General features: G+C 36.5%; 2 protein-coding genes across 5 annotated transcripts; one reads left to right on the forward strand and one right to left on the reverse strand.

Moving 5' to 3' along the window:
- Nucleotides 1–35,784: 35,784 nt before the first annotated feature.
- Nucleotides 35,785–107,678, reverse strand: NUDCD1 (NudC domain containing 1). Of its 2 annotated transcripts, none has more exons than XM_035011762.1 (10): nt 107,451–107,678; nt 95,591–95,745; nt 84,822–85,007; nt 81,568–81,745; nt 77,549–77,731; nt 73,519–73,723; nt 68,523–68,667; nt 64,252–64,377; nt 38,916–39,075; nt 35,785–36,312 (listed from the first exon to the last, which is right to left on the reverse strand). In XM_035011762.1, the coding sequence occupies exons 1-10, from the start codon at nt 107,566–107,568 to the stop codon at nt 36,020–36,022; spliced, it is 1,749 nt and encodes a 582-aa protein (XP_034867653.1). In that variant the 5' UTR covers nt 107,569–107,678; the 3' UTR covers nt 35,785–36,019. The 2 variants fall into 2 exon arrangements, with proteins under 2 accessions (XP_034867653.1, XP_034867654.1); XM_035011763.1 differs by lacking the exon at nt 107,451–107,678 and adding an exon at nt 106,807–107,156.
- A 185-nt stretch (nt 107,679–107,863) lies between these two features.
- Nucleotides 107,864–118,329, forward strand: ENY2 (ENY2 transcription and export complex 2 subunit). Of its 3 annotated transcripts, none has more exons than XM_035011767.1 (5): nt 107,864–107,952; nt 109,436–109,512; nt 113,209–113,279; nt 114,624–114,698; nt 117,280–118,329. In XM_035011767.1, exons 2-5 carry the CDS (start codon nt 109,445–109,447, stop codon nt 117,354–117,356), a joined length of 291 nt encoding a protein of 96 aa, XP_034867658.1. In that variant the 5' UTR covers nt 107,864–107,952; nt 109,436–109,444; the 3' UTR covers nt 117,357–118,329. The 3 variants fall into 3 exon arrangements, with proteins under 3 accessions (XP_034867658.1, XP_034867656.1, XP_034867657.1); XM_035011765.1 differs by having other exon boundaries at nt 107,874–108,024; XM_035011766.1 differs by lacking the exons at nt 107,864–107,952; nt 109,436–109,512 and adding an exon at nt 109,719–110,836.
- Nucleotides 118,330–121,896: the final 3,567 nt, after the last annotated feature.

The following is a 121,896-nucleotide window of genomic DNA, read 5'->3' on the forward strand; positions in this document are numbered from 1 at the left end:
ACAGAACTCCCTCCTCCCTGAGTTGTCCCCCACTTCAGTGGATAACACCACAACATTCACTATCACTGAGGTCAAAGCCTACAAAGCAGCCTTCATTCCTTTTTTTATTCAACACCTCACTCCTAATGCATCAGCAAGTCACATTAGTTCTCCCTTCAAATATTTCCTGAGTCTGACCATTTCTCACCACTTCCATTCCTCCCCCACTTAGTACAACCTACCATCCCTGCTAACTTCAAATATTTCAATCATCTCCTAATTGATCACTCTGCTTCCCTTCTTGCCTCTCCAATCTCCACATATGGCCAAACTGATCTTTTAAAGTGTAAATCAGATCACATTATTTCCCTGATTAAATCCCTGTGATATCTTCCCATCTCACTCGTGATAAAGTCCGAATCCTTAACATGGCACACACCAAAGCCATATCCTGTCCCCTGCCCACTCTCTTACATCATCAGCTACCATTCCTCATCATCTACCTTTTGGGCATCACTCTCTTGCCACAAAAATACTGGATCATTTGTATATCAATACCCTTATGCTCATTCATACCATTTGTGTCTCTATTCAAATGTCACTGCCTGAGATTAATTCCCTGATTATACTATCAAAAATAGCTCTCCACGTGCTCCCCTCCATCTCTCTTTAGCTCCTTAGTTTGCATTTTATTTTTCATGGTATTTATTATCACCTGAAAATATTTTATTTGTGTATATGTTTATCTGTCTTCTCATTCCCCACGCCCATCTGTGGAAGATTATAAACTATCTGCCTTGTTCATCATTATATTTCTAGTAACTATAAAACACCTTGCACATAATAAATTCACAATAAATACCATTGAATGAGGGAAGGAATGAGTTTCCTTATCCAATAGAGCCAATTGATGACAAATTATAGCTGATTTTATCTTAGAACTTTCTGCCTTTACTTTTATCATAATTGACACATAGAATTTTTTTATTGTTAAAAAATTCTTCAAATTAATTAATGCTGAATATAGGAAAGTTCCAATGAGATTGTTAGTGCCAAAAATCAAATAAAATGAGAATCTATCTGAAAATTCTACATTTTTCAGGGACTGGTGCTATAATGTATCATAAGATTTCAAACCATCACATGCACAAACATAGAAGTTAAGGTGATATCTCTGAAGTCATATTTAAGATGAAATTTATTCTTCCTAGCTCTTTTGACAATGAATCCATTTTTGTATATAGCTGTTATGGTAATTGAAGTAGTGGGGAGTTGAATGTTCTAATGGGAGAAAAGATATTTTAAGATGAAAGCCGTGGGCATGTCAATGCCTTCTGGCCAAAGACCACCAGTAACACACCTGTAGTTAAACAAAGTTGAGTTCATTGATTTGTTCGAAGAGGGAGATTACATACCATGGGGAATTGTGGGGCCTCTCACTAGGGTGGTCTTACAAAGGTCCTATAGAATTTGATGTTATATTAGGTTTGTTCAAGCAAGTAGTGGGAGCATGTGTTGAGAATGTCCAAACAATCAGGGTTTTGCTCTGGATTGGATGTTGTCTGACTGCAAAAATAATTCTATGACTGGGTTTCTTAATAAATCTTATCTATAAGTTGGAAGGAATGAAGCAAGGCTAAATATGTATTAATGAGCTAGTATTCACTCATATTAGGCTAGGGGAATGTTTGATCATTTAGCTTAGACAATTGGTTTGTCTATTTTCAGATGTGATTACAGAGTTGTGTTTTTTTCTTGATCCAAACTGGTCACAAAATGGCCTTGTAACACCTGCTATTCCTTCTCAGTAATGCATATACCAGAGTCCCGGTTTTTACTCCTTCTCATCCTATGAAGGCTTCAGCTCACTTGTGACTTCAGCTCACTTGTGGCAAACTGGAAGTCTGTGGGCCAAATCAGATCTGAAAATATGTTTTGTCTGGGCTGCCCAGAATTTTCATTTTTTTATTTTATTTTTTATTTTTATTTTTATTTATTTTTTAGAGAGAGAGAGAGACAGTGTGTGTGTGTGTGTGTGCGTGCATAGGGGTGGGGAGAAGGGGGCAGAAGGAGAGGAAGAGAGAGAATCCCAAGCAGGCTCCACACTGGGTGGGTCTCAGGATCTCAAGACCCTGAAATACTGACCTGAGCTGAAACCAAGAGTTGGATGTTTTAACCAACTGAGCTACCCAGGCACCACTGGGCTGCCCTGAATTTTTAATTAAATGAATTGCCAACAATTAAAATTGGGAAAATTTACATGAATTAAATCTAAATGTCTGGCTTGTCTGGAAAAAATCATAATCTCTGGCAATATTGAGTCCATATTCCTGCCTGGCAACATTCAGCTGGAGCTGAGGAACAAACAGGTCTTCATGTGGCCTGCTTCCTCATTTATGTGGCTGTGATAGTTACTTAAGTCTGAGGTTCTGGTTCCCTTCCTCCTCTTCTACTTCTGCCCCTATCATCCTTGCCAGTGGTTTCAGTAGCCTCTGGGTGACCCATCTAACACCTTGGGGCCAAGTTTCCTGACTTTCTCACAAAATGATCTCTGCTCCCCTTTATCTCAGTTTCACACTTCTATATTGCCCCCTAGCACCTTATCACCAGTAAATGCACCACCTTCAAAATCTTCAAGTAGCCCTTTGTGACTACGATCTCCATTCCTCCAACTGCCTCACTCTATAACTCCTCCTGAAACTCTTCACTTACCTCATCTAAACTGAACTTTTGGATCTCATCATTTTTCCCTGTCCAATACCCTCTCTTATTTTCACTGCTGCCTATCGAGCTTGGATTCCATGACTCATCATATCATTCATGTGCACGTCATCTGCTCAAAATCCAACCAAACCCTGTTTGAACTCAGCCATCGCCTTCTCTCTCTCTGCACCAGGCAGCTGAATGCTGCTAGAGAAATCATACAACTGGACTAAATTAGTTACACTTTAAATTCATTTAACACTCATATAGTCAACATAACATCAGAAATTTATTATATTTCCCTAGAGTGTTCTGGGTAATTTTTTCCATTTTTTACTCTCTCATCAAGGCTTTCCCATCTCCTCCCTCACCCATCTACCTCATTAAGAGCTTAACTTCGAACTCTCTAGCAGAGACACCAAGAGAGTAGAGATTTTGTACGGTTGGGTGCTGTTGTTTAGGCCAGGAGTGGTAATTTAATGCCTGGCACACAGTAAGAACGTAATAAATATTTGCTGAAAGGTTATTTCAAGGTGAATACTTTCCCACCATCAAATCTACTTACCTTTCTGTATATGTACCCATTCTTCTCTGCATTCCCTACTGTTCAATGGAAGAAGTACCCCTACTCACATTTGTGTGTTCTACAATTTAGCACTTCCTCATTATTTTGAAATGCTTAATAAGTTTGATTTAATTTAAAAATTCATCCATGTTATCACTAGATACTTCAACGTTACAGTTGTCAAAGAGTGGTTATGGACAAGCCTTACATAGAACATTTTATTATGCTAATTATAATCAGCGCTAACAATTATGGAGCACCCAAATTTGCTAAGTACTGTTCCAACAGCCCTTTATATACCAACACATTTAACCTTCACACTAACAGGAGATAGAGATAGACACTATTTTTTTCATCCTCATTTAACTGAAGTACAGAGAGACCAAGTAGCATGCCCGCATTCTTGCCACCTAAAAACAGCAGAACATCACTCTAATCTGCCATGCTCTACTGCCCCGTTTTAAAAAATAAAATTAAAAAGGTGAAAAATTGGTACAAACTTACATAGAGAATGGAAAGTAGGGGGAGAAGGAAGGGGGGGAACTTGATGCTTCTACCTCTAAAGTCACCCCAAATCTATCCTCTTCTTTTCCTCTCCATAGCCACTAACCTACCCCAAGCCACCACCATTTTTCACCTGGGCAACTAGCAGTAGCCACCAACTGTTCTCTGAGAGGCTTTCCTCTCCTCAGAGCAGCCACAATCACCTATTTAAAACATGAACCAAATCATCAAAGGAGTTCCATTGCATTTAGCATAAAACCCAGACTTGTCACCATGGCCCATCAAACGCTACACATTCCAGCCCCTGCCCAACTTTCCATCTACATCTTATCTAAATATCTCAAATGCCACACTGAGGAAGAAACCTGCTTTCAGTTCCTGGAACACATCACATTCTTTCCTGAGTCAGGACCTTGGCCTGGAATATTCTTCCTCTTGGCTGGTTTTTTTGGCTCTCAGCCGAAAATGTCACATATGCCAAGAGACATTCCCCAAGGATCCTATACATATACTCCCTCAAGTTACTGCTTGTCATGTGACTCTTTATTACCTCCATAATATTTAGAGTTATTTGTTTTTCTGTCTCTGTATTCTAGGCGTCCAGAACAGTGTCTGGAGTGTGATTTGTACTCAGTAAATATATATTGAATAATAAATGAAATGAGATATTTTATGTATAACTCAGCACTCTAAGGTTCTTACATGTATGACACTGGCCAGCAATTGACCAATTATTGATGTCCTAAAATAAGCCAAACTAATTTCTCAGTATATCTTTTATTTGTAAATAGCTCTCATTAAACCCAAATCTTCAAGTCTTATTGCTTTTAATTTTTTGGTGGTTTATGAAAGGAAGTTGCCCAGTTCCCTTAATCATGAGCCTTGTCTTCTCCAGCTACCCATTGCTTTTATTATTGTTCTTGCTGTTTATAATTTACAGCAATCTACTCTCAGGAGATGGAGTTTTCCTGTGACCATCTCTGCAAATACCTAGAAATGATGGTGAGGAATAGATCTCTTTAATTGGTCATTTCCAAAACATTTGCTTCAATTCAGGAGCAGTTCACATGGCAATACCCTTTCTTTCAAAATGCTTTTATTTTTGAGAAATAAAACCAGAAATAATCATTTCCATTCTGAATAATTTTGGTTTTCCATAAATGGGTACTTGGGCACTGAGAGAGTATCTGTAGAGAATGAGTAATGTTTTACTTGAAGTCCCTTCATTAACTAGTACATTTTTTTTAAGGTTTTATTTATTTGACAGAGAGAGACACAGAGAGAAAGGGAACACAAGAAGGGGGAGTGGGAGAGGGAGAAGCAGGCTTCCCGGGAGCAGGGAGCCCAATGCGGGGCTCAATCCCCAGGACTCCAGGCTCATGACCTGAGCCGAAGGCAGACGCTTAACGACTGAGCCACCCAGGTGCCCCATTAACTAGTACATTTAAAAAAATCAAATTATAATCTCCTTCAGTTTAGGGTTAAAGTAAACAACAGAATTCCCCTAATTGTCCAAGATTGTATACCCTGAGTCTTTATTCATTCCCCCAATTCTTATTTACCCAAATGTTTTATGAGTTGAGGGAAACACCATCAGTTTTTCAAGTGTTATATTTATGAACTCAAAGTTTACATAAAATCTACACTATAAAGTAGATAGGATGTTTTAGTGGTCTAGTTCATCAAGTATATTGGTTTTTATGTGCAGGATAATTAAGTATGTAGGAATTTGTCCCACATGTTAAATTCATGAAAGTTAAGTGATTACACCAACTTTCTTTGGGGTCATCACCATTCAGCTTGTAGCTAATAGGAACTTTGGGAAAAGCTCATCATCTCACACAAAGTCACTTTTTTATATGTCTGTTATACAGATTAAATAACCTAAATCCTGGCGCACCTGGGTGGCTCAGATGGTTAAGCGTCTGCCTTCGGCTTAGGTCATGATCCCAGGGTCCTGGGATCGAGCCCCGCATCGGGCTCCCTGCTCGGCGGGAGGCCTGCTTCTCCCTCCTCCACTCCCCCTGCTTGTGTTCCCTCTCTTGCTGTGTCTCTCTCTGTCATATAAATAAAAAAAATAAAATAAAATAACCTAAATCCTTTTCTCATTCACTCAGTTTTTTAATCACCCAATTATTACCCTGGCTCCCTTTCAGGCTTTTGAGTAATGCAGAGTTACACAATACCAAAATTATCCTGCCCGTACTTTCTATTCAAGGGTGATGTCTCTGATGGTGTTAGCTAAATCCAGATTCAGTTCTTTCCCTTCTTGGTTCCTTTATAGACACTTGTTGGCTTTGGAGCAATAATCAGTATTGGAAATACTCTGTCACCCACTACCATGCTAAGTCAAGAAGGAAATAAACTTTTATTGTTAAAACAAAAGAATGAGACAGAGAGACTATAGAAAAAAAATTTGTTTTGGCTTTCAGAGGTTGGATGTATCGCTCTGGAAAAAAAAATGTCCAATGATGCTTGTAGCTTCTCTAAAACTAGAAAAATTATGGCATGAAAGAATTCTCTGCATTGGAAAACAGTTTCTTGCAGAATTGGAGTTGTGTTGCTGCATTTCCATTTTTGATAATCAGAGTATCCTTAGCAAATCAGTTTCCTCCTAGAAGGGTCGAGGAAACTAATTGAACCCACACTATAAACAACACTGAGAATAGCAGAAGAAAGAAACAAGAAGAACATGCACAATGTGCAGTTGCTATTATTAACAGGTGATGGGAGAAAGAAAGTCTCTGCCTGGTAGTAGGTCTAAAGAGTGTGATGACCACCAGGGACATGGCAGGGGGTGAGAGTAGCCGCCCACTTTTGAATCATGAGCTCAGACAGGGAAGTGGTTTGTACCCATGTCCTGCAATGTATACAGGGGGACATTCAAGGGGTTACCTTTAATTTTCAAAGCCTTAGCTACCTCTTGTTCTATTTGAGTGGTAACAGCAGATCAAAATTAATGGAGAATTTTTGTTTTCAAGCAACAGCTCTGGAGATTTGGGTTTCTCAAAGATCTATTTGTGGCTTTATATGACTAGGACATTGGTTGTCTAGATATTTGCAGTCTGTTCTGATTTTCCAAGATGAAACTCTAGTCATGAGAGGAAACAAATACAAATGGTTATTTGGAAACATATTTTTGACAAAGTCTAGAAATCACATGTTTTTCTAATCATGTGCTTCTTCACCAGATGCTTCATTCATTTCTTCCCTTCTAATAAGCCAAGATTCAAGAAACTGTGGACCTCACTTATTAACTTCATTGCCTTTCTTTTTTGCTTCCTTCATTCCATAATCCATTAATTTTTTTTCTGCTTTCACCAAGACACTGAAACTGGCAAATGTCACCAGTGACCTTTCAGTCATTAACTCGCTAGGCTGCTATTTTGCTGCTTTTGCTCATGTGCCTTTTTCCCCTTCTTGAAACTCTCTACTCCCTAGACTTCTCTCACCCATTCTGGATTTCCTCCTACCTCTTTAAGTAGTCCTTTCTAATCTCTGTTAGTTTCCCATTTCTGTCTAGCCTCTGAAATACTTCTGTTCTTCCTAACTTCTTTAGTCAATCACTCTAGATCACTTTTACTGCTTTAAACACCTCTTCTGCAAAAAAATTCACAGGTTGTGTTTCGAGGTCTGTCCCTTTCTCTGAGCTCAGACCTTAATACCTAATTGCTTTATGGTTTGAAGATACCCCTACAAGGTTGTGCTTGTCCCATAGGCCTCTCATCCTCTGTAGATGAAAAAACAAGTCCATCACTTTCTGTCCTCGTTTACATCCAATTTCAATAAATGATACCAAAATGACCCAGTTATCCAAGCCAGAGACCTTGGAATTTTGTTGAGGCTACGTGTTACCTCTTTCCTCACCCTCTCCATCCTTGCTTCATGCATACCTCTGATGAAGTACAAACAAAACCGTCAAAACTTGCTGATTTTACCTGCAAAATAGTTCTACCCCCCCCACCTCCAATGAGGAAAAGACAATCAATAGATAGATGCCAATGACAGGTAACACAGATGTTGGAATTATTTCAAAGCAACTGTTATAAAAATAGTTCAATGAGCAATTACTAAATTTTTTTGTGATCTATCAATTACTGAAAGATACATGTCAAAATCTGCTATGAATGGAGATTTGTCAACACTTTGAATAGATGCCGGTATAAAAAACTGTAAAGCTATAAAATCTGTGACAGTTCCTCAGTCTTCTCTTGTTTGTTACGACCTTGACACTTCTGAAGAGCACTGGTCAGTTATTCTATACTTTATTCCTTAAGTTTTTCTGATGTTTTCTCATTCGTTTCTCAATCGTTTGAAGTTGTACATTTTTGGCAAGAATATCACCAGAATGGTGTACCTTTATTTTTCCTCTCTCTCAAAGTACCTATTTATTTACTTTTTAATTTTTTATTTGAGTATAGTTGATACACAATATTACATTAGTTTTAGGTGTACAATATAGTGATTTGACAAGTTTATACATTATGCTATGCTCATCACAGGTGTAGCTACCACCTGTCACCATACAACACTATTATAATATCATTGGCTATCTTCCTTATACTATGCCTTTTATTCCCATGACTTATTTATTCCTATAACTGAAAGCCTGTATCTCCCACACCCCTTCATATTTTGCCCATGTCCGCATCCCCATCCCCTCTGGCAACCATCAGTTTGTTCTCTGTAGATCTGATTCAGTTTCTTGTTTGTTTATTCATTCATTTTTAGATTCCACATATAAGTGAGATCATACTTCTTGTGATGAGAGCTTAGGACCTACTATCTTAATGATTTTTAAATATACTATACAATGGTGTTAACTGTAGTCATCCTGTTGTAAATTACATTCCTAGTACTTATTTATTTTATTTATCTTATTTACATCCCTAGTACTTATTTATCTTCTTTGGAAGTTTGTAGCATTCTCCCATCCCACCCCCACCTCTGGTCTCTTTTTGTATGAGTTTGGGGGTTTTTTGTTTTTGCTTGATTATTTGTTTGTTTAGATTCCACATGTAAGTGAAATAGTACAGTATTTGTCTTTGACTATTTAGCATAATGTCCTCAAAGTCCATCTATGTTGTCACAAAGATAGGATTTCCTTCTTTTTTATAGTGAATAATATTCCATTATGTGTATATATATATATATACACACACAATGTTACATTAGTTTTATATATATATATATACCACAACTTCTTTATTCATTGATCTCTCAGTGGACATTTAAGTTGTTTTCAGGTCTTGGCTATTAAAAATAATACTGCTATAAACATGGGGGTGCAGATATCTCTTCAACATAGTATTTTCATTTTCTTCAGATATACTCCTAGAAGTAGACTTGCTAGGTCTTACGGTATTTCCATTTTTAATTTTTTTGAGGAATGTTCATACTGTTTTCCAGAGTGGCTGTAACAATTTACGTTTCCTCCAACAGTGGAAAGGGTTCCCTTTTCTCCACATCCTCACCAGGATTTGTTATCTATTATCTTATTGATGATGACCATTCTAAGAGGTGTGAGGTGATATCTCATTGTGGTTTAATTTGCATTTCTCTGGAAATTAATGATGTTGAGCACCTTTTCATGTACCTGTTGGTAATTCATAAATCTTCTTTTGACAAATGCCTATTCAGGTCATTAGCCCATTTTAATTGGATTATTATTATTATTATTTGCTATTGAGTAGTGTAATTTCTTTATATATTTTGGATATTAGGCCCTTATCAAACATACAATTTATAAATATTTTTTCCCGTTCCATTAATTGTAATTTCATTTTGTTGTTTTGCTGTACAGATGCTTTTAAGTGTAACGTAGTCCCACTTATTGATTTTCAATGTTGCTGCTTGTGCTTTAGGTGTCATACCTAAAAAATCATTGCCATCACCCATGTCAAGGAGGTTTATCCTATGTTTTATGATTTCCAGTCTTACATTGAAGTCTTAATCCATTTTGAGTTAATTTTTGTGAGTGGTATAGAGATTTAGTTTCCTTATTTTACATATCAATATACAATTTTTCCAGGACCATTTAGACTGCCCTTCTCCACTGAGTATTCTTGGCTTCCTTGTGAAATATTAGCAAACCATATCTTCATGGGCTTATTTCTGGGCTCTCAATTCTGTTCCATTGGTCTATGTGTCAATTTTTATGCCAATATCACAGTATTAGATTAGCATAGCTTTATGATATCACTTGAAATCAGGAAGTGATACCTCCCACTTTGTTCTTCTTTCTCAGGATTGCCTTAGCTATTTGTGTCTTTTGTGATTTCCACAAAAGTTTTAGGGTTTTTTTTTCTTCTATTAAAAATACCATTGGACCTTTGATAGGAACTGCATTGAATCTATAGATGGCTTTTGGTAATATGGATATTTGAACAATATTAATTCTTCCCATCCATGAAAATAGGATGCCTTTCCATTTATTTGTGTCTTCTTTGATTTCTTTTACCAATTTCTTATAGTTTTCAATGTAGAGATTTTCACCTCTTTGGTTAAGTTTATTCCTAAGGATTTTACTATTTTTGGTGCTATTGTAAATGAGATCATTTTCTTTATTTCTTTTTCAGATGATTCATTGTTAGTGTATAGAAACACTACTGATTTTTGTCTGTTAGTTTTGTATCCTGCAACTTAACTGAATTTATTGATTAGATCTAACAGGTTTTTGGTGGAGTCCAGGATTTCCTATATGTAGTATCATGTCATCTGCAAATAGTGACAGTTTTAGTTCTTCCTTTCCAATTCTGATGCCTTTTATTTCTTTTTCTTGCCTGATTACTCTAGCTAGGACTTCAGGTACCATGTTAAGTAGGAGTGGTGAGAGGGGACATGCTTGTCTTGTTCCTAATCTTAGAGGAAAAGCTTTCAACCTTTTACTACTGACTATAATGTTAGCTGTGGACTCATCATATATCGCCTTTATTATGTCAGTGTACGTTCCTTCTGTACCTAATTTGTTAAGAGTTTTTATCATGAACAGATGTTGAATTTTGTCAAATGCTTTTTCTGTGTTAAGTGAGCTGATCATGATTTTTTCTTTCATTCTATTAATGTGATATATCATATTTATTGATTTATTTAAGTTGACCATCCTTGCATCCCAGGGATAAATCCACTTGACGATGGTGAATGATTCTTTTAAATCCACTGCTGAATTCAGTTTGTCAGTATTTTATTGAGAATTTTTGCATCTATACTAATCAGGAATACTGGCCTATAGTTTTCTTTTCTTGTAGTATCCTTTTCTGGCTTTAGTATCAAAGTAATGCTGGCCTGGTAATGTGAGCTTGGGAGTATTCCTTCCCCTTTGATTTTTTTGAGACTTTTGAGAAGAATTGGTGTTAATTCTTCTTTAAATGTTTGGTGAATTTCACCACTGGAATCATCTGGTCCTGAGTTTTTCTTCTTTGAGAGATTTTTGATTGCTGATTCAATCAGTAATTGGTCTGGTCATATTTTCTATTTCTTCCCAATTCAGTCTTGGTATGTTTTTAAGAATTTTTCCATGTCTTCTAGCTTGTCCAATATGATGGCATATAGTGATTCGTAGTAGCTCTTATGATCCTTTGTTTTTATGTGATATCAGTTGTAATGTCTTCTTTTTCATTTATAATTTTGCTGATTTGGGTCCTCTTTTTTTTTCCTTTGTTAGTCTAGCTAAAAGTTTGTCAATTTTAAAAAATCTTTTCAAAAAGCCAACTCTTTAGTTTTGTTAATGTTTTCTATTATTTTCCTATTCTTTCAGTTATTTCTGCTCTAATCTTTATTACTTCTTTCCTTCTGCTAATTTTGGGCCCAGTTTGTTCTTTTGGTAGTTCCTTTAGTCATAGAGTTAGGTTGTTTATTCGAGGTTTTTTGATTCTTTTTTTTTTTAAAGATTTTATTTATTTATTTGACACAGAGAGGGAGATAGTGAGAGCGAGAGCACAAGCAGGGGGAGTGGCAGGCAGAGGGAGAGGGAGAAGCAGGCTCCCCACTGAGCAGGGATCCTGCTGACGTAGGGCTCAATCCCAGGACCCTGGGATCATGACCTGAGCTGAAGGCAGATGATTAACTGAGCCACCCAGGTGCCCCAAGATTTTTTTGATTCTTAATGTAGATGTTTATTGCTAAGAACTTCCCTCTTAAAACTGCTTTTGCTGCATTCCATAAGTTTTGGTATGTTGTGTTTTCTTTTTTGTTTGTTTCAAAATACTTTTTTATTTCCCCATCCAGGTGTCCAGGCCAGACTTTCTGGTCAGGAGCTATACTGGGGGGTGGGTGTGGCTATTAATGAACTCTTCTGCCTGAGCAGAATGGAAGGGCCAGCCCCAGCAGCCTCTCAGAGGTTCTCAATCAAGTTTTCTGGTTAAAGGAGTCCAGGATCTGCATTCTGCAGCGTGGGACTATGAATTAGCTCTCTTAATTGAGTGAAACATGAGGGTCAGCTTCAAACAGCCTCCCAGGTGCTCCCAATCAGGCTTTCTGGTTTGGAGGGGCTAGGAGCTGCACTCAGCAGTGCGTGGGGCTAAGAATTAACTTTTCTGCCTAGGTAGAACATGAGGGCCAATTTCAAGCAGCTTCCCAAATGCTTCTAATCAGGCATTCTGGTTGGTAATGGCCAGGAGCTGCACTCAGTAGTGGATAGGGCTATAAATTAGTCCTTCTGCCTGGGCAGAGCAGGGTTGCTGATTCAAAGTTCCAAAAGGTTGTTTGTGGTCTTACCTCAAGCCAACCTGCTCCTTAAGTTCCTTAAGTGTGACTGGCTCTGCTCTGGGGACCATCAGCTCTACTTGTCGGACTCTCTGCCCACGTGTTGCTGGGCCATGCAACTTCTAGGTGTTCCTACCAGGCTTTCTGGTCAGATAGGCCTGGGGGTTATACTCAGCAGCAGGCCCGACTATGAATATGCAGCTGGCTATATAGCTACCCTCAGCTGTGCACCTAGGACTCTTACTCAGCTCCCTTGCTTGGGCAGCAACAGTCCAAGCTCCAGGGCTATCAAGACTCTTTAATCCAGGATCCAAATCAGGCAGACCTGCACCCACCAAGTTTCCTGGTTGGACTACACCACCATCTTGTCTCTGCTGAAAAACAAAACTACTGATTGGGACAACTACTTGAACATTGCAAGTAGGAACTCGGTCTGCCATGATCCAAGTGCTGGTTATTGCAAACCCCTCTCCCAGTCTCCATCACAATGAAATTCCCAGTGGTCAAGCCCTACAGATTCCCCCACAACCCCTGTCTGGCAGGACCAGAGTTGGGGCTCCTAAGAAGTGACCCATAATGCTGAGGAAGCTGGATGTCCACACTGGACTTTTTTTTCCCACTGGAGGAACATAAGCTCAGGGGAGACTTATTCTACTGAGGGAGGGGCAATGTCTCTTATCCTTATAATTCAATTTGTCTTTGCCTCTGTGGTGCTGGGAGTGTGTGTGTGTGTGTGTGTGTGTGTACGTGTGCATGGGGGGATTCCTCAGCCTCACCCCTGTGTTCTAGCATTTTCTGTGGTGTCTTGTCCATTTTTTTTTTAATGAGGTGGAGCAAAGTCAGGAATGATCTATGTCACCATCTTGGGGACGTTACTCTCATGGGCTGGGTAATTCTTTGTTGTGGGGGACTTCCACTGTCTGGCCAGAGCAAGCGAATTGTAGGATGCTTACCAGGATCCCTGGACTCTACCGCTAGATGCCAATAACATTTTTCTACCCCAGTGTGACAGCCAAAAAATGTCTCCAGACATGGCAAATGTCTCCTAGGAAACAAAATTACCCCTAATTGAGAAACACAATGCTCCACAGAAACTTGGAAGGAGAGCAAATGGGGAACTCCTGTTAGCATTGCTTTAGTGGTAGCAGTTGCCCTCATTTCTAGCTTCTTTAGCACTGAGTCAGAGACATTAGTGGCTGCTGCATGGGGTAGTACCCCTCTTCAGTCTCTTCTGGTCATCAGCTCCTCAGGGACTCTGCTCTGAGCTACAAAGTAACCCCAACTGTGCCCACTATTTCCTCAGCTCCAGGGGGCAATGGTGAAGTGGTTACTTCCTGGAAGTGGTTTCTTCCTCCAGCTTACCTCGGTAACCCCTTGCTGTGCTTTCACCTTCCATCACTCATGTAACTATTCCTCTGTATTAAAATCTGTTTGAAATGCCTACTGTAGTTTCTGTTTTCTGAACTGGCCTCTGACTAATAGAATGATAATGACTAACTTTGACCAAAAGTATAGGTTCAGGAGCCTAGAATGTTTTTCTTCAACAGACATTTATTAAACATCTATGAATAGACAGGCACTGTACTAGCCATTGAGAATTAAAGGTAAACAACATGCAGTCTCTGCTATCTGCACAATAAAGAAAAGGCCTATCAAGAGCCAACTATAGATGAACTAAGTACCTGCAAAATTGTTTTTTAATCCAGTACCTCATTTGGCAACCCACAGATCAGTGTCAAGAGGTGCATTGTATTTTTTTTTTCTTTACTAGTTTTAATTATTTTGAGTACATGTCCTATTTCTTTCGTGTGGCTTTTCAATTGAAAATAAACTCCTCCTGAAACATGCATGTTTATCTTTACTAAAAATGAAAGTAATTCAAATATTTTATAGTTACCAAACCATCCACAAAAGTGGAAGGAGGTTAAAAAATATGTATTCTTTGTTCAAACATCTTTGTTGCAACTTGGCGAAATTGGCCAGATTTATTTAGAAAAATGAAGAGTAAAAGATACAAGCTGGAAACCAGTAATGTTAAATGTTTAAAATTTTACAAAATCCTCCAAGATTGATTTGAGACTTCATATGTTGAATAGTGAAGAATTTGAAAAAACAAATTTAAGACTCCTAATTTTATAAGGATGAGTATCTGAAGGAAAATTTCAAGTCTCTCCTTTGCCTGAATATGCCCGGTGAGACAAGAAAAGGACCTTATTTAGACACTGTCTTAAATTCTGATCTTGATGATTGTTTTGAGACCAGTAACGAATGGTCTTTTTTTCCTTCTGTGATGGAGTAGGCCCGCCAGTGTCTTAAATAGGATACTTGCTAGCAAGTGATAGAAGCTGAACTCAAGCTAACAAAACCCTAAAGGAGAACGTAAGGATGTTGGGGGATCTCACCACCATGTTGGTTTTCAGGAATATTGGAACCAGGGTCCTGAATTTCATTAGGACTTGATATTTTCTCTCTTTCCTTTCTTCTTTACCATTTTTTTTTTCTCTCCTTGTAGATCAGTTTTCTAACAAAAATTTCCAAGTTGTGTAGGGTCCAGCCTTAGCCACCAGAGAGAAACTTAGTATGATGTGTTCCATTCCCAAGTCCAAAACTATGAGGGAAGAATCTCAGGTTTTAACCCAGCTTGTGACCCATCAAATATCACCTGAATGGAGGGTTTTTTAAGAATAATTATTTTTAAAAAGAACAGTTACAGAATTCAGTTAATAGAGACAGTAATTGTACCTAAGGACATCAGGAAATGGTAACAGAGCATTTCACCCAAGCATTTAAGGATGAGCAGGAGTTTTCGAAAAGAAAGATACACCATGTATACCTGACTGGAGGAACTACCTCTGCAAAAATGTTGAGGCCTAGAAGAATCTGGACTATTGATAGAGCAGTTTTTAGTGTGATTGGAGCATAAGATGCCTGGTATATAGGAGCAGGAGATTAAGCTGCAGAGAGCTAGGAGCTAGTTCACAACAGGTTTTATATGCTGTCAAATTCCTCATATGCTATTGCAGAAATTAAACTAGATCATACAAACAAAAAGGAGATAAGAGAGGTCTCAGATAAAAGGCTACCATAATAGTCTTCAGGCTCTAGTCTAAGACAGTGACTCTTAACTGAGGGCAATATTGCCCTCCCCCCACCCCACCCCGACATTTTGTAACCTAACTAACATGAGTTTGTACCTTGGTGAGTTACAGGTAGAGACTACACCAGGTGGAGTTGTCACACAAAGGAAACTTTATTTTCAGCAAGTAAGAAGATCATAGGGAATAACTTCCAAAGCTGCAAGTACCCCAGTGGGGGTGAGTGGGTTCCTTTTATTTAGGGTTACGATGAATATTCAGAAAGGGAGATTTTGTCATCATATGTGGAAGTGGTTATAAGATCATGCATGTGTGCTTAGGAAACATGCCTATACATGCATCATATGTTATGTTAATGAGGCTTGTTCTCCTTCTTGGGCAGAGATTTTAACATTATAATGAGGTAGAGGTAACTGTTAGACACTCCATGGTCCATCTATGCAGGTATGAGTTGGTGGTGGAGCTCAAACTGGCCGGGTGGAGCTTTTCCTGTTATTTGCCTCTAAAAGATAAGGTTAACATACCTGTGAAGAAGAAGATGGGTCAGAGGTGGGAGTCATGCTAGTGACAAAATGGCAATATCCAGAAACATTGATTTCACAATGTGGGGAGTGATACTGATATCCAGTGGGTAGAGACCAGGGTTGCTTTAATGCACGGGACAGCCCGCACAACAAAGAACCATCCAGTCCAGAATGTCAATAGTGTAGAGGTTGAGATCATGGCTGGTCTGAGATCATGGCTGTGGAGACTCAATGGCTTTTGTAGAGATGCTTCAAAAATGGGTTGAATGTGGGAGTAAGATAATGAGAAAGTCCACAGTGACTCTGCGGCAGCTGTCTGAGGAGCTTGTGTGGTCATTGATGCCATTAATCAAGAACAAGTGAAGTGGGTTTTTGTGGGATGATAATGAAGCATTCTGACCGGTTTCTGTCCCATTGTTATGACACTGCTCCCAGGAAGGTGGAGATGGATAATTAGCCCAAGGGGAACTTGGGTGTTATTTGATTATATATCCTCTCTGCTACAGTAATCCAGGGCATAGTTCTTCAACCTTTACACCAGCATACTAGCAGTGAATGAAGCCCATAGTATATTGGTCATTTTATGGCCAAATGAAATACTCTTATTGTTGCATTCAGGGAGATGATATTTAATGGCACTAATGTATATTAAAAGAAATAGTGTTTATGCTGTTTTTGCTCATCTGATTATTATTCCTTGGTTTCCAGACATTTTGAATAAAGGTATAATAAGCAGGAATTTTAAATTATTTTATTAACAAGCTACCATGTCCTTTATAATATCAATACATATTACTTCTTTCTATTGATTAGCAAAATATATTTAGATATTGACCAAGACTCTCTTCCTGACTAACTTTAGGCTCCTCTAAGCCCTGTAGGCCTTGATCTTGATGTCCATCTTTGTCATACCTGCATCACCCAGTTGTAGCAAGCATCTTGCTAAGGCAGTTTAGAGAGCCCCTCCCCCATTCTTGATATCTGATCAAATTCCTCACCCCTGACCCTTGATGTCTGATTACCCTGAAATCCTATTATGGCTCCCTCTCTCACCGCTCTTAATAACTTTCCATCCACTCATGCCCACCCTGCTCCTTGGCTATAAATCCTCACTTGTCCAGGCTGTATTTGGGACTGACCCCAGTTTTATGCTGAGGTCTCTTTTCCCCTGAATGGAATCTGTTTTTACTGTTTGACCTACTGTCCACCTCTGGGTTTCTTTAACAATCTCATCCTAAAGTAGGAATTTAAGAAATTTCAACAAAGCCAAACAAATACCTACTAGGTACCATTACTATGCTAGGGGGTCATATCAGTTAGGGACTAAGCAGGAAACAGAGCCACTTGAACTTGTAAAACATTTAACACAGGGCATCGGTTACATGGGTGATGAAAGAGCTGAGAAGCTAAACAAGGCACGCTAAGTCAGGGCAGAGATTCCTAAAGCAGGAACCTAGGATTAATACTCCTGGGGGGGAGGGGGGATGGCAGGGAGGTGGAATTACCCAATCCCAGGGAAGAGGGTTACATGGCAGAAGTTAACACCGTGGTGCACCTAACCAACAGGAACGGGGGCCATGAAGAAGACAGGCTGTGCCAGAAACCTCACCCAAGGCAGAAAAGACAGGGGAGGGGAAAGACTTTTGCTTCTCTCTCCTACACGTCTAATGAGCAATCAGTGTTCCCCCATTGGCCAACTCCCACTGGAACCCCAGAAATACAGTCTGCAGAGGTCCCCTCACTTAGAGCAAAGCAGGGGAAAGGCAAGAAATGGATCTGAGGCTGGAGACACTACAGCTGGCAGAGTGGTTCATTTAGTATTTATTTAATTTGTGCAACACTCAGTAAGGTACCGTTACCTACTTTACAGCTGAGGAAACCTTAGTTCATCAAGTGACCCAAAGTCACAAGGCCCATAAGGGGTAGATCTGGAAGTTTTACAAGGTCTCTCCTGATCCAAAGCCCCTACAGCTTGCTCAGCAAAGACTTGAACATCACTGCTGGGCTTTCCATGCTGCTAATCCTGAAAGAACGGTTCCCAGGAGGACTGATACGCTTCTGGAAAACAAAATAGGGAGATCTTTTTTTTTTTTTAAAGATTTTTTATTTATTTATTTGACAGAGAGAGACACAGCGAGAGAGGGAACACAAGCAGGGTGAGTGGGAGAGGGAGAAGCAGGCTCCCCGCAGAGCAGGGAGCCCGATGCAGGACTCGATCCCAGGACCCCGGGATCATGACCTGAGCCGAAGGCAGTCGCTTAACCGACTGAGCCACCCAGGCGCCCAATAGGGAGATCTTCTAAGTCATAGAGAGACACTCCTGTAATGTAAGGCTACAGGACCTAAGAACCCAGCTACAGACCTTGAACCTTTTTATTAAACAAAACAAAGATCCTGGCTTAACTGCTTACATAAATCATTATTGTTCTGCTTAATGGGGCTGCCATAAACCTAATAACCTGAAGGATTTGAAAGCATTTTAATGAAAAATACGCTGGCATTTTAGAGGAAAGTAATTTGGCCCTGGGGGACAGTTTGGATACAAGGACAATAAGCTCCGTTTCCTGGGCAATGTAACACATTAGCACAGATGAGTTTATCTGATAAGGTGCTGCCAGCAAAGAGCAAAACCTGAAGACAAGTAGAAGGGCACAGAAGAAGTGGTTTTTATAGAGTCTGACAAGAGGTAAGGGGGGGAGGAAGGAAGATGAGCTATCTTACAGAGAAATAAGGCTCCATCAAGAATAATGGAATTGCTAGGGAAGTTTATTTGGTTTGTTATTTGTTTTTTGTTTAGCAGATTTTCTATGTTCTTATTAAGTGTGTTACATGATCCTATGGTTGTCAGGCCATATTAGAAAGTGATCTTATATAGATTTAAAGATTAAGTAATGTGGAAAACCTTCTTGGATGCTTGTACAACAGGTGTCCACATTTTCTGATCTCTATAGCCTGATGGGTTCATAGGCCTCAGATAATCCATGGTTATAGCTATTTCCCCTGGAGCCATGTGGCAGTGTTTAAAATTCCTGATTTACAATTTTTTGTACTCTTTGTACTTAGATGTTTTATGGCTTGCTTGATGTGTTGTAGAGACAAGCTAGGCTCAGAATCTTCCTGTGGGCTCTGTGTGGCCTCCTGTAATCTAGTATCAAGCCTAATCCCCACTCTGCAATTGAGCCATTGGAGAAACTTTCTCATTTGGCCCCAGTGATGAAAAAGAGATGAGCACACAAAGTCAAACCCATTTGAGGCCATTGCTGGTTTTTTCCAACTGAAGCTAACCATAAAGCAGTTAGGATATAATACTCTAAGATGTTGCCAGTCACATTATAGCAGATAGAAAAATCCTTTGAGCATCAGGAGATAATGAAGCTGATAAACTAAGGAGAGAGAACCAAGAGGATGTGTGTCAGTAGTGTTTAAGTTCTAGTTCCAACCCCCTGGTTCATGCAGCTCAAACCCTTCCAAGTGCTTCTGTCACTTGCAAAGTCCTTGCTTAAAATAGTTTTTAGTGTAGATATAATGCTGGTGATTCAAATATAAGTGAAACTTCCTGAAGCCCCGCTTCTGAACCCATCACTTGTGGAAATCAAAACTATACACAACCCCTCCAAAGACATTAGCTAATTCCTGGGAAATTTACATTATTCCCACCACTCCTGCGATGGGGACCCAGCATCCTTGCAAGTTACCTGTACCATACCATGAACAAAGCACACAACAGGACAGGCTCTTCTATGAACAGCCTCCATAAAAATCACATTTGTGAGTTTAGAGGACTGCACTAAAGATTTAATGGAGGCTAGGTCCTGACGCACAGCCATGTTGCATACTTCATGGCCTTTTACCATTGTTTCATTCTCTCCCATCTCCTACCCCTTTTGTTCTCTCTTTTCTTCTCAGTAGCAGTACCAAAAAAAATTAAATGCATTTTCCCCATACATGGAGATTCATTCATCATAATCTGTTGCCTTTACATCTCAATTATTCAACTTCACTCCAAATGTCTTACTACGATAATTTCCTAATAAAATTCTTTCACAGTCTGATGCCAGCTAGAATTTTACCACAATACATAACATTTTCTGTGAATTTCTTTTGTCTTTTTTAAAAAGTAAAGTTTTAGATATTTGAAGTAGTAAATTGTATCTAATTTTATATTCTGCCTTCTTCATCTCACTTGAGACCATAAGCATTTTCCCGTGTGAATAAAAGCTCTTCAAAAATCATGATAGTTAATGTCTTTGTAGTATTTTTATTATATAAATGTATGCTAATGTACCTGTAATTCTCCTAATCTTGAGTATTTGTTTTTAGTTTTCACTACTGTAAATAACAATGCAATGAACATCTTTATGGGTAAATGTTTGCATTTTTTATTCCTCTTCTGGAATTGTTTCCCAAAAAATGAAATTATAGAAGGTATGAGAAATATTAAGGCTCTTAACCAAATCTCTAAATTGGTTTTTCAGGATGCTTATGTAAGTTTAAAATCTCTCTGGCAGTGTATGAAAATGTGCTTATTTCACTTCATCTTTGTTATCTTGTGAGTGTTTCACTTCACCTTCTATAAAAAAGTGCTTATTTCACTTCACTCTTGTTACCTATGTAAACCTGGTTGTCAAGTTTTTAAATTTCCTAACTGGTAAGTGAAAAAGGATTCATCATTATATCTCTTTAATTACTAGGGAGGCTGAGAAAGTTTTATACAAGTTTAGCCTTTTATAAATAGTCTGTTCATGTCCTTTGCCACTTACATATTAAAAGCAAAGTCTGACATCCCACCTAACCCTCCATCAGAAACAAATTCTTTTAATATTTCTGTTTGAATTTGTTTTGGTGGTTTTCACCGTAATCCAATAGCATGTTCAAACTGTCATTTCTCATTTTACCAAATTTAGACAATATGTATTAGTTCCTGGGTGTGGGGTGATAAAAAAAGATTTGACTCACATTTTATAGCCTAGATTCCCACCAAAAACAGACCCTGAGACAAGGATTTATGTACAAGTAGTTTATTTGGGAAGGCAATTCTGGGAAGCACAGTGAGGGAGTGAGGAAGTATAACACAGAAGAGAGAAAAGCCAATGAATAGCAGGTTAATGAGTGAGTTATCTCTGTGGGCAACTGGGCTAAATGTTTCTGGGGACCCCGTAAAAAGACAACTCAAAGTTGTCTGCCTGATTGCAAACACTCATCCTCATTGTTTGAAGGTTATTTCTGAGCCATCTTCTTAGCACTTACGGCCTGTCCACCTTACAGGTCAAGCCCATTCTAGCAGAGAGAAAAAGACACAGGAGGCCATCACGCCAATCTGTGCAGGAATTGTCTCTGGTGGTCTCTGGGGTAGGCTGTAGGGATATGGGTAGTACCCCAACAGCCTCTTGGTGTACAACAGTACACCAACTCTTCCTCCCTAAGTGTGATATTCTTGTTTTTATTATTTTTTTATTGTTCTCTTGGTTGCCTTGATAATGTAAATAGCATACTCTAGATATTTTTTTTTTTTAAAGATTTTATTTATTTATTTGACAGAGAGACACAGCGAGAGAGGGAACACAAGCAGGGGGAGTGGGAGAGGGAGAAGCAGGCTTCCCGCGGAGCAGGGAGCCCGATGTGGGGCTCAATCCCAGGACCCTGGGATCATGACCTGAGCCGAAGGCAGATGCTTAACGACTGAGCCATCCAGGTGCCCTTAGATACTTTTAACATTATCTCTTTTTGAATCCTGTGAGACAAGAAGATTGACACTCATGCTCTTTCTCAGCTCTTCCTCTTCCCTTCTGTATGTCACCCTCTGCACCTACAAAGTTAATATTTACATTATTTCTGGCTATCATTGCAGGGCTTCTTTGTTGTGTCTTTAGGTTGACTCTAAAAACTGAGACCCAATACAAAACATTTCCATATTTATGATTATATAAGCAGTGCTTATTAAAGGCCCAAGAAATCTGTTTGGATTGCATTTCCTCCTCTGTGTGTACAATAGCTTGACCCAATGCCACCTGAAGAGAAAATTAAGGTTAACATGCTTAACTTCATGCCATGTGTCACTTAGCATCATATTCGAACTGTGACTTCTCCAACTTTTTATTTTGCTCAGGGATTCTATTTGCAATTTTTCTCTTGGTTTATTTGTATTTAGCATACTCTGAGTTTTTTCTAAGCTCAAAAACTCGTTTTATTCTATAGAGCTCTCCCTTTCAGAGCCCTCTGTCCTTTTCTTCCTAACTGGATGAGGTACTAACTGCTCAAGAACTAATTGTTTTTTAAGTGCTCATGAGTCCCTTCTCATCACTTTATTTGTTTGATCCCACTGTTTTTAGTATTCATATTCTTGGTTTATTCTCTCATTTTATTGGACTATATCCTTAATAAGAACACTTTTAACTTTCCTAGAACTTACATGCAAGAAAAATATACATATTCTGCCCTCACACTAAATTGATAATTTGTTGGATACAAATTTCTGGATTGAAAATAACTTTGTGACAGAATTTTCAATTTATAGTGCCACTATTTTCTACTCTCCAGGACAGTTGGAAAAAAAAAAAAAAAGAATCTGATGTCAGCATGATTCCTTGTGATTTGGTTTTTTGTCTTTGAAGATTTTAAGATCATCAAATAATCTCAGTATTATGAAAGTTCATGATACTGTCTAGGTGTGTCCTTCTACAATTGTTTTCCTGGACAGTAGGTGGGTCCTTTTAGCCTGAAAACTTTTTTCTTTAGTTCTGGAAAATCCTATAAATGGTGAAACCTCACCGTAGGTTATCAGTTGTTGTTTAAAACAAATGGGCAGATTGCCACTGTGGATATTCTGTGATACTGAGTATCTTGGCCTCTTTTCTGAATAGATCCCTCTCCAGTATAAAAAAATTTGAGAACTCTAGTGAGGAAATTCAGGGTATGTCAATAAATATAATCTACTTCACTGTGAGCTAACAGAACTATTTGTGAGGCCACAAATCTGCCCAAATTCTAAAATGAGAAAAACTTTTTTGGAAGCTCCAAAATCTTCACCAGAAGTCTTAGTTATTTCTAAATAATCAGATTTGTGTTTTGTTTTTCCTTTAAAAAAAGTTGGGGGGGCAATTGCAGGGAGGACAACAAATATTTTGCCTTGGAAAATGCCATCTGCTTCTCCATGAGCAGGGCAGAAGAGACTAAGGAAACCTATAGGTACAGTTGGCCCATATAGAGTCATTTAATTAATTCCTCTGATTTCAGCCTCATTCACTTTCCCACCTGATCAAATCTGAGCTCAGAACCTCCATGGGGTTCTATTTTGGTAAGCTGCTATATTCTCACTATCCCTTCCTCATAGTGTTATAGGTATCATTTTCTCTACCTGCTTCATCAATCCACTAATTTCTTTTTTCCAGAAATTGTTTTAAAATGTGCTTAATCTATCTTCCTATTTAAGCATAACCTTAGGTTTTTATTACTCATTTATATGAGCATTTCACATATGAATTTATGTGTCTATACATTTTCTTATTTCAAACAGGACTTAAGATAGAGATTGCTTTCAGGATATATATACCAGGATAGATATATAGACACACACACACCAAATTGTAATAAACCCTTTTAGGCCTAATAGATGTATATGCATATGTATCTTGATAACAACAGTAAATAATAAAATAAAAATTAAGGCTTCAACCTATATTGCTATAAAAATCTTTATGTTCTAGATAACTAGCTATGAGATAGCTGTAGTAAGTAGAAAAATGACCCCCCCCAAGATGTCCTACCTCCTAATCCCCAGAATCTGAATATGTTACATTACAAGGCAAAGAAATGTTATGGTTGCAGATAGAAATAAGGTTATTAATCAGCTGACTTTAAGATAGGGAGATTATTCTGTATTATCTGGGTGGACCCAATATAATCAAAAATGTCCCTAAAATAGAAGGAGGCACAAATATAATAGTGTCAGAATAATGCAACTTGAGAAATTAGACCACCATTGCTGGCTTTGAAGATTGGAAAGGACCATATGCCAAGGGAAGCAGGCAGCTTCTAGAAGCTGGAAGCCAAGGAAACAAATCTTCCCATACACATTGGTTTTAGCCCAGTGAGACAAGTTTGGGACTTGTGACTTCCAGAACTGCTAAGATAAATTTGGATTGTTTTAAGCCACCAAATTTGTGATAGCTTAGTAATTTGCTGTATTAGGATACTAATCTACCTCTCTAGGATTTAATCTCTCTAGGATTCCTATTGTAATAAAGATTCTGGACTCCAGAATGGGCAAAAGCAGCTTAGCAGCACTATCTAGAAAATGCTATCATTTAGCACATTATTTCCATCTGGGTGTAGGTGAAAGCAGAATAATAATATATCGTTTAATGATATTAATATATATCATTTTTTAATGTGGTTTTAAATATAATTCTTGGAGAAAATTAAGGAGTACAATTGCAAAAGCTTCTCTTTGAACTGCTTAAAATGCATATGGCAATGTTGAATTTCCTTATTTATTAAAAGCAACATTTCCAACTCAACCCATTATATTTAGTTTTTGATGACTGTGAATTGACTGCAGTTTCTAATTTCACATCAGTTTGAAAAGTTGGTACTACTTGCCTTCAGATCTAGGATCAATACTGGTTAACACCAAAGTGTGAACATTTGCTAAGGGACAGATGGCTTGTATCACTCCTTTAACTCTACAATGAGTCAATTCTTATGAGTCATCATTCCAGAGTCCTACCAAGAATGCAGTAGAAACCACTAGTTAATTCCCTACAAAGAAGTTCACTCCTTTCAAAAATCTGTCATTGCATCTGACTCCACAGTGGACAGACTTGGCAAATAGGTCAACAGGCTTTCCTGCTTTGTTATAATGATTCATGGACACTGGGTAAATCAGGAAGCTTAGCCAGCTGCTTTCTTTGTAAAACATGGTCTCTGGGCAAGTAAACAAGTACATTTAGCCCAGGATTCAGCACAGGTTGAAATGATCCCTTGAGAACTAAACACTCAATGAAGTTTAAAAAAGGGAGAGGGGGAGAGCCAAAACTTGGAAAAAAGAGTAAAAAAAAACTGTGCAAGAAGCATTGCTTAAGAAAGGTTGTTCAGAAACAGTTGAATAGTAGTTTTTCTTCTCATCATACTAAACTGTAATAAAACCTTTTATGCCTAATTAGGAACTATTATACAGCTGGGGTCAGCCATTTGATAGATCACCAGGGAAACCATTAAAAAGCATGCACTTGGAAGAAATTCAAAAGCAGTGCTATAGAAACCACAACTGAAATTATCTAGACCCACCCCCAAAAGCATGGGGTGAAATCATGAGTTTCTAAAATCATAAACCAAATTTTCCCATTGATTTAAATATATTTAATTACTTTCCCAAAGCCTCTGTCTCTGAAGATAATGAATACTGACAACCACAGGAAAAGTAAGTCAAGCAGTAAAAGAAAAGCAATGATTGAGAAATATAATTGTGCCCAAAACTCCATCTGCTTAAAATCTTAGAGACTTGGGACCTATATGACCAGAAATCGCTACCACAATCATCAAGGAGTATGTGGACAAGTCACTACCTATGTATGTAAAGCAGATTTTAAAAGTGGTTAAGAACTCCCTAGAGTCCATACTGTCTTGGTTCAAATCCAGGCTCTGACACTGTCGTAGAATGAAGGCATACTTAAATTCTGTGTCCTGGTTTCCTCTTCAGTAGAAAAAAAAAATAGAATTGTTAAGAGAAAAGAGTTAGTATGTAAAGTACTAGAACAGTGGCCAGTACATAGAAGTGCTATTTACATATCAGCTGTAATATTGTTGTTACCTTTAAGAAATCGGATTTTTGAAATGCCTGTGGCTTCTATGTACTTATTTAAGGCAAAGATTCCAACTTGTCATTTAGATAAATGTATAAATTTAAGACAGTGTTGTTAGTTACATAGTCTATTTTACTTCCATATAGTGGCACCCACTTTGCAGCTGCCCTCAGACATAATGCTTCATTGTCACAGACTGTGTCTGTCCTTGGAGAATCTCTGGCTTCCAATCTCGTTGATTCCCTTCACTCCTAACACTGGTACCTGCAGCCATGAAAAGAACCCATCCCTGTACGTCTCAGGCATCAGGAACTCCGTTCAGGGTCCTTGTACCTTTCCCTCGCTGGTATCCCTCTACCAAACCACCTGTCCACACTGTTCTTTGCCCTACTCCAATAGCAAAGTGCAGGTGGAAAAGCCTGATAGCTAAGCAGAAATCTTTGATTTGTCCTTCTTTGACACCTACATGCTTTAAAAGAAATTTTCAGCCTCTCTTTGGGGAGGAAAACTAGTCAGGCACTCCATCTCTCTCCATCCCAGACCTCTAAAATTACCCGAAGGTAGTAGAACTGTGAATGCTGGCAGTACACGTTCTGCGAACACTGGCCTCTCAGCATGCCCTGGTGCCCTCCGCAACAGCTAGTTCCCAAGCCTAGAAGTAGCATGCTTAGCAAACTTTGTTCTCTTTCTGCAAGCTTTAGAAGCCAATTGGTGGGGGGGACTCATTTAACACCCAATATCATGCTGTTACAATTATTTCTTATTTATCAGTTTTGTATTCTTTAAGACACTATAAAGCCTTTTGAGGAAATTAGCATGTATGGATAATTAGGCACTTTATATAACCTATAACCCTCACAACTCTGTGGGGAATGTATTATTTTCCCCATTTAGAGAGTAGGTATTGAGGAAAATCTGACTCCCTAAATCATGTTCATTTTACTAAATGAAACTTGAAGATCTGTGTTTACATTTTGATTAATCTTGGCACTTAGCAAAGTTACACAGAAACCTAGCATATTTTCAAAGTTCATACATGCTGTAGTAGGTATTAGTACTTTCTTTTTATTGCCAAATAATATCCCATTGTATGGCTATAGCACATATTTATATACCCATCCATTTCTTTATACTTTTGGCTATTGTGAGTAACGCTACTATGAAAATTCATGTACTAGTGTTTCTTTCTCTTGGGTATATACCCAAGCTTGGGATTAGTGGGTCTTATGGTAATTCTATGTTTAACCTTTTGAGGAACCGCCAGGCTGTTTTCCAAAGCAGCTTTCCATTTTGTTTGACGTTCTTGATTTCTCAGTTGTTTTTCCTCCTCTCTGATTCCTCCTCTCCGATTTCAGCTGGGTTCCTGAAGTACCAGTAACAAACCTCCAACAGAATTGATTATACCAACATTAGAGAATACACTTCATACTTTTATTACCCTGTACTTCCATTAAGATAGCCTCATCCTTCTCTTTTTTCCCTCTAGTAAAGTATGTATTTACAGACAAAGAAAAACCCTGAATACACATGTGCTATTGAGGTAAAGGACCACAGAAGAACAGTATTTCTTTGAGAGTTCTTCATTTCATAATTTCAGTGACTGGATTAATGTTGCATGCCAAACCATCGTTTTCCTGGGGTAAATACACATGGCAGGCAAGGGAGCAATATTTGTTTTAATGTCAAGAATATACTCAATCTTCTTCAACATTCCCCTGGTACCATTTTTCCAGAAATAAGAGAAGTAAATATCTGTGTTGGATATTTTAGCAAGCATTAAAATGAATCTCAAACTTAAATAAATTAATTATAGAAGTAGAAAAAATGTAAGTGGCTTAAAAATACAATATGCTACAGGTTTCCCCCCCATTTTTAGTAGAATATCTATAGCATGGGCACATGGAAAAATGGCAAAATCAGAAAATAGAGTTTCAGAATTGAAACATCTCCTAAATCTCTTCCCTCTGTGGCACCAAAGAAGTTGTTTTCTGAATTTATTTTCATAAATACACATTTTTGAGGAGGATAGCAAAACTATTTTGAAATGGAAAAAATTACCCCTTCTAAAAGGCACTGTAATTTATAAACCCCTATTTACTGCTGCTCTTGATAAAAACATAATTTAACTATCATCTATAAACTCAGGTGTAAATGTCTAGCATAAAGTCTCAATGTGAAGAGCATAGTTATGCATTAAAAGAATTTTTCATCATGGAATCAGGCTTCTCTTGACCAAAAGGCTCAGGCAAAAGATAACTTAATGACTTACGTTACCCAAACATCCAAGAATAGATCTAACTTTAAGCACTGAGAGGTAGACTAGATGATATAATGAAGATCTGTTTTCTCTCTTACAGCCTCTTAGCTCCATCCCTCTATTGGGTCCATATTTTGAGAGGTTCTCACCTTACTATAGTGACAAATTTGGTTTTGTTTATATTCCTTCATTCTCACATCCAGTAGCATGTCTTTGTCCCAGAAATCACAGCAAATACTCATTGTGAATCATTAGTTCTAAATGGGTCAGGTTCCCATTTATGAACCAATCACCATAACCAGAGCAATGCAAAGTGCTGACTGGCTTAGCTTTAAGTGATGATGCCAAGGATGGAGTCAGTAGCACACAAATATATGGTTTCAGAAAGAATTTATGGTATAGCTACCAAAATAAAGGGGAATGGAGGCTGATGCCCAAAATATATAGGAAATGTGTACTAAAATGCTTAATACAAGTTATTAATAAAAGCAATACAGTAAAAAATGATTACACAATAGGAGAAAAAATTGATAAAATTCAATACTTAATCCTTAGATAAAAATTGTAGTAGCATTATGGAGTAATCATTGACATAAACTGCACATTTAAAGCATACTGTTGAATAAAGTTTAACTTATGTATACACTCATAAAATGATCACAGTTAAGACAATGAATACAACCATTACCTCAAAATGTTCCCTTATCCCCCTTTATAATCTCCCTTCAACCCCTCCCACTCAGCAACCACTGATCTGTTTCCTATCAATATAAATTTGTTGACACTCTAGAATTTTATCTGAATTAAATAATTTAGTTCACACTTTGGCTTGTTTCGCTCAGCATAATTATTTTGTGATTCATCCATGTTGATTATGTCAATAGCTTATTTTTTATTGTCCTGTCCATTGCATGGATATCTCCCAGTGGATTTTTTCATCTGTGACGGACATTTGGCTTGTTCTCAGGTTAACTATTACAAATAATGTGGCTATGTACAAGTCTTTGCATGGGCATATACTTTCATTTCTCTTGGGTAAGTGAAATGTTTTGGTCATAAGGTAGATCTAGATCTAACATTCTAGAAATTTGCCTATTTTCCAAAGAAGTTTCCAAATTCTACCATTTCACAATTCTAATCAGCAGTGCATGAGAGTTCCAGTTTTCGGATCCTTGCCAACACGAAGTATGGTCAGTCTTAAATTTGAAGCATTTCAATACCTTATTGTCATATCTTATGCTTTCATTTTTTGATATCCTAATGACTAATAATGTTGAGCATCTTTTCCATGTGCTTACTTACCACTCATAATATCTCCTTTGATGTGATGTCTGTTTAATACTTTGGCTCATTTAAAGACATTTTATTCATTTGATTATTTTCTTGCTGAGTTTTGATGAGTTTGAGTTCTTTATATATATTTTGGATACTAATCCTTTATCAGATGGGTGATTTGCAAAAGTTTCTTCCAGTCTGTGGCTTGTCTTTCATTCTAAGACTGTCTTACCAAGAACATTAATTTCTTGAAGTTCAGTTCATCAATTTTCTCTTCAATGGATCTTGCTTTTGCTTTTTGGTGTCCTAAACAAGAAATCTTTGCCTAGCCCCAGGTTACAAAGATTTTCTTTTAGGTTATCTTCTAGAAGTTTCAAGGTTTCTTTTCATTTCCATTTGCATGATACTTTTCCATCCCTTCACTTTCAATCTGCATGTGTCTTTAGGCCTGAAATGAGTCTCTTATAGGCAGCATATAGATAGATGGGTCTTGCTTTTTTATCCATTCCATCACCTTATGTCTTTTGATTGGAGCATTTCATCCATTTACATACAAAGTGATTATTAATAGGTATGTACTTACTGCCATTTTGTTATTTTACTATTGTTTTTGTTCTTCTTCTGTTTCATCTCTTGCTCCCCTCTCTCACAGGCTGGCTTTCTTTAGTGATCTACTTGGATTCCTTTCTATTTTTTGTATATCTATTACTGGTTTTTTATTTGTGGTTACCATTATGTTTATATATAACATCTTATGCACGTAACAGTCTATATTAAGTTAATGGTCACTTAAATTTGAGCCATTCTAAAAGCACTAAATTTTTACTCTTCTCACCACCCCCCCACCCTCAGTATATGGTGTCATACTCTACGTCCTTTTATTTTGTGAATCCCTTGACACATTTTTATAGATATAATTAATTTCACTGCTTTCGTGCTTCCTAATTTTCTTACTCCTGCTTATGGTCTTTCCACTCAGAGTCCCATTTAACATTTCTTGTAAGACTGCTTTAGTGGTGATGAATTACTTCAACTTCTGTCTGAGAAACCTCTCCTATTTTGAATGATAGCCTTGCTGGATAGAGTATTCTTGGTTGCAGTTTTTTCTTTCAGCAGTTGGAATATATCATGCCACTCTCTTCTGGCCTGCAAAGTTTCTGCTGAAAAATCAGCTGGTAGCCTTAGGGGGTTTCCCTTGTATATAACTGTTCTTGCTGCTTTTATTTTTATTTTATTTTTTTTAAAGATTTATTTATTTATTTGAGAGAGCGAGAATGAGAGAGAGTACATGAGAGGGGGGAGGGTCAGAGGGAGAAGCAGGCTCCCCGCTGAGCAGGGAGCCCGATGCGGGACTCGATCCCGGGACTCCAGGATCATGACCTGAGCCGAAGGCAGTTGCTTAACCAACTGAGCCACCCAGGCACCCCCTTGCTGCTTTTAAAATTCTCTCTTTATCACTACTTTTTGCCATTTTTAATTACTATGTGTCTTGGTATGGACCTCCTTCAGTTGATTTTGTTGGGGGCTTTCTGTGCCTCCAGGATCTGGATTTCTGTTTCCTTCCCCCAATTCGGGAAATTTTCAGCTATTACTTCTTCAAATAAATTTTCTACCCCTCTTTTCTCTTTCTTCTTCTGGAATCTCTATATGGCTAAAGTTATTAAACTTAATGGTGTCACTGAATTCCCTTAATATATTTGCATTTTTTTATTCTTGTTTTCTCTCTCCTATTCAGCTTGATAGCTTTCTATTACTCTGTTCTCCAGGTTGATCTTCCTGCTTCCTCTAGTATTCATTGAGTTCTTCATCTCTGATTGGTTCTTTATTTTCTATCTCCTTGTTGAGGGTCTCACTGAGGTCCTCCACTCTTTACCCCAGTCCAGTGAATATCTGTGACCATTACTTTAAATTCTCTATCAGTTATATTACTTATATCCATTTCATTTAGCTCTCTTGCTATGATTTTTTTTTTCCTATTCCTTCATTTGGGACATATTCCTCTAATTTTGCCTTACTTTCTGTTTCTATGTGTTAGGAAAGTCATCTATGTCTCCTGCTCTTGAAAGTAGTGGCCTTATAAAGAAGAGGTCCTGGAGTGCCCTACAGTGCAATTGCTCCTGTTTACCAGAACCTGGCAGCTCAGGGGTGTCGCCTGTGTGTTAAATGCACCCTACTATTGTGGCTGAGCTTCATTTGCCTTCAGTCCAGTCATCTACAATGGTCTCTGCTTTTGTAGCAGGGTTTGGTCCCTGTGTTAGGGGTCTAGTCTGGTACTGCCTTGGGCTTGAGTTGGGTCAGACCAGGTGTTTGCCAGAGCTGCAGTAGCACAACTGTAGAGCATGTCCCTGTGTTGTCCCGAGAAGTTTTCATTGTTGGGTGAGGCCTGCAGTCAGACCAGATGTCTGCCCCTACCCCACTGCTGGAACTGCTGTGTGTGGTGGTTATCTCCCCCTCTCCCTGGGCAGGAGTCACTTAGGGGTGGTGCTGACTCATCACGGCTGCTTGCACACTGCCATGTTTGTGGCACCTCTTTGGATGGACTCCTACCAAGGGTGTGTTGGAGATAAGTCCACAGAATACAGGGATTGGGACATGCAGTGTTAGCAAGGTCAGTGCTGGTTTGCTGTGAGAGGAATCTGAGATGGGGGCAGATCTGTACAAGTACGCAGGGCCGGGGCACACTGTTAGCAAGCTAGGTGGAGAGGGTTCAAGCTGTGCTGGTTCCTGCAGGTGTCTATATATCTAGGCTGGGCACAGGTGAGAGAAATGGCACCTGCCAATTCCTCTGTTCTTGGAGAAATCTCCCTCCAGCATACACCCCAAGATTAGCAAAAAAATCTCCCTCACGTATACTCCAGGTGTCTTTCAACCTGCTGCTTCTGTATCTCAACGGGGCTGTTTGTGATGTGTCTCTTGAAGGGTGGGGACTCTTTCCTATCACCCTCTGGCCTGCCCAGCTGAGCCCGTGTTTTCTAAAGTTCCAGGTATTAAGCCCCACTGATTGTTAAGAATTGAGAAGTTAAGCCCTTCTGGTTTTCAAAGTCAAATATTATGGGTAATCATCTTCCCTGTGTGGGTCCCCCATGCCTGAGGTGCCTGGTGTAGGGCATGCTCCTTTCACCTTTTGTGCCTGCAGCATCCCTCCCCCCTGTGGATAGTTCTGAGTCAGATTGGCTCTGGATGATGTCTCTACCCTTCCTAACCCCTTCGATGTGGCCTCTTCTTTACATTTAGCTGTGGAGTCTGTCCTGCCAGTCTTTGGGTCATTTTCTGGGTTATTTACGCTGATGTGGATTTTATCCAGGTGTATCCATGGACAAAATAAGCCTAGGATCCTCCTAGTCCACCATCTCCCTGGAAGTCAATTTATTGACTTTAAAAGTTCACTTTAAAAGTTAATGCAATGATATGTATGTATATCTGAAATGGTAATAATTATACATTTTGGTTCTAAATGGCACAGTATATTTTTCTAAAATAAAATTTCTCAATAATTTTTTGAAGAAAATTGAGTATAGCACTTAACTATGACAGTCTTTCAGTGCATATACATACCTCTTAGAATTTACATCAGTGTGTTGCAAATAGGTTACAGGTTTCCTGGATACTTAATCCCTTGGTCCTTGGATGGCCAAGGTCACTTCTGGCCAAGAGCAGCCCTGGTGTGCCATAAGTATAATTTTCTGTGTGTCATGAAGCGGGGGGTGGGGTGGGGGGGTGGTTAGAAGTCTATACTGGGGGGCGCCTGGGTGGCTCAGTCGTTAAGCATCTGCCTTCGGCTCAGGTCATGATCCAAGGGTCCTGGGATCGAGCCCCGCATCGGGCTCCCTGCTCTGCGGGAAGCCTGCTTCTCCCTCTCCCACTCCCACTGCTTGTGTTCCCTCTCTCGCTGTGTCTCTCTCTGTCAAATAAATAAATAAAATCTTTAAAAAAAAAAAAAAAGAAGTCTATATTGGTTGGACATAGTATGGGTACATGTGATAGATTTCAAAAATGGTTCCAATTCTTCACCCTCCCCATAGGCATGTCCTCTGCCATGGAACTTTGCAGGGCACTCTATTCTAACTCTGTGAAAAGCTATGTGATTTGCTTTGGCCAATATGATATGAGAAAATGTGACACAAATGGGAGTCTTGAAAAATGGTTGTGTAATTGATCTTGCCCTGTCACATTCTGACACATAGCCATAATACATGCCTGGGTTAGTCTGCTGCTGGAAAAGACAGGTGGAACAGAATCTCACGATGGATGTGGCTGGCAATGGATGAATACAAGTTACCTCTCTTGAACATGACTTACCTGCTTTTAAACCCAAAATACTTCTTCAAAGCAAAGACTTGGGGTTGGCTCTTTTTATTTCCTTCCCATGGCAGAAACTTAGGAACCAGGGAAACACACAATCTTAATTTTCTTATTTCCTTTGAGGCACTAAGAGGGTATTTCCCTCCTTAATATATACATTAAACATTAGAAAAATACATTTTTTATTAACAAGAGTTTTCACAGGTCTATCTATTCTCTTGGAAAAGACACAAATCCTGTTGTCAACTGCCCATGTGTTATAATTTAGCTGCATCTTTCTCTTATGAGAAAGAGGGAAGATATTACTTACATAATGAGTGTCAGGAGGTGCCTCGTTAGCGCAGTAGGTAGCACGTCAGTCTCATAATGAGTGTCAGGGAGTTTTCGGGCCCACAAAGAGGGATTTAACTTAAAGCTTTTTATAAACACTAATAATACATATACTATTCTAATATAAAAACACTACAATTTAGTTATTCCCCTAATGACAGACATTCAGATTCCTCCAAATTTTTATTATAAACATCACTATAATGTATATTCTTATATATATTGCTCTGTGCACATGCTGTTTTCTAGTATTTCTGGAATTCTAGAAAATGCACTGTTTATATGTATTCAAATAATATTTAATCCTTTGGTACCTACTGACACTCCCACCAACAGTATAGGCGAGTTTCCATTTTCCCTACCTCGGCCGATATTCAATGTTATAAAACTTTACATTTTTTACCAATTTCCCTGATTACCTGGGAGACAGCATCTTTTATAAAAGTATTGGCCATCTTTATTTATTTTTCTATGACTTGGCTGTTAATATCTTTTGTTTCCTTCTCTTCTGTATAATTTTTTTGCTTTTTATTATGAAATAATCTTTTGACTTTCTACATTTTAACCCTCATCTATTATGCACTGACAAATATCTTCTCTCATCCTGTTGTTTTTACAACTATTAATAGAATCAGGTCATAAAGAAATTTTACATTTTGTAATCTATTAATCTTTTATATTCTTGCTTTCTGGGTCTTCAGAAGCCCTCTCAATCTTGAGATTATACACATTTTCGTCTAATAAGTAAATAAAAAATGTCTCTATTTACTGATCCAATTATACCATCTCATTTAATTACCACTTCATAAATATCTTGATATCTGATTGGTTACCTTTTATCTTGGCTGGTTTTGCTCATTAAAATGGTATATGAAGTAAACAATTTTCCAGGTAAATGCAAGCCTAAAAAATCCAAGGAAATAGTAAGAAACTAAAATTCATGACACAAAATATTTAATGTACTAAGCAGGGTTTTTTTTTTTTTTTTAAACGTAGAAGTTCAAGAAGAAGTACAAGGATAAATCATAATTTGTGTGTGATAGATTTACATTAATGGATACTAAGAATTATACCTCCTGTTATCTGTATTCCTGTGCAGTTTCCTCTCACACTGACTTTAGACCTGGCCATGTGACTTGCTTTGTTCAATGCAAGAAGAGCAAAATGATGCAAACACAGGCCTGACAAGCTCTTGTATACCAAGGCTTGCCCTCTTGCAAGGTTTTCTCTATCACAGGAATAAGACGAGTCTAGCCTGCTGGAGAATGAGATGCCATGCAGAAAGAACAGAGATGGCCCAATCAGTGATTCATAGATTTTCAAATGTCCTTGTTTTAAATCACTGAGTTTTGAGGTGGTCTGTCGTATAGCAATACAGAAGAGCTACACTTTGTGGAATCTTATCATCTCTTTATGTCTGTGGAAGAACAAATGGATAAAAATTAAGTGGAAAAAATTAAATAATTTGAAAAAAAAATCTTAGTCTTTCAGCAAACTGTAAGAATACTGGACCTGTTGTACTTCTGTTGTATTCCCCCTCTTCCATATCTATTTAGTCCACTTAAGTATTTACAAGAATCAACAGTTTATCTGTTATCCAAAAATTCTATAGGTACAGAATGAGGAAACTGTATCAATGAACAAAGAGTACATGATAAATATTTTTATTTTTAAACACTGAATTGTACATCTTTCATATAAAAGATGAAATTCCAGCCTGTTTTTTAAAAATAATTATACTTACTAATACTTTTACATTTTTTTAATAGAAGCCAATTTCCTCTAAATTTTCAGCTTCGTTCCATAACTTTTACAGAATCATAATCTCTTGAATATATTTCCAATATCCTTTAAAAAATAAAAAATTCATACAAGATAATTTTATTTAACATAGTAAAACTTAACAGGTTACAGTATAACTACCAACCTTCTGGCTATAACTGAATACTTTTCCACTACAGAAAAGCCAAAAGTTGGAGTAATCAATTCTCTGTATTTACTTTTATTAAAAAGAGGTTTTTGGTAGTGAGAACAAATAATCTCTCATTTGTTGCCTGAAAGCCTAAAATAGGATCATTGGTTTCTAGGCTTGCTACTTGCTGCTTAGCAACCTGTCCTACTTGCCGGCCTTCCTTTCTGTTGTAAAGTACAGTGGACATGGGAGTAGGCTGACGGTAGATGAATACTCGACGCAGGCATTCGCACAGGGCTGCATAGGAGTAATTGGGAGCACAGGCAAAAAATTTTTTGTCTCTCTTTGATGCTTGGACGTAGCCTGACAAGAAATAAGAAACAAATAAAAACCCCATATATTAAAAAGAAGAAAAATGTGATTAAACATTTAATATTTCATAGTTTTTATTACAAATTAAAATGCTTCAATAAAATATACACCATAAATATTCAACAGTGGTTGAATTCTGAACCATTAATGATTAGCCGTAATCAGTTTCTCCCAACTGGTGCAAAAATAGCTTTAATTCCTAAGGAACAAAATAGGGTTTTATCTCTTTAAGAAAAACATAGTTCCTTATTATTTCCATGAACAATTAAAACACTAAAAATCTAAAATCAATAAAACTGAAAACATGTCAAACTATCTGTAAATGCCAGTTTAATAATCAGTTAGGTATTAGACTCCTGATTTCAGCTGAGGTCATGATCTCAGCATTGTAGGATCAAGCTGAGTGACTGGCTCTGAGCTGGGTGTAGAGCCTGCTTGGGATTCTCTCCCTTTCCCTCTGCCGCTCCCCCTGCTTGTGCTTGCTTGCATGCATGCTCTCTCTCTCAAATAAATCTTCAAAAAAAATAATTAGGCTGGGGCGCCTGGGTGGCTCAGATGGTTAAGCGTCTGCCTTCGGCTCAGGTCATGATCCCAGGGTCCTGGGATCGAGTCCCACATCCGGCTCCTGACTCAGCGGGGAGTCTGCTTCTTCCTCTCCCTCTGCCTCTCCCACTGCTCATGCTCTCTCTCTCTCTATCTCTGTGTCTCAAATGAATAAATAAAATCTTTGGAAAAAAAAAAATTAGGCTCATCAATCACAGATGTAGCATTACAGAATCTTTTTTATCAAATAAATGGGAAAAAATTATAGAATGCCACTGTAAAGTTATTTCAGGAGTGTGTCTATAATATAGGCCCCAAGCCTGAAAATGCTAATATGACAATGCATTCTCTTATTATTTCTGTAATGTTAGTGGTTATTTTTATACACCAATACCAACAATGTAGTAGGATTCTGTCATACTTCAGCTTCCAGAAGTAGAACCTTGAGATCACTACAAGCTGGAATGAAAATTCAAGTATCTGATTTTAAAAACTCAATTAGGACATCCCTTGAAAATTAAACTTTGGAAAAAATCTTGTCTTTTAAAAAATCTTTACAGGTTAAAAGGGCATTTATGTTCTGAATTACAAATTAGGATTTTCAGATTGGGACATGGTTACAAATGTCATAACATGTGAGAGAAAAAACAGGACACTAATTTAAATTGAGATCTCACCAAATAATGAGCAAAGGAACGACTGAGCACAGGAAGGCCACCACTTTTTTTTTCTAAGATTTTATTTATTTGAGAGAGAGAGCACGTGTGATGCAAGTGAGGGAAGGGGCAGACTGAAAGGGAGAGAATCTCAAGCAGACTCTGTGCTGAGCCCCACATAGGGCTCGATCCCATGACTCTGAGATCATGACTTGAGCTGAAATCAAGAGTTGGACACTTAACCAACTGAGCCACCCAGGTGCATTTCAATACTGGTTTTAATATTAAGCAGAGTTTGAGGAGGAAAAAGTGAAGGGGATGTAGATACCTATTTGAGTATTTTAGAATTAGCTCTCCAGGCTAACCTTGAGAAAATTAATAATGTATATAACATCTCAAGACTACATATCTAATGCAATGTTGATTTAACTTAAATTCAAGTGTAGTAGAATTTGTCTATGATAACGGATTTAGGGATACAAATGAAGAATCTGAGCATATAAAAATTATGATAGCGCTTTCTTTACTGAAAAAAGATTCAGAATTGTGAATTGTAGTACAGAGGCTAGAAATTGTGTGTTTAAATTTTTCAACAAAACTGTATTGCACATCAGAAAAATCCCATTTGGTGTCTGAATTAACCAATTTACGCAGCCTATATTATTAACTATAAAGGGTAACTGACAAATCTCTATAATTAAGGTTGTATTCAGAATGTATAATTTTACTTCCTGTTGCCAGTTTAAAATCACCTAATAAAGCAATAACTGTGCCTAATCGACATAGAAAACTGCTCCCACACAATATTTAGACATAAAATCGATTATTGCATAAGTTTACAATTATGTAGATCAAAGTTTTTTGAGATATAGTTTTAAAACCATTTTCCCTTTTACCCTACAGAATAAATTTGATTTCTGCTTTCCCTGTTTTCATTACAATGGCTCTTTTGCACATAAGTTCCATGACAGATGTCTCCTCGTGTGCATTATCTTAGAGCAATTTTATCATGTTTTTGAAGATTACTCTAAAGAAACCTGAATACAAGTTCCATGTAGGGTATTATGAAACCCACTGTTCATGTTCTAATTCAGTATATTTTACTTAGAATAAACAAATGACTGATTAGAATGATTCAAGTGGTTAGATAACCACTTTGATTTCTAGTCTGTGTTGACCTTCTGTACAAGCATAAAAACAGATTAATTCTACTGTTCTGTTCCAAAAGTACTAACGTTCATCAGCTATAGTAAAAGCAACCAAATTATAGTACAAATCAATCCAAATATAATTAGGACAGCTCAAATTAAAAAAAAAAAAAAAAAAGAAATTAAAAAAAAAAAGACCATAATTTTTGACATAATGGAAAACGCTTGCAAAGAGTTTGTTTTATACCTAAAGCATTGAAAGTTGCAATATGTTCCCACATATCATCTTGTTTGCTGGAGTGTGGTTGCCAGAGTAGGGCATCAACATCATGGCGCAAACAGAAGCAGGGCATTTCTTTAGGATCCACTATGACAGAGAAAAGGTACTGGTTGCTTCCAAGATTCACCTAAAATAAAAAGTGACAGAATAATTAACAAATAACCATGATGCCAATAATTGACACAGAGTGCTATGTCAGCAGCTTTTCTAAACTTTCTAAATGCATAATCTGATTACCTCTTCAGAAATGCGCCTGGGAGAAATGTGCTAGTGCCATGTCTATTTTATAGTTGGGGAAAATGGTACACAGGGCCTTTAAGTTACTTGCCCAGGGGCAGCCTGGTAATAGTGGAGCTGAGATTTGAACCCAGAATCTATGTTCGTTTCTTTTTTAAAGATTTTATCCATTTATTTGACAGAGAGACAGAGCACAGCCACAGGAGCGGCAGAGGGAGCAGGAGAAGCAGGCTCCCTGTGGGAGCCTGACGCAGGGCTCAATCCCAGGACCCTGGGATCATGACCTGAGCCAAAGGCAGACACTTAACAGACTGAGCCACCCAGGCGCCCCTGGAATTTATGTTCTTAACCACTATACTATACTGCCTCTCAACTGTTAGTAACCTAGTTTAAAACATGATATAAAGCATTAATTTACAGACAGAATATTTTTTAAAACACAGAATACAAATATGAAGTTTACAAAAGGTTAACTTGTAATAATTACCAAGAACAATTATAGCTACTAGGATTTATGAGCATGTGCTTATATACCAGGCATGTTACAAATATTAATCTCAACCTATAAGGCTATTGTTACCTTCATTTAATAGATAAAAGAACATACTTGGAAAGTTTGAGAACTTGTTTTAGGCTACAAAGAAAAACCACAATGCTGGGATTCAAGTTCAAATCTGTCTTTACAAATTATTGACTTTGACGTACTATTTATAGTATCAATGTCAAGAATGTTTATTATGTTAATTTTTATTGCAATACTGATGACTAAAGGAATTCATTTTAATACAAAACCATCAGGCTGAGACTCATACTTACAAGAATACTTCTTTTAATGAAAATAAGTTGAAATGATATTCTTTATAGAAATGTTATTATTAGAGTTAAAAATGTCTAAATACCATACCAACAAAACCACATCAAATGGAGAAAACATAAAATATGCATAGCACTTGATAAATACTGAACTGCTCTCTTGAGTTTCAGGGTTAAAATGAGAGGTAGAGACCTGACCTGTATTCAATAGGGAAAACTGTGAAGTGGCTCTCCAGCTAGAGGGTTTGTGGGTACAGCTGTGCCAGCAGAGGCTCCTGGTCACCGGAGAATCCTGTGACAGAGCAACCCAATTTCTGTTGCCCCAGCAATGCCTGGAGATAGGGCTTCTATTTGTTCTCTACAGAGGGGGGAGAGGCTGGCAGACAGTGTTCATAGATGATACCTGTGTATACGTATATATACTTACAAGGATGTTTACTGCAGCTTTGTTAATAGAACAGTGAAACACTTAAAACTGGTACATTTATTCTTGGGGGAAAAAAAAAAGGGCCCCTTATTCTGACTTAGATGTTCCTTCTCTTCCACTCTCACTTTATATGTATCTCCATTACAGTGGAATCAAAGTACTATTAATTACAAAAACAGCAATTTCACATGGTTTCATTTTGCTCCTGCTAACCACTGGCTAAGTGAGGTTCATTTTCAAAACCACCAACTGCCTGGCCTTTTATAGTAAGTTTGATGGATCCAACACTGCTTCAAGCTCTCTTCTCTGCATGTCCCTCTAATATTCTCATTTATAATTTACCAAGGGCTTTCACAGAAGGAAAAAATAGTTGAAATACAAATAGGGGTTGATATTTTCATAAAAATGCATTTACTTTTATGAGCCAAGTGCCTTAAGAAAGTATTGGGTATTAACAATGAAAATGATGTACCTCTGATCCTCGCATATATGAATGGACAACACTAAGAGAACAGAGGGCCCTGAATCATCAAGTAAAAGGCTAACCACTGAGGGAGATCAGTCATGAAAAAGGGGGATGGGGGTGTAGGTCTCTTGCTATGTGCCCCTTATTCCAACTTAGATGTTCTTTTTTCCACTCCCACTTTATACATAGCTCCATTACAGTGAAGTCCAAGTACTCCTAATTACAGAAACCGCAATCTCATATGGTTTGCTTTTGCCATACCTTTCACACCGCATTCTGCCTGGACTCTTCCTGCCCTTTCTTGCCTGATGGATTCCTTCTCACCCTCCAAGATTCCATCAATATCAGTTGCTCTGGGAACTTCCTCTATTCCCATGGTTATATGAGCTGCTTGAACTCTTGAGAACCCTCAGCATCAAGTATATCATTCCAAACGAATTTTCATATTTGTGTGAGATTCTTAATATGCATGTATACCATCCATGGTATGCTGACTAATGTACCACCCCCACCCAATGTCCACATCTTAATCCCATGGAACCTACGAATATGTTACCTTTCAAGGCAAAAGGGGCTTTGCAGATATGACTAAGTTAAGGATCTTGAACTGGAAAGCTAATCCTGGACTACCTGGATGGGCCCAATGTATTAACAAGGTTTTTGTTTTGGGTTTTTTTAAGATTGATTTTATTTATTTATTTAATTTTTATTTATTTATTTATTTATTTATTCATTCATTCATTTATTTATTTATTTATTTTGACAGAGAGAGAGAGATAGCAAGAGCAGGAACACAAGCAGGGGGAGTGGGAGAGGGAGAAGCAAGCTTCCCGCCGAGCAGGGAGCCCGATGTGGGGCTCCATCCCAGGACCCTGGGATCATGACCTGAGCTGAAGGCAGATGCTTAACGACTGAGCCACCCAGGCACCCCTAGCATAATTTTGAAGGGCTCTAGGATTTTCAGAATGGTAAATGAGCACTGGCTTCAACTTAAAAACACCAGCTGAACTCACCCCCAACAAACAGTCAAGCCTGTCCTTTGCAGCTTTGAAACCAGGCACTGACTTCTCCTTTCCAGCTATGAAAAGTCCTAGATGGCATCTTCTTCCAATATAAAGCTGTTTTGACTACACTGAAAATCTGTTGTTTAGTGTAGTCACCATCATTAATGATCTTAGCTAGACTTTCTGGATAACTTGCTGTGCCTCACCTTGTAATTTCATGTTATGGAGAAGGCTTCTTTCCTTAAACCTCATGAACCAAGCTCTGCTACCTTCAAACTTTTCTTCTACAGCTCTTTACCTCTTGCAGGCCTTCATAGAATTGAAGAGAGTTGGGGTCTTGCTCTGGGTTCGTCTTTGGCTTCAGGGAATGTTGTGCCTGGTTTTATCTTCTATCCAGACCACTAAAACTTTCTCTGTATCAGTTAAGGCTGTTTTGCTTTCTTATCACTGGTGTGTTCACTGGAGTAGCACTTTTAATTTCCTTTAAGAACTTCTCCGGAGTGCCTGGGTGGCTCAGGCATGAAGCGCATGCCTTCAGCTCAGGTAATGATCCCAGGGTCCAGGGATGAAGCCCCGCATTGGGCTCCCTGCTCCGCGGGAAGCCTGCTTCTCCCCTCTCCCTCTGCCCCTGCTTGTGTTCCCTCTCTTGCTGTGTCTCTCTCTGTCAAATAAATAAATAAATATAGTCTTAAAAAAAAAAAAGAACTTTCCCTTTGCATTCACAACGTGGCTAGCCATTTGGGGAAAGCAGCCTAGCTTTTGATTTTAAAATGACAGACATGTGATCTTTCCTTTCACTTTAATGCTTAGAAGCCATTGTAGGGTTATTAATTGGACTAATTTCAATATTGATGTGTCTTAGGGAATAGGGAAGGTTAGAGAGGGAGAGAAGGGAATGGCAAGGTTGGTCAAGCAGTCAGAATACATACAACATTTATAGATTAAGTTTGCCATCTTATATGAGCAAGGTTTGTGGCACCCCAAAACAATTACAATAGTTAACAATAAAGATCAATGATCATAGATGACTGTAACAAATACAATTTTTCAAATTTTTTTATTATTATAAGAATTACCAAAATGTGACAAGGAGACACAGTGAGCAAATGCTGTTGGAAAAATGGCTCAATAGACTTGCTCAGCACAGGGTTGCCAGAAACCTTCAATTGTGAAAAAACCAAACCAAACCAAACCAAAACAAAAACAAGAAAAACAACAACAAACGAAAACACTGCATCTATGAAGCACAATAAAAGGAGGTATGCCTGAACTTTATGCCATACTCAAATAATACCTTCTCTTCTCAGTTTTCTCCGTTAATAAAAAGAAATAAGGCAACAATAGTTTATACCTCTCCTATAAAACTTATCTCATTTCCTTTATATGCTCTTTGAGGGTGAGGCCTATGACTCTAGGTGGGCTACTTAGCCCCTACTTCATTCTCCTGTAAATATGACAATAATAGTACTTATTTCACAATTGTTATAATCAGTAAAATATATTTCAAGCACCTGCATAGTGCTTGGAACTTAGAAAGACCTTAGTAAACCAAATATTCTTTATCGCCATTCTAGGCATCTTCTATAGATTCTTCCTTAAATATTATTGGCATTCCAAATTAAACAAAGGAGATGAACATTAATGGGGAAAGCATAGCAACTTAGCAATGATCTTCATGAAATCATATAGCACTTAATTTTATGCCTAAGAAATGTGTGAATAGCTATTAAAAAGAAAACCCTTACTCTGTGTTAATCAGCATATTTCATTTAGACAAATTTCTAAACTCTTGCACCATTTCAAAACTAAGAAACGCAAAATTCATCATTCTGCTTGTCATTTTATTGTCAAATAAATTCTATCTATAGTTCCACCTGTATGCCCATCAGTTTTAATTTTATACCTTCCTATAATGCATATGTTTCAGTAGTTTGCAGATCTGCCTAGAAAAAAGTGAACAAATTATTCTTGAAATAAGATTTGGATGCTTTAAATATACTCTCAAAACCAAGTTTCTGGAAGTTTTAAATAAAGCAAATTAAAATTAACTAGTCTGATGATACTAACTGTAAATAATGTGAGAAAAAACATGCTTTAATGAGGTAAACAATTTAGAATTCTTCTATGTGTAGTAAGAGACTGTGTAATATTCATTTTACCTAATAAATTCCAGCCTTTCTTGTCTTCATTTTATTTTTTTAAAGATTTTATTTATTTATATGACAGAGACAGACAGCGAGAGCAGGAACACAAGCAGGGGGAGCAGGAGAGGGAGAAGCAGGCCTCCTGCTGAGCAGGAAGCCCGATGTGGGACTTGATCCCAGGACTCTGGGATCATGACCTGAGCTGAAGGCAGCCGCTCAATGACTGAGCCACCCAGGCGCCCCCCTAGTCTTCATTTTAAATCAAGTATTCTACACAGCTAAATAAACAAGATTATGTCACTAAAAAAAAAAAAAAAAAAAAAGCCACTGAAAGATGTTTGATCCTTCTTGGATTGGTCAGTGCCATGACAGGAAAATAGGCTTATAATTCCATTCAAAGTTGCAAAGTAAGAGTGGATAAAGGAACTGCATATAAACACTGATTTTAAGGTAACACCTAAAAAATGTTTGGTTTCATTCTTCTCATAACAGTACTGGAATCTTGTGATAATTATTCACGCTTTTTACTACTTTTTCTTGCCTCGCTTCACTAGCATGGATTTCCAGCATGATGCTGACTAGGAGTAATGAGGGCAAACACCTTGCCTGCTACCAATCTTAGCGGGAGGCATTCAGTCTTTTACCATAAAGTACAATGTTAACTCTAGGTTTCTCAGGGAGGCAGTTAGCTTCAATTCCTAGTTTGCCAAGCATTTTTATCATAAATGGCGTAAACGTGGCTAAAATATTTTTAGTCTGTTGATAATGCTGAATTTCACTGATATTTGAATGCTGAATCAGCCTGGAATTCCCAATATAAACTATAATTGGTCATGATGTATTATCATTTTATTTACTGTTGGATTTCATTTACTAATATTTTACTGAGAATTTTTACATTTTATTCATGACAATATTGGCTTCTCTTTTTTCATACTTTTCTTTTTTTGTCATAACTTTGGCTATCAGAGTACTGTGGGCTCCTAAAATAAGTTTAGAGGTATTCCTTTTATTTCCTGGGACAGTTTGTAGATGAATGATACTGTTTCTTTGTTTGGTAAAACACTGGTGAAGCAACCTAGGTCTGGAGATTTGTTAGAAGGTTTTTAATGATAAATTCAATCTTGTTAACAGATATAGGACTACTAAGGTTATCTATTTCTTCTTGAGTGAACTGTGCTTGTCTTTTAGGGAATTTGCTGCACTTAAATTGTCAAATATATGAAAACAGAGTTGCTCATAATATTCCATTATTACACCTTACTGTCTTTGGACCTTTATGCACCTTTTTATTCCTAATATTGGTAATTTGTGTCTTCTTTTTCCTTGGTTATTCTGGCTAGAGACTTACCAAGTTTGATCTTTTCAAAGGATGAGCTTTTGGTTTCGTTGCTTTTACTATTTTCCACTGATTTCTGCTCTTACCTTTATTAAGTTTCCTTTCTCCTGTTTGCTTTAGATTTGATTTGCTCTTTTCCTAAGTTTAAGGTGCAAGCTTAAACTATTAAGTTGATACATTTTTTCTTATATAACCTGTAATGCTATAAAAATTCCCTCTAAGCATTGCTTTAGGGGCATCCTACATGTACTATGCTTCATTTTCATTCAACACAAAATTTCTTAACTTCCTTTGTGAGGTCCACTATGGCTCATGGGTTATTTAGAAATGTGTTATTTAATTTCCAAATTACTTGTGGGTTTTCCAGATTTTTCTGTTTTACTAAGTACCTAATTTAATTGTTATGATCAGAGAACACTCCATTTGTGATTCTTATTTTTAAAAAATTGTTGAGGATTATTTTTTGGGCCAGAATATGGTCTATTTTGGTGAATGTTCCATGTCTCTTCTGGGATTCCAATCAGATGTAAATACTCCTAAATGCTTTTTTTGTTTTTAATCCCTACCCCACCCCCCACTTTGGTTTAGGTTCTACTAATTTTTAATAACCTATTTTCAAGGTCACTAATTCTTTTTTCACAGATGTACTGAATATACTGAATATACTGATGAGTTTGTTAAGGCATTCTTGTTGCTGTGCTTTTTTTTCTAGAATATTCATTTTATTCTCTTACAGTTTCTCTCTGCTATAATTCTGCATTTATTTATGTACGTATGTATGTAATTCATATTTTCTACTAAACTCTTTAACATCACACAGTTATTTTAAGTTCCTTGTCTGGTAGTTCCAAAATACGTATCATTTGAGTCTGGTTATCTGGTCTGCCTTGACAGTGGAATGTTTTTACTTTCTTCTTTTTGTGTGCCTTGTATTATTATTTTTTTGCCTTGTAATTTTTTATTAAATACGGGATGTGAAAAACAGTAGAGACTGAGGTAAGTAGTATTTATGCCCGAGAATGGACACACTTCTGCTAGTCACTAGTGTGGGTGGTTATGACAGAGTAAGGTTGTAAAAAGGCTGATTTAAGCTTGAGTTCTGTTGTTACAGTTACTCTCAGTGTATCCCTGGCTTCAACTTCCCCTAGTGTTAAGTTATTTCAGGGTTTGGGCCTTTTCAGTGACACAGTCCTTCCTCCAGTGGTAGAAAACTTCTAATAGTCTGGGCCTCGGATGATCTGACTTCTCTCCCAGGCCCAGAGATGGTGTTTTTTAAAGTTTTTATTTTTATTCCCCTTACCAGCAATAAGTCTTCTTCTGAGCCCTTGGGATGCTAAGATTTGATGCTCTTCTCCCAGCAGCTTAAGACTTCTGTTACTTATGGAAAATAATCTAAGAAGGATATCATACACTGCACTGGAGTACAGAGCAAGGGACATTTGGTTCTCAAGAGATAAGGAGATTACCTGTTCATCAAAACTATGTGCTGTTTTCTAAACAATATTCCACTTCTCTGTTAGACCTGACTTGCCAATGCATTTTTTATAGGATGACCTTCTAGTTCTTCATGAGCTCTGAAAGAGATTGTTTCTACTGCTCCCTATAATCTCCACGTATGTTCACACTAAACATCCATCTCAAGATAATTCCAAAGGTTTTCTCTCATCCCTGCAAACTCTAAAAATCCACACAACATAATCTTGTCCAAAAGAAAAATCAGAATTAAGATTACAAATGAAGTAACTAGATTGCTAAGTGAATTAAGTAAATGAAAATGAAGTGTGACAATTAAAAAATAGAATTAAAATTAAAATTAATTAATTAAAATTAAAAGACGCTCCTCCTGGTCTTACCATTTAGGAAATTACGAGGGTTTCAGGAAGTCGGTGTCAGGAACTGGAGGCAGAGTATATATACATATTTTCTATTATTTTACAACTACCTTATTTAATCTTCACTACTTGAGAATTAAGAATATGATGCTATTTTGTAAAAGAGGAAACTCAAAAACAAGATGTTAAGAGACTTAAGCTAATAAATGGCAACTGGATTTCAGTTCGGATATGCTTCCAAACCCATGTTCTTAATTACCACCACTGCATGCTCTCCAAAGCCCATTTTATAGTAATTATTATTTGTTATTTTTAATTGAAGCATAGCTGACATGTAATACAGCATTAGTTTTAGGCGTATGACCTAGTGATCCAACAATCATATATGTTACAAAATGCTCACCATGACAAGTATAGTTACCATAAGTCACCATACAAAGTTGTTAAATTACTGACTATATTCTCTATGCTATACTTTTTGATCCCTGTGACTTTTTATAACTCCAAATATGTACTTTTTAATTCCCTTCACCTATTTTGTCTGTCTTCTTATCCCCCTCCCCTCTGGCAACCACCAGTTCTCTGTATTTATGGGTGTTTTTGTTTGTTCATTTGCTTTGTTTTTAGAGATTCCACATGTAAGTGAGATCATATATTTGTCTCTTGACTTATTTCACTTGGCATAATGCCATCAAAGTGCATCCATGTTGTCACAAATGGCAAAATTACATTCTTTTTTAGAGCTAAAAAATATATTGTGCGTATACACACATTTTCTTTACCCATTAGTCCATCAATGGACACATATTGTTTCCCTGTGTTGGTTCTTGGCTATCATAAATAATGCTACCATGAACAATGGGGATTAGTGCTTTTTTGAGTTAGTGTTTTTATTTCCTTTCAATAAATACCCAGGAATGGAATTACTGGATCATGTGGTTATTTCTATTTCTAATTTTTTGAGGAAACTCCATGTTTTCCATAATGGTTGCACCAATGTACATTCCCACCAAAAGTGCACAAGGGTTCCCTTTCCTCTCATCCTCACCAACACTTGTTACTTCTTGTCTTTTTTGATACTAGCCATTCTCACTGGTGATTCACTGTGGTTTTGATTTGCATTTCCCTGATGATTAGTAATGTGGAGCTTATTTTCACAGGTATCTTGGTCATCTGTTGTGTCTTTTTTGGAAAAATGTCTATTCAGGTCCTTTGCCTTTTGGTGTTGGTGTTGAGTTGTAGGAGTTTTTTATATATTTTGGATATTAATCCCTTATTGGATATATCATTTGCAAACCTCTTCTCCAAATTGGTAAGTGACCTTTCATTTTGTTAATGGTTTCCTTTGCCCTTCAAAAAGATTTTTAGCTTGATGTAATCCCAATTGTTTATTTTTGTTATTGTTTCCCTTGCCTGAGGAAAGAGATTTAGAAAAATACTGCTAAGGCTGAGGTATAAGCCTTTACTGCCTATGTGTTCTTTTGGGAGTTAGATGGCTTCAGGTCTTACATTCAGGTTTTTCAGCCATTTTGAAATTATTTTTGGGTATGGTGCAAAGAAATGGTCCAGTTTCATTCTTTTCCCAGCATTATTTATTGAAGAAACTATCTCTTCCCCATTGTATATTCTTTAAAGAAAAAAAAAAAAAAAGATGTATTTGAGAGAGAGCAGGGTGGGAGGGGCAGACAGGGGCAGAAGGAGAGGGAGAGAATCCCAAGCAGACTCCCTGCTGAGTGTGGAGTCCTACTTGAGGCTCGATCCCATACCCCTGAGATCATGACATGAGCCAAAACCAAGAGTTGGACCCTCAACTGATTGATCTACCCAGGTGCCCCATCCCCCTCATATATTCTTGCCTCTTTTGTCATATATTAATTAACTATATCAGCATCGGTTTATTTCTGGGCTCTCTCTTCTGTTTCACTAATTTATGGGTCTGTTTTTGTGTATCATTCTGTTTTGATTACTATACTATGTAGTATAGTTTCAAATCTGGGATTGTGACACTTCCAGCTTTGTTCATTCTCAAGAATACCTTGGATATTAGTGGTCTTTTGTGGTTCATACAAATTTCAGGATGTTTTGTTCTAGTTCTGTGAAAAATGCTATTGGTATTTTGATAGGCATTTCACTGAATATCTAGATTACTTTGAGTGTTATGGACATTTTAACAATATAAATTCTTCCAATCCATAAGCACGGTATATATTTCCATTTCTTGTGTTTTGTTTGATTTCTTTCATCAACTATAGTTTTCAGAGTACAGGTCTTTCACCTCCTTGGTTAAATTTATTGCTAGGTATTTTAATTGCTTTTGATGCAACTGTCAGTGAGGTGTCCTTAATTCCTCTTTATGACAGTAATTAGTGTACAGAAACACAAAAGATTTCCGTATGTTGATTTTGTATCCTGCAACAATTGTAAATACATTTATGAGTTCCAACAAATTTGGGGTCTTTAGGGTTTTCTATATACAACATTACATTATCTGCAAACAATTTTACCTTTTTTTTTTTTTAAAGATTTTATTTATTTATTTGAGACAGAGAGAACGAGAGAGAGAGAGCACATGAGAGGGGGGAGGGTCAGAGGGAGAAGCAGGCTCCCCGCCGAGCAGGGAGCCCGATGCGGGACTCGATCCAGGGACTCCAGGATCATGACCTGAGCCAAAGGCAGTTGCTTAACCAACTGAGCAACCCAGGCGCCCGAATTTTACTTTTTTTTTTTAAATTAATTGAAATACAGTTTAACACCTAATGTTCTGTTAGTTTCAGATGAACAACACAGTGATTTGGTAAGTCTCTATGTCATGCTATGCTAATCAGAAGTGTGGCTACCAAGAGTCACTATACAGTGTTATTACAACACCACGGACTATATTCCTAATACTTGTATCCTCCATCCCCATGACTTGTAACTATAGGCCTGTTTCTTCCACTCCCCCTCACCTGTTTTGGCCATTCCCTCCCCTTTGGCAACAGTTGTTCTCTGTACTTATGGGTCTGTTTTGTTTATTAGATTCTACATATAAATGAAATCATATGGTATTTGTCTTTCTCTGACTTATTTCACTTAGTGTAATACTTTCTTCCTATGTCCAACCATACTGTCACAAATGGCAAGATTACATCCTTTTTCATAGCTGAGTAATATTCCTGTGTGTGTGTGTGTGCGCGTGTGTATAAACACATACCACATCTTCTTTATCCATTCTTCTATTGATGGACACTTGGGGTTGCTTCCATATCTTGGCTATTGTAAATAATACTGCAATGAACATAGGGGTGCATACACCTTTTGGGTTTTTTTTTCCCCCGTTTTTAGAGAGGAGGGGGGGTAGAGGGGGAGAGAGAATCTTGAGCAGGCTTCACACCCAGCTGAAGCCCGACAAGGGGCTCAGTCTCACGACCCAGAGATCGTGACCTGAGCCTAAATCAAGAGTGGGATGCTTAACTGACTGTGCAACCTGGTGCCCCTACACAGATCTTGAATTGTTTTTGTTTTCTTTGGGTAAATACCCAGTGGTGGAACTACTTAGTTTTACTTCTTCCCTACTAATTTGGATGCCTTTTTCTTTTTCTTGTCTGACTGCTGCAGCTAGGACTCCCAGTACTATGTTGAATAAGTGGCAAGAGTAGGCATCCTTGTCTCATTCCTGATCTTAAGAGGAAAATTTTCAGTTTGAGTATAATGTTAGCTGTGGCTCTGTCATATATGGTATTTACTATGTTGAGGTATGTTCCCTCTATACCTGACTTTATTCAAAGTTTTTATCATAAATCAATGTTAAATTTTGTCAAATGCTTTTTCTGCATGTATTAAGATGATCTTATGATTTTTATTCTTTATTTTGTTGATGTGGTTTATCACGTTGGTAGATTTGTGGATAATAAACCATTATCCATTTTTACAATTCTGGAATAAATCCCACTTGGTCATGGTGAATGATCCTTTTAATGTATTGTTGAATTTGGTTTGCTTATATTTTGTTGAGGATTTTTACATCTATATTCATCAGAAATACTGGTCTGTAGTTTTTTTTTTTTTTAAAGTGTCTTTGCCTGATTTTGGTATCAAGGTAATGCTAGCTTTGTAGAATAAATCTGTAAGCATTCTATTATTTGGAACAGTTTGAGAAGAATAGGTATTACTTTTTCTTTAAATTTTAGAATTCACCTTTGAAGCCATCTGTTCCTGGACTTTGTTTTTTGGGAGTTTTTTGATTAATGATTCAGTTTCACTACTAGTTATCAGCCTGTTCAGATTTTTTCTTTCTTTCTGATTCAATCTTGGACGTGTGTATATTTCTAGAAATTTACCCATTTTCTAGGTTATTGAACTTGTTCACATATAATTTTTTGCCATAGTCTCTTATAATCCTTTGTATTTCTGTGATATCAGTTTTAACTTCTCTTTCATTTCTGATTCTATTTATTTGAGTCTTTTTCTTGATGAAAGGTTTATCAATTTTGTTTATCTTTGCAAAGAACCAACTTTCAGTTTCACTGGTCTTTTCTATTGTTTGTTTAGTCTCTATTTCCCTTACTACTGTTTTATGCTTTATTACCTTCCTTCTACTAACTTTGGGCTTTGTTCTTTTTCTCATTCCTTTAGTTAAAAGGTAAGATTGATATTTTTCTTATTTCTTGAGATAGGCCCATTTGGCTATAAATGTCCTTCTTAGAACTGCTTTTGCTGCATCCCAAAGATTTTGAACCATTGTGTTTCTATTTTCATTTGTCTCCAGGTAATTTCTGATTTCCTCTTTGATTTCTGCATTGACCCATTGGTTGTTTAGCAGAATATTGTTTAGCCTCTATGTGTCTGTGTTGTATCCAGTTTTGTTCTTGTAATTGATTTCTAGTTTCATACATTATGATTGGAAAATATGCTTGATAAGATTCCAAACTTCCTGAATTTGTTGAGACTTGTTTTGTGGCCTAATGTGATCTATCCTGGAGAATGTTCCATGTGCACTTGAATGTGTATTCTTCTATTTGGGGATGGAATGTTCTATATCTATATATATCTATTTATTATGTGTGTGTGTATATATATATATATTAAGTTCATCTAGTCTAATGTATTATTCAAAGCTACTGTTTCCTTACTAATCTGATTTTCTGTCTTGATGGTCTATCCATTGATGTAAGTGGGTTGATAGTCTCTTACTGTATTATTGTCAATTTCTCCCTTTGTCTTTTAATATTTGCTTTTACATATGTAGGTGCTCCTGTGTTGGTTGCATAAATATTTACAATTGGTATAAACTCTTGTTGTATTGATCCCTTTATCATTATTTTAATAATGTATCATTATACATTCTTTGTCTCTAGTTATAGTCTTTGTTTTAAAGTCTATTTTATCTGATTTTTTTTTTTCCACTTCCATTTGCATGGGATCATTTTCCATTTCTGTACTTTCAGTCTCTATGTGTCTTCAGGTCTGAAATGAGTCTCACATAGGCTGAATACATATGGGTTTTGTTTTTTTTTTTAATCCATTCAGTCACCCTATATCTTTTGTTTGGAGCATTTAGTACTTTTACATTTTAAGTAATCAATAGGTATGTACTTATTGCCATTTGTTGTTTTCTGGTTATTTTGGTAGTTCTCTGTTCCATTCTTCTCTTGCTCTCTTACTCTGTGACTTAACTTTCTTTAATGTTATATTCCTTTCTCTTTGTGTATCTATTAAAAGGCTCTTAGTTTGTGGTTACCATCAGGTTCATATATAATATCCCATGTGTACAGCAGTCTACATTGTTGATGGTCACTTAAGTTAGAACACAATCTAAAAGGACCACGTATATACATATATACTTCCTCTTCCACGTTTATGTATGTCTTTACATCTTTTGTGTATCTCTTGATTAATTTTTAAAGATATATTTGATTTTACTGCTTTTGTCTTTCAACATACATACTAGCTTTATAAGCGACTGATCTTCTACCTTCACCTGTATATTTCCTTTTACCAGTGATAGTTTTTCCTTCATAATTTTCTCAATTTTAGTCATGGCCTTTTCTCTTCCACTTAAGGAAGTCTCTTTAACATTTGTTGTGTAAGGCCAGTTTAGTGGTGATGAACTCCTTTAACGTTTGTCTGGTAAACTCTTTATCTCTCCTTCAACTGTGAATGATAATCTTGCCAGGTAGAGTATTCTTGGTTATAGGTTTCTTTCTTTTAGCACTTTGAACATATTATGCCACTCCCTTCTGGCCTGCAAAGTTTCTGCTGAAAAATCAGTCATTAGCCTCATGGAGTTTCCCTTGTATGTAACTGTTTCCTTTTCTCTTACGGCTTTTAAGAGTCCCTCTGTATCTTTAATTTTTGCCAGTTTAATTATTGTGTCTTGGTATGGACCTCTTTGAGTTCTTCTTGTTTGAGGCTCTTAGATATGTATGTGTGTTTCCTTCCCCAGGACAGGAAAATTTTCAGCTGTTATTTCTTCAAATAGGTTTTCTGTTGTTTTCTCTTTCTTCTCCTAAAAACACTGTAATGCAAATGTCATTACACTTGATGTTTCAGAGGTCCCTTAATGTATCCTCATTTAAAAAATTCTTCTTTTTCCTGTTCAGCTTGGTTGCTTTCCACTACCCTGTCTTCCAGATTCCTAATCCATTCTTCTACATCCTCTAATCTGTCAATTCCCTGTATTTTTCAATTAATTGTATTCTTCAGCCTGATGGGTTCCTTTTATATTTTCTTTCCCTTTGTTGAAGTTCTCACTGTTTATCCACTCTTCTCTCAAGCCCAAACATTACTTTGAACTCTATCAGGTAGATTGCTTATCTCCATTTGGTTTAGCTCTTATTAAGTTTTGTCGTGTTCTTTTGTTTGGAACATATTCCTCTGTATCCTCATTTTGTCTGTTTGTTTCTATGTATTAGGTAGGTCAGCTGTGTCTTCTGGTCTTGAAAGTAGTGGCCTGATGTAGAAGGCATCCTGTGATGCCTAGAAGTGCAACTGCCCTCAGACCACTAGAACCAGGTGCTCCAGGGATGTCCTTTGTGTGGGTTGCATGCACCCTCCTGTTGTGTCTGGGGTTGCCTGTGGTCAGGATTGGCCCTCCAGCCAGCTGTCAACAATGAACTGCCATGACTACTGTGGGCACATTGGTAGGCAGAAATTGCCACCAGCATGATCAGCTAGAGGCCCAGCTGGAGCAGCTTTGAGTATGCTGGTGGGCAGATCTGGCCCTTACCCTGGCTGTCTGTATGAATGGCTATGACTGCTCCAGGTACACTGGTGGGCAGGGCTTGCCCCTGGTGCAACTGGCTGAAAGGCCTGGCTGTAGCTACAGTGGGCATACTGGTAGATGGGGTTGGCTCCCCCTTTCTTGGGCAGGAGTTGCTTTAGAGGGGCACTAGTCCTGGCCAGGGCTGCCCACCAGATGGTCCAGGCTAGAGCCACTTTGGAGGAGCATGTGCTGGGGTGGACAGATTGGGAGTGATAGGTCCACAGGGAATGCTGGAGTGTGAAAAATAGTGCTAGCAGGGTAGCAGGAGAATGTCAAAAATCAGCTCCCACATGCTTCCATCCAGCTAGGTTGATGAAGGGCAAGAAAAATGGTACTTGCCAGCACCTCTGTTCCCAATGAAAGTTCCTACAGATCCCTGCCCCCCTGGCACACGTCCTGAAATTATGCAATGCATTTCCATGTATGACCTATGTGCTTTTCAAACCGCTGCTTCTGTGCTGGGTCTCAGACCAAGTAATATAGCACATTAGCCTTTAAGACCAGACACTTGCTTTCCTCTTGTCTTCTGGCTCCCCCAGTTAAGCCCCACTGATTTTCAAAGCCAGACGTTATGGGGACTCACCTTCCCTGTACAGTTCCCCAGGGCCGGAGTATCCAGTGTGGGTACTGATCCCCTAACTCATCTGAGCCCATGATATCCCTCTTGCTTATGGGTCACCACGCTGGGGGTTTGGTTCAGTTCATGACCATGTGTCTCTGCCCATCCTACTCTTCTCAGTGTGGCCTTCTCTTTATGCTTTTAGCTGTGGAAGATCTGTTGTGACAGTCTTTAGGTCGTTTTCAGACTGAGTTTCCTGAGGCTCAGTGTATCCATGGGAAAAGGTGAGCTCAGTGTCCTCTCGCTCCACTATCTTCCCCCACTCTCCTTTTTTTATAGTAATTATTAAGCAACAATCAAGGATGTCCCTGGCTGAGCACTATTCCAGATACGGTAACCCACATACTATAAAATATGTGTGTATTCTGCTTGGACAGTTAAATTTTGTTAAGTTGTGCATGTGTGGCATATCCAAAACTGATGTTTGAAAACAACAGAAAAGAAGTCGTACAAAATCCCGAGTTGCATTTTTGTTTGAACATCCATTTGTAAGTTAATTATGTAATGATGTTTTAACATTGACTAGAGATTGGAATATAGGAAGATGCCGGATCTTAGCTTAAGTGGCATAAAATACAATCGGGGGAAATGCACTTAAATTTTTACTTTACTAAAACCTGTAGACAACAGCCATTTTTTAAGAAGTATAAGAAAAAACTTTTTTCACTTTTGAATATTATCAGATTGGATCTTCAGCTGTATCATAATGTATCAGACAACATAAATATGTAAATATATCAAGAAACAGAAAAGTGCCATGAGAAAAAAAAAGAAAGCAGGTGAATAGAAACGCAGTTTTGTTTAATATAGGTTATTAAGAGATGGAAGGTAACATGTGAAGAGAGGTCTCAATAAAGGGAGAAATGAAACAAGGCAGAACACTTCAGGTATAAAAAGTATTAACAGAAGCATGTTTTTAGTATGGGAAATGGTATGAAGGCCACCATGGCTAAAGAAAAGTGAGCTAGGAAAAAATGGTAGAGTATGAGACAATCAGCACTGGAGGGCAGTGTTTTTTAACTATGGGTCTCAACATTTTTGGTAAAATTAACTAAGTAGATCAAAAAAGAGAACTTATTGTATAAGACATTCTTCATTTCATACTATTTTTAATGAGCTAAAACAGTAAGGATAGTACTGTTTTGTGAAATTTTTGCTTCACATGTGCATGCTGAGTCTCTATTTAAAATACATACAGTGAGTTACAGAAGAGGGCTCATAGATCATGGTAAAAATCCTAGACATTATTCTAAATGTGACAGATAGGAAGCCACTAGAGGGAGGGAAGCAGAGGGAAATGACAAAACCTACTAAACCCTTTATAGAGATTACTTTGACTTTCACACGAAGTACTTATTAATTCAAAGGGGAAGATTATAACTTAGGAGCAGAGAAACCTGGTGAATACCACCCAATTAAATTTCACACCACAATGGTAAGGAAAACTGCCACGAAGCTCTTCTTCATGTGATACACTAAAAAAGAAGTATTCCTGGCAAAAATGTATCAACTGAATCTGATCTTGAGGAAATACTGGATACAGTTCATAAAAGGTACAAAATAAAGTCAATGTCATAAAAGCTGGGTAACTGGTTGTTCCAAATTAAAGGAGACTAAAGAGACATCATAACTAATTGCAATGTTTCCAAATCAGGAAAAAAAAATTGCCAGTTAGTACATTATTTGAGCAACTGGTAAAATTTGATATGAACTATATTAGATAAAAGTACTGTATCAATGTTAAACTTCCTGACTTGTATTGTGGTTATCTAAGAAAATGCCTTCATTTTTAGTGTGTATGTGAGGTACTGGGGGTTGTAAAGGGACATGTTTGTGCAACTCATTCCTAAATGTTTTAGCAAATAGGAGTAAGAAAAAAAGAAATGTGGCAAAATGTTAATAACTGCTAGAATCTAAGGGAAGGATACTGTTATGGGCTAAGCTGTAGCCCTCCCAAAGTCACATGTTTAAGTCTTAACCTCACAGTACCTTAGAATGTGACCTTATTTGGACAGAGAACCTTTAAAAGGGTGGTTAAGTTAAATTGAGGTCATTAGGGTGGGTCCTAATCCAATACAACTGGTGTCCTTATAAAAGATTAGGAAACAAACACAAGTAGAAGAAAGACCATGTGATTACTAAAAAGAGAAGACAGCCATCTATCTACATGCCAAGGGGAGAGGCTTCAGAAGAATCTAACCATGCTAACACCTAGATCTTTGATTTCTAGCCTCTAGAACTGTGAGAAAACAAATTCCTATTGTTTAAGTCACCTAGTCTGTGGTACTTTCTTATGGAGGCCATATTAGGGAAATTATTATATAGCTTAATTTATTTTTTAAAAAAGGTTTATTTATTTTAGGGTGCGTGTACATGGGGGTGCGTGGAGAGGGAGACTCTCAAGCAGACTCCCTGCTGAGCCCAGAGCCTGATGTGGGGCTTGATCCCATGACCCTGAGATCATGACCTGAGCCAAAATTGAGTTGGACGCTTACCCAACTGAGTCACCCAGACGCCCCAATATAAGCTCAATTTCTAATACTTTGTCAAATTTGATATAATGCAAATAAAAAAATCTGATACTCCAAGGAATATAAGAATGTAAAGGGTCCTTAGACCAAAAAGCTTGAGGACCACTGGTTTAGATCCTTTCTAAACATATTTCCTTTCTCTGTAACTTCTGATCTTATCCTTAATATCTTCTTAAAAGAATTAGTATGTTGGATACATGCCTTTTCTACTAGCTTTCATAATGACATTAACCTAAAAGAATTATTTCTTCTTTGTAACTCCTCTGCTTCTTGTCTTGATGGCTTTATTTATAAGTTGCAAATACTTTTTCCAGGTATTTCAGTCTCATGTTTTAAGCAGTATATGATGAATATCATTTGCTCTTGGGGCACCTTGGTGGCTCAGTCAGTTAAGTGTCTGCCTTCAGATCAGGTCATGATCTCAGGGTCCTGGGAGCGAACCCCACGTTGGGCTCCCTCCTCAGTGGGGAGGTTGCCTCTCCCTCTCCCTGCTGCTTCCTCTGCTTGTGCTCTCTCTCCTTGTCAAATGAATACATAAAATCTTAAAAAAAAAATTCTGATCTTAAACTCATTGTAATTTAATTTTTAAAAATATCCTATCACCTTTTGATTGCTCAAGTCTATATTTAATTTAATCACTACAGATTGGTGTTATTCAACAGAAACTGCAAACCACATACATAATTTTGAATTTTCTAGTAGTCACATTAAAAGGTAATAAAAACAGGAAAAAAGTAATATATTTAACCAAACATATCTAAACTATTATCATCTCAACATAAAAATTCAAATAAAAGTTATTAATGTATTTTATATTCTTTTTTATTCTAAGACTTCAAAATCTGGTTATTTCACACTTACGTGAAAGCTACATTTCAAATAGTCATTAACTACTATGTGGCCAGTGGCTACTATTTTGTAAAGTGCAGCTCTAGACAGAAGCAAAAATAATTCCTCTTTATTTGTATTTGAATTCTGCTTTGTGCTTTACATCCCATTGACCACATCTTATTACCTTTCTTTCCCAGATCTACTATTTAATATTTCTTTTATTGTGCTGCTGCATATATTCATTTAACATTTTATTTTCCAAATGTCAAATTCTAACCCTGATTTCCATTTCTTTCAGGGAATTTTATATTTTGAAAAATTTGTCATTTATAATATAGAATTCTAACCTTTTTGTTATAGTATTGTTTCCTAAAACTGTAAGGACATATACTGACTTTTCCATGTACAGGTTAATTTCAAATTGTCCAAAGTCATGACAAATGAAATCAAGAAGAAAGAACTTAAAGAGAACACTGAAGAAGTACAGACTGTCGATGAAGTACTATTTCATTCCTAAAGTGGATGTAGCAGTGAACATCTGAAATACTATAGCTTCCTTTGTTCTCTTCCTCCAATGACAAGCCAACTGGTACCCTCTTGGGTATACCAAGCAACTACACATTTGACTAGGTAGACCTTGACTTTCATACAGTACACTGACAAGCCAATTCTGCCTCTGGAAAGAAGATGTACTTACTACTTATTTATTGGAGCTGTTCCATTTATACCAATTCTACGTACACCCAAACAGCAATGTTTATGCATTTTTACTTCACAGAATCTTTGCTTATTTATATAAAATGTCTAATAATAGAAAAATCAAAGTGCTCATAATTATAAAAAAAGAAACTCAAATTTAATGCAACTGAAACAAAGATAAGATATTTAGGAGATTAAGTTCAAGATGGGAGCATAGAAAGATCCTGAACTTACCTCCTCACATGGTCACACTGAACCTACAGCTACATATGGGGGAAAAAAAAAATATCCAAGCAGGTAGAGGGGCTGAGATATAATCTCACCATGAACCACACATAAACTCTGGCACAGTCACCTATAATCAAGAGGAACTTGAAACACTGAGCTACTCCCTGAGGAATGATGGGCTTAACACCATTATCAGGCACCCCACCTTTTATGACCTGCACTTGAGAGATGAGTCTCCAAAACATCTATGTCTGAAAGCCAAGGGAGCTTGAACTGAGAAACTGTTATTAAAGAGCCATGGGGCACAGCCTTAACAGTCGTAGAGGCAGCTGACTGCAAAGTACCCAGACTTTCCGTGAAAGATGTTCATCTGCTTATCTTATTAAAGCATCTAATTTACCACTCTCCTAAGAGACAGAGACAGCAGGTGTCAACTTTGCATTCTCCCTCTGCCTCACTCCAGAGCACTGGTACCTCTCAGAAAGGAGTCTGTAACCTCAAACGGTGCCCCAATTTTTGTGCCTGCCACCCAAGAGAGGCCTCTAGATCACCTGGCTCTGGTAGCCAGAGGGGTTTAGGCTTGCAGGTCCCACAAGCTTATATAAGACAGAGAAAGCATTCTTAACCAGCTACCACCCCTAGGGCAAAGCACAGAGGCAAAAATCTGAAGTACCCAGTCTTTCTTTCCATAAAAGGGGACTATTAGCTTATCTTCATAGCTGCAGCCTGAAGGAGAGACCCACTCCAAAGACCTCAGATGGTTGGCACTACCTTTGCACTCCCCCTCTGCTATGCTGCAGGCCACAGCATCTCCAGAGGGAAGCTTGTTGTATACACATCAAGAACCCCAGGTTTTAATCTGGTGGTCTCAGTTTTTATGGCTGCTACCCAGCGGATGCCCCCTAATTGCCTATCTCTGGGGGCCAGTGGGGTTTTTATTCCTGGGTCCCATGGGACAATAACAACTAGAGATGCAGTTCTTGGCCAGCTACCACCACCAGGGCACAGCACTAGCATAATGAAACATATCCCAAGATTTCTGTGAAAAAGGCCTATTTACTTGGCCTGGAACTTCAGCCCAAGGGACAGGCTTCTTTTGGTTTGACACACATATAGAGACTTCTGAGATTCTTTCTGGGGATGGAGACCATCAGGTACTATTATTGTGCTATCCCTCTGCCTTGTTCCAGAATGCCAGTAACTCCTGGAAAGGAGCTTGTACACTTCTCTGGCATCCTGACTTTTGTGGCTGCCATCCGGGGACACCTCTAGTCTACCTGGTTCTGGTGAACAGTGGGACTTCTGTTTATGGTCCCACATGACTATATATTTTGCATACTTTAAAAGCCATTGCCTGAGGGACAGGATTCCAATCAGCCTGAATGTAGCTGCTAACTGGGATCATCCACTTAGGGACACTAACAGGTGTTGGTACACCCTCAAATACTGGGAGCTACTTAGAGTAAAAATAGGCTGCTTGGGCAATCAAAAAAGTTTGAGAGACAACCAAGAGCTAGGGTAGAGCTGAACAATAAGGTTCATCTCCTACAAGAGACCATTCCTGCAAGACTGGGAGAGTTCATGGTTTTATCTAATGCATAGAAACCAACACAGAAAGTCAGGAAAATTAAGAAACAGGAATATGTTCCAAAGAAAGGACAAGACAAGACCTCAGAAAGATATCTTAATGAAATGGAGGTAAGTGGTTTGTTTACCCAATGAAGAATTCAAAATAACAGTCATAAAGATACTCACCAAGCATGGAAGAATGGATAAACAAAGTGAAAACTTCAAAAAAGAGATAGAAAATATAAGAAAGTATCAAATAGAAGTCACAGAGCTGAAGAATACAATCACTGAAAAATATACTAGAAGGGTTCAACAGCAGACTAGATGAAGCAGAAAAAAGGATCAGTGAACTCAAATACAAGGCAGCAGAACTTATCAAATCAGAGCAGCAAAAAAAAAAAAAAAAAAAAAACCAAGAAAAAAAAGCTAAAGAAACTAAAGAAAAAAAAAAAAAAAAAAAAAAAAAAACCAGCAAAGATAGCTTAAGGACCTTATGCAACAACATTAAGCAGAACACTTGCATTATAGGGGTCCCAGAATGAAGAGAAAGGGGCTGAAAATTTCACTAACCTAGGGCAGGAAAGACACTGAGATTCAGGAAGCCCAGAAAGTTTCAAGTAAGATGAACTCAGAGACCCACACCAAGACATATCACATATCACATTTAAACTGTCAAAAGTTAAAAATGAATTTTTTTTTTGAGAGAGAGTACACGGAAGAGGGAGAGAATCCCAAGCAGATTCCCCACTCAGCATGAGATTATATCCCTCTATACCCATTTTTTGAGAGTTTTTATAAATGTTGAATTTTGTCAGATGCTTTTTCTGCATGTATTGAAATGATATTATTTTTATTGCATTGAAAAGAGTAAATTATGAATAAATTTAACCAAGGAGGTCAACAACCTGTACACTGAAAACTATAAGACACCGGGGCACCTGGGTGGCTCAGTTGGTTGGGCGACTGCCTTCGGCTCAGGTCATGATCCTGGAGTCCCTGGATCGAGTCCCGCATTGGGCTCCCTGCTCGGCGGGGAGCCTGCTTCTCCCTCTGACCCTCCCCCCTCTCATGTGCTTGCTCTCTCTCATTCTCTCTCTCTCAAATAAATAAAAAAAAAAAAAAATCTTTAAAAAAAAAAAAACTATAAGACACCAATGAAAGAAACTGAAGAAAACAAAAATAAATGGAAAGCTATTCCATGCTCACGGATTGGAAAAATTGTTAAAATGTCTATATTAAGCAATCTACAGATTCAATAAAATTCCTATCAAAATTCCCAATGGCATTTTTCCCAGAAATAGGACAAAATCCTAAAATTCATATGGAACCACAAAAGATCCCAAATAACCAAAGTAATCGTAAAAAATGCTTCCTGATTTCAAACTATATTACAAAGCTGTAGTCATTAAAACAGTACAGTATTGGCATAAAAATAGACAGAGTCCAATGGAAGAGTCCAGAAGTAAAACCACCCATATATGGTCAATTTATGATAAGGGAGCCAAGAATGCACAATGGAGAAAGGAGAGTCTCTTCAACAAACAGTGTTGGGAAACTGGATAGCCACATGCAAAAGAACAAAACTGGACCACTATCTTCACATCATATACAAAAACTAACTCAAATGGATTAAAAAGGTTAACATAAGACCTGAAATCATAAAACTCCTAAAAGAAAACAGAAGCAGTAAGCTTGACATTGGTCTTGGCAATGATTTTTTGGAGCAAAGGCAACAAAAGCAAAAATAACAAGTGGGACTATTTCGAACCAAAAAGCTTCTGAACAGCAAAGGAAATGATCAACAAAATGAAAAGGCAACCTCCTGAATAGGAAAAAGAATTTGTAAATCATATCTGATAAGGGGTTAACATCCAAAATTTATAAAGAACTTCTATAATTACATAGCAAAAATAATGCAATTAAAATATGATTGAAAGAACTAAATAGACATTTTTTCCAAAGAAGAGCTACAGGTGGCCAACTTGTACATAAAAAGGTGCTCAACAACATTAATCATCAAGAAATGTAAATCAAAATCACCATGAGATATGCCCTCACACCTGATAGTGGCTGGGGGATGGATTAAGGGTGTCAATGGGTATAAACTTCCAGTTATAAATAAGTATTGCGTATTGTGAGGTATAGCACAGTGACTATAGTTAATAATACTGTACTTCATATTTGAAATTATTAACAGAGCAGATCTTAAAAGTTCTCATTATAAGAGAAAAATTTCTAACTATGTACAGTGACAAATGTTTAACTAGACTTATTGTGGTGATCATTTTGCAATATACACAAATAGCAAATCATTGGCGTTAAACCAGCAATTAACACTAAACTGTGATTAAACAGTTTTAGAGTACGTGCAAAATGCTGAAAATGTTTTATCAAATATCATCTCTAAAAACTACAGTACAATGAGGGATCGTATGTATATTTCTTAACTTTCTGAAGAAGAACCTACTTATAATGGAAGTCTATCATACATGCTCTTTAAGAACACATTTTATAAAGAAGGTCACACAAGTCAGTCAGAAACACCAAAACAAGTAAGTGAAAAAATTTTTCACAAGAGTCAAAAGTAATGTTATGAAACAGTCAACAGTAAAAAAACCAGACTAAAAATCCTATATCTTGCACACCAAATAGTAAAGATCAAACAAAAACTGAAGAGGGAGGTAAAGATGCAATGAAATAGGTAATAACTGCTAATATTATTAATGAGAATATCAAGTGGAAATCAATTTGTCAGAGCCTTAGTCTATGACTTATTAATTTGACTTCTGTAACTGTTTAAGATAAAATAACTGAATACAGAAAAAGGCTTCATGTAAAGAAGGGATTTTAAAAAAATAGCATCATCATGAATAATGCAACTGAAAAAAATGTATTAAAGATGTATACTATAATCTGTCGGACAATCACTACATACACACATGAACTCCAATAATAACATTATATAGTGTCACCCAGCCATTAAGCCAGATTGAAATGAGAACATGAAGAAATACTTATGTCATAATTTCAAATAAAAAAAATATGAGGTTATTATAGATTAGTTGTAACTATATGTAAAAACCTGAACAGAAAAAACCCAATCACAAGATTTCAAATATGCAATAGTACCAAAACAACAAAACATTGTTTTATTAGGGATGGTGGTATAAAACTGCCACTTCACGGAGTGATGAGTTTTAAATCATAACCAGTAACTGCCAATCAAGCCAGCTTTGCAAATTATACATTTGGTCAATTAATTATCATCTCATGGTAACTTGTATTCATAAATTTTTAGAAATACAATGATCAAGAACTTACCACATGAGTAGTTTTTAATGTACTGCCATCAAATCTGCATAAACTGGAGCTCTCTTCAAAGAAAATGTCACATTCTTCTAACTCTTGAGCATTACAAGGAGGTTTTTCTTTATCTGGATTTGGATTCTTAGACCAGAAAATAAAATAAATAAACTTTCAACAATAGGAGAATGGATTTCTTCATTCTTAAAAAGATCAAAATTGTAGCAGTAACGAAAAACTGAATTTCAGACCCATGACCAATAAATCCTAATCAACAAAAACAGAAATAACAGAATTATGAAATCACCAGAAAAAGATATTAAAACAGGTATTACGAACATGTTCTATATACTCAAAGATGTAAAAAAAAGATATGTATGTTGACAGAGGTATGGAAGACATAAAAAAATAACCAAATTGAACTTCTAAACATGAAAATATAGTATCTGAAATGGAAAGTAAAAAAGATAGGACTGGCAACTAATCAGACATGGCAGACCTGTGAGCTTAAAACAAAGCAACAGTCTATCTAAAATGAAAGAGAGGGGAAAAAAAAAACAACACAGAACTGCAGTGACCTGTGGAATAATATCAAATGGTCTAACACACGAGTAACTAGAAGAGGGCAGAAAGAATGAAAAAAAAAAAGAGAAGAAATGGTAAACAAATGATGAAAACTATAATCCTATAGATTCAAAAAGGTCCAAGAAACATTAAAAAAAACTCACTGCAAATCACATTATAATGAACTTGTTGAAAAGCAGTAATAAAGAAAGTAGTCAGAAGGGAAAAAATAAACACATTATGAACAGAGGAACAAAGATACAAATGACAGCTAACTTCTCATCCGAAACTATGCAAGCCAGAAGACAATGGAGTATAACCAAAGTGAAGGGGGAAAAAACCCCCATCAACATTGACTAATGTACTTAACAAAGATACTAAAAAAGGAAGACAACCTAAGTATTTTTGCAGCAAACAGAAACTGAGAGAATTTACCCAGCAAACCTACACTATAAAAAATGCTAAAGGAAGTTCTTCAGCCAGGAGAAAAATGACAACAGATGGAAATGTGAATCAACATAAAGAAATGTAGAACAGAGGAAATGACAGGTATGTGGGTCAATGTAAGATTTCCCCTCTAATCTCTTTAAAAGAGAACTGATTAAAGTTAAAACAATAATATATTATTGATATGATAATATAAAGGATGAAGAAATGGAAATATATTGTGAAGTTCTTAAGTTATGAGTGAATTATATTTTGATGATAGATGGTGATGAGTTAAAGATGCTGTGTAAACTCCAGAACAACCACTAAGCACACATGCATGCACACACACACATTAACACACACAAATATCCACCCAAACAAAAACACAGAGGTATAGCTAATAATAAGCCAAAAGAGAAGATAAATGGAATCATTAATTTTAATATGTTCCATTGCTTAAATGCAAGAATCACTGTCTGGTCTTATATCCCTCATAGAGTAAAAGAATCACAATGTTCAAGTGATAAATATTATACACACACACACAAACAGAAATGTAATTCTACAACTGACCAAATGTCCACACACTCAGTTTGCCAAAATGCTGTCATGTTATTGAGAACTTAATGAAATGGCTTGAGAAAGCCTCTGAAACTAAATGGTTGGGAGTTATAGATCTATATTATCAAACCTGTCCATGTCCCACCTGGGATATGGAGCCACCTAGTTGTGGTTGTCTGCTCCAGCCTATATATCAGTGCAAACAATTCTGGTTGCTATACTTGGCTGGGAAGGCAATATCAACAATTAGCTGGGGCCATTTTTTCAGTGATTCAACAACATATATATGCCCAGCAGCATACAGAATACCCTCTGCACTTCTCCCTCCTTTCCCTTTTCCATTACCTGTATGTTGAAGAGGGCAAAATTATAAGGTCAGAACTATCAAGGCAGCCAGATTTTAATAGGACAAGACTATAGAGAAAGGGGAATAAACAGAGAAGAGAACCCAAGACTCTGCTGCTTCACTATAGCCATTTACTGATTTTCAAGCTGAGCTGAAAAAGACAAGTGGAAAGAAGCAGCATGCAAGGAGCTCAAAAGCTGAGTGCTGATACTATTAAAGTGTTTGGGAGACAAAAATTAGAGGACAGGGCCTACACAGGAGAAGCCCTGGTAAACATCCTAGACTTTCACTTGAGATTCATGAAAAGTTCTGCCTTAGGAGTAAGAACAAACAAGGAATAAATATCAGCCATGTAAAAAAACATGGAAATACAGCACCAAATCAAATCAATCCTTAATGGGGTTAAGAAGATAGGATGAAATTTTGCAGGATGCAGGTCAAGTATTGTTTAGAATGAAGTATATAGCTTTTCAAGAGAAAAGTAGGTTAAAAAAATCATCTGAACTTTCACTTTGAAAAATAGAGCAAAATAAATCCAAAGTAAGCAAAAAGGAGAAAATAATGTAAAAACAGAAATGAAATTGGAGACTGAAACAACAACAAAAAACAATGGAAATAGATGCCCCAAATAATCCTTATATAACAAAGAAATTAAATTCATGGCTAAAAACTTCCAAAACACAAAACTCCAATCTAGATGGTCTCACTGGTAAATTCTATATTTAAAGAAATAATGCCAATTCTACACAACCTCTTCCAGAAATAGAACAAGCAGGAAACACTTCCCTACTCATTTTATGACATCAGCATTACCTACATATCAAAACTGGATAGCGACAGTAAAAAGACAAAACAAAAACTACAGAACAACATTCCTCCTAAATATAGATGCAAAACTCCTCAGTAACATTTAGCAAACCCAAACCAGTAATATGCAAATAGGATAATACATCATTACCAAGTGGGTTTTATCCCACAAATGAAGAAAATGTATTTGACAGAATTCTATAGCCTTTCATGATTCAAAACACTCAGTTTAACAGAAATAGAAGAAAATTTCCAGAACATGACAAAAATAATCCATAATACTTAACAACAAAATATTCAACTATTTCTCCAAGACTACAAATGAGGCAAGAATGTCTGCTTTCACTATTCACCATTTCTCTTTTACAGGGGATTAAAGGTTCTAACCAATACAGAAAAGCAAGAAAAAGTATAAAGATTTGAAACACATAAGACAGCCTTCAGTTGCAGATAACAAGATTCTACGTTTTTTTTTTCCAAAATGTTACAAACACATTGGTGTTCAGCCATAAATAACTTACTCATACAGACCAATATTCATTTGAAATAATCAAGTTTAAAAGGCAGTTAACAGCAATAAAATACAGTATCAAAACAAACCTCCACTACTATAACTACTATTCCACCCCAGAGCACACCACAATAAATAGTCGCTGAATGAAGGAACATTAATAGGGCAATGCAGTCTACATGTCTTGTGGTAACACTAGGACTATGAAATCAAAGTAATGGTCTTACATATGAATTCTAGTGATTCCTGAAATTTTTAATTATTGCTGGCAGACATGAAATTTGGTTTCTCCATTTTGGCCATGCTTTCTTTTGACGGAGACACTTATTTTCAATATTCTAATTTCCTTCCTACTTTAAGATGCAATTAACCCTATAGTATAACTACATCTTTATACAGTTTTTTCCTCATTGTTCTAACTCCAGGCGGCAATAAGTCAGACATTTTACATGTGCTGATATAATTTTTGGTGAATAAACATATAAATAAAATTCTGGTATGCTTTATTCAAATTTTAAACATTATCTTGAAAGTTATCAGATTAGAACATTTCAACAAAATCTCATAGTTGAATGAGTACTGTACTATTGTAATCACTACAATGAATTACTTTGTCAATCAAAATTAATTATAGTATATATTTATACCCCTAGTGATATTCTAAGATAATCTAGAAAATTTCAATGATGACAAGTAGATTATTAGCATAGGTAGACAGTAAAATCTTAATTTTTTTATCCCTACCAGTATTGGTCTATTGATTCTTCTAAAGGAGAATATATATATTTATGTGCGTATATGTGTGAATATGTGTATATAGATGTATGTATACATATATATGTACATACATAGATACATACATACATGAACACCCATCTTATACAACAATCCCACACACATATATGTATTCATATGGTGTAAGGAATGAATATTAGAATTTTAAGCTATATTCAAACACCAGTCTGTAGTACCTAATCTGTGTCTCTAACACTAGCAAATGTAAAATAATGTTTGAAAAACATGGCATAATCCTCACATTTGGAAAATGACCCTACTACTACAATTGCTTACCAGTTCTTCAGAGGTCAAATGCATTAAACGTTCAGCTATTGCAGCACCCTGGGCTGAGTCTCTTATAAACTCTCCTTGCTTATCACCGACCACTAGCTCTGGCCATGTTAGTCCTTCATTCTTTTTAATCAAGAAAATCTCCAAGCTAGAAGTTAAACAAGAAAAGTAATGTTACATTAAGCAACTACATAAATTACATAATCAACACCAAACAGAAGAATCTTCCATTGAATTTATCCCCGCCCTGGTGTCCAGCCAGAGATGTTTTACCAAAACTTGTGTTAATTTTAGTACTGCATATTGGAATAGAGATGGAAAATCTGTAATCCAAGGGTAAATAATTTATACTTAATAAACAAAAAAATACCGCTGGAAATAGTATGTCAAATGGCCTGATGAGAAGAGTGACTGGCAAGAGTAAGACCACCTAGAAAGTACTGTTGTAGTCCAGGTATGCAGTGTGTTACTGAACTTAAGTGACAAATGCAAGCAGCGTGGATCTATGAGATCTTTTACCAGGTAATGGTGGTGGTGGTGAGGGTGGTGACTGGGGTGGGCACATAAAGTTAACTGGACAGGGACTATAACTAAAGGTACCTCTTTGTGCATGGAGCCAAAAAGTAGCTTCATTTCCCCAAGCTAGTAGCCAATTATACAATTATTAATGTAAACATCAGGCAATTAGATCAATACAAATGTTAATTTTTAAAATATGTATTTTAAAGAATTGAAAATAAAGCAGAAATTAGAAAATAATTAACTTTGATAACTCCTTAGGAGGAAAAAAGTTATGTGGCCTCTATCAACTGAAAATCTAATTCTGTACATTTAAGCCATTAAGCACAAATTCCAAATACACTAAAAAGGGCCTATCAACGTAATCCTGCGATTAAGGTTTGATGCAGCAGGAAGGGGAAAGAGAGCTGAGTCGGGGCAGACTGTGGACACAGGAGTTGCCCACGTGCCTCTTGAATAGGAAGGGAAATTCGCGTAAGCTGCTTTAGGAGTAGTTTGTACTGTAACACAGAGAAAAGTGGGGGTGGTGGTAGCTGTTCCACAGGAAAGCAACCTTTTCCATGTGCCATCTCTGGTACACGTGTGCCACTAACCTGTGCCCTGGAACACAACTGCAAGGAAAAACTGCAAGGACACAATAATAACAATTATCATAATTATCAAATAGAACATGCAAACCTATCAGTTATTCTTTTTCAAGGTTGTTATTATCACCACCTCATGAATTAATTACAGCATTTTAAATTTTTCTGAAACTACTTCTTTTAAGAGACTATACAAAATATCTTTTCTATGTAATGAGTTCCTATCATTAGCATTAAAAATTACTACAATATATTCTCTAAGAGAAAGGTCATCTTGAAAATGATGATGATGATGAATCATGACAGCGACTCATACTTAATCTTCCCATATGCCAGGTGCTGTCAAGCATTTTACGTGTTTTTAACTCATTGATTGCTCATGACAACCAAATAAAGTAAGTATTATTTTGTCTTCATTTTACAAGTAAGAAAAAAAAAAAGCACTGAGAGGTTAAGTAACTTGCCAAAGTCACAAGCTAGGAAAGCAGTCTGGCTCTAAGTCCATGTTCCTCACTACTTTACTATTCTGCCTCTTTGAACAAATATATGTAAATAACTACTAAAGAAAGTTTACTGTGACCAGAATGTATAAGTACTGTTTTTCATCAGTTGCTACCTAGAGTTCATACAATCTCATTTATAAAGAATTTCTGAACCATCATTAAATTTGCACACCTAGTCAATGCAATCCTTTTAGTACAACTGCATTTCTACATTTTTTTTAAGTTTTTTTTTTTTTTTTTTTATTCATTCGAGACACAGAGATAGAGAGAGGGAGAGCAGGGGGAGAAGCAGAGGATGGGGAAGAAGCAGGCCCCCCACTGAGCAGGGAGTCCGATGTGGGGCTCGATCCCAGGACCCTGGGATCATGACCCGAGCCAAAGGCAGACGCTTAACCATCTGAGCCACCCAGGCGCCCCTGCATTTCTACATTTTAAAGCTAGTATCAGATCCTACCATCCAAGCAAAAAAAAACCCATATAACATAATAACCTAGACTAGTTAACAAATCCTTCCAAAGTGAGAGGGAACATTAACTATTAAAAAATGAGAGAGATGAATAATTTAACCAGGTACAGAAAATCATGTTTTAAACCAATAACACCACCAACAGTCACTGTAATTATCCTTTGTAACATAAAATTGTAATCAAGTACCTCAAATTTAATGGGAAAACAATACCGGTTTATGCTCATGTATTAAATGCTGAAGCTATCAGTGTGAGGTCCAGCCATTCTAGAGCTTTGCTGGGTTACTGCTTCATGATTTATATTAACAATATGTTATAGTTGGTTTGCCAACTTATAAATGCTACCCTCAAATCTCTCTCATAAAATATGTTTAAACAGAATGTGGAGATATAAAATATTTCTTAAAGAACCTTTTAGATAATTAAGTTTTTAAAATATGTTAAAAAGTATAAAGGGATTAAGGGTATACTTCTCATGATAAGCACTAAGTACAGAATTGTGTTGAATCATTATGTTATAAAACTGAAACTAATATAACACTGTATATTAAATAAAATTAGGACAGAGTAATTTTATGAGATTCTGTTAGGAATTCAGTGTGTTAGCATGTCAAAGTTCACAAAGAACGAGGCAAAAAGCCAATGTGCTTGATCGTGGTGACCTAACCATAGTCAGATGGGTGATTACCAGAAACACTAGATTCCAGGGTTCTTTTCATCTTAGTGTCCTTTTCTACATGTTTATTATCCAGGTAAATGGATAAACTGTTAGCAAAATGAGGTATCTATTCAATTGGTGTAACTGGATGTGTTGGTAAGTATGATATTCCTAAAGAAAGAAGTAGTAAGAGTGTTGGTCAGGACTCTAAACGACTTTTATCTTTTCATCTACCTTGAAGGTGGGATTTTTGTAAACTATCATGTCCATGAGATTGAGTTTAATAGCTCAGATCAACTTTTCACTCTCCCTCTAAAAGAGTAATACTTTTCTGAGAATTACAATAAAAGTACTTTCATAAACATTTGCAGGAGTAATTATGAAAAATGTTGGAAGAACTACATTGATTTCTTAAATATACCATGATTAAAACTGGTTAGCAAGAATTACTAGAACAGTTAAAAAAAAAATCCATGTCCCGAAACAGAAAGACAAGGGATCAGATTCACAGAAATCATTATTCTTTTTTGTTGAATTCACTGAATACTGAATACTGAATAGTTCAATAATTCACAATAAATTATAAATGACATCATTAATTATGAATCTATTTTTCTTACTGCATTAAAAAGAAAGTATAACCAAGTCACTAAATTTCCCCTTTAGTAAAATGAATTCAGGATCTAAAAGCATAAAGCCTAAATTTTTTTTGAAGTAGGTATCTATTTCTTAGACTCTCAGGATTTAGACTCATATCAAAGACTCATATGGGTCTTTTATTACAAATTGAAAATTATATTTAAGATAAAAATATCTAATTTTAACCCACTTCTGACCAAATTTGACCCTTTTTATCACAGAATGCAGTAATTACTGACAATCCATAATGAAAGAGTAATTTTATTAATCCAAATAACTGGGGAGTGAGTAAAGCATCTGGGACAACAGATTTGCAAAGGGGAATAAAAGCAGAAGCAAAGGTTATAGTTTTATAAGACGCTTAACCTTTACCTATTTGTTTTACATATTCCTTTTACTGAGGTTTTTATAGATAAAATTCAGATTTTAAATGTAGAATTCATTGAGTTTGGCACCTGTGTCACTCAGTGAAGCTACTGAATCATCCAGAAAGTCATTCACTGTAGCAAAAGATTGCAGTCAAAATATCCAACAATAAAGGACCATTTTTTAAAAATGACTGTGCAGTTAGTTGATAGAGTAAAATACCATAAATAGCCATAAAGGAGAATAAAATAATTCATTATGTATACGTTATCCAAGATTTATTGTTGAAAGTCAACAAAAGCAAGCTGTAAAAAACTATGTATAGTCATATTGAAATCTTTTTTGTTCAAAAAAAATATATATCTGCTTGGATATGCATAAAATGCCTGTAGAAGGAAACTAATAATAGTGGTTATGGGGAGGGGAAGGGTGACTGGAGGGCCTGGGCTGGAGGAAGCCTTCATATAGCTTAAAATCTAAAGAACAGGAATTAGGGGCGCCTGGGTGGCTCAGTCGTTAAGCGTCTGCCTTCAGCTCAGGTCATGATCCCAGCGTCCTGGGATCAAGCCCCGCATCAGGCTCCCTGCTCCACAGGAGGCCTGCTTCTCCCTCTGCCACTCCCCATGCTTATGTTCCTTCTCTCCCTGTGTCTCTGTCAAATAAATAAAATCTTTGGAAAAAAAAAAAAAGAAAGAAAGAACAGGAATTATTACCTAGTTGGCAAATTGAAATTAATGAGAAAATTAGTTAAAAAATTTTTAAAGTATTAATTAAAATAAATAACCATTTTTGGGGGCGCCTGGGTGGCTCAGTTGGTTAAGCGACTGCTGTTGGCTCAGGTCATGATCCTGGGATCCTGGGATTTGAGCCCTGCATAGGGTTCCCTGCTCAGTGGGTGGTCGGCTTCTCCCTATCCCTCTACCCTACCCCAACTTTTGTGTAGGCTCTCTCATTAAAAAACAAAAACAAAAACATTTTTATCTATTAATTATTACTGTTAATACTGTTATGATTTTATTCAGAGCTGGTAATGAAAAGCTCTACCACAGAATGCAAACAATGACTATAGTAGCATCTTTAATCTTAACGATAATTATACTTTTTGATACAGTAACTCCATTTTTAATCTATCTTAAGAAAAAGAATCAGCAATACAGACAGACCTATTGTAGTATTCAACTGTGGTGTAACCACTGTGGAAAGGATTAAAAAACAAGAAAAAAGAAAAAAAAATTAAATATAAATACAACTGTCCATATATACCAATTATTCTCTTTAATTATCCATGTACTGCTTTCTTGATCAATAGATGAATAGAGATTTCCTTCCAGAAACCTCTGACCCTTCAGCACAATGTTGATGTGATCAGGCAAAAACTGTACTTGAATGTCCTCCTTAGAACTGCCTTCTGGAAGCCGTATTGTTACTGTCAAATCATCTTCAGTCTGTTGCCAGTAATACAGAGGTTCTGTTGGGAAAAGAAAAATACATTATGTAATAAAAAAGTGCAAACAGAATACACAAAATTAGAGACTAGAGCATACAAAAGAACATCTATCTAAAAGAATCTTAGCATAATTTCTAGTGATCTTACAAAAAAAAAGTAATTATAAACAAACACATTCAGATCTCTTTGGGGAATTTTCAGAGTTATAACAATTGCACCTAACATTCCTCTTCTGGGCTTACCTAATGCTCCAGGACATAAACACTCATAAAATACTAATGACAGCAATCCTTTATCCCCATTCATTCTCTTCCTGCCTCCCAGTTCCCCTCTCTTTTCCTCCTTCTTGCTCTTCTCTTTACACACATACACACACACAGGAGATTTCTAGTTCAAAAGAATGACAAGTATGTCATAAACCACTGTCTGAAACTTTCACCATTGCCTTGATTTGCCCTAACGATGTAACTCTGTGATACAGGAGGCCACTATTATTTGGTGAGATACACATCCACACAAAAATAAAAGATTTATTTGTTTACAAAGGAACTAGCTTTTCTACCCCACAACTTTGTTGCATGAAAGCAATTTCATAGGAAATTCAAAGGCTGTCAGTGTATTTTGTCTAAGTTCCCAATGAAAGAATCCTCCCTTCACCTCCTTATCTCCTTGGCTTGTCTTCTAAAAAGCCAGCTACTGAAGAAATACCTTAAAACCCATCATACTAAACCATGAAGTAAGAAAATAGGGCTTACATACAAAAAGAATAAACATTTGCTTAATGATATCCATAAACATTAATCTGTCCATGTGCTCATTAGAAAGGAATATGATATAGTGGTTAGAACTAGTACTCCAGAGTTGACTAGTCATAGGTCTGAATCTTGGCTCAACCATTTATTAATTCTGGTATGCAACTTCATCTCTGACCCTCTTTTTTCTAATCAGTAAAAGAAGATAACAAAATATTACATACTTCACAGAACTATTAAAATTTAAATGAGTTAATACATATAAAATATTTAATATCAATCCTGTTATTAAATATACCATAAACCCTCACTAAATGTGGGTTATTATTCTTGTTTCGGGGTTATTATTCTTTTTATTTTTGTGCAGTTTTGTGTAAACACTTTGTGAGTACTAGATATGCTTGAAGATATAACACTAAGTATGATGTATCTTCTTCAAGGGTCACTTCTATTTGATGTTAAATAAAATTTAACAAGCATGATATTATAGAAATACAAAAATGAATAAATTTTCAATATAAAATTGTTACTTTGGATTAATTTCTAGCTTGTATCACCTTCCTTTAAGCAGGCTCTCAGAGCCTCTCTGATCTTTTTAGAAGTACTTTTAATATAAACTCACTGAAAAAGTTTCAACTGTAGCTTAAAAGATTGATAACTATAAGCTCCTTAAGGCAAGTAATTTGTTTCACTCAATTTTCTGTCTAACACAAAAGTTAACAAGGCAATTTATATGTAACAATGACTCAATGGATAACTTCTGGCAGATATGGAAAGGGGAAGAGTCTACAAAATCACAGGAGCTTTTAGTAAAAATTAAAGGCCATAGAAGTAGACTAAAAGGAAAGCCAGAATTTTTTAAACCTCTCTCCACTAAAAGTTATACAAACAACTAAATAATTTCAATTGCTGGTTGCTGAATGCCTTTCTATGTTTTTGGAAATCATGTTTTAAGTCTTTCTTTTCTTTTTTTTTAAGATTTTATTTATTTATTTGACAGAGAGATAGAGAAAGCCAGAGAGTACAAATGGGGGGACAAGAAGAGGGAGAAGGAGAAGCAGGCTCCCCGCTGAGCAGGGAGCCCGACATGGGGCTTGATCCCAGGACCCTGAGATCATGACCTGAGCTGAAGGCAGATGCTTAACCGACTGAGCCAGCCAGGCGCCCCACATTTTAAGTCTTTCAAAGAAAATGCTATTACTTATGTCATTATGACAACACCAAATAGGCAACAGACAGTATCAGTCTTCTTGAGGTTTATAGAAAACGAAACCAGTATATATTCTCAGAAGATTATTTATAAGAAAGCATGCTATAATTAACAAATTATCCATAATTTTTTTTAAAATTAATTTTTCCTTTACAAGTAAAAGCTGTTTATTAGAAGGAAAACAGAAAAATACAGGGATCTGAGGTTCACACTAAAAGGGAAGAAATGACATAATGATGTATTCAGGAGGAATTCAGTATTAATGAGATGTCAACAAGAAAAACAACACCTGGACTGGTAGTTAGTGATTTAAAAAGATGTGTCCCTCCCAGGCTATGATCTGTCTTGGAACCACATGGGTCTCAGCTACTAGGCAGAATGGTTCCAAAGATTAGGGCATTCTTTCACTCCTTTGCAATTGCTCACCAAGAGTTCTAAAGGGCATGTGGTCTAGAAATATGAATAGCTGTTTTGGCTAAGCTCTAGAAGACTTTAACTTTCTAATTAAGGCAGAATTTATTTGGAAAGGGATCTTAGAGATAATCTAACAAAAAACGCATTACATATGAGGAAACCAATTTGTTGAGAGGCTAAATATAAGGCCATCAAGCACAATTCTCATATTCAAAGGTGCATATATCTATAAACCCGGGAAAAATATTTTTAAAACATTTATTACATTATTATTTTCAAATGCTTTTCAAAGGATTTTTGTTTAGAAAGCTCTAACTAAATAAAAATAGTAAAACTAATTTTTATTTCATATAATCAAGTAACAAAAAGGTACAAAGATTAATATGTATAATTGTTAAATACTGTGAAAATCTCTGTTAAGTAAAATATACTATTCTCTGGCTATAAACATCAGAAATATGAACAGTACTGATTATAGAGTGATGTTCTCTTGAATATAAGAGTACATATTCTTTGTATAGAAATATAATTTATTTATTTGAGAAAGAGCGAGAGAACACATGCACCAGCAGGGGGAAGGGGAAAGGGAGAGAACCCTCAACCAGACTCCCTGATGAGTGCAGAGCCAAAGCAGGGCTCGATCCCAGCACCCTGAGATCATGACCTGAGCGAAAACCAAGAGTTGACGCTCAACTGACTGAGCCACCCAGGTGCCCCAGTAAATATAAATTTCTTTTGGAAGACCTTATTACTGTCTTTGTTCTAAAATATTACCTTCATCCATTTATTCATTTAACATTGGGAAAACTTGGTGATTTTGCCCTCAAGAACTTGTTTTCAGGTTAGTACTAAAGTTAAGCAAAAGTACATTAGTATACACCTATAATCAACAGAGTTTAGTTTATTTTAAAAGATTAGTATCTTCAATACTAATATGCTAGCTTCTTGAACACCAATAACAGAGACATCATTTATTCATTTAATAGGTATTTATTAAACATCTAATCAGGTAAGCTAATGTACAGATTTTTTTTTTAAATTTTATTTATTTTTATTTATTTGACACAGAGACAATGAGAGACAGAGCATAAGCAGGGGGAGCAGCAGGCAGGCAGAGGGAGAGGGAGAAGCAGGCTCTCCGCTGAGCAAGGAGCCCAATGCAGGGCTCGATCCCAGGACCCTGGGATCATGGCCTGAGCTGAAGACAGCCACTTAACCGACTGAGCCACCCAGGCGCCCCTAATGTACAGATTTTTTAAAACATTTCTGGTAATTACTAATTAAAACAGTTCATACTATTTAGGTAGTACATTTTACAAAAGACTATTCTGACGAATATAAAGGGAAATAAAAATTAAAAACCTGTCTGGTCCTAGTAGAAGCCAAAACCTAACCAAGAAGACAAACCAGCCATAAATGTGTGTGTGCATAAATACACATGAGCTCTAAGAAGGTGAATAGTAAAATTACCTTTGATTTTCTCTGACATGTTCTCATTCTTATTTTCTTCAAGATCTTGACCAACATGAACAAATGTGAAGGACTTGTAGGAGACAATCATCAGACCCTTCCCATCAGGCTCAATAGCAGCATAATGTGGCACTGACTTTCCACGGAGAATATCACATTTAATAATTTCATATTTGTTACTATCTGTAAGAAAACAATTTTAGAACAAAAAAATTACAAATAAAACACTATATTATAAAAATATCCTGAAAATATTTGTATATTGGTTTTAATTAAAATTGAGTATTTTAAGTGTACCGTTAAAAAGCATGCTACTGGGGCGCCTGGGTGGCTCAGTTGTTTAGGCGACTGCCTTTGGCTCAGGTCATGATCCTGGAGTCCCGGGATCGAGTCCCGCATCGGGCTCCCTGCTGGGCGGGGAGTCTGCTTCCCCCTCTGACCCTTCCCCCTCTCATGCTCTGTCTCATTCTCTCTCTCAAATAAATAAATAATAAAAAGCATGCTACTAAGTCTTTTCATAGGGATAAAAAGATTTATAACCTAATTTTCTGTAAATACACTCCTACTTTAAAATACTAGGTCTGATGAAATTTGCTCTTAGTTGTGCTTTCCAGTGTGGAAAGTAGCACACTACTGGCCATAGGGGCTAATTAATCAAAATTAAGTAAAATTTAAAATTCAGTTCTTCAGGCACCAATGCTCAACAGCCACACATGGCTAGCTGCTATTTTATTGGCACACAAATAAATGACACACATAAATGGCACACATATAAACATGTCCACTTGGCAGAAATTTTCATCAGACAGCAGTGCTCTAGACTTTGAAAGTGACTAACTTACCTGAAATATCAGCTTCTGATGGATCTACCTTTTCCTTTACTGTAGCCTGTCTACTTTCCCAGCACGTACATGATAGGCATCTTCTGAAAAGAGCCACACTAAGGATAAAGGAAAGGTATGGGGTGGACTATTTTTCTGCCTATTCTAGCTATTGATAAGGGGTTTCCATAAAATGAAATGTTTATGGTAGAAATGATTTTTATACAGAGACAGATCTACATGCCAACTGTAATCAAGCAAAAAATGAAGGGGGGGAAATCGGAGGGGGAGACGAACCATGAGAGACTATGGACTCTGAGGAAACAAACTGAGGGTTCTAGTGGGGAAGGGGGTGGGAGGATGGGTTAGCCTGGTGATGGGTATTAAAGAGGGCATGTTCTGCATGGAGCACTGGGTGTTATACACAAACAATGAATCATGGAACACTACGTCAAAAACTAATGATGTAATGTACGGTGATTAACATAACATAATAAAATAAAATTTAAAAAAGATAATTTTAAGACATAAATTTTAAGAATGAAATATAAAAAAACTGAATTCTTTCTTGAAAATAGGTGGGCTTTTTTTTTTTTTTTTTTTGCTTTAAAAAGTACTCAAACATTACAGTTGAGTCCATACCTTTACTTACACTGTTACTCTATTAAAGTGGGTTGTACTTTAACAAGTAAGCTTCACAATGATCGCAACTCAATGTCACATGTTCTACATAATGATACAATCTGTTCTAAAGTATCTGTCATTTTTCCCTCTAAATCTTCACCTACATTCACATTCATTTCATACATATTTAAGAATAGACTTGTAAATTTATGAATGAGCTAATATACTTCCTGCACAGTACATGCAAGGCAGAGTCCTACCTGACTCCAAAGACTCAGACTTAGATACTACATAGTTTATAGGGTGGCTTTTCCCAATATGTGTGCAGGAGAAAATAACAGGTGAATCTCAAGTGAACTCCATGATTAAATAAGTTGGGAATGCTTGATTAAAATTAAATTGTCCTTTTTACTCAAAATTTCTAGAACTTTTAACATGTTTAATGTGTAATAGGGATATTATACACCCACATTTTCAAATTTATTTGACCACAAAACAATTATCAGATGTTCCACTCAACACAGTTTAGAAAAGCACTGTAATGTTCATTAAAAAAGAAAAAGGAAAAGAGTAACAATTATATTAATAATACTTGGGAGGGGTGAAAGGAATGAGACATTAAGAAGAGTAATGAGAAAAAAAGTGAACCATGGGGAGAATTAATATTCCTAAATTACAACCTTGGGAGATAAAAAGAAAAGTGAGTCTAATTATATCTGTCCAGTAGAGGCAAAGACACAAAGCGAAGGAAATGCAGGTGGTGAAGCTTGAGCAGAGTGCCTCTACATTCTGGTAAGTTATCGTGAACTGAGCCACAGCTGTCACAGAACCAGAGAACAGGAGGAAAAATATGCATCATGATTTCTCTGTAAGTTGTCAAGTTACGTACCTTAATAAAAAAATTAAAGTTTCTCTTATCTAAAGTAGAGACCGGCAAAGTACGGCCAGTGGGGACAAAGCTGAGTTTATGCATATTTTTATATGGTTTGTGGGCTAAGAATGAATTTTATACCTCTTTAAATGACTAAAAATTATCAAAATAATATTTAAATACATGTTAAAATTACATAAAATTCAAATGTCCATAAATAAAGTATTATTGGAACACAGCTATACTCATTTATTTATGTATTATCTATGGCTGCTTTTGGACCACAGTGGCATAATTGAATAGTTGTGATATAAATTGTATGGTTACCATCTAGCCCTATACAGAAAGTTTTCCAATACCTAAAGTTTTAAATTACTGTGTTTCTCCAGAGATGAAACTACAACACTGGGAAAAACAACAAATTATATTAAACAGTTCACAGAACCAATCTAGGAAATTTACTCAGCTTACTTACAAACTATTCTGTTACATATATATGTATATACACACACATACATGTACATATATGTACATATACACATATTCATTTTAAAATAAAAAAGCCCTCTTAGAAATCAAACACTAATAGCCTTTATCAGATTGTAAACTTAACAGTTAACTCTTGAACAAATGGAGGTTAGGGACACCAATGCCCTGTGCAGTCAAAACTCTGGGTATAACTTTTGACTCCCCCCAAAAACTTAACTACTGATAGCCTACTATTGATTGGAAGCTTTACTGATAACAAAAACAGTCGATTAACACATATTTTATATATGTATTATATACTATATTCTTATAATAAAATAAGCTAAAGAAAGTGTTATTCAGGATATCATAAATACATTTACAGTACTGTCCTGTATTTATCAAAAAATATTTGTGGACCTGCACAGTTCAAACCTGTGTTGTTCAAGGGTCAGCTATAATTTAAGGCTCATAAGTTAAATGAGTAAGTTAATAAAAACCGAGAAAAAGCGGGGAGAGTCATCATGGAAACAAGCTCCCTCAGTTCTCAACTACAGAAAAATCCAATTAGTTCTCAATTAAAGTAAGAACTAATAAGCAATGGCGAAGAACAAGGACACACCATTAAAGGAATCCTAATTAATAAATGAAAAAATAACTTCTAATGTCCAAGTTAGAAGCCTGACAGATTCGAACAGACCAAGGGTTGAGACTTTTCTACACGTGGAAGCACTCTAGGTAAGAAAAGCCAGCAGTTTTCCTGAAGGTAGAAACAAACAGCAAAGTTCAATTAGATTCAAAAGAAATCACAGTTATGATTCAAGGAAATAAAGGTATTTGTTTCTGTCTAGGTATTTATATTTAATTGATACTTCAATTACACTGTAATTTATAATTTACATTCAATAATGTATGTATTACATACACACAAGAATATATGTATGTGGTCTTGTATATACTGAAAATATACACTTAAAATTCTTCTAAAATTATGTAAGAATGTCTTCTTTTATACAGAAAGGCATAACTGACTGTGGAAGCGCATTATTATTTTTTCTATAATCCATACCCGAAGGGAAACTATCTACAGGAATTCATTCCACTAGGTGTCGGGTATTAGATCACAGCAACACCACCCAAGAAAAAGTCAACAGCATTTACAGGAACAGCTCTGCATTTCAAAATCTACCAAACGGTGCCAACCACTATGGATTCACAATGTTGTTACATTTTACCTTTGTTTTTTCTGATAGTGACCCACTCCAAAGAAACATAGAATCCACTTCCTTTCATATCCAATGCCTCTTTCTCTATTCGAAGAAGTAAGGTAGTTACTGAATGTTCTTCAGCATTCAGCAGTAAGACACTGTGAATTATGATAAAAGGATTCCCAAGCTCTTCATTAAACATAATCTACCAAAAAAAAAAAAGATTACACATATAAAAATGTACATATTACACAAATGCAGGTAGCACAGAGGGAATGCACAGAATTCTGACAACACAACAACTAATTTGTATACTATTACAAGGAATAGAAAAATGAAAAAAGCCTTTAAATAAAGGTTACAAGTTCAAATAACATCTTTGAAGAAAGAACTTTTTTAAAAATGCCTATTTGTTTGATAGAGAAAAGTGATCAGTACTCTTGGCTTAAAAACAAGGAAAACAATATGGCATCCAAGCAGTATAAAAAGAAGAAAGAGAACTAGAAGCAACCTCCTAGAAAAGTATACAAAGGGGCCATGAGTCAGTCAATGCTGACTCCTTTATCTCTTCTCCTATCTTGTGTATGATTTATTTCTGCTTTGCTCCTCTTAGTTTCTGAATATTGTTCATGTTCATGCACATGTGTGCACATGTGTGTATGTATGGTTTTTCCTATTGTTTTTGTTTTGTTCTTCTATTTGTTTCTTAGAAGTCTGCAAAGGTCAGAGTCAAAGGAATTGGAGACACCACTAAAACTTCTTTATTTCTCAAAAATAAAAGAGCCCCTTTACATTTAAAAGTTATAATTCAACAAACTATTTAAATATAATACTGAAGTGTCTTTTTAAAAAGCAAATCTAAGCACTATTCAGAGACACAAAATCTTAAATTCTTTTTTCTATCACAAACACAAAATCTAAAGAACTATTATACTTATTTAAGAGCAAATAATAAAGAGATATTTTAAGACTGTTCACTAAACAAGATTTTTGGATAAAAAAATAAATGGTTGAAGAAAACATACAAATGACAAAAGTTAGCTTTAAAAAAAACAAAAACAAAAAACCCTTTATCTGGAATCCCACCCTATCTGCTCCTACTTGAAAGCCTTATAAAGAAAAGTGTGCTTTAGTGACAATTCCCTAAGTGTTTGAGCACCTCTGCCAAAATTATTCAAATAGTAGACCTTTGGAATCCATTCTGTGGTCTTCCACAAACAGAAAATAGCAAGAACAGCAAAAAATACCTCGAATACTCAAAACTGAGATGACAGACAGGTTCTAGTTGTTTGACTGGGTTTTGCTTTCGTTTGGGGGACAACAGGAGACCAAAGGGAGAAAAGAAAGATAGTAAATTTTGTCAGGTACAAGTAGCTAGTTTATTGCTTCCGCCTCTTCTTTCTATTTCATGTGAGTGAAAGGGACTGGAATGAGACCAGGCAGTAGATGTCTAAACTTTTATGAATTGTTAGGCTGAAGTTTCCTGTCTCCTGAACAAGCCCAGCAACTCAAGCGTGATACGGCTGATAGCAACGCCCCCATCATATTAGAGGCAACACACTTGCAAAGCAGGCAGTCTTCCCGTCTTCCTTTATTTTTCTTTCTACACTGCAATCATCACCGCCCTTACTTGGCCCCCTTATGCCCTCCTGTATCCTCCAACCATTCCCACCTTTAGCTTCCTCTCTGTTCCACCAATTGTGCAAAGTCCTAAAACTCTCCTAAGTTGTTTCTCTTAAAGTGACCAGTATTCCACAGTATCCCTCCCACCTCAGTTAATGCCCAAGTCCTATCCCTGTCCCACTTCCCCTCTCCCCAATCAAAACTATTATTAATTGCAAACATCTCTGAGGGTGATTTCATTACAGCAGTGTATACTGAAGAGGGCATGAAGTAAATTTAAATTTAAAAGAATTTTTAAGTGATTTAAAAAATATTACTAAAGGCTTAATATGCACCAAGGGGATATACATAGCATAAACCAAATGATTTATAAATCTGTATGAATTTCCTTATGGCAGAGTATGCAGTATTATTTTTAAGCTGAAGGTAAGCTGGGTCAGTGTGTCTCTTTCTGCTCAAAACCAACAGAATCCATAGCTTGATAATGCATAAATTCTCATTCTCCTGCCCCTTACTCTCCAAACTCCTTCCAAATGTTTCAGATAGCTATGCTATTTATGTATCACATTGCCTCAGTAATACAAAAAAAAAGAAAAAAGATAAAAATTATTACTGGAGGCCAGAGCAGAAAAATGTCACAATGTCCAATGAATATTTAAATCTGTGACTACAAAGGCCTGCAAAGGCCCCCTACAAACAGGCTACTGTTGTTTTGGTTATTTATCATGTTTTTTGAATTACTATAATTTGGTAGTATACCATTTAATATAACTTAGTAAGAAAGGCAAGCCATTTGGTTCTAAGGCCTTCTTGATTTCTCTCAAACAATTAAAGCCTGATCTTTGTTAGGCATCTGATGGTCTGATAAAAATATTTTACAAGATGTAAATAAATTAAGTTCATATTTCTTTATCTACACAGAACTAAAAGGCCACCTGCTGAGATTTAGACAATAGCAGTACCACAATATACTTATTAGTATTAACTCAGTGTCATTCTTTCCCACCTTCAAAAACTGTGGCTCTAGAGAAATTAATTCCTTATTTATTATTATTAAAATCCTAATCTGCCCCTCAGATTTAAAAATGTTGCAGTTTTTAGAAAACTGAAATAAAAATAGCATCTTAGAGATTGGCACATTACTATGTTTATGTTACAGTGTATTCTTCTAAGTAGGGAATACTCTGGTAAACTCAGCATTTGACTAATGGCAACTTACCAGATAGCTAGCAAGTGGTGCCTCAGAAGTGTGCTGGGTCCATAAAGATACCAGCAAATATAACATGTGTAGAGGAGAAAAGATATCCCAATGTCATTCTTGGTTAACTCTTCATCAAGAAGGAGGCAATGTTAATACTTTAATGTACTGCTTTACACATAATATAAAGCATTCAATAAACATTCGCTGAACAAATGAATGCAATTCTTGACAACTGCAATGACCCCAGATCAAACCAGAAATGTTTAAGATACCAGTTTTGTAAAAGGTATATATTTTATAATTTAATTAAAAATTCCCAAAACATTATATATTATAAAAATGAAGAGGTCACACATAAACCATGCCCAGAAAGAGTTATTCCAAAATCACTAAGGTCTAATTTATACATACTTTCCAGACTTTGCTTAAATCTAAAAAACAAAAAACAAAACCGCACCTCCCATTTTTCAGAAGCACTATTTCCACGTTCACCTGTACCAATGAGATATAATCGTCCAGTTCCATCTGACAAGGTAACCCAGGTAGAAGATGTGAAATGGATAGATGCACAAAGACGACTGTCGTATGCTGTCAAATCTGTGGGAAGTCGAAACACTTCTCGTGGTTTTCCTAAAGCAGTGTCCTAAAAAGAAGCCAAACATTATAAATGAATCCTTCCCTTTCCTTGATCCATATGCACACAGAATAAATATCTGCAGTGTAGTGGTTACTCTCTTATTCAAGAGAAGGTGCCTAATTCCCCTCCCTTTGAGTATGAGCTGTACAACTCACTTTTAACTAATAAAATATGGCAGAAGTGACAGTTTGTGACTTCTCAAACTCAGTCATAGTTTCTGTTACATCTTCTATCTTGCTCTCTCTTGGACTGCACATGATAGACCCACATGGGGAGGACGTAAGGGCTCCTCACAATAACCAGCACCCTGTGAGCTATTTGAAAGCCCTAGTCGAGCCTTCAAATCACTGCTCTCTGGGCTGACATCTTGGCTACAACTTCATGAGAAACCTTGACACAGAAACCACCTCGCTAAGCCACTCTGATTTCTGACCCACAAAAACTGAGATGACAAATATTTATTGTTTCAAGTCATTAAGTGTTGAAGTAGGATATTACATAGCAAGAGATAACTAATACCCTGTAGTAATCTGGTCTTCATTCTTAAATTTAGAGTTAATGATCAGTATTTTTAACTAACTGGAAGTACTACATTATGTTCTAAATGCCTCCAAAGACATCATCAGCCTGTGGTATGAAAACACTACACTTAGATTATTAACAATTTAGGTTTCTACTAGCACATTTTTATTGTATCAATATCCTTAAAATTTAAAGCTGTAAGATGGATTGCAACATTAAACTGTTTTACAAGAAAATATATAAAAAGGTCTGTATTTCAGGAAACAAACATCTTATACATCAGATGTACTCAATTCAATAATTTGTTGTTGTTGCTAAAGTTTTAGGTTTCAGTTAAGAGATTTTCCTGTAGGCCAAAAGTAATTCTTGATTCATGTATTTCATTCTCTGTTCCTAGAATTACTTAGATAAATGCATATATTAACAAAATTTAAGTAAACAAAATGTCCTTACCAGCCACAAGTTTTTTAGTGACCCACGTCTCTTTCTAAAGCATCCAGTTTAGTTTTCTTTGAAATGGCACCTTTCCTTCTTTTTGTATTTATATTTTAATGATTTACATAATATTGATTAAATAATGAAAATACAATGACAAGCCCAGCTGGCATAAAGTTTTTAGAATGCCCATATCTGAGTAAAACTCAACTAGCAGAAACAGAATTGTTATCACCATAGTACTGAGTAGCCTACTAGCAGTAAACATTAAGCTTACTGTGGTCTCCAGTCAGTATATTATATGAAGGGAAGAGAGAACATCAATTACTCCAGTCACTCAATTGAATGGAGGTCAATTAAGAGATATTTTACTGCAGGCTGATGTCTATGTAGGCATTTAGAACATGATGCTGTATTTCCAATTAGTGAGAAATAAATGGGAATGGTCAAAAAATGCTATTGGGATACTACAGATCTGGAAAAAATTGCCCTTTCCCTCACAGCATACACAAAAATCCCACATTCCAGAGAGATTAATAATCTAAATATTTTAAAGAAAAAGTAAAATTTGTTAGAAGATTAATCACATTTTAATCTCAAGGTGGAGAAAGTCTTCCTGTGAAAAATAAAAAGACATGTATGAGACAGGGAGAAAAATATTTGCCACAAGAATAACACAGGACCAGCATCCATAGTATATAAAAAACCTTAGCAACTCAAAAAGAAATACATGACTATCCAAAATGTTTAAATGGGTAAAGACATGTATAGGAAAACTATGGTTAAAAAAATTAACCAGAAAAAAAATCACCTAATACAAGCCCAATCCTGTAATAAATCCTTTCCAACATCCTCTTACTGAAACACTTGGTTCCCCACGGTGTAGACTCTCCTCTGCTGTAAAATGTAATAAATACAACTTGTTCAACTCTAGATGAGTACCTGGCATCTTTGTCTGAAGAGCACTGGTGGAGGAATGGTTAATTTTGAAATATCCATCCTTTGAAATACCAAATATCTGTTAAATATGCAGAAATGGATTTATAATACTGACATAAGATCTCCAAAATAACTGAAAAAAAAAGTTGCAGAATATATACAGTGTGAATCCATATATATTGAAACAACAAAATGTTGTGATTTGACAGCACAGAGTACGGTGTTCACAGACACATGCTGGTCTGTTAACAGTGTTTACCACCAGAAAGGAAAAAAAGATCGTAGTGCAACTGGCATTAGGGAAGACTGAGGTAAGGGGAAACCTTCCATTTTTGCTTCAATACTTTGCTTGACTTTTTTTTTTTTTTTACACTGAGCAATTTATGTGTAATATACATAGTTTAAAAGATATTAACAGGATAAAATAAAATGGGACTCCTTCCTCAAAACAGCTGTTTCAAAGTAAAGGTTTCTAGTGGTCTCCCCCACTACATGCCCTTCACTGCATCTAATCTAGTGAACCACTTGTTAGGACAAATGCACGGCTTAAACCTGTTAAATCACTACTTCATCGCATCATTTCATATATAGTTACTAAGGTTGTTTTAAGCTATTTTCTTTTAACATTAAGCTATTTTCTTTTATTTCTTTTATTTTTTTAAAGATTTTTATTTATTTATTTATTTGACAGAGAGAGAGAGCACAAGTAGGCAGAGCGGCAGGCAGAGGGAGAGGGAGAAGCAGGCTCTCCACTGAGCAGGGAGCCCGATGTGGGGCTCGATCCCAGGACCCTGGGACCATGACCTGAGCCGAAGGCAGAAGCTTAACAACTGAGCCACCCAGGCACCCCTAAGCTATTTTCTTTTAAATACAAGGTTACACATAACCGAGATTGCTGGTAGTCTAATTATTAGATAGATGATTTTGATATCCAATAGAATTTGATTAAAATATTCAAGTACATAGATGTAAAGCTAAAAATTAAATTAAAATACAAAAGAAAATACAGTGTCTCTCTTACGTAAGTTAAATGACAGTTTAAGTGAAAGTGACCTGAATGTTCCTAATTTTTGAAATCTAATTCTCAAAGGGTACATTTAATTTTAAATGGACTGTATGCAATAAAATATTTTCTTCTGTAAATCTTAGAGTATTAAATTATTTCTGAATAACCTCCACTGACAGTTTTACGAAGTGTCCTCATAATAATACTTTATGATATTGGCATCTATAATGTCTTTGCCCCACCCATTTTCTTCCAGACCAAAAAAAAAAGGTTAATGTGACTATGTTCAAAGCTGTTGAAAATAATTCTGCACTAACATTTCACAGATGAATGGCAAAAGAATTAAAATTTCAATGATGAATAGAACATTTACTGAATAACTACAATGTATAAGCATCGCATTAAATAAGTGCTTTGATTTTTTGCCATCTCATTTAACGATTACAAAATCCTCTGAAGTTGAAATCATTATGCACACTTTGAGAGATAAAGAGCTCTGTTCAAAAAGATTAAATCATTTTCCTAGAACTCCAATGATAAGAAAATGGCAGGGCTAAGATTCAAATTCTGACTGACCCCACTCCAAAAGTTGATGGTCTCTTGTGTATTCCAAACTTTCTTGAGAGGAAACCACTACCCAAGTTTTTCTAAACAAATGATACCTCAGATCTCATTGCAATTTCTAGAATATTCCCTGCAAAAACAATAAGAATTGTGAATGCATCTACCATATTCAGTTTTTCTTTAGACTAACACATTATATAAAATTAATTAATTAAATTCCTGGGTCAACAAAATGTAATACAAAAATTATATTACCAATGTATTGTATATAAGTGACACAGTAAATAATATATGAACTATATTTATGAAAAATAATTCTAAATGGGAGTTTGAGGGCCTCTTGTCACAGATACAAGAAGACAAGGTTTGAACTGACAAGGCATTTTTCTAATACATATATGTTTATAGAAAGCACTACCCAAGTTTAAAGAAAAATGGTCAAGAAAAATTAAGGATGCCATTTACTAGTATTATTACACATTGACATTTAAAATTTTGCCCTTTTAAAAGGAAGTGATCTTTTTATGGAGAAAGACTTTCATCACTAATAACTGTTAAGTTTATTTGAAAGAAAAGAAAACTTCCTTTTTCCTTTCTCTTTTTTTGCTAAAGCTATAAGAAATGATGTTTTATTAAGTGGAATTTGAGTAATGTTTCTATAAAACATAAAACTTTTAATAATTCATTAATAACATACAGTTCAAAGAACTTACTCCTCCTTTATTTTTTTCTTTAACCAGGTAAATACCTGGCTCCCTATTAATAAATGCAACCATAGAAAATAAGGTAAGATTCAGGTCTAGAGATGCTAGTTTGGAGATACTGGCATGCAACTGAGCTTGACTAATAAGCAGTTACAGTGTGTTACTCACTCCAAGACACAGCCTCACAAGTGTGGGCTTCACATGGAATCCAGTAACTCTCCTCCGATCTTTAAGTGCAGTTTAAAGAGGCACCACAAGATGACACACTTCTTTAGGAGAAACAAACTAGTTTTTCAGCTAAATGGAAAAATAAGTTATGAAAGAATTCCCTAAATGTTAAGAAACAAAACATATTACTTTAAAAGAAGCCCTAATACCCTAATAAAATGACAACATAAGAGTTAAATTTTAAAAACACTTTTTTTTTTTGCTTTCCTAAGGCATTTTCTACTTTCTAAAAGCACTTCCTCCCAACTGATATTTCCCTAAAATTAAGGATTGTAAACCGATAAAATAAACTGACTTGAAGTATAATGCCTCTATAAACCTGTGTGTTGAACTGCTGCCATCTGCTGGCTCCTGACAAAACCTCAAGGTCAGACAATTGTGTGGATTTCCTTTCTTGGGCCCTACAGCCACAATAGTGTTTAGCACGGATTTAACAGAGTGGAAGTATTTGTAAACCAGCCACTCCAAAAGAATCTTTCTGCGATTTGTGCATGTGTGCCTCTGACTCAAAAAAAAAAAAAAAATTTTTATATATATATATACACACACACATATATATATATATCAGACAATAAAATGGGTATTAGAACAACTTTTCTGCTTAAATAAAAAGCCAACGCGTAACCAGTGGCCAACAATCTTCACCTGCCCCCAACACAGAAGTTCAAACAGGTCCGTTTCCTTTTTTGCTGCTCAGAAAAATAGTAAGAAATAAGTGTGGCACTCTTCTGCACCGCAGGTGAACAGCTTCTCAAAACTTGGTCACTGGACCACAAGCAAAATCATATGAGGTCCTTGATAAAATGCAGATTCCCAGAGCACAACCAAGCCTGACATACTGAATCTGAATCTTTAAGAACCATAACCTGAAATTAGCTATTATCAATTATTCCAAGTGTTTCTGATGTGCAATACAGTTTGAAAACCAAAGATAAAAGCTGAATTAAGCAGAAAACAAACTAAAATAACCCCAGACAAATAAAATAATAATAAAAATACCCTTCTAAAATTTGATTAAGGAAAAAGAGAAAAAATAGAGAAAGGAAAAACAGAAAGATAATCTTCAGAGCATAAAACATGCAAATTTACAGCAACAAATCTGAAAAGAATAAGAAGAAATGAACAATTTTCCCTAGCAAAAAAGTATATTATTAAATTACCAAAGAAACAGTTTGACTAAACCAATTACCACAGAATCAACTGGATAGGTAATTAGAAGACTATCACTGAAAAGGACAAAAGGATATATAATAAAATAGGTCCAAAGAGGATCTTTATTTAACATATAAGGGAAGGGTCATTCCAGTCCTAAACTGTTCCAATTCCAGAAATCTCTCCAATTCCTTTAAGGAAGTGAGCAAAACGTTAATGAAAATCTGACAGATATCACCAAAAACAAAATTAAAAAAATTAATTTGTGAAAATAAATACAAATATACTATACATATATAAAATATGTGTTAATCAACTTTATGTTATCAGTAAGGCTTCTGGTCAACAGTAAGCTATTAGTTAAGTTTTAGGGACTCAAAAGCTGTGCTTTTCTACTGCAAATTTTTGATTGTGCAATGGGGGGAAGGGTTTAGCACTAAGATTCCCAGTATTGTTCAAGGGTCAACTGTCCATTCACAGTCTGCTGTGAATTAATAAACTAGAAGAAACTTTATTTTGTATGCTGCAGCATTCCCAGTGCCTACAACAATGTGTAACATATAGTAGGTATTCAATAAATATTTTAAAGGTCAAGTGAAGAGTATAAATTAGACTATGTGACTTAGTTAGGCTCTGTAAGTCAGTATTAAGAGAATTTCCAGATTTTAGATGTCTTCCCAATCAAACAAAACATAACAGAATCTAAAAAATATAAAAGTTCTTAAATTTAAAAAACACAGTTAAAATACAAATTATGCATATGCAGAGTATGGACATGTATAATCATGTATAGATAATACACTGCACATGTATGCATATAGGGCATTTTGCTCAAATGTACACACTACCCAAGTAGATAGTGCATATAGAGTGTACGTGTACATTGTATCTTTAATGAGTCCAGAGGTAAAGAGACTAAACGAAATAAGGAACTATAACTAGTTATTCTAAGATGTCCATAGAAGCCAGAGAATAGGTCAGAAAAAAGGGATCAAAAACATTAGTCTTTGCCCTGATTCCACATCAAGTAAGTTATCTTAATAAAATTACGGCATTTGATTTCCTGTGAAAACTTCCCAACGGGAGAAGAAAACTATATTGACCAGTCCACACTGCTTATAGTATTTCAAATGCTATCATTAAACTTTCATTCCACATTTCCAATCAATCTTGTGACTTAAAATGGTTTTAGTATTCTAAATCATGACTACCACGAGTGATTTGATAAAACCAAGTTTCTGGCCCAAAACTGTGACCCTATCCACACCCGTCTCCCGGCCAACCATAGTTAGAACTAAAATGAATCAAACAATTTTTCTTTTTAACATTTCTCTTTGCTTAACACAGAATAACATGACTGTTCCTCCCCCCTTCAAAACCTGGCCTCTGCCCACCTTGCCATCCTCCTCTCCAACCGTAGCCTGCATACTATTTAGGTCCTTCTATACATACTCGTGTTTCAGCAAATCAAGCTAGAGTACCTATAGTGCACACACATGCCTGTGGGAGTTTGCTGAATGTGCCTCTTAACTCAGGTGCAGACACAGCTGCCTCAAGCTGCATGGCAAACTAATTGATCCTTCAAAATTCTGTTAAGGGGCGTGACATCTCTTCTGAAACTTCTCTGAACACTTCATCTTTCCACATTTCTCATTTCCTTCTCCATACTATGTCTGCATCCTGTCCCTACTTCCACTGTTACATGTTATCAATTTATTTGTGTATGTGGCTACAAAGCACATAACAGCATTCAATAAATGTTTGCTGAAGAAAAATAAGTATTTATTATTCACTAAAATTATTTATCTCAATAAACCAAAGACTCATACCTGAGCCTGAAGAAGAAATAATAAGAGAAAAATCCTATCAAGAAACCAAGCCTCGGTAGCTCAGTTGGTTAAGTGGCCAGCTCTTGATTTCCACTCAGGTCATGATCTCAGGGTCCTGGGATCAGGCCCTGTTTAGGGCTCTGTTCTCAGCAGGGAGTCGCTTGAGGATTCTTTCTCCCTCTGCCCCCCCCCCCCACACGTGCTCGCTCTCTTTCAAATAAATAAATAAATCTAAAAAAAAAGAGAGAGAAAGAATGCGAAAAAGAATGCAAAGCCAAGGGGCGCCTGGGTGGCTCAGTTGTTAAGCGTCTGCTTTCGGCTCAGGTCATGATCCCAGGGTCCCGGGATCGATCCCCACGTCAGGTTCCCTGCTCGGCAGGGGGCCTGCTTCTCCCTCTCCCACTCCCCACTGCTTGCATTCCTGCTCTGTCTCTGTCTGTCAAAAAAAAATAGATAAAATCTTTAAAAAAAAAAAAAGAATGCAAAGCCAACTCCAAAGGATAAGAACAAGTTTTAACCAGTGTTATTATTTCTACAAACATACTGACCAAGCCTCCTGCTGGGTGGCAGGATTATAGAAATATAAGAAAAACCCAGGGCGTAGACTAAGGGTTGGCAAGCTCTAGTCAATGACCTAAATCTGGGCAATGTCATTTTTAAAAATAAAGTTTTATTGGAATTCAGTCACATTCATTTACATATTGTCTAATGCTGTTTTCATACCACTATAGCAAAACCGAGTAGTTGTGACATAAGACTGTCTAGCCTACAAACCCTAAAATATTAATTATCTGGCCCTGTGCAGGAAAGGTCTGCCAACCCCTGGTCTAGAAGGAATTCAAAGTCCACATAGAGCTGAGGGCCAATTGTTTGAATATTCCTGGAGGCGCAAAGAGAGGATGTCAGGGAAAACTTAATAGATGAGATGGTTTGCTGGGACTTAAGACTGGGAAGCAACCTGACACAGAACTAAGGAAGAATGTTCCAGGTGGAGTTAATCACATGGGAAATGGGCTGAAGGCAACAGGATACAGAGCATATCTCGGGAACTGCAAGAGTTTGGTATTGTTTGGGTATAGTGAACAAAATGGTAAAACACAAGGTTGGAGAGAAGGGCACCATAAACTGCATATACCAAGATGAAGAGTTTGTATTTTAAAAATAGATATCACGGGGCACCTGGGTGGCTCAGTTGGTTAGGTGTCCAACTCTTGGTTTCAGCTCAGGTCATGGTCTCAAGGTTGTGAGATCAAGTCCCACCTCTCTCTCTCTAAAATAAATAAATAAAATCTTTAAAATACATATATGTGTGTTTGTGTATATATATGTACACACACAACACTTTGTGTTTACACTTGCCAAAGAATCAAAAACAGACACAGAAAAAACAAACCACTTCTGGAAGGACACAGAGGAAACGAAAAGAATTTACAAGAAAACACAAATAAATGGGAAAATACTCCATTCTCATGGACTGGAAGAATCGATATTGTTAAAATGTCCATACTACCCAAAGCAATCTACAGATTCAATTCAACCTCTATTAAAACTCCAATGGCATTTTCACAGAAATACAACAATCCTCAAATTTGTATGGACCCACAAAAGACCCCAAAAAGCTAAATCCCAGTCTTGAGAAAGAAGAACAAAGCTGGAAGCATCACGCTCCCTGATTTCAAACTACTTTACAAAACTATGGTCATCAAAACAGTATGAAATTCAAGACAATGGAACAAAATAGAATCCAGAAATCAAATCACACACATATGATCAACTGATTTACAACAAGGAGCCAAGAATATACAATAGGAAAAGGACAGTCTCTTCAATAAACAGTACTGGGAAAACCTGACAGTCACATGAAAAAGAGTGAAACTAGACTACTATATATATATATACACACACACACAATACAATATTTTATTTAGCCATAAAAAGGAATGAAATCCTGCCATTTGCAACAACATGGATGCACTTTGAGGGCATTAAGCTATGTGAAATAAGTCAGAGAAAGACAAATACCATATGATCTCACTTATATATCAAATTAAAAAAAAAATCAGATTGATGATTCTGTAGATGCAATGTAGAACTATGCTAGGAGGAGGGAGTAGTCAGGAAGCTATTATTATTCTACTTACTGTTTAAAGCAAATACACTAATAACATGAAGTAAAATACAGGACGAAAATAGCTTGAAGGATATAAGAGAAGTACAAGGAAATATATTATTGTAAAGTTTTTATAGTAAAATATTAAGTAGAGGAAGACTATGATAAGTTAAGGATGAATACTATAAACTCTATATTAACTATTAAAAAAATGATAATACAAACGGGTTTAGATAAAAGCCAAAAAAGAAAATTAAACGGAATTTTAAGAAAATTTGCTTAATCCAAAAACAGGTAGGAACAGAGAGCTAAAGAAAAAAAGAACAGACGGTACAAACTGAAAAGATAGCAAAATGGTAACATAATCCAACCGTATCAGTAATTACATTAAATATAAATGTACTAAGCCCTTCAAATTAAAGGACAGATTGTCATGCCAGATACAAAACAAGACCCAACTACATGCTCTTTACAAGAGATGTACTTTAAAAATAACACTGTCATGTCAGGATGGCTGAGTGGTCTAAGGTGTCAGTCAGACTAAAAACAACATTGATAAACTGAAAGAAAAAGGACAGAAAAAGATGAATATTACTAATAAAAAAAAGCCAGCACAACTTTATTAATATCAGAAGATTTCAAGACAAAAATCATTCCCAGAGTCTAGATATGAAGAGGGGCATTTCATAATGCTAAAAGGACAAATCCATAGCAGACAAAATGTTTGTGCCCCAATTAACACAATTAAAAATACAAAAAGCAAGAATCAAAAGGAAAAATAGACAAATCGAATGTTACAGTCAGTGTTAACACTTCACATTAGAAAAAGCAGACATGAACAGTTACATCAATATTGATCTATAAAACCCATTAGAGTAGTTGCTCATTGGTGGGAGTGGAGGAGAATACTTAAGTGTAACAGGAACAAAGGGAAAAATTAAAACTGAATTAAACAGAATAGAGCCTTATACAGATTAAGGATAGGAATGATTCCATATATTAAAGATACATGTACCTCAATTCTCTGGACACCAGATTAAAAATGAAAATTAAGAATCAAATTTATTGGAAAATCCTAATATTACAGATATTTTTCTTACCAGCATCACTGTTAAATTCATAACTCTTCCAAGGTTATCAATGTAGTAGACACTGTCTTGATACCATGAATCACAGTGTAGGTAATTATACATTCCAAAAGCATGCATGTGTTCCAGTGTATATTGATCATCTCGAAGTTTTACTTCTGCCACGGCTGAAATATAAGAAAAATAAACATACACATCACAAATTTGTCTCAGATTATTTCTTTCTGCAGAATGCTTACAAGGTGAAGAAACTGCAGAAAGCTAATCACAAAGGCCTTTGGGACAAATTCACTATATTATTCATTCCAAAACAATTTCTAGGCGCTGTGTATAGAGGATAAACAGTAAGTAAAATTGAATGATTCCTGACAATAGTCGTAAGAGAGGGCTTTTCATGCCATTACCATCTCTTCTTCTAGGCACCTATTCCTTGTAATTATGAATAAAAAGAACAGGGAAATTCTAAAATTGAAGATCTCCTGTCTTTTGGGCAAATATTAAGTATTTTATAGGGAATTTTATAGTTTTTTAAATGCTTTTACCTCTATTATATCTCATTCCTTTTTTAACACACATTAAGAAATAAAGATATTGTTTTTATTTCATTATACAATTATGGAAACAAATGTAAGCACAAATGGTGATTTCTCCAATGTTTTATCACATCTTTCCCAAGGGTACAGAACAAAATATTCTACCTGTAATAGAAACAAGGTTTCCTAGTTAAAGAACAGTGTTTTCCACTAGGGCATTAGCGATTTCCGTAATTTTATTTTTACTTTTTTCCACCTTTATCGTGATGTAATTGACATATAACACTGTATAAGTTTAAGGTGTACAATATAATGACTTGATATATGAACATATTGTGAAATGATTACCACAGTAAGTTACTGAACACATCCATCACCTCACAGTTATTTTGTGATGAGAACTTTTAAGATCTATTCTCTTAGCTACTTCCATAATTTTTTTTTAAAGATTTCATTTATTTATTTGACAGAGCACGCGAGCGCATGCACAAGTAGGCAGAGCAGCAGGCAGAGGGAGAGGGAGAAGCAGGCTCCCCGCTGAGCAGGGAGCCCGATGTGGGGCTCGATCCCAGGACCCTGGGATCATGACCTGAGCCAAAGGCAGGCACTCAACTGACTGAGCCACAAAGGCGCACCTACTTCCATAATTTTAATCTATTAAATGTGATCTCTGCTTCCTCTCTTTCTTCCCTCATATGCAGATAAGAACACTTATAGCTCAGGGCTGGCCTTGACTTAGAATTAATTTCTGCTCTGACAGGAAATACATAAGTAAACTATGCTGGGCCTATACCTTACCTTAATATAAAACTCAACTTACTGTAAATAAAAAATTTAAAAATAAAAACAAAAACTCAACTTACTGTATTCTAATTGCAATTTTTTTTTCCATAGTGTTCATCGGTTCCTATTTCTATTACCTGCCTTGAGTTCTGGCTGACTTATATTCATTCACTGATTTATTCAGCAATATTTTAATAAGCACCATTGATACAATGATAAGCAAAAAGCACAGAATCTACCTTCTTAGCACTTATGATTCAGTGAGGAAATGGACATTAGTCAAATAATCACATAGGTAAATATATAATGAAAACTGTAATAAATGTTGGGAAGAAAAATTACCGGGTACCATGAGAACAAATAACACTGGGCACTGATCTATGGAGTAGGGGAACTGATGAAAGCTTTCAGAAATACAAGCCAAGCTAGAAAGGATAAAGTTAATTTATGAAGAAATATATCTATATGTGCGTGCGTGCGCACACGCACACACACACACGCAGAAGGAAAAGCAGGCAAAGCAGGAGGTAAAACTTGTGTTCAAAGAACCAAAAGAAGGCCAAACTGGCTGAAATACAAAGCACGATGGAGATCTGTACAAGAAAAGGCTACAGATAAACAAAGCTAGAGAACTGGGCAGGAGTTGGATCATGAAAGGCCTTGTCTTTATCAATAAAGTTAACATAGTTCATTTAAGTTTTTAAGCAGGAGAGTGAAGTTCAGATTTGAATTTATAAAAGATTACTTATAACTACAATATGTAAAACGGACTGAAGCAAAGTAAGGTAAAATCCAGTGTAAATATTAATAAAATGAAACCTCACTAAAAATACAGTGGAGAAGCTAGCAGGGGGAACCCAACCATTCAACATCAATTACAGGAAGTACTGTTAATTACAGACCCCAACAGCAGAATATTCAATAGGAAAGAATCACCAATTACAGGCCCCAAAAGGGAAAAGATGTACACTGCATCTTCTACAAGAAATGGCACTACCCCTGCAACTCAGTTAATGAGAAATCAACATTACCCTGTACTCTAGCTTTTCAGTGGACTTTCATTCAAAACAGCCCCTCTCAACTTCCTCCTTCTTCTCCATAAAATAACTTCCCTCTCCTTTGTTTGCTGAGCTTGCCTATGGTTTTGCAGTAGCTTGCATGTCCCGAATTGCAATTCTCTAATATTCCCAAATAAATCCATTGTTGACAAAATAACTCGGCTGTTTTATTTTTATGGTTAACACCAGGAAGATCCATTAGAAAGTTATTGCAGTCATCTTCGTAAAGGATGACTGACTGAAATTTGGAGGCATTTCAGGGGTAAAATCGTAACTTTATTATGGATCTGATGAAGGTTGAGGAAACTGCTATTTATAATTCAAGGAAGTATTTATTTTATAAGGAACACTTAGAAATACATATTCCACTGATTAGGAGGGAAACAATTAATTCTTGGTTTTCTAGCACCACAGTGTGGATGAAACTCAATACTGCAAAAAACGTGCAAGGTAATATAATGGCCCAAATAATAATAATGATATGACAAATACATTTTCTTCATATTTGTGCCAAAGACCCTGAGCAATCCCAAACAAGCCAGAGACTTCTTAGCCCTCTGCCTTATTATAATAACTCATCTGTGAACATTAGGGTTCTGGAAAACCATTACTGGGTGACTATAATACAGCCTAAGTCTTCTGTTATTGCATTTGGACAAGATAATTTACTAAGTTATTAGGACACAGAAATGAGCATAGGGTATTTACATACTTAATAATTTGTAAAAGCTTGTTAGTGTATAGAAAAAGCTGCATCTCTGTCCTCAAATGAGAAAGGAAAAGTTATCATTGCATTTTTCATGTAAACCATCTTGAGTTTATAAAAGGAGAGGCAAAACAACTGAAAGGAAAAAGCAGTGTCCACAATGTAACAAACTTAATCACTGGCAGCCTCTTTCATAGAACCTCCTAAGAAAGGAGGAGGAGAGTAAGGAGTCTCAAATCTCTGCTGGGATCCTGGAAATGGTGGAAGAAGGTGAACCTCTTTAAAAGAAGGCTAAGAAGCCAGAGTAGTAAATATTTTATTATTTAATATTATCTTGCATTGGAAATAAAAGAGCTTTGCTAAAAAAATCCTTCTCTTTTTAGTCTTTTAAAAAGAACTTAGGGCCCAACAAGAAGAAAATCTCCCTTAATCTTTACCTAGATTTCTCATAAAACATGTTATGAAACCTCAAAAACCTATAGTTTCTCATTCACAAATTATTTATTGAATGTCTACTACATGTACTGTGCCTGGCATGGGGCATACACTGGTAAGTATAAAACAGACATGATCCTTGTAATAGTGTTAATAATGGTTACAATTACTGCTTCTTGTCCTTTCAAGATAGTATATACTGTTATGTTGAACCACATGAAATTGCCAATATTCAACTCTTTTGACACCAATTAAATATGATTCATTCTAATACCTATACAAGCAGAATACAGTTTTTAAAAAAAGCGGGCATAGAAACAAAGAACATTAAAACGTTAACTTACAAAGGCCACCTCTTAGACTATTTATCTTCTAATCATACCCAATAAATTAAGTCTTTTCGCCTAGTTACTGAGTTTGCTATTTGTGTATAGAGATGTAAAAAAAGTACAGTAACCTCCTGCCCCCTTATCTGCAAGGGATATATCCTAAGATCCCCTGCAGATGCCTGAAACCACAGATAGTACTAAGCCCTATATATACTTTTCTTCTTATACATACATACATACCAATAATTAGGTTTAATTTCGAAATTAGGCCTAGTAAGAAATTAACAATAATAATAAAATAGAACAATTATGGCAATAACCTGTCATAAAAGTTACATGAATGTGGACTCTCTCTCAAATATTGTATTCACCCTTCTTCTGGTGATGCTGTGAGATGATAAAATGCCTATGTGATGAGATAAAGTAAGGGAAATGACATAGGCACCGTGATGTAGTGTTAGACTACTACTGATCTTCTGACAATAAATACATCAGGAGGACGATCACCTGCTTCTGCATCACAGGTGACATGGGTAACTAAAACTGTAGACAGTGAAACTAAAACTGTGGATAAGATGTAACTACTGTGCAAGTCCATGTTATGAATTCTGAAGTAAGATTTACGGAATATAAGAACTAGAACTCAGAGCATTGCTCCCACTAACCTATTTTATATAATGCTTCTGCACAAATTAACATAGTCATCTACCCCTCTTGCCCATATTTTCTACCCCAAGAGCAGATATGAATTTTACAGTAAACTCTACATAAATTCAATGGGTACATAGCTCTTTTCTCCCTTTACTCCAACTATAGCCTAAATCTTCACCAGCTTTTACTCTCCCTCCACTGAAGAAGAGTCCAGAGACCACATACATTAGAAAAAAGCATGAGCTTTGACACTGTCAAGCAGTTTAAGTTACTAGCCTTTCTACCCTATCTCCTCATCTGTAATGAAATTTAATTTATACTTGTCCTGTAAAATTACTGACAAGCGTAACCTTAAACCATGTAAAGTATTTGCTATATGACACGTAAGAAGAAAAAGAAGTGTTGATTTCCCTGTTTCTCTTCTCCTGTCCAAGGTTAATTGTCACATAGTTCTTTATTATTCCATTCTCTTCTACCTCTTCTAGAATAAGAGGGAAGTATTGAGCACTCACACAAGGCTGGGAACTATGACTGTTCCCAACAGGTAGAATGGAGAAAACGCCTAATTCACGGGATAATGGGTAGAGTACACAGAAAACTTTTGTCTCAGTAGTACAGAATATTAGCCCTAAACTGAACACTGCTCCAGACCAGCCTAACAAATCATAAAACACTAAATGAAATTAGTCTGTTTCCAGTAACTCAGTTGCATCCCAGAATAAAGTTGACGAAATTTGTAAGAATACAAATCTATCCTCTAGCCAACAACGTAAAATTCACAATTTCTAGCATCCAGTCAAATATTACTACACACGCAAAGAGGGAAAAAACCCAAAACCCATAATGAAGAGAATAATCAATCAACAGCTCAACATAACTGACAGAGAAGTTATAACTAGCAGAACAGAACAATGAAAGTTATTAAAGTATATTCCTATGTTCAAAACAACAGACATGAAAAATGTAAAAAAGATGAAAACTATACCCATGACGAAAAATACAAGTAATGGAATTAATAACAGGTTAGACATTGCAAAAGAAGAGATTAGTGAAGGTAAAGGCACGAAAATAGAAATTATCCAAAATAAAACACAGGAAAAAAGAACAGAAAAACACACACAAATCAAGAGCACTGATGAGCTGGTATCAATTTCCAGCAATCTAAAAATGGGCAACTGGATTCCTCAAAAAAAAAAAAAGGAAAGAAATAATGCCTGAACACTTTCCAAATTTGAAAACTGTAAACCCAAGGATCTAGATAGACCAACAAACAAAGCACAAAACTCATGAAGAAAACCACCCCAAGGCACAACATAATCAAACTGCTCAAAACCAATGTAAAAGAGAAAAAAGACATGTCATGTATAAAAGAATAAAGATTGGAAAACACCAGATTTCCATCAGAAACAAAAGCGAGAAGACAGTAGGGCAACATCTTTAAAATACAGTTGACCTTAGAATGACACATGGTTAGGAGCACTGACTGGTACACATTCAAAAATCCACCTATATCTTTTGACTCTCCATAAACTAAACTACTAATAGCCTACTGTTGACCAGAAATCTCACCAATAACACAGTCAATTAACACATATTCTGTATATGTATTATATACTGTGTTCTTACAACAAAATAAGATAGAAAAAATAAAGTGCTATTAAGATAATCATAAAGAAGAGAAAACACATTTATGGTCTGTACTATATTTATTGAAAAAATCCAAATATAAGTGAACCTGCATATTTCAAACCCACATTATTCAAGGATCAAATGTATTAAAAAAAAGAAAAGGTATCAATCTAGAATTCTACATGTGACAAAAATGTTTTTTGAAAACACAAATATAACAGCATAAAGGCCAGGAGGAAAGAAACAGAAGTATACTATTGTAGAGTCTTACATTACAAGTTAAGTAGTGTAACATTATTTGAATGTATCATGTAGTAAGTTAAAGATGTATACCCCAAAGCAACTAGTGAAATAACAAAGAGCTATAGCTAATAAACCAAAAAATGTGATAAAAATGATTTCATAAGAAAATACTCAATCCAAAAGAATGTAAAAAAAAAAATGGAAATATGAAAAAAAAAAAGAAGAAAATTTTGTCTTCCCAAAGACTAGAGAGGACAAACAAGATGAAAGACCCAAACTAACAAAATCAATCACATCAAATGTAAACAGTCTAATTAAAAGGTAGAGATTGTCAAGTTGAATAAAAAAGCAAGACTCAACTATTTCTGCCAACAAGAAATACATGTTAAATACCAAAACACAAACAGGTTAAAGGTTAAAAGATGGAAATAAATAAATACACACGCTATGATAACATTTAGCAAAAGAAAGCCTGAGTGACTATTTTAGTATCAGACAGGTTTCAGAGCAAAGAATATCACCAAAAATAAAGGCTATTTTTTAATGACAAAGGTGTCAATTTATTAAGAGGACATAATAGTACTTACACAACATAACAGAGCTTTATTTTTTTAAAGATTTTATTTATTTATTTATTTATTTGAAAGAGAGAGCACGTGTGAGAGAACAAGTGGGGTGAGGGAGAAGAAGGCTCTCTGCTGAGCAAGAAGCATGATATGGGGTTAGATGCTGGAACTTGGGGATCATGACCTGAGCTGAAGGCAGATGCTTAACCGACTGAGCCACCCAGGCACCCCCATAACAGAGCTTTAAAATATATGAGGCAAAAACTGACAGAACTGCAAGGAAAAAGAGAAAAATCCACAATGGAATAGATTTCAATATCCTCCTCCCACACAAACATGAACTAAAAGTAATTATGCTGAGTAAAAGCGAGACAAAAAAGAGTACATACTGTATAATTCCATATATATAAAACTCCAGGAAATGCAAACTAATTTATCGTGACAGAAAGCACAGCAGTAGTTGCTTAGGGACTGAAGCAGGTACGTGGAGGAACAGTGGGCTAGTTACAAAGGGCACAGGAAGTTTTGAGGATGATAACTAAGTTTAATTATCTTGATTATGGTGAGAACTTCATGAGTGTGCATATATGTCAAAATTTGCCAACCTGTACACTTAAATACGTGCAGTTTATTGTCAATTATCCCAATAAACCTATTTAATGTGTGTATGTGATATAAAATCATCTGTTATTCACCAGGCATGCTCCAGCCTAGAAGTAAAGCACTGAAAGATGGACAGTGGAACCACTGATAACAAAATCAATAGTCTTAAAAGAGAAAACAGACACCAAATGCTACAAAGTACAATAAAGTCTATGACCAGGTACAGTAGGAGAGCAGATTACAGATTCTAATTTGTACAGATTTTGTAGTATAGATTCTAACTAGGTAGTCAAGAAAGGAATCTCTGAGTAACTAACATGTAAACCAAGATGAACAAATGGAGTATAAGTTAGCTAGGTGAAATATAGGGGGAAAACATATACAAAGACATTTTACACAATGAAGAGTTTAGGAAAAAATATGTACAGACTGTCCCCAACTTAAACTGGTTCAACTTAGGATTTTTCGACTTTGCAATGATGCAAAAGCAATACATATTCAGTAGAAACTGCACTGTGAATTTTGATTTTTTTTCCCAGGCTAGTGATATGCAGTAGGATATTACTGGTGATGCTGGGCCATGGCAGCAAGGTACAGCTCCCAGTAAGGCACATGACTGATCATGAAGGTAAACAACCCATTCACTTACAACCATTTTGTACCCATACAACCATTCTGTTTTTTACTTTGTATTCAGTAAGTTACATGAGACTCAACACTTTATTATAAACTAAACTTTGTGTTAGATGATTTTGCCCAACTCTAGGTTACTGCAAGTATTCTGAACACACTTAAGGTAGGCTAGGCTAAGCTATGGTGTTAGGTAGATTAGGTGTATTGAATGCATTTTTTTAATTTAACATGTGTTTGTCTGGACATAACCCCATCGTAAGTCAAGGAAGACCTGTATAAGGTAAATGCCCAGAAATGGAATTGCTGGGTCAAAGGGCAATCACAGTTTTATAAAAGAGGGAGTTTTTTGCTTAATTCTTTGGAATACATAAACTGACAGTTACTGTTTATGTAGCAAAGGGAACTCTAGAACAATTTACTAACATTATTTAAAACAAGAGAATAAAAATAAACCAGTATTCCAAGCTCTTTGAAACCAGAGCACATCTTCACCCTCACATCCTAAATGCACAGTTTCACACACCATCCACTAACATTTTGCTGAATTAATGTAAACTCCTTGGGTAGCAAAGAAGAAACCAAGTTGCCAAGAGGAACTCCTCAATCATACCTCACTATCTCTAGAAATGACAGTTTTTAAAAGAATTAACCTCTCCATCCTCCTCCTCAGGGAGCAATTCTTAATGAAAACCCCTCACATGAATTATTGCAAAAGCCTCCAAATTGGTCGCCCTGTCTCTATTCCTCCAATCTTCCAAATTCAACCTCCACAGAACCTAAAATTAAACCACTCAATCTCTAAATCTATTTCTTCTCTATACCTAACACCCTAAATGGCATCTCATCACCTCCAACTGTGCATCCCAAACACAGACTCCAAAACCAACAATGGTGAAAAGAGGAGAAAACAATGACAATTTAGCGAATTGTTAATAAAGTTAATGTATTCTGTTTAGAGGACTATTGGGAAAGTTTGCTTCCTGCTTTTTTGATGTTAAAATACCCTTCTGCTTATGAAAGAATGGATGAGGACATCAGTTTTTAAGAAACATCTCCCATAAGGAGCTAGAGTTTATCAAGCTAAGCCAAACAAGTCAGTCATAGCAAGACAAATACCGTTTGATTTCAGTCATATGTGGAACTGAAAAACCAAAACAGATGCACATGGGGAAGGGGGGAAAAAAAGAGGGAGGCAAACCATAAGAGACTCTTAACCATAAAGAACAAACTGAGGGTTGCTGAAGGGGAGGTGGGCAAGGCATGGGCTAAATGGGTGATGTTAAAGTCCATCAAGGAGGGCACTTGTGATGAGCACTGGGTGTTACACGTTAAGTGAAGAATCACTAAATTCTACTCCTGAAACCAATATTACACTATATGTTAGCTAACTAGAATTTAAATATAAACTTGAAACAACAACAAAAAAGAAACATCTCCATTTAGCAAATTAAAAAGTTGGCAAATCTTTGACAGCTGAGCTTTATTTTTTTCATTGTAAGGGCCAGAGAAAATGTCTGGGAAACACTGACTTACACACACCAGAGGTGTGGATAAAGTCCACAAGGCAAACAGTGCCCTCACCTATTTTTCTAAGTGGTCTCTACTTCCCCAGGAAAGTTTTTGCTCCAGCTATACAGGACTGCATCATTGTCTTACACACAACCTACTTACTCTCTCCCATTGCTCAGGCTTTTTCAGGATTGGAATGGCCTCAATACCAATTCCTCCTTTTCTTCATGCACTCTATTTATTGAGCACCTACAATGCTAAGCACTAGGGACAGAGTAGTGAACAAAAGAAAACATTACTGTCTCCATGGAGCTCACAGTCTAGTGGAGGAAACAGGATATCAAATAAATATAAAATTAAAAACTAGGATGATACTGCTTTACAGAGAATGGAAAGAAGGAGACTGGAATGGCGGGAAAGCTAGTCAATAAACTACTACAGTTCAGGTAAGAGATAACTCTGATTTGGAGAAGGGTAGAAGCAAGGAGAAGTCAAATTTTGAGCTGACTGTATTGCTGACAGACTGAACAGAGGGACTAAAAGAAGAAATACTCCATGACTCCAACATAAGCAACTATATAGACTCGCACAATAGTCCCAATTTTTTATGCCTCCCTGGATCTATGCCCTTTGCTATGAGCTTGCTACACTGACCTTAAGGCTTATTTATACGTCTTGTTTGGACCAATGGGACAAGAGCAAACTTATTCCAGGCAGTAGCCTAAAAAAAGTGCCTGTGCACTGCTACTTTTCTTGGATTAAGCCTGGGCTAGCCTGCTAAAAATGAGAGACCACATGGAGAAGAGCTAAGCAAAGACCATTTGAAATAATCTTATACCAGTCTATAGCCAGAGAATCCCCAAACATATGAGGAAGTCCAGCCAAGATGAGCGGAGCCACCAAACCACCATAACTGAACAAAGATGCAGGAATGAGTCCAAGCCACTACTAGAAGAACCACCTACCTAACTTGTAGACTTGTGAGCAACAATAATTGCTTACTCTTTTGGCCACTGAGTTTAATGCACAAGCTAAACATAGTGATACCAATTACTGACATGGGGTAGAAGAAGGAAAGGAAGGGAATTAAAAGAAAAGCTAAGCTCATCTTATCTTACCCCAGTCAATGCTTACCTCTCCTTCAAATCTCAACTTAGATATTAACTCCTCCAGGAAGCCTTCCCAGATCCCCTGGCTGGTTTGGAAAGATACTGAAGTACTGCCATTACGTTCTGTACATAACCCAATCACTGCCTTACCACACTGTTTTGTAATTATGTTTATACTTTTCTTCCCAAGAAGCCAACTGCACTTTTATGTTACAGACTGTATCATATTCATCTTGATATCAGCTTGTAACATAAAACAGGCTCTCTCCATATTTCCAAATTTTATAAATCAATTAATAAACACTTATTTGATTAAAGTCCTTTAACTCTAGATCAGTATTTCTCAATGTGTGACCCACTCACAACATGCACCAGAACCAGCAGAGGTATGTATTAAAAATACAAATCTCTGGGCTCTTTAACGAAAATGTCATTCATTACCTCGTAAGAAAGAACAAGGATGAATTTTTTGGCCAGCCTCAGATACACAAAACAAATAGCAGAAGTGTAGGTACTAAATCAACTTTTCCCCCCAAATTTCTAGAGATGTTCTCTACAACAATGTCCTCAGTCTGACAGCACCTCTGTAACTGAAAACGCTCTGAACTGCAACGGAGTTTCTCTTCTACGAAACGGGTCTCCGCCAGAGGAAACAGGAGCTAGGGGTCCTCCCAGGAGGTGTGGCTTCTCAACGCACAAGGTTACACACGGTTACAGGGGATGCTCGAAAGCGAAACAAGTCCTGAGTTTTCTCCGCAGCAGGGCCCAGGCCAGAGACGGACAGGCGACCGAAGCCCAGGCAGCAGCCGCGTGCCGCTTGACGAACCTTGGAGCCCGGGCGCCCGAGCCAGCGCCTGCCCAGGGTCTCGCTCATTAAGAGCCGCGCCAAAGAGACTCCCACTGGGTTCCGGGATGGGCGTCCGTCTCCAGGGCGACCACCCTCGGTCCACCCCAGCCCGACGGGCCGTGCGGAAGGCCCCGGTCGCCTGCCCAAGTCAGAATGGAAGAAAATGAGGGAAGGGTCCGGCCGCTGGCAGCCGACAGGGGAAAGGACTAGAGTGCCAGGGGGCGCCGCCGCTTCCCACCTGCGTCAAGCTCCAGCTGGTAACAGGGCAGCGGCTCCAGGGAGAGCTTGTAACCCTCGAAACGGGGATCCAACAGAGGTCTCTTCACGCGCAGAGAGCAATTAGCAGCCACCTCCATAGCCTTCCTGGGTCGTAGCGTGAGAATTAATAAAGCTCTTGTTGAAAGGTCCGCGCTTCGCTCGTATCACCGAAGCTCCCAGGCGGCGTGGTGCCCATCCCAGAAAACGCCGCGGTGCGGGATGCCCTCTGGGAAATGTAGTGTCCGTGAGAAAGTTGCATGACGGGCTAGGTAGTTTTTCGGAGACTTAACGCCCGCACGACAGCGTGGTCTGGACTCTCTTACCCAGAAGGCTGAGCTACCAGGAGGCGGCCCGCGCTGGTTAAATTCTCACATTTATAGGCAGGGCGGCGAGACCCCGCCCCGGAAATGCGTGTTTTAGCTTTCTGTGTGCTTAGGTGCCCGAGCTACTGAGGGTCTAGGTCCGGGCAGCCGAAGAGTGTGGTAGGTAACGGTCGTCAGCGCAAGGGTCATTTCGTCGCTGGGAAGGGACGGCCCTCGCCCGCGGTGATGGTGGTGAGCTATGCCCGTGGTCCTCAGGGCCGGGACCCGGGCCCAGCCCAGGCTCCTTTCGATGTGCTGTCTTTCGTTAGCTTCCCCGACCCGCGCTCGCGGGCCTGTAGGGCTCTCCGACAGGGCGTGCAACTGGAGTTGGCCTGAAGCCAGTCCACGCTTTGTTTTCTGGCTCCTCCCCTCCCGCCTCTCCCGCTGTCTCCGCCCTATTCTATTTTCCCAAAGAATGTCTGAACTGGGAGGGATCCCCTAGCGCCCTCGTTTTACCAGTGAGAAAACTGAGGCCTTTGAGAATTGACTTGTCCAAGGTCACTATCCGTATTTTAGGGGCCAAGGCGAGATCAAGTTCAATGTTCTAGGAATGGTACCGACTAGACCTTAGAATTATTTTGGAAAATGTGAGCCTCCAACTACACGAGCAAACATTTCTCAGTCCTTTCTCAGCCCTTCCTTTTTCCTGTTCCACTAAAAAAAAATTTTTTTCCCAACTCAAAACTCAATTGCCAGCCTGACTTTTCATATAGGCGAGATGGGACACAGCAAAAGTGGTCCCAAGTTAGTGACAGATTATGTGCAGTAATGTTAGCTTTTTCCAAGTGTTACATTCTAACCTCCCTCTCCTTTCTAAATCGCTTTGGTCTTGGTTGTCTTTTTTCACTGAAAATTGAGAATTTTCTAAGTTAGGAATTAGTTGGAGATTTGTTTTTCCCTTATCCTACCAGCAAACTTTGATGAAGACCACACACAAACACATACTTGGAGCTAGTTTGGCGGTTGTAATTCTGGGTACATTCTACTGAAAAGTCAAGCACTTAGAGCCGAATCTGTAACTTTGATTTTTCACCAACAGTGCTTAATCTTTTATTAGTATTTAGGTTATGTGGCTTCCCCGAAATTTTGAATGCAGTTAAGGTGCAGGAATGATTAGCAGTCAGTTATGATGTGCTGTTAAAGTGTTTTGGGGCTGCTGGGCTCAAAGTGCATGAGTTCAAATCCTGCCTTCAACACTTTCTATCCTGGTGCCTCAGTTTTCTCAATTGTAAAATACAAATTATGTTAATAATTCTTACATAAAAGAATAAGTTTTGGGAATTAAACGAGGTTAAAAAAAATCAATGTGTTAACCCAGTACTTGGCACATAAGTGTTGCATAAAAGTTACAATAGTTACTGTTATCCAAAGATTGATTAATAAAGAGTATATGGGGGAAGAAAAATTGTAAAGTGCATTAATCAATATGACTTCTTGGGATGCAGTAAATAATATTCAGAGTAATGACATTGTTAACACATTGTTGAAATTTATCACCCCTTCAGGTGATAGAATGTTAAGTGTGTTGGGATGCTTACCTAGAGGATTTAGAAGAAAATGCTTTGTATGTGTTTTGTATCTGAAAATACATGTTGATGTTCAGGTTAGCAAGATGAACAAAGATGCGCAGATGAGAGCAGCGATTAACCAAAAGTTGATAGAAACTGGAGAAAGAGAACGGTAAGCAATAGATTGTGTTAGTAAATTACATTTAACGTCTTTAAATTATAGTTACGTTATATGTAAAAATCTAAATATCAAGGAACAAAACTCATGTCAGTGGAAGGAATTACAGAAAATTGAGATTATCAAAAGTTTCAGTTCCTAACATCTATAAAAAATAGGTGTGTTCAATATTGCATGCTTAAAGGAAAGTGAGTCATCTAGAAAGATGAACAAGAAATGACTCAAAGAATGTATAATCAAATGGAAGAGAAAAAAAATCCCAAATAACTACAATTAAAAACATAATGTTACCCAATTTTTAACAGAGAGATAATTTGGTAGAACCAGTTTTCAGTTTCTACACTCTCAACTTCAGAGCAGCATGTGCTGTTCCTACTCTCTGAAATATTATTCTTTCCCTGATCTTTAACTAATTCTAGCTCATCTTTCAGGTCTTAATTTAAACATCACCTCTTACAGGAATCTGTTAAGTCCCAGATCCCTTGTTCTAGCCTAGCATTTAATCACATATTATAACCACCTGCTTTGCTTGTTTGTGTCCTCCAGTGTAATCCAAGTTCCTTGACAGTAGAAATACCATTGTATCCCTAGCATCATCCCTAGCACATAATTGGCCAGGGTAAATATTTGAAGAATGAACAGGTTTGGAAGTACTAAACAGAGACTCAGGAATCAAGAAAGGCTTCCAGAAACAGGGTGAAAAGTTGCATAAGAGAAATATATAAGGAACAGGAGGGATCTTTCAACTCTACCTGGGGGTTAAGGTAATCAGTTACAAAATAGTAAAAGAGTTCCTTCAACTCGGGAAAAAGATTAGCCATTCTTCCAGCCAATAAAGAACAGAAGACATTCTAGGCAGATGGAACAGAATGTGCACAGTCACAGGGATTTGTTACAACATGATAATGTTCTGAGGAGCTACAAAATTAAAGCTAGCAGGTAAAGTGTGAAAGTGATGTTGCTGTAACAGTGGACAAGAGGAGTGGATTTTGTATAAGTCAGAATTCTTTCATTTGTAAATGATAGAACTCAGAAACCGGCTTAACCAGTGAAATATATAAGCTCATCTAAGTACAAAGTTTAGAGCTCGAAGTTGCTTCAGTCTCCACTGGGTCCAAGCACCCAAAAATTGTTACCAAGAATATGTCTTTCTTTTTCTTTCTCAGCTCTGTTTTCTTCTGTGTTCGCTTTATTCCCAAGCAGACTCTACCCACAAGGTGGCAGAGATTAGCAGTTCAGAGTTCATGCCCTCTGGCTCAGACTACCTTTCTCCTAGTAGTTCCAGCAAAGTACCTGGCGTGATTACCATCTTACTTAGGTACATAGGCCAGTTATGGTCAACCTTGCTTAGGTCTCATTTCCAATGTTGGAACCCTATTTAGATTTCTTACACTAAGAGTGGTGTCAAAGAAAGGTCAGGAAAATGGGTGATGGGTTTGCAGAAACATCTGTTGTTGACTTTATCCTTGGGTGGTGGGAGTCATTAAAAGATCCTAAGAAGGGGGATGACTACATCACTTTTGCTCTTTAGGAATATTAGCCTGGCAATGTGGAAGAGAGACTTGAAGGGCTAGACATAGATTACAGAAGAACATGTTAGCAGATTATATCAGATTAAAAATGGAAAACAGCAAAAATAGAAAGAAGAACTTATAATTTTTTAAAGTAAAAGCAGCCCTCAATATGAGAAATGAGGAAGAAGACATCCAGAACAATGCCTTGGGGAACTGAGAGGATAGTATTAGCAGTAATGAGGAAAGGGGGTTATTTATGTTTATTTGTTTTAGGATAGTATTAGCAGTAATGAGGAAAGGAGGTTATTTATGCTTGTTTTTTTTCATTCATGCAGCTTAAAATTACTGAGTTTCTACCATATGCTATGTCCTCTTAAGGTGCTGGAGATATGGTAGTGAACAAAATAAAGTCTGTTCTTCCATGGAGCTTACATGGGAGAAGACAGAAAATAAGTCTGTATTATGTAGATGGTGATAAGTTCTAAAGGAAAAATAAAACCGAGAATAATGAGGTGTGTATTTGAGACAAAAAAATAAAGAAGGCTTCACTGATAAGAGGTCAGAAGGATTTGAAGGAATGAGGGGACTCCCAAGAGCCAAGGACCCAAGACAGGAGCTTGCCTGGTATTTTGATCACCACATGGAAGCTCATGAGCCTGAATAAATTGGATGAGGAGAAGAAGAGATAAAGTCAGAGGCATAGCTGGGGAGGGGGGCAAGATCATGGAGGATTATTTAGGCTGTAGCATAGATTTGGAATTTTAAGTAAATTGGGAAGCCACCAGACCCTTTTGAGCAGAGGAAGGAGAGCAAAGTATATAAGGGAGGGAGCAGGGGAACAAGTTAGGGGCTTTGGTAACAGTCCAGTCAAAAAAGAAGATGGCTTGGACTAGGGAAGTAATGGCAAAGGTGGTGAAAAACATTTGAATTGAAGTATATATTTAAAACTGGAGGGGCGCCTGGGTGGCTCAGTCGTTAAGCGTCTGCCTTCGGCTCAGGTCATGATCCCAGGGTCCTGGGATCGAGCCCCACATCGGGCTCCCTGCTCCACGAGAAGCCTGCTTCTCCCTCTCCCACTCCCCCTGCTTGTGTTCCCTCTCTCGCTGTGTCTGTCTCTGTCAAATAAATAAGATCTTTAAAAAAAATAAAATAAAAAAATAAAACTGGAACCATAGGAATTGCTCCTCTGGATTTTATGTATAGTGTTAACAGAGTTGCTGAGTGAAGGATGCCAAGTTTTCTAGCCTGAGGAACCAGGATGGACAATGGCATTCTGACAGGGAGAATCGGTTGAAGTGGGAGAGAAGCAGGAGCTGGGTTTTGGCTCTATTAAGATGAAAAGACCTAATTAAATACCAAGATGGAAATGTCACGTAGTGAATGGTTAGAAATATTGAAAGAGAAGTGGTTTGGTTTGGGACATGACAAGTTCAAGCACTGAGAAATTATTTAGGTTGAAGATTGAAGATTTGTAAGAGTGGGTATGGCAAAAGGATAAGAAAATATTGGTAAGAAAATGTTTTATTACACCCATGATGCCATTAGTTGCTATACACACCATTATTATTATTATTTTTTTACCAGTAGGGTAAAAGAAGATACTGCCAATTAAATTATGATAGGCGTACCAATTACTGAATTGTTGAAATGTGGGGAAAAAAACAGTCTTAGAATCAATGAAATACCACACTTAGTATATAATTTAGAAGGTTACTGGAAAAAATTGAGGGGAAAGTTTTTGAGGTTAGAGAGGGATATGATGGGGAAGTAAGAGAGCTCAAGGATAAGAGTCTAGTCAGAGAATAGATTTTGGAGTTTTAAGATTTTGAGGTGCAGCAGCTTCAAGCTCAAGTAATACCATTCAGAAGTTGTACAAGATCCACAATATTCCTGTTGGTGGAGGTAAGTAGAAAGTGTATGAGAAGGCCAGAGAGTAGAGTTTCTTGAGAATTAATTGTACTGATGATGAAAATGAAGTCCAGAGTTCAAATGACTTGCATAATGTCAAAGAATTATTTAGTCATAAAACCAAGATTAGGTCACAGTTAAGGTAAAGTTTTTGGGATTAGAAGGCAGGGAATTTTTCATTGAACATTTGAACTTTTGCTTCAAACATTCCTACCTAAAATATTGTACCTTGTTATAGTTTAATATGAAAAATTTTCTTTCTCAACAGCCTCAAAGAGTTGCTGAGAGCTAAATTAATTGAATGTGGCTGGAAGGACCAGTTGAAGGCACACTGTAAAGGTAATCAGTTTCATTTACAAGATAAGCTAATTTCATTCTTCTTGTTGGCTTGGGGTTCACTAGAAAAATAATAGGCAGTATTTTAAGATCTATCGAGTGCTGAACATAATTTTAAACAAATAGAAAATTCAATCTTCTAGTAATGATTTCCCCCTGTGTCCTTTTGGTAGAAATAATTCCTGAATCTTTAGAAATTTTCTTTTTTTTTTCTTAAAACAAGTGAGGCAAGATTTTTTCTGGCATCAAAGTATGCATTCCATCCTTTTTCAGTGTGCCTACTCAACGTGAAACATTAGTTATTCCTATGTTTTTACTTTATAACAAATTGAACACTTTATGATTGGCAGACTCCACGGGAATTTTATCTCCTGGCTTTAACAGTGTTATTTTTGAAAATTTACCTATAAAAGATCTTAGGTAATTACACTTATTTTTTTAAAATGTAGAATGGAAGCTTATAAAATTGCTAGGTATCTATGATGATGCCACTAGATAGTTGATACATGTCATGAAGATGAGCCTCTTCTAGCTCAGCTTTGGTATACTGGAATTCTGGATATTTTCAGTGAACTCCTATTATATTGTAATGGTTTCTACAATTAATAATAGAGACTATTTGTACTACTAACCCTAAAAAGGCAGTGTGGCACATTAGAAAAAGCATAGTTTCGGGGGTCATATAGACCTTCACTGGAAGAGACTGAAACTGGATTTCAGCTCATGTTTGGATGAGTTATTTACTTTAAGCCTCAGTTGGGTCACTTGTAAGTGGAAAAATGTCCAGCCCATTAGATTGTTATGAATATCAAATGCCATAAATCACCCAGCACATAAGAGTGTTCCAGCAAATATTAACTCCTTGCCCTCTTCTCTCTCCTTGGGCCCAGCCTAGAGAAGAGAAAGGAACAAAGGAGTTGTTCTATTCTTTAATTTTGGGCAATGAAATTACAAGTTAGACTCAAATAATAGCTTTTTACCCCTTCCATACATTCAAGAGCTGGTATGATTATGGTGAAATAAGATCTGTACAGTTATATGTTTCCAGCTTTTTACACATAATTAGATTTGACTTTATAGTCCAAATTCATTCTAAGTGTTATAATAATTGTTAAGTTACAGGTTATTTAGCTGAGAGATGAACAGGCTTTTAAGATTTTGCTCTGGCGAATACTTAATGTGTTTAAGGTTGAACTAAATCTTCATTAGAAAAGAAAAAAAGTGTCCTCTTTTTTTTTAAAGACCAGTCTGCACTCTAAAAACATGATCTTAACCCTTCCTCTATGAAAATCTTTCTTACAGATAATGATTTTAAATGATATGATTTGTTTTTTGCTTTTGCATAAGAGGTAATTAAAGAAAAAGGACTAGAACACGTTACTGTTGATGACTTGGTGGCTGAAATCACACCAAAAGGCAGAGGTAAGGAATACAAATTGTGTGAAAGGAAAGGTGTGCTGAAGACCTGATTTCTCTCTCTCTCTCTCTCGCTGGTTCAGCTTTTCTTTCTTTTTATAGGGAAAAACAACCTTTCCAGAATTATTTGGGTACTTGCATTTCCTCATTGGGAAAGATTATAATTGCCTTCCTGCTTCTCTAGCATAGTCTTGAGTAATACATGAGATAAGAGGTATAAAATGTTTTTGGACTCTAAAACAGTATACAGATATAAGTTGATAATAGTGGTTAAGACAGATAATTTTTAAAATGTGGGATTTTTGTAGAGGCGAGTATTACCTGAAGCTAGGATTTATAAATTTTTATTAGATATGGCCCAATTTCACTTAAATATTTAATAATTCAAAGTTTTACTCCAGCCCCAGGGTCAATGCTCTTCTCTTGTTTTTCTTTTTAAAAATAAGTAAAGCTCTGTCTTCTTAAGTGTCTAAATTAAGAATTTGGTAGCTCTAAAACTTTGTGTTCTGGGTAATCTGTATTTAAAATTCACACTACCATCATCTTCATTTCCTTACAGAAGGCAAAGGAAAGAGATGAAATAGTATATTAACATTTATGATATGTAATAAATATTAACTACATTACATTGTTAGCTCAGATGTGGCTACATTATTTTCATTTATTTTGTGAAAGGGTTTCTTTTGGTAATTTTAAGTGAAAGCAGATAAATTAGATAATCCATTATCTGTTTTGTCACACAGAAGTAGTAAAAAGAATTTAAGTGTAAAAAGTAAAAAAGTTTGAAAATTATTACTAGAGAATACTAATTCTCTGAACTACCTGCTGGGATAGAGCTACAGAATCCTGTAGTCCTTTCCAGCCATCTGTAGGCCTGTTTACAGCTAAAAAAAAAAAAAAAAAGACTTTTTCATCAAGTATGTCTCAGGGAAAGAAAAACAAAACATAGTATTTATTGTTCCCCAGATGGATTTACATTTTAAAATAATATTCTCCAATTTCTTTTTCTATTTTCCTTCTGTAATTTATGCTTAAGCTATTATCATTTTGGAGCTGGTTATACAGGGTAGAAATTTTCTTTGCTTCTCCTTCAACACTTGTATCTTAGACATTTCAATCCCTTATAGCTCCACTGCTAGAAAATGAGCAAATACACAACAGAGAAATAAAAATAAATCTTTTGTTTTATGTTCTTAGTCTTCTTTATAGCCAAGAGAAGTATTTATTTTCTTTTTTTAACTAAAATACAGTAGAATTGACCATTTTTTAGTGTGCAGTTCCATGAATTTTATACACATGTACAGATTCATGGAACTACCCTCCTCCCCGCAAAAAAACTCCCTCAAGCTATCCTTTTATAGTCATACCTTATCCCTAACTCCAAGGCAACTAATCTATACTCCCATCACCTTAATTTTTATTAATAATGTGTTTAATATATGTACTGATCACGTTTCCAGTGGTCTTGAATTAATTATGTAGCTTTTACTTCTAGCAGGCTTAAACTAAACATCTGTAAAGAGGAGTACGTGTCCTATTTAATTTGTGTACTTATTTTTGGAATACTGAACTGTATCTGAAATATTTCATTTCCTTTGGATACAAGCAAGTAGCATTAGAAATTTTAGTTAATTCACTATTGTCCTTATTTATTAGTAGCCAAGAAAAGAAAAAAAAATAGTGTAGATTCATTTGTTGACATTTAATAGTAATTTAAAATTACTAAGAGCAGGGCTCTAAAATTTCAAAGAGCAGGGCCTTTTTTTTTTAGTGTGATACCCTGAATAGATAATAGTCACATGGTTCAAAATTGAAGAAGTAAAAATACCACAAATGTAACTCCTGTTGCAATTTTTGCATCTTTGCTGAGTCAGAGAGTATGTGCACTTACTTCAATACAGTATTGCCAAATTACCTTCCCAAAAGTATGGTACCAATTTATATTCTCCATCAGCTAATATAAGAGAGCCAATTTTCCCTCAGTGTTACCAACACAGGATATTACTGACCTTTGGTTTTTAACCAATATAATTGGCAAAACATGCTGTTTGTGGTTTTAATTTACATTTTAATTATGAAGTTACACCCCCTGTATGTTCAAGAACTGTGTTTTGCCTTTTCTTCATCTCTTTTGCTCATTTTTCTATTAGTCTGATCTTTTATCAATTTGGAGAAATGCAGTGAGAGATCAGCCCATTTCTGTAAGAGTGGTTTCCCACTTTCTGTCTTTTGCCTTTCTTTATGGTGATTTTGACCCACTTACTAAATTGCCATTGTTGATTTATATCAAATTTATCAATTTGTTATAACCCTCTGTTTCAAAAAGGTCTTTTCCACTCCTAGTTTAAAGAATTTTCCCATATTTTATTCTCATTAGTGTGCAGTATATTTAGGTATTGGATAGTTCACTCAAATAATGAATTGCAAATATAGTTTATTTTTTCAGATATCTTTACCTCTTTCTTTTTTGAGGCATATGGGTTATTCATGAAATTATTTTGTTAATTCTGAATAAAATATCAAATACCAAATTGACATATATTAATTGGCATCTTCTTACTCCTATATTTTTATTTTTGTATTTCAGCCCTGGTACCTGACAGTGTAAAGAAGGAGCTCCTACAAAGAATAAGAACATTCCTTGCTCAGCATGCCAGCCTTTAAGATTGGATGAGATTGTGTTGTTTTGTGGTTTTATTTCTGAAAGTAAAACTTGCCATAAATTAGGAATCAATTTCCCAAAATAAAATCCTTTTTTGTATGATGGTATACAGTTTTCAGTAATGATGTATACATTGTATTGATTTTTTCCCTAAATGTGTTATTTTAATAAATATCTCATGAATGAGTTTGAAGTTTCCTTGGATTTTGGAATAAAAGGGACTTTATTAATAATATACCAGATTTGTTCAGAGGAGAATTCAGCAATTGATATAGTTTAAGTGTTAAGTATGTGCATATCTCTGTGCTAACAACTGAGGAGGAGTAAGCAGGCTCTTCTTAATGTCTGGATGTGGTGTATCCCTCTTTTGAATCTCTGCTATTTTATAATACATGTCCCATCTTGTACTACGGATGTCTTATTTCTGATTTGTTATAAATGCTGAGGGTTGGGACTGGGTCTTACTCATCTTTATGTGCCTTCCTTATTCCTCAAAGAATTTACCATCCTATTGGAAGAGAGAACATTTGCAAACTGGCTCCACACCAAGCTCCTCTTTCATACTCTACTCATCTGAACTTTGAGAGCAGAAACTCTAAATTGCATCCCCACATACTAAGGTCAAGAAAGAACTTTATGGGAAATAATCTCCACCTGTAGCTTTACTCTGACATCAAGATTGCCAAATCCAATGGACTTTTGTCTGTTCTTATGTGACCTCTGCTGGAATGAGAATGTTGACCATCCTGCCACTTGGAACTTTCTTCCCACTACTCACATTGTGTATTCCTACCACTGGAAGTTCCTTCTGTGTCTTGTGGATACCTTTTGCTGTATGGGACTTCAAATAATGGTGTTTCTTAGTGTTCCCTCCTGGGCCCTCTGCTTGACTAATGATATACTTTCCCTGGGCAAATCCCAGGAAACTTGGGTTGGACCATGGATTCAAATACAAACTTGTTGATAAATGGTAAATTGTTTCTCTAAACCAGACTTCAACCCAGCCTCCAGACCCGTATACCCAACTGCTATGGATCAGCTTGCTTGGATGTTCCATAAACACCTTAAACTGACCACACCTAAGATAGTGACTTCTTTTCCTCCAGTAACTGCCCCTACCGTGTTCCTTATCTCTGTGAGTGGTACCTCCCAGACCTACAGATTACCAGAGCTTGTTAAAATACTGATTCAGAAGGTAAGAGATAAGGCCCAACATTCTCTATTTCTGACAAGCTCCCAGTCAATGCTTGTGCAGCTAATGGAGGACCAGTTTGTAGCAAGGTTGTCGACTGTCCACTTCTGCAGCGGGCTCCTAATGTTTCCTGCTGTTGTTTCATGCTTCCTCCAATGACTCTTCCACACTATTACCTAAGTGACCTTAACTCAAAGTCAAACCTTGTCATTTTAGTCTACCTGAAATTTCTCAGTGGTTCTTAGTTTACAACGTAAAAGTCAAGCTTGACCATAGCAACCAGGTCTGACATTTACTTCTAGTTACTCTAGAGAGTCTTCAAAAGTATCAAGTTAATTCATCCCTAAATACAAAACTTCATCAACCTAGAAAGCCCTTTTACTTCTCTCATTCCTACTTTACCTTCACAATTCAGCTTGAGTTGTTGCAAAAACATTCTAACATTCCTTTGTCTGGTTTAGATTCTCAACCACTTTTTTTCTATAAGAAGCACCTGTGCATAATTTCAACACTGGTTCTTGAACGTCGCATACATCTGGAGGAAAGGAAACGACTTTTTGACTTTGCGTGATATGTATTTGTAGATGGATGGACAAGGGAATGAACACTATGCGAGCTCAAAATAAGGTAACAATACAATTGGGTATCGTTGAGAAAAGACTTCGTGTTAATTTTTGGTTTACTGTTCCAGAGATAGAATTTTATATTTCTGATGAATTTATATTTTAAATGTAGTCTTTGAACTAACTGGACTTAATTATGTAAAGTGACCTCTCTCACACACACACGCAAAATCACAAAACCTACACAAGAGTTTGTTTCATCTCTTATAAAGCAATGATCGTTACATTCATTGTTCTGTTGCCCATAATCAAAAAGGAAACAGTCTTAAATGGTACATCAGAAATGTTAAGAACAATAGATCTTATTTGTATGTGCAAACAAACCAAAAATTGCTCATGAAGATATTTTAGTAGCTTAAAAGGAAAACGAGAAAATGAAAACAAAATACTTTGAAATGGAGCAAAAGAAAGTTGAACATAGCAATTGAAAGTACGAAAGAACATAATTTTAAAGTGATAGTGCCAAAAACTGCCCACCTCTGCGCCCACTACCTCTCGGTTTTTTTTGACTTCTTAGGAATGTCTTGTTTGCATCTAGAACCATTGATATTTTTCAAAGAAACCAACTTCTGACTCCCATCATTGATTTATGTAAACTAGGAATACCTTCTTTAAAGACCTTGCACCATTCCATGCTCAATGTCAGGAATTGAAAAGGAGAATACTGTTACACAACTGCACTGGGTGAGTACAATACTAATTAAGATTACTATAAGCTTCTCTTGTATAGGATTAAAGAAGACCTAACTAAATTATTTATGTAATCACTTTGCTTTGGCATTAAGAGTGTATCATTTGGTTGAGCAGTGCCAAGCCAGGGCCTGGGTGATGCTGGGGATTGGTAATTGGATATGGGACTTTTCCTAACTTGGTAAAACTCAAGAGAATTATGACAGTTGCTCAGTAGCTGATGTTGGAAATGATGCAGTGTGTGTGTGTGTGTCTCTGTGTGTGTGGTGTGTGTTTTAACCCTTCTTGTAAATGGCTGTGTCATATTACTCAGTGACTTCATAAGACCCTTCATATTACCATTAGACACCACACAAAAGTCACTGGATGAATCCACCAAGAAAACTAACAGGTGCAGTCAGGCAATTTGAGTTCCAGTTCCATCTATGACACTGAATTATCAGGTAAGACCGACTCTGCTGCATAATAGGTCTGATAATGTTATCTGGCAAGAATGAAAATAATTACAAAACTGCTAATACTGTTAATAAGGTAATCATAAAAGCAATATGGATTAGAGTTACTCCTAGGAAAAACTCTAGAAATATGTAATTATTTACTATGTGTTTTCTAGATTTATAAAGATAGATGAATTACACCCTGTGTGGAAAATAGCTGCTTTTATTTTTCAGGAATTTCCATATAATATTAATTACCATGATAATACCTACAAGAATGATGGTAACCAACATATCTTGGTTGGAATAGAATAAATCTCTCTGTAACAGCACTCAGGGAGGATTGAAATTTTCTGTAGTCAGTTTTACCCTCATTCTACTATTAACTCCTCTATTACATAGACTGTATACCATTTATCTTTGGATCCTAAGTGCCTAACAGAATAAATTCTTGGTAAGTTTTTTTAAAGAAATGAATAAATAAACGCAACAGAGAATGAAATTTGGCATGTGCCTGTTTATTCCAGACTCCAAATTGTATTTGGTTGTTCTGTCTGTCAGCCACCAGAGGGCACTTGAAGCCCGTATTTTGGTTCTACCTGGGGCTCTCTCTAAGTGTGTTATTTGGACAGGCTTAATTCCAATGCAAGCCAATCAGATTTTTCAAGATGGAAGTGTTATTGAATTAAAACTTAATGCGAGGACCTCAGAATGTGCTTCTGGTATAAATTAAGATGAAGCTACTGTGAGATGTGTTATTTTACCACTATCATTTTCTGATGCCAATTCAGTATTTCAGGCAGAAATTTGATTAAAATAGCATATGCCATGACTGAAATAGTTCTATTTCAGCCATTTCATCAAAAAAAAAGAAGCATAGTAAATTTTTAATAAAAAGTGAAAGAAAATGTCCAGTGTTATTTCCCTGTCATCGTGCTCCTCTTTTATAGTCCTTTTAGAAGGGAATAATACTCATATTTCCCTTTCTCATACTTATGTCAGTGTTTAAAAAAAGAAAGTGTAAATAGAATATTATATAGTGCCAAAACCCTGTAGACGTTCATTGAATGTTGGCTTATGATAACAATGGTAAAGAATGTCAGTTAATGAAGGCAGATAGATTCTGCACTCAGGGTGCAGTGTTTTTCATAAAATAATTTTAAATCCAGGACCTGGTGCCAGTACTCACCACATCCATAAATGCTTTGGCTTTGTGCCTGGGATCACCAGAATTGAGTGCTAATAAATGGCTTTCAGTTACTGCATACCTCCTTAATCTAAAATTATTTGTTGAGGGCACATATTTGAGAATTTATCCTTTCTAGGCAGCTACTTATATCAATATTGGCCTTTGACCAAATAAGAGGCATAATGCAGAGTAATTGAAATAGAGACGTCCATTAAACCCCAGCCTGGCAGGTGTGCAGGCGATCTGGGTAGTGATAGACATTGTGTAATCTGAGGAGCATTCAGTTCGGCTAATACATGTGAGTGCGCACTCTGGTTCTCTTCTTGGAGCTATTGTCGATGGACTTAATGATTTCATTAGTCACTTACAAGTTCTACCTGACAGTTGCCTATCAACAACACGATTCCTTTC

Source organism: Mirounga leonina, unplaced genomic scaffold (assembly GCF_011800145.1).
Source record: "Mirounga leonina isolate KUSES-001 unplaced genomic scaffold, KU_Mleo_1.0 Mir_165, whole genome shotgun sequence".
Classification (NCBI taxonomy): Eukaryota; Metazoa; Chordata; class Mammalia; order Carnivora; family Phocidae; genus Mirounga; species Mirounga leonina.

What these genes read in the sequence shown, in the direction of transcription:
- NUDCD1 (XM_035011762.1), bottom strand. Translation starts at nt 107,568, where the DNA reads ATGGAGGTGGCTGCTAATTGCTCTCTGCGCGTGAAGAGACCTCTGTTG. An exon ending in CACTATCAGAAAAAACAAAG is followed by an intron (nt 77,732 to 81,567) that starts GTAAAATGTAAC and finishes GTTTTCTTACAG; the next exon opens with ATAGTAACAAATATGAAATT. An exon ending in ATAATTAAAGAGAATAATTG is followed by an intron (nt 68,668 to 73,518) that starts GTATATATGGAC and finishes TTTAACTTCTAG; the next exon opens with CTTGGAGATTTTCTTGATTA.
- ENY2 (XM_035011765.1), top strand. An exon ending in GAAACTGGAGAAAGAGAACG is followed by an intron (nt 109,513 to 113,208) that starts GTAAGCAATAGA and finishes CTTTCTCAACAG; the next exon opens with CCTCAAAGAGTTGCTGAGAG. An exon ending in GTTGAAGGCACACTGTAAAG is followed by an intron (nt 113,280 to 114,623) that starts GTAATCAGTTTC and finishes CTTTTGCATAAG; the next exon opens with AGGTAATTAAAGAAAAAGGA.